The sequence below is a fragment of the Hypanus sabinus genome, chromosome 5, assembly GCF_030144855.1.
Source record: "Hypanus sabinus isolate sHypSab1 chromosome 5, sHypSab1.hap1, whole genome shotgun sequence".
Taxonomy (NCBI): Eukaryota; Metazoa; Chordata; class Chondrichthyes; order Myliobatiformes; family Dasyatidae; genus Hypanus; species Hypanus sabinus.
In genome coordinates, this window is record NC_082710.1 from 110,200,188 (window position 1) to 110,322,083 (window position 121,896).

General features: G+C 40.6%; 1 protein-coding gene and 1 long non-coding RNA gene across 6 annotated transcripts; one reads left to right on the forward strand and one right to left on the reverse strand.

Annotated features, from left to right (window-relative positions):
- Window positions 1-31,711: 31,711 nt before the first annotated feature.
- On the reverse strand, window positions 31,712-117,971 carry LOC132394323 (ras-related protein O-RAL). 5 transcript variants are annotated; one of them, XM_059970328.1, is made up of 6 exons: window positions 117,849-117,932; window positions 102,734-102,851; window positions 67,366-67,525; window positions 58,829-59,037; window positions 38,192-38,369; window positions 31,712-37,725 (listed from the first exon to the last, which is right to left on the reverse strand). In XM_059970328.1, exons 3-6 carry the CDS (start codon window positions 67,477-67,479, stop codon window positions 37,606-37,608), a joined length of 621 nt encoding a protein of 206 aa, XP_059826311.1. In that variant the 5' UTR covers window positions 67,480-67,525; window positions 102,734-102,851; window positions 117,849-117,932; the 3' UTR covers window positions 31,712-37,605. The 5 variants fall into 5 exon arrangements, with proteins under 5 accessions (XP_059826311.1, XP_059826308.1, XP_059826312.1 ...); XM_059970325.1 differs by having other exon boundaries at window positions 67,366-67,528; XM_059970329.1 differs by lacking the exon at window positions 102,734-102,851 and adding an exon at window positions 73,954-74,061 and having other exon boundaries at window positions 67,366-67,528; window positions 117,849-117,924.
- Window positions 117,972-117,978: 7 nt separating this feature from the next.
- On the forward strand, window positions 117,979-121,507 carry LOC132394324 (uncharacterized). Its single transcript, XR_009512270.1, has 2 exons — window positions 117,979-118,092; window positions 120,917-121,507. It is a non-coding gene; the product is annotated as an uncharacterized LOC132394324 (long non-coding RNA).
- The last annotated feature ends 389 nt before the right edge of the window (window positions 121,508-121,896 follow it).

Here is a 121,896-nt window from a genome sequence, read left to right on the forward strand (position 1 = left end):
CACCCAGCTCATGGACTGTTTGTCCCAGTCACGTCAAGGAGGAGACTTTGCAGTATCCACACCAGGACCACCAGACTCAAAACAAGTTACTTTCTCCAAGCAGTAAGACAAATCAACACTTTTTCCCACGAACCCACCCCTCCATACCCCCAACCACCACTACTTTATCATTTCCTGTCAGAGTCATCTTATTTACAGACACTCCTGCACCTAGCTTCGCTTTATGTGTGTACAATCAATCTACATATATAAGACCATAAGACATAGGAGCAGAATTAGGCCATTCAGTCCATCAAGCCTGGTCTGCCATTCCACCATGGCTGATCTCAGACCCCACTCAACCCCATACACCAACCTTCTTGTCATATCCTTTGATGCCCTGACCGATCAGAAAAGGATCAACATCTGCCTTAAATATACCCATGGTCTTGGCCTCCACTGCAGTCTGTGGCAAAACATCCCACAGATTTACCACTCTCTGGCTAAAAAAATTCTTCATTACCTCTGTTCTAAAGGGTCACCCCCTAATTTTAAAGCTGTGCCCTCTAGTTCTGGATACCCCCACCATAGGAAACATCCTCTCCACATCCACCCTATCTAGTCATTTCAACATTCAGTAGGTTTCAATGAGATCCCCATACATTCTTCTAAATTCCAGTGAGTACAGGCCCAAAGCTGCCAAACACTCCTCATATATTAACCCCATTCATTCCCAGAATCATCCTCGTGAGCCCCCTTTGGACTCTCTCCAATGACAACACATCCTTTCTGAGATATGGGGCTCAAAACTGTTGACAATACTTTAAGTGCAGCCTAATTAGTGTCTTATAAAGGCTCAGCATGATCTCCTTGAATTTATATTCTATTCCCCTTGAAATAAATGCCAACATTGCATTTGTCTTCTTTACCACAGACTCAACCTGTAAATTAACCTTCTGGGAATCTTGCACAAGGACTCCTAAGTACCTCTGCACCTCTGATGTTTGAATGTTCTCTCCATTTAGATAATAATCTGCACTATTGTTCCTTTTACCAAAAAGCATTATCATACATTTCCCAACACTGTATTCCAATGCCACTTTTTTGCCCATTATTCCAATTTGTCTAAGTCCTGCTGCAATCACATTGCTTCCTCAGCACCACCTACCCCTCCACCAATCTTGATACCATCTGCAAACTTTGCCACAAAGCCATCAATTCCATTATCAAAGTCATTGACAGACAATGTGAAAAGTAATGGTCCCAATACTGACCTCTGAGAAACACCACTAGTCACTGACAGACAACCAGAAAATCCCTCTTTATTCCCTACTCAGTGCCTCCTGCCTGTCAGCCATTCCGCTATCCATGCCAGTATCTTTCCTGGAACACCATGGGATTGTATCTTATATATTTTATGCATTTATGTTAATTTTGTTTTTTATTATTTTGTTCTTTATCTTATTGTGTTTATGTGCTGTATTGGATCTAGAGCAGCAATTATTTCATTCTCCTTTACATTTTTGTACTGGAAATGACATTAATCAATCTCAAATCTTGAATCTTGAGTTGAAAGGGAATTGAAGAATGCGGAGTTAGTGTAGGAAAAAGACGCTGAGGTAAAAACTAAGCCCTGATTTTATTCAATGATGAAGCAAGCATAAGAGGCCAAGTGATCTTCTGCGGCTTCTATTTCTTATACTCTCGTTTTTTTAAAGAAACAGTTTGATTGACTCTTCCCCAGTCTTAATTTTAAACATCACCACATAATATCATTATTTGCTATGAAAAGAACTTAATTTTTCAAGTCTTTCAAGCGAATATTATTTCAATATTTTAAAAAATGTGCAAGATATAAAAGTGGTGATTACAGGCTTGTTGAATGAATTTTCTAATTAGTAAGCTTTGACTGCTTTGCAAAATATCTGAACTACAGCCAGTCTATATACTTTTCCAGTATATATGGAGCTCCGAAAACAATTATATTCTTCATTATTACTTTCTGGTTTTAATCCTTTGCAGATTCTAGGATATTTCTCATTTTTATTTGCAGATAGTTAATATTTATACTTCTGGCTTGAATAATACCATTGAAGCATAGAGCATTACCACATGGAAGTAAGCCCTTTGACCCATCTCATTTAAGCCGACCAAGATGCACATCTAAGATTGTCCCATTTGCCTATATTTAGTCCATATCTCTCTAAATTATTCTTCCCCTTGTACTAGTCCACATCCCTCTAAACCTTTTATCCCCATGAACTGTCCACATCCCTTTAAACCTTTCATCCCTTGTACTGTCCATATCCCTCTAAACAATTCATCCCCGTGTACTGGTCCACATCCCTCTAAATCTTTCATCCCCGTGTACTGTCCATATCCCTCTAAACCTTTCATCCCTGTGAACTGGTCCATATCCCTCTAAACCTTTCCTCCCCGTGTACTGGTCCATATCCCTCTAAACCTTTTATCCCCGTGTACTGGTCCATATCCCTCAAAATCTTTCATCCCCGTGTACTGGTCCATATCCCTCTAAACCTTTCCTCCCCGTGTACTGGTCCATATCCCTCTAAAACTATCATCACCGTCTACTGGTCCATATCCCTCTAAACCTTCCCTCCCTTGTACTGTCCATATCCCTCTAAACCTTTCGTCCCCGTGTACTGGTCCACATTCCTCTAAACCTTTCATCCCCGTGTACTGGTCCATATCCCTCTAACCCTTTCATCCCCGTGTACTGTCCATATCCCACTAAACCTTTCATCCTGGTGTACTGTCTATATCCCTCTAAACCTTTCCTCCCCGTGTACTGGTCCATATCCCTCTAAACCTTTCATCCCTTGTACTGTCCATATCACTCTAAACCTTTCATCCCTTGTACTGGTCCATATCCCTCTAAACCTTTCATCCCTGTGTACTGGTCCACATCCCTCTAAACCTTTCATCCTTTGTACTGGTCCATATCTCTCTAAACCTTTCATCCCCGTGTACTGGTCCATATCCCTCTAATCCTTTCATCCCCGAGTACTGTCTATATCCCTCCAAACCTTTCCTCCTCGTAGACTGGTCCATATCCCTCTAAACCTTTCATCCCCGTGTACTGTCCATATCCCTCTAAACCTTTCATCCCTGTGTATTGATCCATATCCCTCTAAACCTTTCTTCCCCGTATACTGTCTATATCCCTCTAAACCTTTCATCCACATGTACTGGTCCATATCCCTCTAAACCTTTCATCCCTTGTACTGTCCATATCCCTCTAAATCTTTCCTCCCTTGTACTGGTCCATATCCCTCTAAACCTTTCATCCCCGTGTACTGGTCAATATCCCTATAAACCTTTCCTCCCCGTGTACTGGTCCATATCCCTCTAAACCTTTCATCCCTTATACTGTCCATATCCCTGTAAACCTTTCATCCCCGTCTACTGGTCAATATCCCTCCAAAACTTTCATCCCCGTGTACTGGTCCATATCCCTCTAAACCTTTCCTACCTTGCACTGGTCCATATCCCTCTAAACCTTTCCTCCCTTGTACTGATCCATATCCCTCTAAACCTTTCATCCCCGTGTATTGGTGCATATCCCTATAAATCTTTCATCCCCGTGTACTGGTCCATATCCCTCCAAACCTTTCATCCCCGTGTACTGGTCCATATCCCTCTAAACCTTTCATCACTTGTACTGTCCATATCCCTGTAAACCTTTCATCCCCGTGTACTGGTCCATATCCCTCCAAACCTTTCATCCCCGTATACTGGTCCATATCCCTCTAAACCTTTCTTCCCTTGTACTGGTCCATATCCATCTAAACCTTTCCTCCCTTGTACTGATCCATATCCCTCTAAACCTTTCATCCCCGTGTATTGGTCCATATCCCTCTAAACCTTTCATCCCCGTGTACTGGTCCATATCCCTCTAAACCTTTCCTACCTTGTACTGGTCCATATCCCTCTAAACCTTTCATCCCTTGTACTGGTCCATATCCCTCTAAACCATTCCTCCCTTGTACTGGTCCATATCCCTCTAAACCTTTCCTACCTTGTACTGGTCCATATCCCTCTAAAACTTTCATCCCTTGTACTGGTCGATATCTCTCTAAACCTTTCATCCCCGTGTATTGGTCCATATCCCTCTAAACCTTTCATCCCCGTGTATTCTCCATATCCCTCTAAACCTATCCTCCCCATGTACTGGTCCATAGCCCTCTAAACCTTTCATCCCTTGTACTGTCCATATCCCTCTAAACCTTTCCTCCCTTGTACTGTCCATATCCCTCTAAACCTTTCCTCGCTTATACTGTCCATATCCCGCTAAACCTTTCCTCCCTTGTACTGTCCATATCCCTCTAAACCTTTCATCCCTGTGTACTGGTTCATATCCCTCTAAACCTTTCCTACCTTGTACTGGTCCATATCCCTCTAAACCTTTCATCCCTTGTACTGGTCCATATCCCTCTAAACCATTCCTCCCTTGTACTGGTCCATATCCCTCTAAACCTTTCCTACCTTGTACTGGTCCATATCCCTCTAAAACTTTCATCCCTTGTACTGGTCGATATTTCTCTAAACCTTTCATCCCCGTGTATTGGTCCATATCCCTCTAAACCTTTCCTCCCCGTGTACTGGTCCATAGCCCTCTAAACCTTTCATCCCTTGTACTGTCCATATCCCTCTAAACCTTTCATTCCCGTGTACTGGTCCATATCCCTCTAAATCTTTCATCCCCGTGTACTGGTCCATATCCCTCTATACCTTTCCTCCCCGTGTACTAGTCAATATCCCTCTAAAACTTTCCTCCGCGTGTACTGGTCCATATCCCTCTAAACCTTTCATTCCCGTGTACTGGACCATATCCCTCCAAACGTTTCCTCCTTTGTACTGGTCCATATCCCTCTAAACCGTTCCTCCCTTGTACTGATCCATATCCCTCTAAACCTTTCATCCCCATGTATTGGTGCATATCCCTCTAAACCTTTCATCCCCGTGTACTGGTCCATATCCCTCTAAACATTTCATCCCCGTGTACTGGTCCATATCCCTCCAAACCTTTCATCCCCGTGTACTGGTCCATATCCCTCTAAACCTTTCATCCCTTGTACTGTCCATATCCCTGTAAACCTTTCATCCCCGTGTACTGGTCCATATCCCTCCAAACCTTTCATCCCCGTATACTAGTCCATATCCCTCTAAACCTTTCCTCCCTTGTACTGGTCCATATCCCTCTAAACCTTTCCTCCCTTGTACTGATCCATATCCCTCTAAATCTTTCATCCCCGTGTACTGGTCCATATCCCTCTAAACCTTTCCTACCTTGTACTAGTCCATATCCCTCTAAACCTTTCATCCCTTGTACTGGTCCATATCCCTCTAAACCATTCCTCCCTTGTACTGGTCCATATCCCTCTAAACCTTTCCTACCTTGTACTGGTCCATATCCCTCTAAAACTTTCATCCCTTGTACTGGTCGATATCTCTCTAAACATTTCATCCCCGTGTACTGGTCCATATCCCTCTAAACCTTTCATCCCCGTGTACTGGTCCATATCCCTCTAAACCTTTCATCCCTTGTACTGTCCATATCCCTGTAAACCTTTCATCCCCGTGTACTGGTCCATATCCCTCCACACCTTTCATCCCCGTATACTGGTCCATATCCCTCTAAACCTTTCCTCCCTTGTACTGGTCCATATCCCTCTAAACCTTTCCTCCCTTGTACTGGTCCATATCCCTCTAAACCTTTCATCCCTTGTACTGGTCCATATCCCTCTAAACCATTCCTCCCTTGTACTGGTCCATATCCCTCTAAACCTTTCCTACCTTGTACTGGTCCATATCCCTCTAAAACTTTCATCCCTTGTACTGGTCGATATCTCTCTAAACCTTTCCTCCCCATGTACTGGTCCATAGCCCTCTAAACCTTTCATCCCTTGTACTGTCCATATCCCTCTAAACCTTTCATTCCTGTGTACTGGTCCATATCCCTCTAAATCTTTCATCCCCGTGTACTGGTCCATATCCCTCTATACCTTTCCTCCCCGTGTATTGGTCCATATCCCTCTAAACCTTTCATCCCCGTGTACTAGTCAATATCCCTCTAAAACTTTCCTCCGCGTGTACTGGTCCATATCCCTCTAAACCTTTCATTCCCGTGTACTGGTCCATATCCCTCCAAACGTTTCCTCCTTTGTACTGGTCCATATCCCTCTAAACCGTTCCTCCCTTGTACTGGTTCAAATCCGTCTAAACCGTTCCTCCCTTGTACTGGTCCATATCCCTCTAAACCTTTCATCCCTTGTACTGATCCATATCCCTCTAAACCTTTCATCCCCGTGTACTGGTCCATATCCCTCTAAACCTTTCATCCCCATGTACTGGTCCATATCCCTCTATACCTTTCATCCCCGTGTAATGGTCCATATCACTCTAAACCTTTCCTCCCTGTGTGCTGGTCCATATCCCTTGAAACCTTTCCTCCCGTGTACTGTCCATATCCCTCTAAACCTATCATCCTCGTGTACTGTCCATATCCCTGTAAACCTTTCATCCCCGTGTACTGGTCCATATCCCTCCACACCTTTCATCCCCGTATACTGGTCCATATCCCTCTAAACCTTTCCTCCCTTGTACTGGTCCATGTCCCACTAAACCTTTCCTCCCTTGTACTGGTCCATATCCCTCTAAACCTTTCATCCCTTGTACTGGTCCATATCCCTCTAAACCATTCCTCCCTTGTACTGGTCCATATCCCTCTAAACCTTTCCTACCTTGTACTGGTCCATATCCCTCTAAAACTTTCATCCCTTGTACTGGTCGATATCTCTCTAAACCTTTCCTCCCCATGTACTGGTCCATAGCCCTCTAAACCTTTCATCCCTTGTACTGTCCATATCCCTCTAAACCTTTCATTCCTGTGTACTGGTCCATATCCCTCTAAATCTTTCATCCCCGTGTACTGGTCCATATCCCTCTATACCTTTCCTCCCCGTGTATTGGTCCATATCCCTCTAAACCTTTCATCCCCGTGTACTAGTCAATATCCCTCTAAAACTTTCCTCCGCGTGTACTGGTCCATATCCCTCTAAACCTTTCATTCCCGTGTACTGGTCCATATCCCTCCAAACGTTTCCTCCTTTGTACTGGTCCATATCCCTCTAAACCGTTCCTCCCTTGTACTGGTTCAAATCCGTCTAAACCGTTCCTCCCTTGTACTGGTCCATATCCCTCTAAACCTTTCATCCCTTGTACTGATCCATATCCCTCTAAACCTTTCATCCCCGTGTACTGGTCCATATCCCTCTAAACCTTTCATCCCCATGTACTGGTCCATATCCCTCTATACCTTTCATCCCCGTGTAATGGTCCATATCACTCTAAACCTTTCCTCCCTGTGTGCTGGTCCATATCCCTTGAAACCTTTCCTCCCGTGTACTGTCCATATCCCTCTAAACCTATCATCCTCGTGTACTGTCCATATCCCTCTAAACCTTTCATCCCTTGTACTGTCCATATCCCTCTAAAACTTTCCTCCCCGTGTACTGGTCCATATCCCTCTAAACCTTTCCTCCCTTGTACTGATCTATATCCTTCTAAACCTTTCATCCCCATGTACTGGTCCATATCCCTCTAAACCTTTGCTCCCCGTGTACTGGTCCATATCCCTCTAAACCTTTCATCCCCGTGTACTGGTCCATATCCCTCTAAACCTTTCATCCCTTGTACTGATCCATAGCCCTCTAAACCTTTCCTCCCTTGTATTGGTCCATATCCCTCTAAACCTTTCATCCCTTGACTGATCCATATCCCTCTAAAACTTTCATCCCTGTGTACTGGTCCATATCCCTCTAAACCTTTCATCCCTTGTACTGGTCCATATCTCTCTAAACCTTTCATCCCCGTGTATTGGTCCATATCCCTCTAAATCTTTCATCCCCGTGTATTCTCCATATCCCTCTAAACCTTTCCACCCCGTGTACTGGTCCATAGCCATCTAAACCTTTCATCCCTTGTACTGTCCATATCCCTCTAAAGCTTTCATCCCCGTGTACTGGTCCATATCCCTCTAAACCGTTCATCCCCGTGTATTGGTCCATATCCCTCTAAACCTTTCATCCCCGTGTATTGGTGCATATCCCTCTAAACATTTCATCCCCGTGTACTGGTCCATATCCCTCCAAACCTTTCATCCCCGTGTACTGGTCCATATCCCTCTAAACCGTTCCTCCCTTGTACTGGTCCATATCCCTCTAAACCTTTCCTACCTTGTACTGGTCCATATCCCTCTAAACCTTTCATCCCTTGTACTGGTCCATATCCCTCTAAACCATTCCACCCTTGTACTGGTCCATATCCCTCTAAACCTTTCCTACCTTGTACTGGTCCATATCCCTCTAAACCTTTCATCCCTTGTACTGGTCGATATCTCTCTAAACCTTTCCTCCCCGTGTACTGGTCCATATCCCTCTAAACCTTTCATCCCTTATACTGTCCATATCCCTGTAAACCTTTCATCCACGTGTATTGGTGCATATCCCTCTAAACCTTTCATCCCCGTGTACTGGTCCATATCCCTCCAAACCTTTCATCCCCGTGTACTGGTCCATATCCCTCTAAACCTTTCATCCCTTGTACTGTCCATATCCCTGTAAACCTTTCATCCCCGTGTACTGGTCCATATCCCTCTAAACCTTTCATCCCTTGTACTGATCCATATCCCTCTAAAACTTTCATCCCTGTGTACTGGTCCATATCCCTCTAAACCTTTCATCCCTTGTACTGGTCCATATCTCTCTAAACCTTTCATCCCCGTGTATTGGTCCATATCCCTCTAAATCTTTCATCCCCGTGTATTCTCCATATCCCTCTAAACCTTTCCTCCCCGTGTACTGGTCCAAAGCCATCTAAACCTTTCATCCCTTGTACTGTCCATATCCCTCTAAAGCTTTCATCCCCGTGTACTGGTCCATATCCCTCTAAACCGTTCATCCCCGTGTATTGGTCCATATCCCTCTAAACATTTCATCCCCGTGTACTGGTCCATATCCCTCCAAACCTTTCATCCCCGTGTACTGGTCCATATCCCTCTAAACCTTTCATCCCCGTGTACTGGTCCATATCCCTCTAAACCTTTCCTACCTTGTACTAGTCCATATCCCTCTAAACCTTTCATCCCTTGTACTGGTCCATATCCCTCTAAACCATTCCTCCCTTGTACTGGTCCATATCCCTCTAAACCTTTCCTACCTTGTACTGGTCCATATCCCTCTAAAACTTTCATCCCTTGTACTGGTCGATATCTCTCTAAACATTTCATCCCCGTGTACTGGTCCATATCCCTCTAAACCTTTCATCCCCGTGTACTGGTCCATATCCCTCTAAACCTTTCATCCCTTGTACTGTCCATATCCCTGTAAACCTTTCATCCCCGTGTACTGGTCCATATCCCTCCACACCTTTCATCCCCGTATACTGGTCCATATCCCTCTAAACCTTTCCTCCCTTGTACTGGTCCATATCCCTCTAAACCTTTCCTCCCTTGTACTGGTCCATATCCCTCTAAACCTTTCATCCCTTGTACTGGTCCATATCCCTCTAAACCATTCCTCCCTTGTACTGGTCCATATCCCTCTAAACCTTTCCTCCCTTGTACTGATCTATATCCTTCTAAACCTTTCATCCCCATGTACTGGTCCATATCCCTCTAAACCTTTGCTCCCCGTGTACTGGTCCATATCCCTCTAAACCTTTCATCCCCGTGTACTGGTCCATATCCCTCTAAACCTTTCATCCCTTGTACTGGTCCATATCCCTCTAAACCATTCCTCCCTTGTACTGGTCCATATCCCTCTAAACCTTTCCTACCTTGTACTGGTCCATATCCCTCTAAAACTTTCATCCCTTGTACTGGTCGATATCTCTCTAAACCTTTCCTCCCCATGTACTGGTCCATAGCCCTCTAAACCTTTCATCCCTTGTACTGTCCATATCCCTCTAAACCTTTCATTCCTGTGTACTGGTCCATATCCCTCTAAATCTTTCATCCCCGTGTACTGGTCCATATCCCTCTATACCTTTCCTCCCCGTGTATTGGTCCATATCCCTCTAAACCTTTCATCCCCGTGTACTAGTCAATATCCCTCTAAAACTTTCCTCCGCGTGTACTGGTCCATATCCCTCTAAACCTTTCATTCCCGTGTACTGGTCCATATCCCTCCAAACGTTTCCTCCTTTGTACTGGTCCATATCCCTCTAAACCGTTCCTCCCTTGTACTGGTTCAAATCCGTCTAAACCGTTCCTCCCTTGTACTGGTCCATATCCCTCTAAACCTTTCATCCCTTGTACTGATCCATATCCCTCTAAACCTTTCATCCCCGTGTACTGGTCCATATCCCTTCAAACCTTTCATCCCCATGTACTGGTCCATATCCCTCTAAAACTTTCCTCCCCGTGTACTGGTCCATATCCCTCTAAACCTTTCCTCCCTTGTACTGATCTATATCCTTCTAAACCTTTCATCCCCATGTACTGGTCCATATCCCTCTAAACCTTTGCTCCCCGTGTACTGGTCCATATCCCTCTAAACCTTTCATCCCCGTGTACTGGTCCATATCCCTCTAAACCTTTCATCCCTTGTACTGATCCATAGCCCTCTAAACCTTTCCTCCCTTGTATTGGTCCATATCCCTCTAAACCTTTCATCCCTTGACTGATCCATATCCCTCTAAAACTTTCATCCCTGTGTACTGGTCCATATCCCTCTAAACCTTTCATCCCTTGTACTGGTCCATATCTCTCTAAACCTTTCAACCCCGTGTATTGGTCCATATCCCTCTAAATCTTTCATCCCCGTGTATTCTCCATATCCCTCTAAACCTTTCCGCCCCGTGTACTGGTCCATAGCCATCTAAACCTTTCATCCCTTGTACTGTCCATATCCCTCTAAAGCTTTCATCCCCGTGTACTGGTCCATATCCCTCTAAACCGTTCATCCCCGTGTATTGGTCCATATCCCTCTAAACATTTCATCCCCGTGTACTGGTCCATATCCCTCCAAACCTTTCATCCCCGTGTACTGGTCCATATCCCTCTAAACCGTTCCTCCCTTGTACTGGTCCATATCCCTCTAAACCTTTCCTACCTTGTACTGGTCCATATCCCTCTAAACCTTTCATCCCTTGTACTGGTCCATATCCCTCTAAACCATTCCACCCTTGTACTGGTCCATATCCCTCTAAACCTTTCCTAACTTGTACTGGTCCATATCCCTCTAAAACTTTCATCCCTTGTACTGGTCGATATCTCTCTAAACCTTTCCTCCCCGTGTACTGGTCCATATCCCTCTAAACCGTTCATCCCCGTGTATTGGTCCATATCCCTCTAAACATTTCATCCCCGTGTACTGGTCCATATCCCTCCAAACCTTTCATCCCCGTGTACTGGTCCATATCCCTCTAAACCGTTCCTCCCTTGTACTGGTCCATATCCCTCTAAACCTTTCCTACCTTGTACTGGTCCATATCCCTCTAAACCTTTCATCCCTTGTACTGGTCCATATCCCTCTAAACCATTCCACCCTTGTACTGGTCCATATCCCTCTAAACCTTTCCTAACTTGTACTGGTCCATATCCCTCTAAAACTTTCATCCCTTGTACTGGTCGATATCTCTCTAAACCTTTCCTCCCCGTGTACTGGTCCATATCCCTCTAAACCTTTCATCCCTTATACTGTCCATATCCCTGTAAACCTTTCATCCCCGTGTATTGGTGCATATCCCTCTAAACCTTTCATCCCCGTGTACTGGTCCATATCCCTCCAAACCTTTCATCCCCGTGTACTGGTCCATATCCCTCTAAACCTTTCATCCCTTGTACTGTCCATATCCCTGTAAACCTTTCATCCCCGTGTACTGGTCCATATCCCTCCAAACCTTTCATCCCCGTATACTGGTCCATATCCCTCTAAAACTTTCCTCCCTTGTACTGGTCCATATCCCTCTAAACCTTTCCTCCCTTGTACTGATCCATATCCCTCTAAACCTTTCATCCCCGTGTATTGGTCCATATCCCTCTAAACCTTTCATCCCCGTGTACTGGTCCACATCCCTCTAAACCTTTCATCCCCGTGTACTGGTCCATATCCCTCTAAACCTTTCCTCCCCTGTACTGTCCATATCCCTCTAACCCTTTGATCCCCGTGTACTGGTCCATATCCCTCTAAAACTTTCATCCCCGTGTAATGGTCCATATTCCTCTAAACCTTTCCTCCCTTGTACTGTCCATATCCCACTAAACCTTTCCTCCCCATGTACAGGTCCATGTTCCTCTAAACCTTTCCTCCCTTGTACTGGTCCATATCCCTCTAAACCTTTCGTCCCTGTGTACTGGTCCATATCCCTATAAACCTTTCCTCCCCGTGTACTGGTCCATATCCCTCTAAACCTTTCATCCCCGTGTACTGGTCCATATCCCTATAAACCTTTCATCCCTGTGTACTGGTCCATATCCCTCTAAACCTTTCATCCCCGTGTACTGGTCCATATCCCTATAAACCTTTCATCCCCGTGTACTGATCCATATCCCTCTAAACCTTTCATCCCTTGTACTGTCCATATCCCTGTAAACCTTTCATCCCCGTGTACTGGTCCATATCCCTCTAAACCTTTCATCCCCGTGTACTGGTCCATATCCCTCTAAACCTTTCCTCCCTTGTACTGGTCCATATCCCTGTAAACCTTTCATCCCCGTGTATTGGTCCATATCCCTCTAAACCTTTCCTCCCTTGTACTGATCCATATCCCTCTAAACCTTTCATCCCTTGTACTGATCCATAACCCTCTAAACCTTTCATCCCCGTGTATTGGTCCATATCCCTCTAAACCTTTCCTCCCTTGTACTGATCCATATCCCTCTAAACCTTTCATCCCCGTGTATTGGTCCATATCCCTCTAAACCTTTCCTCCCTTGTACTGATCCATATCCCTCTAAACCTTTCATCCCTTGTACTGATCCATAGCCCTCTAAACCTTTCATCCCTGTGTATTGGTCCATATCCCTCTAAACCTTTCCTCCCTTGTACTGATCCATATCCCTCTAAACCTTTCATCCCCGTGTACTGGTCCATATCCCTCTAAACCTTTCCTCCCTTGTACTGATCCATATCCCTCTAAACCTTTCATCCCCGTGTATTGGTCCATATCCCTCTAAACCTTTCCTCCCTTGTACTGATCCATATCCCTCTAAACCTTTCATCCCTTGTACTGGTCGATATCCCTCTAAACCTTTCATCCCTTGTACTGATCCATATCCCTCTAAAACTTTCATCCCCGTGTACTGGTCCATATCCCTCTAAACCTTTCATCCCTTGTACTGGTCGATATCCCTCTAAACCTTTCATCCCTTGTACTTGTCCATATCCCTCTAAACCTTTCCTCCTTTGCACTGTCCAAATCCCTCTAAACCTTTCCTTCCCGTGTACTGGTCCATATCCCTCTAAACCTTTCCTCCCCGTGTACTGGTCCATATCCCTCTAAACCTTTCCTCCCTTGTACTGGTCCATATCCCTCGAAACCTTTCCTCCCTTGTACTGGTCCATATCCCTCTAAACCTTTCATCCCTTGTACTGATCCGTATCCCTCTAAAGCTTTCCTCCCTTGTACTGTCCATATCCCTCTAAAGCTTTCATCCCAATGTACTGTCCATTTCCCTGTAAACCTTTCATCCCCGTGTCCTGGTCCATATCCCTCTAAACCTTTCATCCCTTGTACTGGTCGATATCCCTCTAAACCTTTCATCCTTTGTACTTGTCCATATCCCTCTAAACCTTTCCTCCTTTGCACTGTCCAAATCCCTCTAAACCTTTCCTTCCCGTGTACTGGTCCATATCCCTCTAAACCTTTCCTCCCCGTGTACTGGTCCATATCCCTCTAAACCTTTCCTCCCTTGTACTGGTCCATATCCCTCGAAACCTTTCCTCCCTTGTACTGGTCCATATCCCTCTAAACCTTTCATCCCTTGTACTGATCCGTATCCCTCTAAAGCTTTCCTCCCTTGTACTGTCCATATCCCTCTAAAGCTTTCATCCCAATGTACTGTCCATTTCCCTGTAAACCTTTCATCCCCGTGTCCTGGTCCATATCCCTCTAAACCTTTCCTCCCTTGTACTGGTCCATATCCCTCTAAACCTTTCCTCCTCGTGTACTGGTCCACACCCGTCTAAATCTCCTTCTACAGGTCCAGTGTCTTTAAAATGTTTTTAGTGTACCTGCCTCAACCGCTTCTTCTGACAACTCATTCCATACACAATATGCACCAAGCTCTGTGTGTAAAAATTGTCCTCAGGTTTTGTTAAGTCATAGAACATACAGTAAAGTAGTAATGCACTAGATTTGCCATTCAGCCCATCTTGATGACAATTTATACTAAGTATAAATTAAACAAATATTAACAAATGAAGATAGCACCAGCAAACAATGTGACCAATGTTAATGTCCTTCAGGCGGTTCACAAAACTAATTCTTTTACTTCCTTTACTCCTTTTTTCAGGTATGATTCAGCTACTAAACGGCGTACAATTGGAACCAGTGATTTACATTTAGTTGATATGTTTCTGGGCTGATTGAGAAAACTGGTGCTTTGCTGTCTCTGAGGGAGTTCGGTCAGATTTGGAGTGGAGTGTGCGGCCTGGATGCCAAGAAGTCTGGAGACGGGCCACAAGCCCATGATCGACTCCATCTCTCAAACATTGTGCCAATTAAATCTTCAAGCCAGATTGATATCAACGAAGACTAGAGCGGAAGGTGAGCAGGTGTTCAGCACCATCTGCTGGCATTTGACTGTCCCTCTCTCCCTGTGGTTCACTGTGCCCAGAGGAAGGTGCCTACGTTTGCCCAGTCCTTCTCTTCCTTGCACTCGATTGTGCCAGAGTCTTGGGTCTTGGACAAGGTTACAAGGTTTAATCAAAGTAGTTTATGGATTGGATTCTGTAGTTCATGTTATTCGTGTTTCTAGTTTCTGGTTACTCTTTTTTTTGCCATTTTGTGCAGTTTTGATTGGGGCAGATTGGCTCTGCGGCCTGCAGTCAACGATTAACACAGTGCTAAATTGAACTGAATTGAACTAAACTAAACATTCCCAGACTATTTGAATTACTCTATGGTTTGATGTTTTAAATTCTATTTTTAACACTCATTTTTTGTCTTTTGTGTGATTTGCTTTTTTTTTGCACTTTGGGTGTTTGACGTTTTCTTTGTACAGTTTCCAGGGTGTCTCTTTGTTTCATGGCTGTCTGTGGGGAAGATGAACCTCAGGGTTGTATACTGCATACATACTTTGATAATAAATGTACTTCTAATCTTTGAAGTGTCCTCTTCCTATTTATCTTCCATTTCCCATTATTCCCCTCATATTCACATGTCTATCTAAATTCGATTTATTCCACCAAACTGCCTGCTTCCACTGTTACCACTGATATCATAACCCAGGTACCTGCCACTCTCGGCATAAAAATCTTACCCCTCACACCATCTTTAAACTTACTCCCTCTAACCTTAGATCTTAAAAGCGTGCCCTCTAGTCCCCATTTCAACCAGGGGGAAATGACTCTGACTGTCTACCCTACCTATGATTTTGAAAACCTCTATCTGGTTCCTCTTCAGCCTCCAATGCTCCAAGGAGAACAGCCCAAATTTGTCCAACCTTTCCTTGTAGCTTGTGCCCTCCAACCAAAGCAGTATCCAGGTAAACCTCTTCTGCACTCGCTGCAGTCTCAATATCCTTCCTACAGCCAGGTGACCTGAACTGCACACAATACTCCAAGTGTGGTCCTTCTAGAGGTTTCTATAGCTGCAGCATGACTTTATCACAGTAATACACACATTCCTACCAATGCAGGCGAGAATGCCACACCACGTTATCCACATGTGCAGCCACTATCAATGTTCTAAGGACCTGGACCCCTAGATCCCTCTGTACCTCAATGCTCTTCAAACCTTTCCTCTCTCATCATAAACCCATTGCCCCTAAGTTTGAATTCTCTCTCCCTGGGAAAAAGGACTGTGTACTTTTACCTGACATATGCTCCTTGTGATTTTATACACCTCTATAAGGTCACCTTCTAGTCTCCTATACTCCAAGGAATAAAGAGTTGCCTACCCATTCTCTCTCTGTTACTCAGGCCTGGCAACATTCTCGTAATCTTTGCACTCTTTCATGTTTAATGACTGTCTTCCTACAACAGGCTAATTGAAACTATACACTGTACATGATACTCCAGGTGGCTTCACCAATGTCTTTTAAAACTTCACCAGTAATTTTGAAGTGTGTTGAGATTAATTAATATGTCTGGAATTTGACAATAGTCTTTCAGATAAAGCTACAACAGGTGAAAGATTAAAGGAAAAGATTAAAAAATGGATTTACACAGCAGTTTTCACAATTTTTCGTTTAGTAGATCACCTAAGTTGGACGTGGTCTGAACGGAATCAACATCTGTTCATTAGTGCGAGCAACTTCATATATTCATTGGGAGAAGCAAGAGGCAGCAGGCACCAGAATTGGAAAGATGAACAATTCCACTGGAGGAACTGAGCAGCATCTGTGGAGGGGAATGGACTATTGACATTTTGGATCGGGAACCTTCATCAGTCCAAAGGAAGGGCAATGACCTGAGTCATCGACTGTTCCTTTCCCTCCACAGATGTTGCCTGACCTGAGTCCCTAGAGCATATTGGTTGTTGTTATACATTCACTTTCTTAGTCTCTCTCCTGAAAGGCAGTGTCCAACCCTACAGTTATCTCACTCTAACCTAGAGCAGTGTTCCAAACTTATAAGTAATCTCCCCAGAAAGGCAGAGTTCAACCCCAGAGATAACTCATTTTAACCCAGACCAATGTTCCAAAATCATCCCTTGGTTTTTCTGCATTTTTCCATGGTGATAATTTTTTTAAAGATGTAAATATTTCTCAATAAGCTTACATTGTAAAAGTGACATTAATGTGATTACTGCAAGTTTAGAGTAACATGTTCTGGCAAAGAGGCCCATCTACTAATGTTCCAGACTAAACCTCTGATGTCTTGTTCATAATTACAGAGTCTTTAACAATAATAATGGGAATCTTGATTACTTATCATAATTTTCCTATCCCGCCTTTGGTAATCCATGCACTGTTATCATGTGATCTTTGATGTGTCTTGCTAAAGAACACTTTGGGCTTTCATGCCGGTGCTCTGTCTCTGCCCTGAGACAGAATCATTTCAGGCACACAGTAGGCTCCAGGGATTCTCCTGAACCTGAGGCGAAGTCCTAACAGCAACACAAGAGCCAAATGAATGCTAGTAAAAGCCCTGAACACAGATGATCATGTAGAAAGCACAACAGGAGCTGTAGAAAGACATATAGCTCCTCACGTCTGATCTTATTCCTGTACAAAAGTCCGTTCCCCTACCAGATAGATCAAGAATCTCCTTTGAATTTGATTAACAACCAACCCATGCACGGCCCTTTGACAGAAGAATAACATCAGCAACCTGGGTTTGATCCTGATTTCTGGTGGTGTGTGTGGGGAATTTCGTGTTCTCCATGGAACTGCACAATGTTGTCTGTAAACGAGAAACAGCTCATCCCAACACATTTCAAATTATAGTTGGTGACTTTAACCAGGCCTGTCTGAAGAAAACCCTGCCCAAACAGAAGTCCCAACACACTAGACCACTGCTACACTATGATAAGGAATGCCTATCATTCCTTCCCAAGACTGCATTTCAACAAGTTGGATCATTTGGCTGCTCTCCTGCTACCTGCATACAGACAGAGTCGAAAGAGCAAGGCTCCAGAGATCAAAACAACTAAGAGGTGGGCCATGTTCAAGAACTCATCTGAGGATCTGAATGACTACACCAGGGTCATTACAGACTTTATTAAAACAACTGTGGATGAATGTGTCCCCATTAAATCGTTCAGGGCTTTCCCCAATCGGAAGCCCTGGATGAACAATGAAATCCAGAACCTGCTGAGACCCGGAGGTATACCAGTCTGGAGATCAGGAATGCTGCAAGAAGTGCAGGTATGATCTCCAGAACACCATCTCTTGGCCAAAGTGGAGATTCCACACTAGACTGGAATCAACGAGGGATGCTTGACAGCTATAACAGGGTTTGAAAGCCATAACCTCCTACAAAGTTAAATCTTACAACAGTAAAGATACACGTCCAGATGAGCTTAGTGCCTTCTACGCTCACTTTGATGACCAGACAAGGAGGAACCACCGCACATCCCCATATCTCCCAATGATCCTTTGGTCTCAGTATCTGAAGGTGTTGTGCAGGCTGCCTTCAAGAAAGTAGAAACGTAGAAACAGAAAACCTACAGCACAATACTGGCCCTTCGGCCCACAATGCTGTGCCAAACATATCCTTACCTGAGAAATTTCCTAGGGTTACCCATAGCCTCTATTCTGATCTCCATGTACCTGTCCAGGAGTCTCTTAAAGGTCCCTATTGTATCTGCCTCCATCATTGTCACCAGCAGCCCATTCCACACACTCACAACTCTCTGCAAAAAAAACTTACCCCCGACATCCCCTCTGTAATTACTTCCAATCACCTTAGAACTATGCCCTCTCATATTAGCAATTTCAGCCCTGGGAAAAAGCCTCTGACTACCCACACAATCAATGCCTCTCATCATCTTATACACCTCTATCAGGTCATCTCTCATCCTCTGTTGCTCCAAGGAGAAAAGGCAGAGTTCACTCAACCTATTCTCATAAGGCATGCTCCCCAATCCAGGAAACATCCTTGTAAATCTCCTCTGCACCCTTTCTATGGTTTCCATATCATTCTTGTAGTGAGGTGACCAGAACTGAGCACAGTACTCCAAGTGGGGTCTGACCAGGGTCCTACATAACTGCAACATTACCTTTCGGCTATTAAACTCAATCCCATGATTGATGAAGGCCAATGCACCATATGCTTTGTTAACCACACAGTCAACCTGCGCAGCAGCTTTGAGTGTCCTATGGACTCAGACCTCAAGTTCCCTCTGATCCTACACACTGCCTAGAGTCTTACCATTAATACTATATTCTGCCAACATATTTGACCAACCAAAATGAACCACCTCACACATCTGGATTGAACTCCATCTGCCATTTCTCAGCCCAGTTTTGCATCATATCGATGTCCTGCTGTAACCTCTGACAGCCCTCCACACTATCCACAGCACCCCCAACCATTGTGTCATCAGCAAATTTGCTAACCCATCCCTCCACTTCCTCATCCAAGTCATTTATAAAAATCACGAAGAGAAGGGGTCCCCCTGAGGCACACCACTGGTCACCGACCTCCATGCAGAATATAACCCGTCTACAACTACTCTTTGCGTTCTGTGGGCAAGCCAGTTCTGGATCCACAAATCAATGTCCCCTTGGATCCCATGCCTCCGTACTTTCTCAATAAGCCTTGCATGGGGTATCTTATCAAACGTCTTGCTGAAATCCATATACACTACATCTACTGCTCTACCTTCATCAATGTGTTTAGCTGCATCCTCAAAAAATTCAATCAGGCTCACGACCTGCCTTTGACAAAGCCATGCTGACTATTCCTAATCATATTATGCCTCTTTAAATGTTCATAAATCCTGCCTCTCAGGGTCTTCTCCATCAACTTATCAACCACTGAAATAAGACTCACTGGTCTATAACTTCCTGGGCTATCTCTACTCCCTTTCTTGAACAAGGGAACAACATCTGCAACCCTTCAATCCTTTGGAACCTCTCCCATCCCTACCGATGATGTAAAGATCATTGCCAGAGGCTCAGCAATCTCCTCCCTTGCCTCCCACTGTAGCCTGGGGTACATTTCATCCAGTCCCGGCGATTTATCCAGAGTGTAGGTGAGTGGTAGAATGTGGTGAGAGTCTAACTGAAATACAGTACTATGCAAAAGTCTTAGGGGCATGTACATACTAGGATGACCAAGACTTCTGCACAGTACTGTATTTGTCAACATGGAGCGGAAAGTGAGCTTGTCAATCAGGAGGGAGCAAAAGATGCTGGGAATGGTGAGGGCTGAGCACCCCAGGAGGGCTGTGTGACAGAGGAATGCCAGGGACACTCAGCCCTGAGACACCAGGCAAGGTCATTTGATTCCAATCCATTGCTTATTGATAATTACAGAAGGTCTCTCTGGTGCTTCACACTCCCTCCCCTTTCCCTTCCCCTTTCCCAACCATGATTCCCTTCTCCCTGCCCCATTCACACTCTCAGTCCATAATAGAGATTCATATCAGCATCAGGTTTATCATTATTCACATACATCATGGAATTTGTTTTTTTTTTGCAGCAACAGTACAGTGCAATACGTAAAATTACTACAGTACTGCGCAAAGGTCTTAGGCACCCAGCTAAGTATATATGTGCCTAAGACTTTTGCACGGTACTGTATAGAAGGATGAATAAAGATAAAGATTAGCTTTATTTGTCATAGGTACATCGATACATAGAGTGAAATGCATCATTTATGTCAATGACCGTCCAAATATGTGCTAGGGGCATCCCATAAATAAAAGCACCAGCTGACTAACCATAATCTGTACTGTATGACTTTGGAATGTGGAGGATACCAGAGCATAGGAGGAAACCCACACAGAAACAGGGAGAATGTAAAAACTTTTTACAGACAGTGGTGGGAATTGAACCCTGATCACTGTTCACTGGCACCGTAATAGTGTTACGCTAACTGCGAACTTACCGTGCCACCTGTAGATTGGCACATGGAAATCCCAGGTGACCATCCTGCCAAAGGTTTTCAGCCCAAAACGTTAATTGTACATTTTTCCATTGATGCTGCCTGGCCCACTGAAATCCTCCGGCATTTTGTGTGTGTAGATCAGATTTTCTCTTGGTTGTGATCTCCCATCCAGGCCTGGGTTTGCTTAGCATCCCAAATCAGATAAGACTGGTCATCTTCAGGCTAGTTTGGTCATGGAATTAGTTTAAATGGATGCTAATGGTCAGCATGGAGCTAATAGGTTGATGTTTCAGTGCTGCATGATTCTGTGACTCCAAGTATGGGTTGTATCTGATATACACCAAATATTGGTTTTCTCTATAAGATTCAAAGATTCAAAATACATTTGTAATCAAAGCACATATGCAGTATACAGCTCTGAGATTTGTCTTCCCATAGACAGCCACGAAACAAGAAACACCATGGAACCCGTTCAAGGTAAACATCAAACAACCAATGTGCAAAAAGAAGAACTTATGCAAATGACAAAAGACATGCAAATAGCACACGGAATATTAAACATTAAACCGCAGCATCCTTCAAACTGTCTAGGAATGTTCAGTTTAGTTCAGTTTTGTTCAACTTAACGCTATGTCACTCATTGACTGCAGGCTAAATCACACAAAATAGCACACAAAATAGCAATTTAAAAAAAGACGTAATCAGAGACACATATAGCATGAACTGCAGAGTCCTCTAAAACCAAGAACAATCCTCCAACTGTGCCCATCAAACCTTGCTCAAGGACAAAGAATAAGAAGGACAAGGAAGAGAGAAATAGTTCCAGAGACAAGGCTCAATCTGCTTTCATCGAGTGGTGGTTCCATCAGTGTAGGACAAAGGAAAGACCAGATCTGGAGGATAAGCTGTGGTCTGGTTGTCTTGAGAACTGCAGAGGTACCGGGCTATACTCTCAAATCAACAAATAATATTCATGAATAACATCTCAAGGCACTCTAAAGGGAATATATCAAGTAAAATGTAACACTGACGCACTCTTCAGGGCCAGTTACCAAGAGTGACAGCTCTGATGGACTGTACCTATTTGCAAGAGGTGTGGACCAATAAGCTAGGGGTGCTTTGTAGGGGGTCTTTTGACTTCAATAGGAAACTCTTAACAGTTCGCACTGCTCTTGCCGCTTCTCCATTTGCCTTTGGGTACTGTGGACTGCTTGCCTGGTGTTTGAGCTCATACTGCCTAGCCAGGGCTTTGAACTCTGAACAGTTGAATTGTGGATCACTGTCTGACACAAGTGTCTCTGGTATTCCATGGCGAGCGAATACAGCTTTCAGGTGCTGTATAACTGCTGCTGAGGACGTAGGTGATGGCTTGGCTACCTCAACTTTCCATGAGTAATAATGCAGAGTCAGAAGATATTTGTCTCTTTTGCCAAGGAAAGTGTGGGTCAGAGGGGTTCAGCATGATCTTGTGTAGTTTTCTGCATGCTTCACATTGCTTTACATAATCTGCTGGTGGAACACAGCAGGCCAGGCAGCATCTATAAGGAGAAGCACTGTTGACGTTTCGGGCTGAGACCCTTCGTCAGGACTAACTGAAAGGAAAGATAGTAAGAGATTTGAAAGTAGTGGGGGGAGGAGGAAATGCAAAATGATAGGAGAAGACCGGAGGGGGTGGGGTGAAGCTGAAAGGTGATTGGCGAAAGTGATACAGAGCTGGAGAAGGGAAAGGATCATGGGACGGGAGGCCTAGGGAGAAAGGGGGGGGGAAGCACCAGAGGGAGATGGAGAACAGGCAGGGTGATGGCCCTCCTCCCATTAATGCCCCTCCTCCCCTTCTTACCCCATCCCTGACATAATTTGTTGTTTTTTTTTCTCCCTCTCTCTGCCCATCACTCTGCTTGTTCTCCATCTCCCTCTGGTGCTCCCCTCCCCCCTTTTCTTCTCCTGAGGCCTCCCGTCCCATGATCCTTTCCCTTCTCCATCTCTGTATCACTTTCGTCAATTACCTTTCCAGCTCTTAGCTTCATCCCACTCCCTCCGGTCTTCTCCTATCATTTCGCATTTCCCCGTCCCCCACCCCCCCACGACTTTCAAATCTCTTACTATCTTTCCTTTCAGTTAGTCCTGACAAAGGGTCTCGGCCCAAAACGTCAACAGTGCTTCTCCCTGTAGATGCTGCCTGGCCTGCTGTGTTCCACCACCATTTTGTGTGTGTTGTTTGAATTTCCAGCATCTGCAGATTTCCTCATGTTTGCGCTTTACATAATCTCCCAGCTGTGTGCTCAGACCAGCCCACCACATGGACTGCTTTGCTCATAGGAAATATTTTTTTCGATGGCTTGATTTGACTGATGATTTTGATGTGCATAGAACCAGGAATGATGAGTCTGGAGCCCTCTAGCATCAAACCATCAAGAATGGTGAGTGTGTCTCTTTTAAGCCAGTAAGGTCTGAGATTGTGAGCTCCTTTTGGAACAGTTGGCTACCCAGTCTCACAGTATTGCACGACCTTGCTGCAGATTTGGTCCGTTTTCAACTCAGCATGAATTTTGTCCAGTTTACTCAGTGATGCGGGAAAGCTTTCACATACCTGAACTAAGTAGATGTTGGTATTTTCCATGAAGGGGGAGTCAGCTTCCGTCCACTCACTTTGGCATGACATCCTCGACAGAGCATCTGGTGTTGTGAAAGATTTGTCTGGGACATGTTCAATATCATAACAGAGACATTTAAGCCTCATTCTGAATCTTTGCAGATGTGGAGGTAAGTCATCCAAGTGTTTCGAGATGAGGAGGCTGACCAGTGGCTTGTATTATGCTTCGAGTAGGAATATAGTGACTCTCAAGTAGTAGCTAAAGTGTTCACAAGCCCACATGAGAGTCAGAGTCACCTTTTCAATTTGGGCATAACACTGTTCAGTAGGAGTCAGTGCTGTTGATGAATATGCCACCAGTTTCCTCAAACCACTGCCGTTTTGCGTGAGCACTCCCTCCAGGCTAAAGGAAAATGCATCTGCTGAGATGTTGGTTGATTTGTTCAGATCAAGGAATGCCAATACTGGCAGAGAGATAAGCTGTGCTTTAAGTGATGAAAATTACTTCTCCTGTGGTTTGTACCAGGTCCAATTGTTTCTCTGAGAGGGGAGGTCATGTAATGGCTTTGTTGTTTCCACCAAATCTGGAATGAATTTCCCCAGCTGGTTTAGCACTCCAAGAAAACTGCAGATCTCTGATACATTTGTAGATTGTTCCATGTTCCAAACTCCTGGCGGTTTGTCTGAATGTGGTTGCACTCCCTCTGAGGTCAGATGGTGACCTAAGAACTTCACCTATAACTTCGCAAATTTGCATTTCTTTGTGTTCAGGGTGATTTCAGCCTGTTTCAGTTTCTCCAAGACAGCTTCCACTCTTTTGTCATGTTCCTCACTTCAGCCTCTGAAGATGAGTATATCATCCATATGGCAGATTACTCCTTCCAGTCCCTCCAAAATTTGCTTCGTCCTCATCTGAAAGAGCTCAGGGGCTGATGAGATGCCAAAAGGGAATCTCTTGAAGGCGTAGCATCCATATGGTGTGATAGAGGTTGTGAGCTTCCGTGACTCAGAAGCTAAGCGATCTGCCAGAACCCTGAGTTTCTATCTAGTTTGGTGAAGAACTTCACTCCAGCATACCCAATGTGTACTCAGCAGAGGGCAGGATAAACTTCTCCCATCTCACTGCATTATTCAGTTTTGTTAGATCAACACAGGCCCTCGCTTTGCCATCTGGCTGGGCGGTGGGGGTCTTTGCTGATAGTGTCAGCATCTTCTTCTCTAACAACAATCTGTGAGATTCCAGCCACAAGAAGTCCTACTTGGAAGGTGGCTGAAGAAGGTTCAGTTGCTTGGTATTCAAGATGAGGTAGTAAATTGAATCAGACTTTGGCTTTGTGGAGGAGGCCAGAGAGTGGTAGAAGATGGTTGCCTCTCTGACTACTGGAGTGCTGCAGGGATCGGTCATGAGCCCACTGTGAATTGTAATCTATATCAATGATCTGATTGATAAGGTGGCAAACTGAATCAGCAAAGTTACAGATAACACCAAGACTGGGGGGTGTAGTGGACAGCGAGGAAGGCTATCAAAGCTTGCAGTAACATGCGGTAGAACAGAGGGAACTGGTAATACAGATCCTTGAAAGTGTTCTCATAGCAGATAGCTTTTCAGAAATCAAACTATTAGATACAGGAATTGGGATGTTATACTGAAATTGTATAATACGTTGATGAGGCCAGTTTGGAGTATTATGTGCAATTTTGGTCACCTACCTAAGGAAAGATGCAAATAAATTGAAAGAGTACCGAGAAAATTTACAAGAATGTTGCCAAGACTTCAGGACCTGAGTTATAGGGAAAGGTTGAATGGGTTAGGACTTTATTCCCTAGATTGAGGGGAGAATTGATAGAAGTATACAAAATCATGAGGGGTGTAGACAGGATAAATACAAGTAGGCATTTTTCCCTGAGATTGGGTGAGACTACAACTAGAGAATGAAATGCTAAATGTTTAAGGGAAACATTAGCAGGAACTTCTTCACTCAGAGTGTAGTGAGAGTGGAAGTGGTGGTTGTGGGTTCAATTTCAACACAAGAGAAATTTTGATAGCTACATGGGTGGGAGGAACATGGAGGCCTATGGTCTGGGTGTAGGTCAATAGAACCAGGAAGATTAATGATTTGGCATGGACTAGATGGGCCTAATGGCCTGTTTCCCTGCTGTAGATTAATGGTTCAGCATGGATTAGATGGATCAAAAGAACTGTTTCTGTGCTGTAGGTTTAGGAAACACTAGATAGGTGAATGATCTGTTTCTATGCTGTTAATTAATGGCTCCATGTGGACTAGATAAGCTGAAGAGCCTGTTTCTGTGCTGTAAATTACTGTTTCAGCATGAACTAGATGGGACAATTGGCCTGTTTCTGTGCTGTAGATTAATGGTTCAACATAGACTAGATGGGCCAAAGAGCCTGTTTCTGTGCTGTGGTGCTCGATGATTCTATGACTGAGTGTTCAAACAGTTTCTGTTTTTTCAGGTTTGCTGCAGCTGGAGGTTTTTGAGTTTCAATGGCTGTTGTCTTTTAACTGCCCTCTGAAAATTGCCTTCCATCTTGGAGGCAAATAGAGATGTTTCATAAATATTGACAATCAGCAAAAAAGTAAGTGTATAGTGTCTGACCCCTGGCCGTATTTTACATTGGTACCTACATTTTACATCTATTGTATTTTACATCTACGTCGTATTGCTAGGCTGCTATTCAACATATCATTAATTTCGCCTTACTATTATGGACCATCACTTCCTTTAATAATCAACCTTCTGGAATTTTATTAAGCATTTTCAGCAAATAACTTAAAATTATATACCCTCAGCTCAATTATTTCACCAGATAATTTCAATTGAATAATAAGGTATGATCCATTATTTCCAGATCCTCCCCATGACTTTATTATGTCAGTTCTAATTTGTGGTTAAGTGCATCCTTTGGATCTCATTCCACCAGTTTCTCTATGTGCAAGCTGATACATAGATACAGATAACCTTTGTTATAGTTACACTCAATGGCCACTTTATTAGGTACACCTGCTTGTTAATGCAAGTATCTAATCAGCCAATCATATGGCAGCAACTCCATGCATAAAAGTATGCAGACATGGTCAGGAGGTTCAGTTGTTGTTCAGCCCAAGTATCAGAATGAGGAGGAAATATCATCTAAGCGACTTTGACTGTGGGATGATTGTTGCTGGTGGTTTAAATATATCAGACATTGCTGATCTTCTACAGTCTCCAGACCTGGAGTTCCCAATGTTTTTATAGCATGGACCAATAGCATTAAGCAAGGCGTCTGTGGACCTCAGGTTGGGAATCCCTGCTCTAATTTACCGAGAGTGTTGCAAAAAACAAAAGACATCCAGTGAGCAGTTCTGTGCGTGAAAATGCCTTGTTAATGATAGAGGTCATATGAGAATGGACAGACTGGTTCAAGCTGACAGGAAGGTGACAGAAACTCAGATAACCACACGTTATAATAGTAATGTGCAGAAGAGCTTCTGTGAATGCACATCATACCTTGATGGGAATGGGCTGCAGCAGCAGGCGGCCACACCAGATTCCACACCTGTACCTAATAAAATAGCCACTGAGTGTATATCCCATTCTATTCAATGCAGACAATATCCAGAGCAGCTTTAAAGGAGACTCACATTATTGGACAGGAAATTGCTCAGTTAAGACATTAAACTGGTGATACTGCCATACGTGGTGACACTGAAGGTTTCCCTGAGGACTTCCAATAGTTTTGCTTTCATATCTTTAGACCACTTTGTCCTGTGACGCTTGCTACAGAATTGCAACTATTGTCTTTAACAGTAAGTTCTGCGAACTTCAGGAGGAATTTGGGGTACCTCCATTGAGATATTCCTACCAAATGCATCTTTCTGTACTCCATTTTTAAAATTCCGCTGTAATTGTTTTTTTTTGAGGAAAACCTGATTCACTATTCCATCTCCATCAATACCTATTCTCCTTCCCAAGGAGCCACAGGACACACACACATGCACACACCCTTCAACAGCCTTTTTTCTCATTCTTCAGGATTCCAAGCATGCTTTCCAGATCAACCAGCAACTTTTTCTGATCTTCTTCCAATGTGGTATACTACACTTGGAGCTCATAATGTAGTCTCCTTTACATAAGGAACATTAAATGGTGTTTTTCTCTTTCCCTGTTCTGACGATATTTCTCTTTTCCAGATGCCATATGATCTGCTAAATGTTTATTTTTTTTTGTTGTTCCTCCACATTAAGATCACCAAATGCAGATGGGGCATCTGCTTTGTGAAACATTTCCATTCAATATGCAAACATTTTCCTAAACTGTCACCTCCTGCCAATTCTAGGCTCTGTTCTTGGCCTAGTACAGTTCTAGTCACTCTCAAAAGCATTTCATTTTCCTATGAACACTATTGTCTAACATAGAATTCAGCAGTTTCAAATAATGAGCATTTCAATCTTTTCCTTTTTATTCACAGTTGTCAAGCAATTATTTTATTTTAAGGTAACTGCAATTTTCATTATGCCCACCAAAATTGTCCTTTCATTTGTTTGTTTCTAAATGAGGCAGCCTAGTGGTGTAGTGGTTAGCATAACGCTTTGCAGTGCCAGTGACCCCTGTTCAATTCCCACTGCTATTTACAAGGAGTTTGTATGTTCTCCTCGTGACCGCAAGTGTTTCCTCCGGGTGCTCTGGATTCCTCCCACAGTCCAAAGGTGTACTAGTTGATAGGCTAATTAGCCATTGTAGATTGTCCAGTGATTAGGCTAGGAATAAATTAGGGGTTGCTGGGTGGTGTGGCTCGTAGGGCTTGTTCTATGCTGTATCTCAGTAAATAAATAAACCTCTTTCTCTTTGCATGTATTAATTAAATACTGCTTAATTGATCTGCAATTGATTGTTAGGATATGAGAATCTGAGTAATGGGGAATGGTTGAAAAGGTTAGGGCTTCCTTAAAGCATAGGAGAATGAGGTTAGATTCAATAGAGATATACAAAGTTATCAGGTGGCTGGGTGGAGACCCAAAAATTATTGGGTTTCTACCAAAGGAGGTATAAGGCATTCATAGAAACAGAAAACCCACAGCACAATACAGGCCCTTTGGCCCAAAAAGCTTTGCCGAACATGTCCTTGCCTTAGAAATTACTAGGCTTAACCATAGCCCTTCATTTTTCTAAGGTCCATGTACCTATCTGGGAGTCTCTTAAAAGACCCTATTGTATCCGCCTCCACTGCTGCCACCGGCAGCCCATTCCAAGCACTCACCACTCTCTGTGTAAGAAACTTACCCCTGACATCTCCTCTGCAACTACTTCCAAGCACCTTAAGACTGTACCCCCTCGTGCTAGTCATTTCAGCCCTGGGAAAAAGCCTCTGACTATCCACATGATCAAAGCCTCTCATCACCTTGTACACCTCTATCAGGTCACCTCTCATCCTCTGTCACTCCAAGGAGAAAAGGCTGATTTCACTCAACCTATTCTCATAAGGCATGCCCCTCAATCCAGGCAACATCCTTGTAAATCTCCTCTGCACCCTTTCTATGGTTTCCACGTCTTTCCTGTAGTGAGGCACCAGAATTGAGCACAGTACTCCAAGTGGGGTCTGACCAGAGTCCTATATAGCTGTAACATTACCTCTCGGCTCTTAATCTCAATCCCATGGTTGATGAAGGCCAATGCACCGTATGCCTTCTTAACCACACAGTCAACCTGCGCAGCAGCTTTAAGTGCACTATGGTATCAGACCCCAAGATCCCTCTGATCCTCCACACTTACCATTAATACTATATTCTGCCATCATATTTGATCTACCAAAATGAATCACCTCACACTTATCTGGGTTGAACTGTGTCTGCCACTTCTCAGCTCAGTTTTGCATCCTATCAATGCCCTACTGTAACCTCTGACAGCCCTCCATACTATCCACTACACCCAGCCTTTGTGTCAACTGCAAATTTACTAACCCTTCCCTCCACTTTCTCATCCAGGTCATTTATAAAAATCACAAAGAGTAAGGGTCCCAGAACAGATCCCTGAGGGATACCACTGGTCACTGACCTTCATGTAGAATATGACCCATCTACAACCACTCTTTGCCTTCTGTGGGCAAGCCAGTTCTGGATCCACAATTTCCCCTTGGATCCTAAGCCTCCTTACTTTTTCAATAAGCCTTGCATGGGGTACCTTATCAAATGCCTTGCTGAAATCCATATACACTACATCTACGGCACAACCTTCATAAATGCGTTTAGTCACATCCTCAAAAAATTCAATCAGACTTGTAAGGCATGACTTGCCTTTGCCAAAGCTATGCTGACTATTCCTAATCATATTATCCCTCTGCCAAATGTTCATAAATCCTGCCTTTCAGGATCTTCATCAATTTACCAACCACTGAATTGGCTGAACAATTTCCCTCCACTAGCCTACAGGTGTAGCTACATCACCCCCTGCCCCTGATCAGGATCATGTGAAGCCATGGGAACCGGTGGTGCACATTACAAGTCTTGGTCTTGTCACCACTGACCGCTGATGCCAGGCAGGCAATCTCTGAAGAGTATTGATAATGGCTGGTGTCACACTGCCCAGGAGGCGGCAATGGCAAACTACTTCCGTGGAAAAATTAGCCAAGAACAATTATGATCATGGGATCATGATCGCCCATGTCATATGACATGGCACATACTCATGATGATGATACAAAATTCTGAGGGGTATCGACAGGGTAAATGCAGGCAAGCTTTTTCCACTGAGGTTGGGTGAGACTGAAACTAGAAGTCATAAGTTAAGGGTGAAATATTTAAGGGGAACATGGGGGGGGGGGGGTTATTCTTCACTCAGAGGGTGGTGAGAGTATGGAATGAGCTGCCAGGGCATTAGTCCTGGAACAGGTCAAAGGGTCTAGGCAGTATAATAGTTTGGCACAGACTAGACGGGCCAAAGGGCTTCTTTCTGTGCTGTAATGTTCTCTGATTCTAATTAGGTAATACCAAAGAAAATTTAGTTCAGTTTTTTTCCATGTATACACAATGTTTATATTTGGTGGATGGGTTACCTGACCAGCAGTAAATCCAAGTATAACTGCTGCTGTACTGTCAGGAGTTGTATGTATATTTAATAGCTGAGTGGAAGATTACTGTGGCTGGTAGGTGAACATAAAAGGATTATTTTTATATCGGCATATCTTATTTCACCTTTGTTACTGATAGGCTTCATGTGAAAGCAATCAGCTATCAGAATGCCCAGTTTGGGCTTAATGAATGACTTTTCTGTAGAATCACAAAGGGAACAGCCTGAGGACAACTGTCACATGAAACCTACATTATTAAGATGACAAAGACAATTTGTAACAATTTGCTTCTTCCCACATGGGTACAATTTATTCAAAGTAATCGTTTTCATTTTCCGTCACTTATTATTCTCCCCGTGACACTGGGTGAGCAGCAAATCTCCATCTGTTCAGCCAGTGTAAAATTCATTACTGAAATTGAAGTATAACCCTTGACAGGTACTTACAATTAGAGTATTTTGTTTCACCTCACTGGCAATCAGCCACCAATATAGAACAGGTGTGGATAGTTGTAGAAAGAGTAACTTTTCACTGAAATCATTAAAGGGGGAGATTTGGTCATAGGAAGGCTGAGGTGAATTCCACAATATTTATATGCTGCTTTGTGTTTAGAATCCTGTGACCAGTAGTGTTTCACATAGATCTGTGCTGGAACCTCTACCGTTGGTTAAAAAGTTAAATAATTTCAATTTGCAGTTGTCATGAAAATGGGTATTATTGATAATTAGGATAAAGGAAAAGAGAAATGATGGATTCCAAGCTCAAAGAAATTTCCCACCTTTACCCCTCTTGCCTCCTGTGAATTTTGGATAGAATTTGCCACCTTGGTTTGGATGCCATGTTTCTAAACATTTGGGTCTTTATTAACTGTGGAAAATCTTATTGGTAAACTTGGATCTCCCCCCCAATTGAGATGCCATGTTTAATATCTGCTTTTCCAAGTGTTATCCTGTACCTCAAATGCCATTCCTCCACCAATAATTTACATTATATTCAAGTTTACTTTGGGACAACACGTTAGTGTAGCAGTTAACATAGTGCTATTACAATATCAGTGACAGGTTCAATTGCCACCACTGTCTGTGAAGGGTTTGTACATTCTCCCCATGACTGCATGGGTTTCCTCCAGGTGCTCCAGTTTCCCCCCACATTCCAAAGGCATACAGGTTAATAGGTTAATTGGTTACATTGTGTAACTTGGCGGTGTGAGTTTGTTGGGCCGGAAGAGTCTGCTACTGCACTGTACCTCTAAATAATAATCTTTTTGAAATTACCTGGCTTCTCCCTCCTGTCCTGCTACAGTAAATGAAAATTCCCATGGCATTAAAATCATCAAAAGAAATTTTTATTGCATTCACTAATAATACATATTGAAGCCATAAAGTTAGAAACTTAATTAAACATCAAATTAATGCTTGCTGTATTAATTAGATACAGGTAAATATTCTAATTCACACACTGTACAGTTTTATTTCAATTTACTGCTGCAGTGTTAATTTAACTCTGTACAGCCTACTTTGAATGTAGTATAAATTTGGCAAGTAACATTGTGACAAAGAATGTGAAATATACAAAGTTTAAAAAAAACAGACATTCATGGTAAATGTACAGAAGCACCCCATTTCAGATGGGGAGGTACGCAACAATAAAATACTCAAGTTTGTTTTTACAATAGAAAGCATAAATTACATTGCAATGTCTCCAAAATCAAACATTAAACCTATTGAATACAAATTAATGCAATAATCTGCCTATTTCCCTTCAGATCTGAGATTCTAAACAATAGATTACTGGTGGTGTCTTGAATTTACCATTCCAGATTTATCCTCAAGGACCTGAACACAGCAAGCACCAAAGTATAATTCAGATGAGAACTGACATACACTCAGTGGCCACTTTATTAGGTACACTTGTATACCTATTCATTAATACAAATATCTAATTAGCCAGTCATGTGGCAGCAACTCAATGCATAAAAACAAACAGGCATGGTCAAGAGAAAGGTTCAGTTGTTCAGACCAAACAATAGAATGGAGAAGAAATGTGATTTAAGTGATTTTGACAGTGGAATGATTGGCTGGTGCCAGATGGAGTTGTTTGAGTATCTCAGAAACTGCTGATCTCCTAGATTGGTTTGTTTGTTTGTTTGTTTTTTTAAAAACACTCAACGGTCTCTGGAGTTTAGAGAATGGTGCAAAAAAAAAACACACAAAAAAAAAACACCCAGTGAATGGCAGTTTGTGGGCAAAACAGAGGTCAGAGGAGAATAGTCAGACTGGGTTCAAGATGACAAGGCAACAGTAACTCAGATAACCACGCATTAAAACAGCGTTGTGCAGAAGAGCAGAAGACCATGAACACACACTCAATTGCCACTTATTAGGTACAGGAGATACCTAAGAAAGTGGCCACTGATTGTATGAGCATTCACAATTACCTGTTCAGATGGTACACAAAAAAGCAGCAAACTGTTCAAAATATCAATGACTAGCATGTTTATAAAACAGAATAGACCATGAAAATACTTACCTAGGAAGGCTTCCTATAAAGTTAACTGACAAAAATGGGAAATCAGTCCTAATTTCAAAACTTAAAACATCAAAGACATGGCTTTTACTGGATAACTGGAAAAGATTGTTTTACTTAGACTTGAGAGATGCTGAATTTACAATTAAGGTGTTATTCATTGTGTTGAACATTGTGTACATGCTATTTTAGCACCAGAATGTGTGGAAATGCATGCAGGCTGCCCCCAGCACATTTTTGTTAGTTGTTAATACAAATTATACATTTCTCTGTATGTTTTGATAGACTTGTGATAAATACATCTGAATCTTCAAGGATCTTTGAAGTAATGTACTGTGAAGTCCAATAGAGTTGACCATGATTAGAATATTGACCAACAAAACACTGAACTTTTTACACAATTAGAATACTTGAACTCTATTTATGAACCCAGAATGCCTTGAACAGATTTATATTTGATCAAAATGCTGAAAATATTGACATTACATAATCAATTTAATAGATTTTGGAGAAGGCAGCATATTAGCTGAAGATGTGGGCCAAAAACTCAAAGGTTCCAAAGAATACAGCACCATGTAAAATTCCCAACCTTCCAATTTTATTTCAACACAAAGTTTGATTTGCATAATTATCAGAATGTGCAATGGAAAAGTAAATGGATGATAGCATGCCAGGAAACACTTCAAAACACAATTTCCCTAGGTCATTCTACCCTAAATGCAAGATCAATTACATTTTGTCAAATAGTTTGCTAACAAGCTGCCTTTATAAATTACGATTGCAACAAAATGCCACAACCATAAATGACAAAGAACATTTTTATTTAGTATTTTCCATAGGATTAAAAACTCCTGCCCTGAACAAATTAAGGTTACAGTATTACGCAAAGGTCTAATTTTTATATATATAAAATTAATGTATAAATAAAGCCAGGATGCCCAAGACATTTGCAGAGTATTGTATTTGTCAATGTGGAATGAATAGCGAGATTGTAAATCTGGTGGGAGCAAAGGATTTGGGAAAGGAGAAGGTGGAATGCCACAGGACAGGTGGTAGAGAAGGATTGTTGGAGCAGTGGCACAGATATAGATATAACCAGCCCCAAGACTCCTGCAAAGTCATTTAATTCCAAACAATTGGTTTATTGATCATTAGAAAATGTCTCCCTGGTGCTTCCTGCTCTCTCCACTCTCCTTTCCTGATCTCAACCATGATTTCCCTCTTCCTGCCTCCTTCCTACTCTCAGTCCACAATAGAGACCTATATCAGAATCAGGTTTATCATTACTCACATGTTATGAAAATTGTTTTTTTTGTAGCAGTGCAGTGCAATACATAAAATTACTACTGTACTTAGGCACCTTGGAGATCATATACACATCCAAAACTTTTGCACCATACTGTAGGCGGTCTAAAGGAATGCAATGTATTGATGACAAAGTGGATTGCCAAACACAGCTGATTATGGAGTTGGAACCAGCATGTGGCTGCTGTTGCATGCAACAACTACTTGGAACCACAGTCAAGAGCTGAGTGACCCAAACACAACTTCAACAAGCGGGTTGAACCAGGTGAGGTGTGATGGAATTCGCACTCCAGTGAGATAGGAACATGCCTGTCCTAGCATGTGAAGTCAGCTCCAGCACACTGGGTGGATAAGATCAACTGAGATCCAACAGCTAGGATGTCACTTCTGCAATGTTCTGAGAAGAGCAAAGAGCATGACAAGGCACAGAAATCATGGTTATTTATTGCAACCAAGGAAATCCCCAGTTTGTGATGATTGCTCTTACCACTGGACCCTGGCTTCCAAGATAAGAAGGGAGTTGCCCCAGGGAAATGATTTTTCCATTTTAAAAGCTCTCCTGCACAGGCTTCCCATCATTGTTGGATATGACAGACATCCATCAATAGAGTCAATTTTTCAGCCCAATTCATGCAATGCCAACCAAGGAACCTACTTGAGCTAGTCCAATTTGAGTGCGTTTGGCCCACATCCCTCAAAACTTTTCCCATCTATGTACCTTTAAACATTGTAATTGTACCCACCCCTACCATCTTCTCTGGCACCTTGTATGAAAAACCTGTTCCAAGACCTTCAAAGCTCCCCCATGTCTCCCCCTAATCTATTTCCTTTAGTTTTTAGCCCCCTACCATGGCTGATAATTTACCTTCTATAAACCCCAAGGTTACTTCTTGGTCTCTTATGCTCCAGAGAAAACAGTCCCAACCCATAATCTCTTTTTAGCCTAAACCATAAAGTCCTTGCAAATCTTTTCTGTACATTTGATCTTAATGCTGCCATCCTTTCGTAGTTAAACAACCAGAGCTACTCCAAGTACAGTTCAAGTAGTCTCACTAATGTCTTGGACAGTTTATTTGAAAGGCAAGAAGCTTGTTGGAATATCAAAACTGATCTGTGAAACCATCAGCTTGCTGGTGTTAATCAGCAGATTTACCTCAAGAGCAATGGCAGCAAAAGAAATGCAAAATTGAGATGGGAATCAGTGTAAAATGGTGGAGCAAGTAGAAATATAGAACAAGCATTTTCTCTTAATTCAATACCAAAATGCACGGCTCAGTTTGTTAAACCACATATTGCTGTCCTTCAATCCAAGCACATTGATAAGAGTTTAACCATCTTACACTAATGTGGTACTTAAAATTCCATTTCTCACCTGACTGAATCTTTAAAGTAGCATGTGATTTTGCACCAGTTTTTCATACTTAGAGGATTTGCACTGTCAGTGATCATGCCTCAGAATTCATTCCTGGTTTCAGCAGTGAACATACCATTTCATTAATCACACCAGAGCAAAGGTACACTGTTTCTGTAATGTTTCCCTTTATGAGGTACAAACCCATGTTTAGTACTGGTTGACTAGGATGAATTTCAGACAATTCTTTATACCACTTATTGAGAGCTGGGGCAAAAAAAAACATTTTCTTTCCCAGATCCAGAGGTGTCCATATAGTTTTTAAATTGTCTATGTCTCACTCGCTTGGGAAATAGTAAACATTGAGGTACACTGGAGATTGAAGGAATGCTGGAGACAAAAGGTTAGTCAACTTATGCTGATAACTTTTATTTGTAAATCTTCAAATTTTTTTTTCAAATTTTGATGACATTTTTCTGATCAAGAAAAATTAACCTTGAAATTAGTTTTGTTAAAGACTGTAAACAATCTGGATAGCTATTTGGCAATATAATGTCACAGTTCATTATTAGTATAGAACCTCATCCCCTTCAGCTCAACAAAAATGTCACAATAAAATCATGGAAAGATTCAATTATCTACAAGAGGGTGAAATTCAAATTGCATGCAATTCATGTTAAGGCAAATGGAAAAAATAAATTGCTATAGTGTTTTAATCTTTAAACTACACTAACAATCTACCACCATTCAGAAATCATTCTTAACTTCAAAATATTCTTATACAAATCAGTCACATGATATTACAGACACTAGTACAATCCAATCTCATTCTTTTACAAATGTCTAAAAACAGCAAGATATTGGTCCACTTCACTACAGGTCCGTTGTATTCTTCAAAACATCTGCAAGAAATGGATTTTTTTTCCCCTTCACAAGTCCATAAAGGATAGTGTACATGCATTTAGTCACATAGGACAATTAGTTCCAACAAATAGTTCAAACTTTTCAATTTTTTGCCAAAGAAAGTCAAGTAACGCAAAACAATACCTTCTTAATTATTGTGCTGGTGTGGTGGTGGCAGTGTGGAATATCCAAGTGACAGTGATGTCTAGATCTCCACCTGCTTTTAATACACCACCTGGATGCAGAGAATGCAATATGGGTTGTATAAACCGTGGAATGGGTATCGTGCAATCAATCTATTAAAGGCTAGTGAGAATAGTGACAAGTGCTAGTGGAGAATTAGGTCTAAAATGACCCATAACATTTTTCTTTTAGCCAGGATATTAAGCAAGGAGGTGAACTCAAGTAAATACTTCCTATTGCGTCAACTTGAAGATGAGCAACAACAGTGAAAATAAGATTATTCACAGTGAACTGCTTTCCAGACTGTTCAAGATCTACCAGATGCATTGATAAATCTTAACATTTACCTCCACTAGCTAAAAGCAAGTTGGGGTTAATCATTCTCCTCTCCTCCAATGAATGGCACATGTAGAAAGATCACAAATGGTAATATACAAAAAAGGGATTGAGTGCTCTACCTACTTTATCAAATGTCATTTAATCATAAGTTCTCACATTAAAAAGGTAAATTATACCTTGATGAACTGAAGTACAACAGCTTCAATGTACTACCTTTTATAGACCTGCCACTTTGATGCATTTGAAATCTGCCCTGTAATTATTTCCAAGAATGATTTTGAAAGGTAGTTTTGAATAATTAGTTAACTGGATGAATAAATCCAAGAATAGAAGATGGAAGGATGTTATCATTGATATGAACAGTTGCGTAAATTTAAATGTCCAGAATAAAACAGCAAAGAAATAGAAATTTTTAAAGAGGTCTAAAGGATACAATGTATTTGACAATTCACAGAGCAATGCATTGGCAATGTACCCAGCATTACCCAACACTCAAAATTAACACTGTTTTACTACACAATAAACAGTGGCCAATTCTAAACAAATTGAGTGGCTATATGAATACCAAATGCCCAATTGAAATTTCTGTCAACTGACCCCAGACAAAAAAAAATATTCACAGAATGCAACATCGCTCTCGGAGACTCTTTTTGCTTCGGCTGCTCTTCTTTCCATTTTTATCTTTGTTTTCCGACATTTTCTTTGCTCGGACCTCTCTCATCAAATCAAAAAATACCTAAGAAAGAAGAACTTTTTTTTAGGGCTAGTAGTATTAGAAACATACAGATTCCAAGCCATTGCAAAATCTCCACAGTATCACCAGGAAATGACACATATTATGCTATTGGCAGATCTGTATAAATGAAAAATTTGCATGGCTGAATAGATAAAAATATATTCTGGAAGCTAGTTCTAAGACATCCCTTTCAAAATTGCAAGGTGCAAAGTCAAAAAGTAAAATTATCAAGTATGTATATGTTACCATATACTACCTTGAGATTCATTTTCTTGCAGGTAATTTATAGGAAAAAGAAGAAATACCATAGAATTTATGGAAAACTACATAAACAAAGACTAACAACCAATGTGCAAAGTTTGTATCTTCATGAAAAATACCAATTAGGGTTAGCCTTTATTTTCAATACCTCATTCATCAAGTAAAACTGTAAGCAATTAAAGTACCTGGTAAACCGAGTCCTCACCTTATCTACATTGGCACGTGTTTTGGCTGAAGTCTCAACATACTGAACTCCCCACTCTTCTGCTTTGCTCCTTGCTTCTTCAACAGAGACTTGCCTCCGATCTTCCAAATCAGACTTGTTACCCACCAAAAGTAATGGGATTTTATCTTCCTCTGCTTTCACACGGAGAATTTGTTCCCTTTAAAAAAAACACATTCTGTAACTACAAGTGACGATTCGAAAGTAGTTTTTAAAACTGGTTCATTGTCATAACAGCAATGACAAGAACCCACCTGCAACAAATAAAAAGTAAAGGAAAAAAATCAGACTTGTCCAGCAGAGAAACTGGTCACCGTGTCATTGCCAATCTCTTTGTCTATCCACACCTTTCCATCATTAGGTTCACATCGATCTATGTCCTTCCCATGTCTGTACCAGTCCAAATGTCTCTTATATGTAGTGATGGTATCTAACACTTCCTCTGGCTACAAGTTCCAGATAATAATCACTGGAAGGAAAACCCTCCCCTACCCTCAAAATCTCCTTTCAAACTCACTCCACTCATTTTAAACTAGTATTCATTTCTGGTATCTCTAGCCCAGAAAAAGATTTTACTATTTACACCTTTCAATCTTATATAGCTGGTCAGTCTTACACACCTCCAGCAGTAGATGAAGTTGGTTATTGTTACTTCTTTGTTATGAACATTAAATACAGTGGCCAAAACCACCAAGGATTATGCCTCATTTGCGACTTTTGACAAAAGTCCGAATTAATGTCATCAGATCCAACACCATCCTTGCCTTTCACCTTACTAGAACACGCTGAACTCCTATTACATCTTGAGACTTACACTTGTTAGTTGTGGTTTTATCTGCAAGCATCCGCTCCCAATCGACTTTCTCCAGCTCCTTTCTTATGCTGTTGAAATTTGCTTTCCCCCAAATTCACGACCAACTTGTTGATCAACAGTATTCCTTATATCTACCTTGAAACTACAGAATTATGGTCACTGTTCCCAAAGTGTTCACTGACATTTGCATTGATTTTCTAAAATTAAGTAGTGCCCCACTACATGCGAGACTCCCTAAATATTGTCTAAAACTTTATTGCATACTTAAGAAATTCTAGCTCATTTCAGCCCCATTGCAATGAGGCAATCCTGAGAGGCAATATTGAGAAAGTGAAAATCATCCACGACTGTGCTCTACACCATTGTAATTTTCCTACATACACTGCATGCTCCTTCAGTTCCTCTGGGTGGCCTATAGCTTAATCCCAGCAGTCATCATCCCTCATTCCTCAATTCTACTCATGTTTCACTGGATGGGCCTTCCAAGACGTCCTCTAGGTAGTGAAGTTCTCCAAGATCAGTAGTGTGATCCCTCCGTTTAGCCACTTGTTGTGCCAGAAACTTCTATACCCCAGAGGAAAACCAACGTTGGAGCACCAAAAATCTCATCATCCATGGGCTCAATTGTGACAGAACAATAATCATAGAGCGAACTGAATCAGAATCAGCAAACACGAGGCAACCTGCAGATGCTGGAAATTCAAACAACACACACAAAATGCTGGTTGAACACAGCAGGCCAGGCAGCATCTATAAGGAGAAGCACTGTCGACGTTTCGGACCAAGACCCTTCATCAGGACTAACTGAAAGGAAAGATAGTAAGAGATTTGAAAGTAGAGGGGGGGAGGGGGAAATGTGAAATGATAGGAGAAGACCGGAGGTGAAGTGTCACCTCACCTGGAAGGACTGTCTGGGGCCCTGAATGGTAGTGAGGGAGGAAGTGTAAGGGCAGGTGTAGCACTTGTTCCGCTTACAAGGATAAGTGCCAGGAGGGAGATCAGTGGGAAGGGATGGGGGGGGGGGGGGGTGGAACGAGTGGACAAGGGAGTCGCATAGGGAGCGATCCCTGTGGAAAGCAGAAAGAGGGGGGAGGGAAAGATGTGCTTGGTAGTGGGATCCCGTTGGAGGTGGCGGAAGTTACGGAGAAATATACGTTGGACCTGGAGGCTGGTGGGGTGGTAGGTGAGGACAAGGGGAACCCTATCCCAAATGGGATCTCCCAATGGCCACACATTTTAATTCCACGGCCCATTCCCATTTTGATATGTCTATCCATGGTCTCCTCTACTATCAAAATGAAACCAAACTCAGGTTGGAGGAACAACCCCTTATATACCTGGTGGGTAGCCTCCAACCTGATGGCATGAACATTGACTTCTCTAACTTCCATTAATGCCCCTCCTCCCCTTCTTACCCCATCCCTGACATATTTAAGTTGCCTGCCTGTTCTCCATCTCCCTCTGGTGCTTCTCCCCCCTCCCCCTTTCTTTCTCCCAAGGCCTCCCGTCCCATGATCCTTTCCCTTCTCCAGCTCTGTATCACTTTCGCCAATAACCTTTCCAGCTCAGCTTCATCCCATCCCCTCCGGTCTTCTCCTATCATTTTGCATTTCTCCCTCCCCCCACTACTTTCAAATCTCTTACTATCTTTCCTTTCAGTTAGTCCTGATGAAGGGTCTCGGCCCAAAATGTTGACAGTGCTTCTCCTTATAGATGCTGCCTGGCCTGCCATGTTCTACCAGCATTTTGTTTGTGTTGTTTGAATCAGATTTAATATCCCTGGCATATGTTGTGAAATTTGTTAACTTTGCTGTAGCAGTGCCATGCAATACTTGATAATATAGGAAAAAAATACAGTAAGTGTATCAAACAGCTAAATTAAATAAGCAGTGCAAAAATAAAAATAAGAAAGCAGTGAGGTCATGTTCATGAACTTGACATCCATTCAGATATTGAATGGCAGAGGGGAAAAAGCTGTTCCTGAATCATTGAGTGTGTGCCTTCAGGCTTCTGTACTTCCTTCCCAAGTGTAACAATGAGAAGAGGGCAGGCATGTCCTGGGTGATGGGGGTCCAAATGATAGATGCCACCTTTTTGAGGCACTACTCCTTGAAGACATCTTGGATACTATGAAGGCTAGTGCCCATGATGGAGCTGACAAATTTTACAACTCCCTGCAGCTTACTATGGTCCTGTACAGTAGCACCCTACCCCATACCAGACAGTAATGCAGCAAGTCAGAATGCTTTCCATAGTACATCTGTAGAAATTTGAGCGTTTTAGGTAACATTCCAACTTTCTGTAAACCCCTAACATAATATAGCCATGGACTTGCCTTCTTTAAAGCTGCATTAATATGTTGGGACCAGCTTAGGTCCTCAGAGATATTAATACCCAGGAATTTGAAACTGTTCACTCTTTTTACTTCTGATCTCTCTACAAGAATTACTGTGAGTTCCTTCATCTGACGTTTCCCGAAGTCCACAATCAACTTGTTGGTCTTACTGACATTGACAGCAAGGTTGTTGTTGAAACACCACTCAACTAGCTGGTATATCTCACTCCTGTACAGTTATCATCATCATTCTGCCAGCAATAGTTGTATCATCATCAGATTTATAGATGGCATTTGATTTGTGCCTTGCCATTAAGATGTCAGTGTAGAGTGAGTAGAGCAGTGAGCTAAGTACGCTTGAGGTGCACTAGTGTTGTCAGCAAGGTGGAGGTGTTATTACCAACTCACACCGACTGTGGTCTTCTGGTTAGGAAGTCAAGCATCCAGTTGTGAGTGAGGTACAGAGGCCCAGGTTCTGTAGCTTTTCGATTAGGACTGCAGAAATGATGGTATTACACTCTGAGCTATAGTTAATAAACAGCATCCTGACATTGGTATTTGTATTGTCCAGGTGATCCAAGGCACTAAAAACAATCCTACTAATAAAATTCTAACCTATTCAACTTTTTCCCTACAACTCAGGTTCTCAATTCCTGGTGCTATCCTTGTAAATTTTCTCTGCATTCTTTCAATCTTATTGATATTTTTCCTAGAATATTACAACACAGAAACATGCCTTTTGGCACACTTAGTCCATGCCAAACTATTATTCTGCCTCATCACATTGACCTGCACTCAGACCATAGTCCCGCATATCCCTCCCAAGTATTTATCCAAATTTCTCTTAAATATTGAAATCAAGCTCACATCTACCACTTCCATCAGCAGCTCATTCCACACTCTCACCACCTTCTGAGTGAAGTTCCCCCTCATGTTCCCTTTAAACATTTCACCTTTCACCCTTAACCCATGTCCTTCAGTTGTCATCTCACCCAACCTCAGTGGAAAAAGCCTGCTTGCATTTACCATATCTTTACTCAATTTGTTTACATATACACATATCCACATGCACATATATATCGCACTGTACTGCTGCCACAAAGAAGAAACAAATTTCATGAAACGTGAGTGATGATAAACCTGATTCTGATATGGGCTTCTATCATGGATAGAGTGGGAAGGGAGCAGGGAGAGGGGAATCACGACTGAGAAAAGGGGAAAGGGAGGGGGAGGGAGTGGGAAACATAAGATCTGTAATGATCAATAAACCAGTTGTTTGGAATCAAATAACCCTGCCTGGTGTTTCAGAGTTGGGTATGTCTGCACCTGAGCCACCACCTGCCCTTGGCACTCCTTCTCTGCCATCTGCCTCACACCCCTCCACCCTCACCATCATCCCCAGCATCCTTTCCTCCTGCCAGACTTACAAATTCACTCTTCGTTCCATGATGACAATATAGTACTGTGCAAAAGTCTTGGGCATCTTGGCTATATATATGCACTTGCTGTGTACACCCATGTTAAGGGCTCCCGCTGTTCAAGGAAGGTCATCCTCACCTTCTCAACAGTCGTTAAACAGTGGCTTTTTCCTTTTTCCATTGAGAGTAGGGGAGATTCAAACAAGAGGACATGATTTGAGAGTTAAGGGGCAAAAGTTTAAGGGTAACACGAGGGGGAATTTCTTTACTCAGAGAGTGGAAACTGTGTGGAATGAGCTTCCAGTAGAAGTGGTAGAGGCAGGTTCGGTATTGTCATTTAAAGTAAAATTGGATAGGTATATGGATAGGAAAGGAATGCAGGGTTATGGGCTGAGTGCAGGCCAGTGGGACTAGGTGAGTGTAAGCATTGGCATGGACTAGTAGGGCTGAGATGGACTGTTTCCGTGCTGTAATTGTTATATGGTTATATGGCTCAGCCTGCAAAGCACACGTCACTGGAATGAATGGAAATGTTGACAACTATCAACCTGCCAAAGACAAACACCTACCACAAGGATTATGCCGTAACTTACTCTTCTATGGATGCTCTCTGACCTGCTGAGTTCCTTCAACATTGTGAGTGTGTTGCTTGGGATTATGCTGTGACTGAGCAATTATATATTAAAACATTATTTTAATCCAGGAGGGAAGGGGATAATTTCAATCTTTCACAGTCATCTGACACGTGAGAATACAAGAAACCAGAATGTCAGCCAAGCAGTGAGCCAAAGCTTTCAGAAATAGCACAATGGTACAGCAGATGACAGTTCTCTTATCACAGATCTACATACTTGTGATCAATCCAGTGCTGTTTGTGTGGAGTTTGCACATTTTCATAGATGGTTCACTTAACAAGGCATGTTGTCTGGCTGCGAGGTTAATCGCTTTATCTAAATTACCAACTGCAAACAGGTGCACAAAGGATTGGGGTGGAGGTAGGGAGGTTAAAAAGAGTTTAGCTTTGTCACATGTATCTCAAGATTTACAGCGAAATGTGTCATTTGTGTCCAGTCGAATGAGCGATGATTGTGCTGGGCAGGCCACAAGTGTCACCCTGCTTCTGGTGCCAACGCAAGTCGCTAACCCTAACCATACACCTTTTTGAAATGTGGAAGGAAATGACCAGAGCACCCAGAGGAAGTCCACTAAGTTCTAGAGAGAAGGTACAAACTCCTCACAAAGGTGGGAACTGAACCCTGTCTTACAGCTGGCATTGTAAAGCACTGGACTAACTGCTACAGTATCAAACCATCTATAGGGAGAAGTGCAGGATTGTCAAGTATAGAGTCAGCGGACCAACTAGCTCTGAGATCAAACTACAAGACCCACAAACATTTAGACATAACAATGATCCTGAAAATTTCATTCCCTCTTCAGGACACATTTAAGTTATGCAGCTTCACTGCATGTCTCGTGAAGTAGCACAGCCCGGCTAAATCAAGATGAAAATTTGAAAAACAATGGATGCAGAGATAAGAATTTAAAAAATAGTAACTATATGAATAGAATCACCCAAGATGAAAAGGGACAGTGAGGAAAGAACCAGAGGATCTCTGGCAGAATTAAAAAGGGAAGTTAGTAATTTACACAAGTACAGATGTGAAGGGGAAGTTAAATTCTAAACTACTTTTCTATGGCTACAATATTATTTTTTGAGATTTTAATCTTGTTATTCGATGGCACAAGGAATATCTGATTCTTCAACATCTGTTACCTGGCCTGCTAAATATCTCTTCTGGAATTCATGTGCTGTCTTCTAAGACGTATTTGCAATCAGTAAAGCTAAATATAAAAATACGCAGGCATTTTTTGCAGCTTTTCCCTATTAATCAGGAAACAAGTTGAAACAGGTAGAGAAGGGCAAAGGGACATGATTTTTGTCAGTGATAGTAAGAAAACCTGTAGAGATAATAGGACATTAGATACCGACAAACTGTTGAATTTTTCCAAAGAAATAGGAAAGCTGCAAGTATTTCAGGACGATTAAGCCCCAAAAAGAATGGAAACCATCAAAATAAAATGAGGTAACTTGTAAACAATAGTTAATAGGGGTTCAGAAAGGGGAAGATCCTGTACAAACTGGCAATCAGCGTGAACTTATTTCAGGGAATAAATGATAAATTACAGAATGATGAACAACGGATACAAGTAGAGGGTTGGGTAGTATTTTAGTTGATCACATTTGTGGTACTGGCACTATATCCTACATTAGGAAAATATTAATCACTGCAGTAGTCAAATGACACCATTAAACTGTGAAATTCAAAGCACAGTTCATAAGATATAAAACACATGCTTCACAAATGACTGTCCATCTGGTGCAGACAGAAATTCAAGCAATAATGTGCTGCACTTTACACCAGAGAACTATCAAAGGCAACTCTTGAGATGGAAAAGAGCAATGATTGGAAAAATCAGGGGTATCATATCTTCCATCAATTCACTGTTTGATTTTCCATTAGACTCTGATTTCATAGCTAACTCATACTGCATGAACTGAGCAATTTCTATCTAGTTTCATTCTAGCCAAATACTTTGCTAATATTAAAGTCTTTGTTCTCTCATTGCTATAGTACTATTCTCAACTGATTAATCTGTAAACTTCAATAGTTTCAAGAGTTACATTTAATAGAAATGTATACAATATACAAAGTGAAATCTTGTCCTCGAAAACAAGAGTGCCTTAAAAAATGAGTGGCCATTAAAATGTTAGAACCCCAAAGCCCCCTTACTCCCCCCCCCACACACAAGCAGCAGCAAAGCAACGACCCTCTCCTTCACCATTTACTTTAGCGAAAAAAGCATCAGCTCCCCTTACCCACCAAACAAGCAAGGCCCCCAAGACAGACCATCATCTACACTACAACAAAAACTAATCATTCACCTGACAATTCAACATACCAAAGGCACTCTCTTCCTAATAAAGGGGCAGAGAAGTGTCACCATTTCACAGCGAGAAGGGAGACATAACCAAGCAGCTCACTGATGGCTATATATGGTTCCATATAGAGAAATATTGAGTATACAGATCATAAGTGAGTCACCTACCAACCAGACATTTTACTACCCAAACACCAGTCTAATGCCACATTCCTGCTCACTTGTTATACTGACACTTACATTCCACAGTTCTCTTCTGGTATTCAATGAACTGAATACAGGAGTTGCTGCAATTCTTGATTCTTCAAAGGTTTTCATGTATAACCTTTGTCAGGTTGAGAATAAGATCAGCGAAAGTTCAGAAGTTCCAAGTACATATATGTCATCACACACATGCCGGAGATTCGTTTTCCTGCTGCCTACTCAGCGAATCTTTAGAATAGTAACCATAACAGGATCCATGAAAGATCGCCAGAGTGCAGAAGACAACAAACTGCAAATGCAAATATAAATAAATAGCAATAAATAATGAGAACTTGAGATAATGAGATAGAGTCCTTGGTTGTAGTGATATTTCACCGATGGAGTTGTGAGTGAATGCAGTTATTCAAGAGCCAGATGGTTGAGGGGTAGAAACTGTTCTTGAGCCTGGTGGTGAGAGTCCTGTGGCTCTTGTACCTTCTACCTGATGGCAGCAGTGAGAAGAGAGCCATGGTCTGGGCGATGGGGATCTCTGATGACGAATACTGCTTTCTTGCAACAGCATTTCATGTAGATGTGATCAATAGTCGGAAGGGTGTTTTCATAACAGGCCATGACACAGCCCAGTCAGTACACTCTCCACTACACATCAATTGAAGTTTGTTAAAGTTTTTGATGTCATGGCAAATCTTTACAAATTCCTAAGTAAGTAGAAGTGCTGCTGTGCTCGCTTCACAATTGCATTTACGTGGCAGGTCCAGAACAGGTCCTCTGAAATAGTGACACCCAAGAATTTAAAGTTGCTAACCCTCTCCACCTCTGATCCTCCAATGAGCACTGGCACATGAACCTCTGGTTTTCCTCTCCTAAAGTCTAAAAGCAGTCCCTTGATATTGCTGACATGGAGTGAGAGGTGCTTGTTATGACACTACCTAGCCAAGTTTTCAATCTCCCTCCTGTATGCTGATTCATCACTACCTTTGATTCAGTCCATGACACAAGTGTCATCAGCAAACTTGAATATGGTATTGGAGCTGTGCTTAGCCACACAGTTAGAGGTGTAAAGCAAGTAGAATAGGGAGTCAGGCACACAGACATGTGATGCACCTGTGCTGACAGAGATCATGAAAATGTTGTTACCAATCTGAATTGACAGGGGGCTGAGGTGTTAGGTTTCCAAATATGGTAACAAGATTAATTTACGAGAAGTGTATGAGACAGGAGGGTGCCGGAGTGGACATGTGTCTCCATCAAAGGAGGTGCAAGGTGCTCCTGCCCTCCTCTAGCCTGCCTATCACCCTTGGGCAAGTGCAGCATCTGCATCTGCATCACAGCAAGTGATGGATGGTCATATGAGCAGCTGGTTCTGTGACCACTGATGCTAGCCAATCTCTGAAGAGTATTGATAATGGGCTGGGGTCACCCATCCTGAAAAGACACTGCCCAGAAGACACCAATGGCTAACCACTTCTGTAGAAAATTTGCCAAGAACAATCATGGCCCATGACACCATGATCACGACGATGATGTGACAGGAGGCATTTAAATTACAACTTCCCAAGCAATGCCTACAAATCGAAAAAACTGGAATGCCTCTTGATCTGGTATTTATGTTCATCAAGACACACACCCAACTAATCTGAGGTAAGACAATCCACATGAACATAGTTTAAAGACAGTCCACTATAAACAGAGGCTGAAAGTGTGGCAACTGATCCCATGCAGTTAGTTATTTACTACTTGCTGCAAAATGACACAGACCATACACCTTTACATCCACAGATATCAGCTCAGCAAGCTGAAGTCCCAAACTGACACAGACCAGACACCTTTACATCCACAGATATCAGCTCAGCAAGCTGAAGTCCCAAACTGACACAGACCATACACCTTTACATCCACAGATATCAGCTCAGCAAGCTATAGTCCCAAACTGACACAGACCAGACACCTTTACATCCACAGATATCAGCTCAGCAAGCTGAAGTCCCAAACTGACACAGACCATACACCTTTACATCCACAGATATCAGCTCAGCAAGCTGAAGTCCCAAACTGACACAGACCATACACCTTTACATCCACAGATATCAGCTCAGCAAGCTGAAGTCCCAAACTGACACAGACCATACACCTTTACATCCACAGATATCAGCTTAGCAAGCTGAAGTCCCAAACTGACACAGACCAGACACCTTTACATCCACAGATATCAGCTCAGCAAGCTGAAGTCCCAAACTGACACAGACCATACACCTTTACATCCACAGATATCAGCTCAGCAAGCTGAAGTCCCAAACTGACACAGACCATACACCTTTACATCCACAGATATCAGCTTAGCAAGCTGAAGTTGTCTAGATCCCCATGAAGCCCCAAAATGAATACTCAACAACTTAAAACAAAAGCTGGCATCAGAATACGATGCCAAGACAGAACGTTGCTGTATTGCCCTTTAAAGACATTGGAAGGCTCATTTAACCATTTCAGGCTAAATAGCACAAAAGCTAAACTCATCTCAGGAAATCAGTGTGCTGCACTTGTTTAATTCAGAGATTTAAAATGCAGGTACATTAAACTCCAGATATAATTTCAATTTCCATTTAGTGAGTATGTATTGTTGAAGTCCTTCAGGGGGCATAAACAGAAACTTGGGCTGCATGCTAATATGTCCTACAGAACTGAAAATATGAACCACTAGCTTCACATAGACTTTAAGAAACAAAGTACCAAGGAGCTCACATGAAAAAAATCTCAAATATACTAATTCACAAAACAATTTGAAAGACCATTTAGAGTCATAGAACACTACAGCACAGAAACAGGCCCTTCTGCCCATCTAGATTAATGTAGTCCATAATGAACCATTAAGCTGCTTATTCCCATCAACCTGCATCCAGACCATAGCCCCCACTACCCCCCAATGCGCTTCCCATCCATATACAACATCAAGTTTCTTAAATGTTGAAATCGAACCCACGTCCACCACTTCTACTGTTAGATTTCACACTTTCACCAGCCTCTGGGTCCCCTTCCTGTTCCCCTTAAACCCAAGGCCTCTAGATGTAGTCTCATCTAACCTTACTGAAAAAGGCCAGCTTGCATTTACTCCATCTATATCCCTCATCATTTTGTATCCTCTATCAAGTCTCCCCTCAGTCTTCTGTGCTCTAGGGAATGAAGTCTTAACCGTTACAACCTTTTCCAATAACTCAGGTCCTCAAGCCCCCTCAACATCTCTGCACTCTTTCAATCTTATTTACATCTTTTCTGTAGATAAGTGACCAAAATTGCACACAGTATTCCAAATTAGGCCTCACCAACATCCCAACTCCAGTATTCAATACAATGATTTATGAAGGCCAATGACCCAAAAGCTTTCTTTACAATCCTATCTACCTGTGATGCCACTTTCAAGGAATTACATATCTGTAAAGCCAGATCCCTCTGTTCTACAGCACTCCTCAGTGCCCTACAACTCACTATGCAAGACATATCCTGGTTGGTCCTTCCAAACCAAAAACAACAAATGTAGACTCATTCAAGCTTTAGAAATCCCATTCTTCCATCAAAGTCCATTCTCAGTGCATTGCATCAGGAAGGCCAATGGTATCTTCTCTATTTTCCACAAGATACAGGATCTTGAAAGCCCAGACAACCAGGATCACTACTTCTGCACGACTTAAATTTCTGAACTTCGTGCACACCCTTTCCCGGCAGTGCTCGAACAAGTCAATTCTACTTCTTTTTGCACTACTACACTTTGAACCCTTTGTTGTTTAATGTTGTATTTATTATTACTATTTATATGATTTACTGTGAGCTTCACAGAAGCGAGGTGTATATAAATATACATTAATCTGAAATTTCAAACCTTAGGAAATATAGAGAAGTAGTTTTAGATCTTTTCATGATGTGCAATCAGAAATGATAATGAACAAAGGAACTTCCAAATAAATGCTTTTTGATCAGCGATCTTAAAATTTGAAGGAAATGAGGTATGGAGGTGCTGTGTAAAGAGTTTTTTTTTGTGCATGGGCCAAGACGGCCAAAGGAATTAGCAATGGAATAGAGTCAATGGCTTAGGGAGAAGTCATGCGTCCAGAGTAGATTGCAAAGGATAAGAAAGGTTTATTTTAAATTGTTCTGATTGATGCACAAGTTTATGGGATAAGAAGCTTAGAAGGGATAAGGAAGAATTTCTCTTTCCACTCAAGTGGTTGGAAGTTGGAATGCACAAAAGCAGGGGGTTCCCAACTTTTTTATGTCATGCAGTCTTATCATTAACCAACGGGGTCAGTGGACCCCATGTCGGCAACCCCAGCAGAACATGCCACAACATTTCATTATCAGGATGAGCACTTGAATTGCTAAGGTACAGAAGGCTATGGATCAAGTGCGAACAAATGGGGTTAGTATAGATGGATGTTTGATTGCCAGTCAGCACAGATGTGATGAATGGAAGGGCCCGTTTCTATGCTGTGCAACTTGAAAAACAGGAAATTCTTCATTATTTTATACAAGTACTTACCCCCCCACCTTTTGCTGTTCTTGGCACCTTACTATTTGTGTTTGCAACTTAATTCATTGGCTAGAGGAAAGGCTGAGAAGCCTTAAGGACTTAGGAATAAAAAGCAGTTATTCTTTGCAATTAAAAAATACATTTTTCATTATTTAAGAAAACAAATTCATTACTATCATAGATATTCAAGTAGCTGGGACCCTGCAATTAAGTTATTGGGAGAAATAGCTCATTTAAGCTCTGACCTCATTCACAAATTTAATAACCGCTAGAAACCAGTAGCAGTAAAATTATGAATAAACCTGCAGAAGCAATCATCATGGTTCCTGTGTTTAGGAAGACAGTTTTAGATGTCACATACGACTAATTATTTTTGACTCCATTAGGCTACCACATTAAATCTAAATTGCTCCAATGTCTTGCTAAGGGGGAAGCTAGGATGAACTCCTTTTATCTGCCAGATGAACTCCTTTTAAGAGAATAGCAAGTTCAGAGTGGTACTCACTAATAGAGTACCACTGCACATTAACCAGCAGAGGGCTTACTGTCAGACAGATGTGGAGCAGCTTCCAACAGAATCCCCCAGCAGTTGTTAAATGGGTGTGCTTCGATTCATGAGACGGCCAGCAATCCTTGCAACAAATATCACTGGAGCAGCTGTGTATGAAAAAAATGTGTATATCACAGCCTATCAACATAAAGATTTAAAGCTTTTTCTTAAACAAAAGCCATGAAGCAAAGGTTTTTAGTTTCCATTATTCTTTCAGCATATTTGAAACAAACAACTTGACTACTCTATTACTGATCAACATTTTAATTGTCAAGGCATGTTTTAGCACCTCAACTCCTCCTTACATTGCCTTCAATAATGGACTTTATACCACCTCCTCCCCTTTATTTTAGTTTAAGATTGTTTAATTTCTTGCTCCAATGCTGTCTGTATATACAGGATATTTTTGGTTAACTGGGATACATCGGGACCAGTACGTTCTGGCTCAATTAAGCGGCTGCCATAATTTCCTTAAGTTTCATGAAAGTAGTTAAAAAGAGTATAAAAAGACTAACGACCATTTAACTGAGCAACATATTGCGTATTTAAACAAAATACAGAAATTAGAACACTACAAATACTACTACAGTACTATAAAACAGTATTCCTTGTAGTTAGAGGAATTCATCCACTGTGCACTGTGTTCTTTTGATTGACTGCAGATAAACAAAATCAGTGCAGACATATAGGGCAGATAATGAACTGCCTTCATACAATGCTTTCGACAGCTGAATCTTCCAAATCTTCTTTTTCAATGTAATATTCAAGATGATTGTTGATACCTTCAAATTCTTTGTAGTTCCTCACTTGAAGTGGTGAAATTGTTTCATATTCATTCCCAGCTGTTTCTGGCATCTCCAAGACTGAATGCTTGAAACTGCAGTGAGCAAAACAGTTCCGAGTTGTCTTACTGCTTATTTGTTGCCAACTATCAGTGACAAAAAAAAGAAATCACTGCTTTGAACACAAACACATGCAACTGGCAGCATTTAAAAACTGTTCTCTCTAAACAAGGTGCAATGCCTAAAGGCCACACATGATGCTAGTGAAAAACTGTTTGGCAACAGTCTCCGGAATGAATTAAGCAGCAGAGTGTCCCAAATAAAGAGAATCCTGGTTACTTCCTCAATTAGTTTTAGTTCTTTAAGAGTTATTCCAATTAAATGGCTGCCTCGATTAACCAATGGCCCAATTAACTAGAATCTATTGTATATACGAATACCTTCATCATATATCTTTTGCCTGATAACAATAGATAAAGAAATATGCCTACAACAAAAAGGTCTTAAGAGGTCAGTTACTGAAAAGTTATATTAAAACCAACAGAAATTTTAAATGTTTTAGCATAAAGTCTAAATCTTCCTGGAGTTGCATAACCCTCAGACTTTTCAAACAGAAGTCCTGCAGGTGACTGAAACATTGCAATTGCTTTCGTTGCTATGGAGAAAATTGTAAACAGGAGTTCCCAAAAACCCTTAGATCTGTAGTATTAAGTACAGCTGACACCATGAAATAACTAAACTTCAGCCACGAACAAGTCATTACCAGTCCGCAAGCTTAGAAGACCAAGACAATATATGATTGAGTAGTGCATAAACAAACACCAGGTGAAACTTGTTCAATAGGTAGTGCTCATGCAAGATGGACATCGACTAAACTCACCCCCTAAAGTGAAAAATCCTTCAGTGGATTCCCTCCTCTTGCCACCAATTAGCCCTGTTCCACTGGTCAACCACATTACAAAGGCACCTCCAGTAACTAATAAAGTGGCCACTGAGTGTATCTTCATGGTCTTCTGCTGTTGTAGCCCATTCACTTTAAGGTTCAAAGTGATGCTCTTCTACACACCAGTTTCATCATGTGGTTAATTGAGTTACTAGCACCTTTTCACCCTGAATCAATGTGGCTATTCTCCTCGGACCTTTCTCATTACAAGAGATTTTTGCAAACAGAACTGTCACTCACTTATGTTTATTTTGTTGATTTTTGTTTATCACATCTTTTTCTACAAACTCTACAGACTGTTGTGTGTGAAAATCCCAGCAGATCAGCAGTTTCTGAGATACTCAAAAATTAAGATCACATTTCCTCCCCATTCTGATGTTTGGTCTGAACAATTGAACCTCTTGACCACGTCTGCATGCTTCTATGCACATAGTGCCACATGATTGGCTGACTAGATATTTGCATTAATAAGCAGGTGTACAGATGTACCTAATGAAGCAACCTCAGTGTAAATCATCATTCACAAGCTCAAACCTGTGTCTCCGACTGTCCAGTGAATAATTATGCAATATGCTCAAATTAACTAAGAGTGTGCTTAGGTATTATTATTACCCAAGTTCTGTATTTTTGGATTTTGACAATACGGGAAGAGAAGAGAATTATCTCCACATGGTTCAGTGGATAGCAGGTGTTCCTTAGTCTTCTGCTTCCAATGAAGTGACACTCTTCAAATGTAACATTATATCAAGACGTTGGAAGTGCAGTGGCCAGCAAATATTTATACTTTTTTTAAATTAAAATTGCCAGCCACAACTCCTATATTACCTTAAGTATTCATTGACTACAAAGATTTTGTGACATCTGAAAGTCTCTCTCCATCACTGCAAGTTTTACCTGTGCAAGTGACTGGATACAATTTAAAATAGTTTAAATGGCTGAATGCATACATGAATAAAATAACAAGATGCCTAGCCAAAATGTGATAGAAATATAGAGGCAAGCCAATCCTCTACATTTAATAGATCTGCTTGTGCAGACAAAAAAGGGTAATACTTCGGTAAGCATAACATTTCAGGAATTTAAAAAAAAATAAAGATGCCTTCCTACCAAAATGCTCCAATGAATGTAACAACAGATTTCTCAAGAATACTAGTGCATTAATACCTTTGCAAGCTAAATTACATGATCATGTTAGAACGTTGGCCTCCATTGGTGTTACACAGAAAAATCAAGGCATTAAGTTTAAAGCAGGATATTGCAATGAATCATACCTACAAAATAGTCAATGGTGCCATAACACAGCATTAAGTTATCAACAGCTCCCCTCTCATTCAAAGCCCATCCTTTTCCCTGAAACAAGTTTCAGCAAACTGTTACGAATGTGTCGCAACTCTGAGGGGCCGAAGGGTACAAAGTCGCCCCCTCCTTTTTGAGAATCGCAAGATCGCTATTAATTTGGGTCTGGGACCCAGGAAGTGAGAGAGAGACGTCCAGAATACACAAGGTTTGGAATGTTTCCTGACCTCAGCGAAACGGAACCACTGATAACGGCCATTGTCCCTTGGAGACGGGAATTGTGTATTGAGTACTGTACTATTCATTGAAACCCCTCAGGGGACAACCAGAGTGGGCTGGTTGAGGGATTGCATCATCCCAACCTGATTGACATCTGAGACCCCGTGAGTAAGGATAAAAGAGGGTCTGAGGAACAACCCCTTTAAACGCACCAGGAGAAACGCTAGAGATCCCTTGACAGTGTTTAATAGCGACAGCCGGTGAGCGTTCGTGTGCTTCCTCCCTTGCCAAGGTGGTAGGCTCCTCACGGAAGAACGGTTTAGCTAACGGAGAGGCCACAAGTGAACGGCCACACCAACGGGACTCCAGATGGATAGAAATCATAAAAGGAAAGCCATCAAGTTTTTCTCCAAATCTCTCTCTCTCCAACCATTGCAACCCAGCGGTCCCCAAAGGCTGCAGCCTGCATGAACTGAGTAAACTTTATATTTCCATCGGACAATACATTATCCCTAGACAACGATAGAGCTTATTTCTTATTATTATTATACCCGCACTTTTAGATTTAATATTGACGATGTATATTATCTGTATATTTGCATTGATATTATTTTTGCGTATTTTTACTACTAAATACTGTTAAAAATAGTATCATCAGACTTCAACAGACGTCTCCATCTTTGCTGGTAAGTGACCCAGTTACGGGGTTCGTAACAAAACCAACTTCCGTTTGCAAATATTGTAAAGTACTTTTGGATGATTGGGGGTTGGGGAATTCGGCAGGAGGCTGTTCCAACCCAAAATTCCACAACAGCCATCTCAAAGTTGGGTAGCCCCAAAAGCTCCAGGCTTCCTATGCAGCACAAACACATCACAAGTATTTATTCATCTCACTAGAAATCAGGCAGCAGTAGAGATACTGCTTGAAGTGGCTGGTTAAAAATAGTAGTATTTGATCTTAAAAGTCTATATAAATTTTACCACACATCTGTTCCTTTAGATTTGGGTCCAATCGTAAACTTTTGAAGTTCAAATGAGCTGTTGCTTTTAAAATAATAACATATATCAAAGAATAATTGCAGTTCTTGGGGAAAACCCAAGTTGTCAGTTTTGTTTTCATTCAATGTATCTACAGTAGGCAATGTGCCAAACAAAAATCCCTACAGAATGGGCTTTTGCAGCACATTACACAAATGTATCCTAGCATATCAAGATATCAAAGTACTGCCGATTTTGCCTCGAGAAGATAAGAGAACTGTGTAGTTCTGCCTTTCTTCCTTAAAACTATGGATCATGCCAAAGAGCTGAGAAATCATGATACTGAAGGTTCAAGGAAGGAAGTTAAAAAAAACAAAAAGTATGACCTTATCACTCAATTCTGAGTAGAATTTTGCACATTTGAAAGGGCAAAATATTTGCTAAATGTTTTATCAACAGCTTCTATGGAAACTTTATTTTTCTGAAGAATAGACTGTGGTTTTAGTTTTCAAAATACAACACCACAAATATTGCAATGATAGCAAGATAGGTACAGAATTATAGTACTGTGCAAAGGTCTTAAGTTCATGTAAAAAAAAATTCATAAAGAGGCTTTCAAAAATAATGAAATTACATTTCTAAATGTCAAAACATTTACTAAGAAAAAAAACTACAGTAAAGTATATTTGATATATATATCAAATCTATATTTGATATGACCACCCTTTGCCTTTAAAATTGCATCAATTCACTTAGATATACTGTCATGCAGTTTTATAAGAAAATCGGCTAGTAGGTTGGTCCAAGCATCTTGGGGAACTTGCCACAGTTCTTCTGCAGACTTTGGCTGTCTCGCTTGCCTGTCTCTCCAGGTAATCCTGAACAGCCTCAATGATGTTGGGATCGAGGCCCTGTGGAGGCTACAGTATCTGTTGCAAATCTTCTTGTTCTTCTCTCCACTGAAGTTTTTTTAAAAAAAAAATCACTTCGCCTGTGCGTTTGGGATCATCCTCCTGCCACCGATTGAAGTCAGGACTGACCAGATGCCTCCTTGATGGCATTGTGTGATGGCTGAGAGTCTGCTTGTGCTTCTCAGCATTGAGGAATCCATTAATTCTGACCAGATTGCTAACTCCATTTGCAGAAATTCAGCTCCAAACCTGCAAAGATCCTCCATCGTCCTTCACTGTTGGCTTTAGACACTCATCAATGTAGTACTTACAGCTCTTCTATGGACAAACTGCCTCCTGTTTGAGCCAAAAATGTCAAATTTTGACTCCTCAGTCCAGAACACTTACTGGCATTGTCCAGCCTCCCAGTCCTTGTGTTTTTTGTGCATAGGTGAGCCTCTCGGCTTTGTTTCCACTTCAGAAGAGCTTTCTGGCAGCAATTCTTCCATGAAGACCACTTCTGACAAGAGTTCTCTGGACTGTAGGGGGAGAACTTGGGTTCCAGTGGTTTCTACGAGTTTAGAGCTGATAGCAGTGCTGGACTTCTTTCAGTTTAGAAGGGGCATCAATTTAATGTATCTCTCATCTACTGCACTCAGTTTCCATGGTCAACCACTGTGTTTCTGGTCCTCAACACTGTCCATTTCTCTGTGCTTCTTCAGAAGAGCTTAGAAAGCACAGCTTGAAACTCCTGTCTGCCACAAAATTTCTGCTTGGGAGAGACCTTGCTGATGCAGGATGACCACCTTGTGTCTTGTTACGATGCTCACTCATGCCATGATGCAAGAATTGATGACTTGAAGGTCAACCTGTCACATCTTCACCTTTTAAGTTTGACTCCCCTTCACCCAGTTTGATTCCTCTAACACCTGTTTGTTTTGATCATTCAGCTCATTATGCCATTGGTCATTAGCATCCTGCTTGTTATCTTTGTTTAATCATGAACTGTTTTTATTGGAAAAGTAGTCTATGTTAATTTCTTTAATGAAAACAAAAATTTCTCTGTAAAACTTAATTGTTTGGAAAATGAATGTTTGAAAATCTAAAATTGGCTCTTTTCTTCTGTCACACTAACACAGAAGACAAAAAATAAACATCCAAAACAAAATTAATATAAAAAACTGAGGGTGTCCAAGACTTTTGCACAGTATTGTAAGCCATTTGGTCCATCAAGCCTGTTCCACATTTTGATTATGGTTGATTGATACTCCCTTTCAAGCCCATTCTTACTAAGTACCCATCAATCTCCACTACTCGGGAAATGAAGTGTGGCTGCAACAGCATGGAAGGTTGGGACTGAAGTCCAAGACACTGATCGGAAAGCAAACAGTGAATAGGCAGTAATGAACTGCTGACTATTTGATATTTTAATAAATGAGAATGAGAGGTACTAGAGGGCACACATTTAAATGTAAGAGCGGGAGATACTTTCAATGGACCAGAGGGGCAACTGCTGAATACAGGTCCATAGAGAACGAGCTGCCAGAGAAAGTAGATGAGGCAGGCACAATAACACAAGGATAAATACATCAATAGTAAAGGTTTAACGATAAGGATTAAACACAGGCAAATGGGATGAGCTTAGATGGGCACTGTGGACAAATTTAGACCAAAAGGCTTATTTCTATGCTGTATTACACCAAATATGGTTACATGAAAACCTAGCTGCTAAATGAAAAAATTGTAATAAGTAGAGGAAATAAACTAGTTTTCAGAGCCAGCTCTACAGGAGCAGCTAGCTAATAGTAAATGAAGCCATAAAGAAGTTCCTACACAGCAATAGACCCATAATAGTCAGCAAGTACATCCCACGAATCTCTCAAATGGCTCTTTTCATGTTCTGTGCATGCAGGTCAGGTATTTGTAAGCCAAGGAGGACTTGTAAAATCCTTACAAAATATTTTACAACTTCAGATTACATAAAACTTTAGAATAAATAGACCAAGATGAATTTGCAGTGTGGGATTAAAATACCTTTTAAACTTTCAAGCCAAAACTGCTTTCTCAATTCATGCTAAATGTGCACTGTGATTTTACTTCTCATTGCTGATCGATTTTACTGGTTAAACCATGCAACAAACATCCAATATTTGATGCCACACTGGCTAAATTCTCTAACTTTAGGTTAAACAATTTAGCTTGCACACTATGGAACAGTGCACTTATAACCAGTTGAATAATTCATATTTAAGATTTCTCAGAAATCTTCTCCCATTCTGGCAACAGAATGAAAAATGGCAATGGATCTCCATGCTTCAGATAAAAGCTATTTGGAAGGGCCCCAACACTGGGAAGTTAGGATTGCTTAGAAACAAAAGGTAGTTGATTTTCAACCAGACTTAATAGGAGCTGTGGGATACATTACCAGAGGGAGCCAACAAAATAGAAAACAGATGAGTTAAGAATTGAATGGACAACACCCCCCCCACCACCACCCAAAGAAATGAGTGACTGAGGGACAGTGCTGTGTTGGATTAATCTAATCAAAACAATCAAAGGCTCAAATACAGTCAATCTACTTTTCTCTGTGCAAAACCTGGTAGAGTTTGCTTTAATAGAACTGTTAAAAGTAACTAGGATTTTACCAATACATAACCTGTTTAAAGTCAAAAGATGCACAGCTTTCCTTCTTACTGTAAAAAGCAAAATCGGATTATTTTCAACGACTTACCTAAACTCTACAGTGGCAGTAAAAGATTCTTGCTCAGTTATCGAGAAGACACAGAGAAAACCCTCCCCACTACGGAAGTAGTTGTCCCGAATTGCTGCATAATCCTCCTGTCCAGCAGTATCCAAGATGTCTATCTGCACCTCCTCACCATCCAGAACAACTTTTTTTCTGTAACTGTCAGCTTTAGTAGGCTCGTAGTCTTCAACAAACTGAAAGGGAAAATTAAAATGGTACAGAAAGTACAGGCATCAAATGCTTGCCCCATTCCTAAACATCGTGTAATTTGCATTCCTACTTTTCTGAAAGAGTTCTATTATCTTCTGAAGTAACTTTTTGCATTGGTACTTTGAAAACCACACCTCAGGGGTAACTTAACCACAAATGTCTGTTGTGAAAATGTGGTCTCAACATAGCATTTTCACCCCTTTTGATTAGGAATTCTAACTCATTTGTCTTCTTAGTAGAGGCACCAAGATCATTAACTTCCCCACTACTCCCATAAACACGATAGCTCAGTTGGAGAAAATCAAACCCAGTACCTCCCTAGTCCTTGCAACTCAACTGATTACCATCTTAATTTCACAAATGTGAGGAAGGAAGTAGAACTCCATCCGCCTTCATTACAACAAATGCCATTTGTTTGCATTACAATGTCTTGCATACAAACCAGCACTTGGTTATAGCACTGAAAATATCTTGAAGGGAATAGTTTGATTCTTATAGCATATTTTGAGTTGGAAAAATTGGCAATGACTTTTAAAGTGCAGGTATCACTCCTTTGCAGTAATGGAAAGCTCATGCACAATTTCAGAGGTAGGAAGAGGCAAGAGTTATTTGTCAAAATGTTATACAGCAGTGAAATGCAAGACAGATGGAAGGAAATCCCTAAGTGCTGAACAGAAGCAATTTCACAAAAATACAAATTTAGAGAACAAGATACTAAAAGCAGCAAAATATTATTGCAGATGTTTTTGAAGGTTTTCAAAGTAAATTTACTTGGGTACGAGAACCCAAAGCAGGTCTGTAACAATGGATTTCATGTGAAATAGGACCTCATGAGTGAGATAGAGATATTATTGGGTAGTTCAGTTCAAAGAAAAACTGAAGCAACAACAATGGTGAGAATAGTATTTTTTTTATGCAGATTCTTAAACATTGTTCAATGAAAGAGAATAAGTCAACGATTGACCCATTTTTAAAAGATTACGATTTAACAGGGTAGATGAAATTATCTATTTGTAAGGAGGTGGGTAAAATCCCACCCAAGGCTTTGCAGTTGAGAGCAACAAGATGGGAAGCTTGTATTTTGGCAGTGAAGAGGTTGGCACTTAGTCACAACAATACCAGGAGGATAAAATAGAACTGGTAAAGCAAGTTGAGCAAAATGTGAAGATTAAGTCATGATCCATTTCAAGGTGTTTATAATAATTTAACACGGGAAACTAATTCCTGATACAAACCAACATTAAAATTTAAAGCCTGCATTCTCAAATTATTCCCCTGAATGATGGCAAAAGTTTCCAACTCATGCCATTCATCTTTCTTCCCTTACTTCATTATGAATTAATAATTACTATCCCTTCGAAAGTTATTTCTGGGAAGTCCGGGTACGCACAAGTCAAATCCTTGCTTTCCAAATTTTGTGGTGGGTTCCATTACCTTCTTGATTTTAACTGAAACCCAGCTGTACCTTCATCCTTACTGGTCCCTCTAGCTAGCACAATAGTAAAATGAAGCTCCTTCTCTGCCATTACCACTTACGCTCTAAAGTAAAATGAGTTTACGACTGCTTTGCCACAAATATTAAGACCACCATTTCATTACAAAACTTGAAGGCTCCAACAGATGTACACTTGAAACAGCTTTGCACTCTGGTTTCTCTCCAATCTCTTATTTTCACCAATTAGAACAGTTAACCCAATTCCAACAGAACAAATCACTTGGGCCGATGTGTTCTCAAAAGGGTAAAAAGGACAAAAATTCCAAGGAATTCCGGAGACAAAAGGATTAGATTTTAAAAAAAAGCACAAAGCAGATACAGAATTGAAAACAGCTCCAATCTATTATGAATGTATAAACTGTAGAAGGATACTTCAATAAATTAGAATGTCAAGGAAGCTACACACACACACAGTGTTAGGTTTGATATATATATGAAAATGTGAATAGAAGTTTGATTACAAGGTTTGTAGATGGCATAAAAGTTGGTCCTGGAAGGGTCATAATACTGAACGGTCCTAGACTGTTTCAATGACTTTGCGGTTTCATGTTGTATATTCTGTGTCTTTCACTTTTTTTGTCATTTGTATCATTTGTTCATTTTTTTTGTGTTAGCTGTTTGATGTTTTTCTTTGAACAGGTTCCATGATCTGTTTCTTTGTTTCATGGCTGTCTGTAGGAAGACAAATCTCAGGATCGTATACTGCATACAAACTTTATAATAAATGTACTTTGAATCTTTGAATCATATACTCCTTGGTCACTTTCTCACCTAATAAAGCAGTGACTGAGTATATGTTAGTGGTCATCTGCCGTAGTTCATCCACTTCAAGGTTGTACGTGTTGTGCACTTAGTGATGCTCTTCTGCACACCACTGTAGTAGTGTGTGATTATATGAGTTACCATCAGCTTGAACCAGGCTGACCATTCTCTGACCTCCTCATTAACAAAACATTTTCACCCACAGAACTGCTGCTCACTGTATGGTTTTTGTTTCTCACACCATGCTCTGTAAACTCTAGACCAGGGGTCCCAACTTTTTTTTAATGCCATGGACCAACACAAAGGGTCTATGGACCCAGGTTGGGAACCCCTGTTCTAGAGACTTATGTATGAAAATCCCAGGGAATTAACAGTTTGACATACTCAAACCACCCCATCTGGCACCAACAACCATTCCACAGTCAAAGTCACTTAGATCACATTTCTTTCCCATTCTGATGTTTCGTCTGAACAACTGAACCTCTTGGCTATGACTGCATGCATTTATGCACTGAGGTACTCCCAGTTCATTGACTGATTAGATTTTGCAGAAGGTACAGGTGTAGCTAATAAAGTGGCTACTGACTGTATACAATGATCCTAGGGTCTATCAAAGAACAGAGGCATAGAGTACAGTGCAGGATCCTAAAAAGGTGTCAGCCAGGTAAATAAAGTAGTGAACGAGGTACATGGAATATTTGCCTTTATTTCCCAGAACACAGAAAAAGAGACCAGAGTTTTGTTACAACCATATAAAAATCACTGACAAAGTTGCAACTGCTATACACTGTGCAGGTCTGGTCACCACAAAACAGGAAGGATACAATTGCATTGGAGTACAGAGGAGATTCAACAGGATGTTGCTTGAGATGGAACTTCTTGGTCATGAGAAACTGGGTTGCTTGCCTTGGATAAGAGAACACAAAGGAGGAACTTGAGGAATACAAAATAATGAACTGCACAAACAGGGTAGATTAAGAAACTTTCTTTCCATAGTAAAGGTACCTAAAACTAGAGTATAGGTGTTTGAAGTTGGAGGCTTAGAGAAAAAGAAATTGTTCAACAAGAGGAAGTTCAAAACCAGAATGCACAGTCCAAGGGGGTGGAGAAGGCAGAGATACTCTACATTCAAGTGTCTAGCCAAGCATTTGAACAGCCAAGTCTACAGACCAACTGTAGTACAATGTGATTAGTGTAAATATGTTCTTGATGGCAAAGACACAGTGGGTCAAAGATCTCATTTCTAAGCTGTATTAACTATTACCAATATTTTGCCTTCCTAGTTCCTACTACAAGTAGATTCCTCTTCGATATGGCCTTAACTCTAAATTATAGTCATAATTCCTTCTGCAAAAACATCCAAAATTACTCTGAACACACCGCCTCCACTCTTTCAGCACGAATCCCAACCTCACCATCAAACACACAGATAAAGGGGGTACCAAGGCTTGCTGGCAACTCTGAGACACCTCCACATACCTACCCCTTCAAGAGGACCCTTCTCCGGACAACCAGAAAACTGTCTCTGACACCATGACTAACCTCCATCTCTGGAGAACTCCCATCCACTGCCACCAAAATCATAGTTCCCTTAACTTGCACTGCTCATTTCTACCTCTTATCCAAGATCCACAAACAAAACTGACCTCAATCAGCTCACTGTCTCTGCCTGCTCCTGCCCCACTGAACTCATTTCCTCGTACCTTGACTCCATCCTAATCCCCCTGATTCAGTCCCTTCTCACCTACACCCATGACACTTCTCTTGCTCTCAATCTCCTTACTAACTTTCAATTCCCTGGCACTTACCACCACATTTTCACCATCGATGTCCAGTCCCAGTCCTTCTATTCACCATCAAGGCAGCCTTAAAGACGTCCGCTTCATTCCCAATAAAAGAACCAACCAGTTCACTCCATCACACTCCGTCTGGCAGAAATGGTTCTTACCATCCAAATTTTCCTTCAGCTCCTCTCACTTTCTCCAGACTCAAAGGGTAGCCGTGGGCCCTAGCAATGCCTGCCTTTTCATTAGCTACAGGTCCATGTTCCAAGCCTCCCTCAGTAATCTCCCCGACTTTTCCTCCGCTACATTGACGACTGTATTGGTGCTGTTTCATGAACCCACGCTAAGGTCAATTTCATCAATTTTGCCTCCAACTTCCACCCTACCCTTAAATTTACTTGTTCCATTTCTGACACCTCCTTCCCCTTTTTCGATCTCTGTCTTCGTCTCTGGAGACAAACTGTCAACCAACATCATTTATAAACCTACCAGTTCCCACAGTTATCTTGACTATACTCCTTCCCACCCTGTCTACTGTGAAATGGCATTCCCTTTTTGCAGTTCCTTTGTCTCCACCACATCTGTTCCCAGAATGTGGCTTTCCTTTCCAGGACATCAGAGATGTCTTCCATCTTCAAAGAAAGGGGCTGCCCGCCACCTGTACTGTTGCTGCCCTCACCCACACCTGCTCCATTTCCTGAACAACTGTGCTCACCCCACCTGAACAGTTCCTTTTATCCTTACCTACCACCGCATGAGCCTCCACATCCATAATTTCCACCATCTCGAGGGATACTACCACTAAACACATCTTTACCTCCCCTCTCCATAAGGATCGCTCCCTCCATTTCTTTGTCCATTCATCTCTTCCACTAATCTCATCCATGCAAGCAGGCAAAATGCTACCCCTACCCAATTACCTCCTCCCTCACCTCCATTCAGGGCCTCAAATAGCCCTTCCAGGTGAGGCAATACTTCATCTGTGTATCTGCTAGGTCAAGTATTGTGTCCAGTGCTCCTGATGTGGCCTCCTCCACACTGGTGAGACCTGATGTAAATTGGAGGACGGCTTCATCGAGCAACTTTGCTCCATCTGCCAAAAGCGGAACTTCCTGTGGCCCAACATCAATTCCAATTCCCAATCTGACACACTCGGTCCATGGCCTCCTCTTGTGCCAAGATGAGGCCACCCTTTGGGTGACGGAGCAACACCTTGGATTCTATTTGGGTAGCCTCTAAACTGATGGCATATTAATTTCTCCTTCCAGTTAAAAATTTTTCCCTCCAGCTCCCCTCTTCTTCTACTTCCCAGTCTGACCTTCTCACCTGCCCATCACCTCCCCCTTCTCTTACTCCTATCAGATTCCTTTCTCTCCAGTCCTGTACCTTTCCTACCCATTTAGCTATCCTCCCCTCCCTAACTTTTATTTTGGTATCTACCCCCTTCCTTTCTAGTCCTGAAGAAGGGTCTCAGCCCGAAACGTCAACTATCTATTCATTTCCATAGTTGCTGCCTGACCTAATGAGTTCCTCCAGCACTGTTTGTGTGCTGCTTTGAAGTTATTTAACTTTTGTAACTTTGAAATGTACAGTAATGCCCCCTTTTATTTTTAAAGTATTAATTGTAGCAATTCCCACTATATCATTACACCAAAATCATCCTAACCAAAATTACATTTTATTACAAATAGCTTACTGCCACCCGGTCTTTGATACCATTGATAACACCGTATGCCCTCAAATCTCATACAGTCTCTCAAAGAAACTTTTACCCAATCATACTTTACATCACATTACGTAGCATCCTGAAACAACTTGGGTCCCATGTTTTGTCATCCAGCTCATCCTTTGACTCAGTCTCTTTATTTCTCATCCAAACCCCAATTAAAAGGAATAAAAAATTAGCCTCATATTAATAGTATCGAGACAGGATTAGACAGACAGCTTACACTAACAAACTAGACTGCAACAAAAATAAAGTGATAATTTTTTTACTATTCACTATCAGTTTAAATTTGTTGCACACTAGTAAACATGTCATAACTATATATATATGAAAAGCTAGAAGATGAAAATAAACAAAAAGACAATGATTAAGACGTCTAAACTCTACAATCTGAAACACTATACAAAGAAAACAATGATTTATATGAAATGGCAGATATAAGCTTTTTTTAAATTTCAGACATCAGGGAGAAAAAGACATATGCTTAAGCAGTCAGTGAAAGGGAAACACTTAGAATAATTTGTTTGCTGTGAGCAAAAAGCAAAGAAAAATTAATAGCTACTAAAGTGGAAGTGCCAAGATATTAGGGATGATATCTTCTGTTGAGACAAATAACTTCTCACCTTTGACATTCTGAACTTTTGGAAATATTTTTAAACAATCCACAGTGGATCTGTACTAATGAATTTTCTTTATTGCTTCAGATCAAGTAGACTAATTAAATGCAGCTTTCAATTCATTTTAAATTTCCAAATATTGATTGTGAACACGATGTTTACACTTACATACTAAATTACTATATAACAATGGAGATTTAAGTATACATTTTTAAATAAAATACCAAGCACTGCATAAAAAATTGGGCAATTTTAGTACTTTCTGGAGGTACACTGCCTTCTTATATTTAGCTTACATGATCAATCTCAATCTGGCAAGATCGTGGAAAATAAATGGGAAGTAACACTTTAGTACAGCAGAGGGTGCTCTTTGAAAATTGGATTAAAGCAAAGTATTCTGAGCTTCCAAATAACGATTTGCCTGGGAATGCTCACTGCTGATATTAGAAGATTAGTTTCATAAGCCAGCACCAGTGCTCTTGTTAAGAATGAATTCACAAAAGCTTTAGCGTGGTCCCAAAAGTCAATCAGCCAGTAGGTATTTGATATAATAGCTGCTGTCATGAGGGAGGTGGTACAGGAGTCTCAGGGCCCATACCACCAGGTTTAGGAGCAGTTATTACCCCTCATCCATTAGACTCCTAAACCAGAGGGGATAACTTCACTCAACCCTGACTGAACTGTTCCCACAACCTATGGACTCTCGATATTTATTGCCTATTTATTTTTTCTTGTTTTTGTATTTTCAGTTTGTTGTCATTTGCACATTGGTTGTTTGTCTATCCTGTTGGGTGTGGTCTTTCATTGATTCTAATGTGCTTCTTGGGTTTACTGTGTATTTCCGCAAGATGAACTGCGTGTATGGTGACATACATGTACTTCAATAAATTTATTTTGAACTTTAATAATGCAAACGTTACCAAAATGTTATAAGTTACTGCAAGAAAACTTGGGTTTTAATTAACTTTTTCCTCCAATCCATCCAAATTGATACATGAAATGTTCTTTCGTTATTTGTGTGTACTCTGCATTAGAATCAGATAGCAGTTAGAACAACATCCGTGCAATCTAGCTATCGAGTACATGGGAACGCAAGTCACTCAGCTTCTCAAATTATATGATCAACATGGTCACAGCTAACCTGCCCAGGCTGCAAACTCCCCCTTCTGAACTTCAGCTTCTATTTCATGATCCTTTAAAAATATATCTGCTTCCTTTTTAAATACCAAATGATTCCAATGCAAGGAATAACAGAGATTCACCACCCCTGGAGTCAGAGTTATCCAGCATGGGAAATGCTCTTCAACCCAACTCACCCACAGTGTTGCCCAGTCAGCTGATCATATCTGCCCATGTTTGGCCCATAGCCCTCTAAACCTCTCCTACCCTTGTAGGAATCTAGATGTCTTTTAAAATGTGAATTTTGGCATGGCTCCAAGAAATTATTTTCATTATTATTGCAGGAGACTTTTTTTTTAAAATGCCATCTCACTTAAGTCTTAATGCTGTAAGGACAGAACTCAACCAAATGGGGAAAACAAACTTCATTCAAATTTATCTATTGCAAGGTAATGTTTAAACAAAGTGTATTTCATGAACCTACCTACATATACTCCAGAAATTGTAGGCATTTAAAACTAAATTCTGAGAGTTTAGAAGATGAACTGCATCCTCTAAAAACAAAATTGACAAGAAAAAAATATCAGGAAAAATGCAACAAGAATTCCTTTACTGTTTCTGAATTGTTCAGCTTCCTAACTACTACTTTTTTAAAAAAATTGTCCTTTATAACAGGATTAATATGTCTGTGTCAGCACACTAAGATGTTATCAGAACTACAGCAACAATTTAAGCTATAAATTTGCCCTACCTAAACAATACAAAGATACTCTTCTTAAAGCCAAGTTCCAATCAAGATGCCATCTTACCTCATCGTACATGAACTGCAAGGTTAGCGCCGACTTGCCTACGCCTCCACTGCCCACCATAATCACTTTGTGCAGGGCCAACGAGCTCTGATTCTTATTCTTGTTAGCTGCCATTTTAGATTGATTGTCAAATGGATAACTCGTCCTTTATTTGCACACTCTGCTGGAAATGAAAAACAAATTTCACTGTGCTGTCACTGAATAAGAACAGATATTAAAATAACAAGCAGGCAAGTACATGATGGCTCCATGCATATTTCCACTTTTTTCTATCAGTTTCCTTCTTCAGTCTTTTATCTCTTGCACCTCTCACCTCCCAGCATCATCCCCCCTTCCCAAACCACCCTCTTTCCCCTTCACCCAGTCTTACCTATCACCAGACTTTTTGCAGTTCTTTTCCCTCCCCCCACCTTCTTCTCCCTTTCTTTTCCAGTCCTGAGGAAAGATCTCAGACCGAAATGTTGACCGTTTATTCCTCTCCATAGATGCTGCCCAACCTGCTGAGTTCCTCCAGCATTACTCTGGAGCATCTGCAGAATCTCTTGTGTTTATGAGGCAACAATTACATGATGGTTCCGGGCATATTTGAGTTAACGGAGCAAATATGCATGCAGCCATTTTCCATCATAAATTAAGAATTTTCCTTTCAAACTTTCTTTTAAAATTGTAGCTAAACATTGATCATAATAGAAATATGTGGCATATTCCTTGTTCATTAAATTGGAGCGAGGTCCACGAGAGATGGAAACAGTTTCGCAAATCATAATCACTTGCTACAGAGATTAACTTTAAAACAAAACAAAATCAAAAGAGGAAAACTAAATCTTAAATATCCTATGTCATAAAAATAATGCACAGAAATTTAGATATTTGTAGTATGTAGAATTCAGAAATGAATTATGTTATTTTTAAACCAAGGTTCCTTTAGAAGTCAGGAAAAAGGCACAAAACTTGTTGCTTCACGATCATTTTATTAAGTGTAGATAGAAAAGCTAGTAGCAGAAAGCTGAAAGACAGAGACTAAGATGCTAAGATGGGGCTCAGCGTGGAACTGCTATTTTTAAACTACAGAAAGGAGGAAAACTCCATTCAAATTTGTAGATAAGAATCAACCAATGAAAATGCACTTCGTCAAATACTGCAGTACTAAGTTAACCAATGAAAAAGCACTTATTTAAATAATGCAGAACAAACAATTTTCCAGAGCTTTCCAGAATTATACTTTGTATAACCATGAGAGGCATATTAAACTGTTATATGGATACAAGAATTACTTAAAATGCAAGTAGATAATTAATTGTTAAACTGCAAAGAAAATAACAATTACACTCCAATTCATTCAGCTGCATTTTCCAAGATGTAGTCAACTTTTAGGATCACAGCCAAAGCAATCGAGAGATCAAGTTTGGGGTAAGTATGCTTGAGCCATTTATCAAACTGGCACTATGAACAACTCCAGAGTGTAAATCGAGCAAGCTCTGAACCCTGGCAACACTAAACAATGGGCCATCTGTGCAGCCTCTTTGCAATTAATCCTGATAAATGCAGTTAAATTAATTACAGTACAGAATTATTCATTAGAAAATATAGAATTTAAAATATTTATGATTGCAAAATTAATCAAAATGCGTATGCTAATAACAATATAATTAAGATTCTTGCTAAAAATGAGAATAGAAACACTACTTTATTTACTTAGGGATACAATAAGCCCTTCTGGCCCACTGAGCCGCACCACCCAGCGGTGATTAACCCTAGCCTAATCGCAGAACAATTTACAATGACCATTTACCTACTAACCTGTACTACTTTGAACTGTGGGAGGAAACTCAAGCATTCCCTGTGGAGAAAGCTACGAACTTTCTTATAGAGGCTGCCAGAATTGAACTCCAATGCCCCAAGCTGTAATAGCATTATGCTACCAGGGTGTCTGACTAACACAGTGAGATGCAAAAAAAAATCACGAGGTGGCAAGGGGTCCAAAACAGCAATTGGCAAGAACAAAAATGAAAATACGAGTGGACCTACCAGAAATGCTTTCCAACTAAATTTCGTGATCTGAAGTAATAGCAAGCAGGAAAGAGGTTATGATTGAAACTCTGCTCGACTATGTAGTAATCGTTCAGATCTGAAGAACACTAAACAAGTAAACTTTGTGGACAGTGATGCTAAAGGAAAATGATGATCAGTGATAAATTCTAATAGTGGATTTATTCTTGTTAAAAGAAAGGACAGAGGTCACAAGGGGGTGAGGCGTATATGAAACAAAGCTGAAGGGTAAAAAGCAAATGTGTGCTTCAAACCCTGATCAGTGTTCGGATTTGGAAAACAGAGGTACAATGCCTTATCTGGAATGCTCATTTGCTATACATCAAACCACTTACAGTCAGAACTGCCATTTCCCCAAACATGTTTAATTGCAGTTAGTAAAAATTATGTTCCCACAATGATCATTGCCACTATGTGACTCTATACCAGGACACATGATGGATAGGAGTAAATTTTGCCAAGGCAAGAGAAGATTTTACCTCAAAATAGAAGACTAAATTTAAAAACTTTATAAATTACTGATGAAGAAAGTACATATACAGTTGCTAGACATACTCCGTAGAAGATGCTATGGGGGTTGGTTTATTATGAACATGGTTTTTATCGCAGGAACACACTTTTCACACATTCCTACCATAGCACAAATAGCGACACTGATCACTAACTAGTGTTTTTGCAAGATCAGACTGCAATCAAAGAAATTCCATCACTTTAAACAAGGTCACCATTGCATTGACATCAGCAAGATGTCTCACCAAGACTTGCTGCAGCATTTGGCTGCTGAGTCCTTCAAGAAGGAACTGAGCACCAGTAGCCTGGAAACCGTCAAAGAGAAATGGAACGTCTATGAAATAACATCTATAGCCTCGAGTGTACTGACAAAGTCTTTGACGGAGTCTTCTTGGTTCAACAATAGAAGTTGGCTGAATGTGTCTACCTGAATCAGAGTGGTTTCTGTGCTCAACTCCAGAAGTACAGAGAACAACAGAAGCCCCTCAACATTGTGTTTATTGATCTCACCCAGGCATTTGATTTGGTCAGCAGAGACCAGCTCTTTCAGATCCTCGCCAAGGTAGGCTGCCCATCAGAACTACAGAGCAGGATCAACTCCTTCCACAACAACATGAAGGGGACAGTGCAGTACAATAGCAGCACTTTGGAGCCCTTTAACATAAGCAGCGGCAGCAAGCAAGGCTGCAGTCTCAGCCCAATGCTCTTTGGGTCTTCTTTGCACTTCTCCTGAGCCATTGCAACAGAGGGGACCTATCTCCCCACTAGATCAGATGGCAGGCTTTTAAACCTCATCCACCTAAGAACCAAACCAAAGTGCACAAAGCTACGATCAGAGACATGCTGTTTGCTGATGAATCAGCAGTTGCAACCCACACTGTGCAACACCTCCACAAAATGATGGCTTGCTTCTCCCAGGCTTGCAAGGAATGTGGTTTATCAATCTGAAAACAATATACATCTTGATAAGTGACATAGAGGCACCACAAGACATTACCATTGTTAACTACAACTGGATATTGTTCATCAGTTCACATACTCAGCGCCCATCATCAGTAACAACCTCTCCTGGAAGCAAAAATTGACAAGCACATCAGGAAGGCTGCAACAACTCTTGCCTGCCTCACCACATAAGTGTGGGGGAACATCAAACTCTCAGTAAAAAACAAAGATGGCAGCGTACAATGTTTGTCACCAGCACACTAGATTACTCCTGCATTAGGCTCGACAGTCACAGACAGTGCTGCACCAAAAACATGGATAGTGAGGACACAAGGTCCATGGTCAACCTCGATTAATGGAGGGACACACAGTGAATGAACGTGGCATGTTAGTAAGGTTAAGACTGTTGGAATCTGTTGTTCTTTATGCTTTACAAGGTATTAATTCAATTAATAAGTTTTTAGCAAGACTGAATGTCTTGTTTCACTAACATAACTAACATAACATTTGGTGTTTGACTCTACCTACTGGTGGTAAAATGATATAACACTTATAAAACAGTTCATCGCCTTTAATTTTTCTTTGACCGAGTGTCAAACATACTATACATGTGTATCTTCCAATAGGCCCCCACCTATCTCAGGAATCTGCCTCATCTCGATAAAAAAGTAACACACAAAACACTGGAGGAACTCACCAGGCCAGGTAGCATCTTATGGAAAAGAGTAAACAGTCAACGTTTTGGGCTGAGGGTATTCATCAGAACCTGAATCAGATTTTCTCGTCTCAGTATAAAAGTGTTTCTGCAAAAATCACCAAGCAGTCTTTCTCTTTTCCTTAGTTTCTTTGTTCTTTAGTTTCATGTGCCTTGTGCCTGTTACTTTGTTTTAAACTTTCAGTAAACGATCATGAAGCAACAAGTTTTCAACTCATTCTTCGACTCCTGAAAGAATCTGCAGATCAAAACTCACCAGATCCGACACAACATACCAAGTTGCAATTATCACTTTGATTTCAGTCAAAAATTCCCTGCTCAATCCACTCTTCTGCACATGCCATGCTAGTCACCCAAAGCTCAGTCACTTTTTTAAAATATTCTTGCCACTAGTCGCAAGGAAAGGCAATGGATGTTGCCTCATATGGGCTTATGCAAAGCCTTTGACAAAGTCCCCATTGGAGACTGTCGAGAAGGTTCAGTCACTTGGAATTCACATGATAGAGATATACAAAATTATGAAGGGTATAAACAGAGTTAATACAATCAGGCTTTTTCCATCAAGGTTGGATGACACTAAAACTAGAGGTCATGGATTTAGAGTGATGTATGAAATATTTAAGAGGAACATGAGGGGGAACTTCTTCACTCAGAGGGTGGTGACAGTGTAGAACGAGCTGTCAGTGCAAATGGTGAATGCAGACTTGATTGCAACATTTAAGTACACAGATGGGAGAAGTATGGAGGGCAATAGTCCAGATGGTATAGTTCAGCATAGCCTATATGGGCCAAAGAACCTGTTTCTGTGCTGTAGTGCCCTATGACTAAGTGCCCTTCCCATTAGTTTCAAATAATATTAAAAGCAGTATATCAAACATCAGAAATGTAGTTCTGATGAAGAGTCTCTCTGACCTGGGGCTTTGAATCTGTTGTTTTTCCTCTCACAGGTACAGCCTCACCTGCTGGATGCTTCCTCTACTTTGTTTCTGTTCAATATTTTATGTTGCTTACTGGCTTTTAATAAAAGTACTTCAATCCCCAAATTGTAAGATGTTTAGAGAATGGGAACAAAAAAAAAACTGATTAACTATTTATTAACTTAGCCGAATAGCAGAGTTCACTGGTATTTTTATATTATCAGAGATATCTTCAGGATAATCCTTAAGACATTGATTGAGAGTAACTGAATTGGTTCACAAAGTTCAAAGTAAGTTACCAAAGTTCATAAATGTCACCATATACAATCCTGAGATTCATTTTTTGCAGGCATTCACAATAAAATCAATGAAAGACTGCACCCAACAGAATGGACAAACAACCATTGTGCTAAAGACAAACGTGCAAACACAAAAGAGAAATAATAAATAAATAAGCGATACATATCAAGAGCTTGAGATAAGGAGTAATCAAAAGTGAGACCATAGGTTATGGGAACAGTTTAGTGATGGGCGAGAGCCACTGAGTGAAGTTATCCTTCTCTGGTCCAAGAACCTGATGGTTGAGGGGTCATATCTATTCCTGAACCTGGTGGTGTGGGTCCTGAAGCTCCCCTAATGGCAGCAGTTAAGAAGAGAGCTTGGCCTGTGCTGTGGAGGTCTCTTACGATGGATGTTGCTTTCCTGCGACGGCATTTCATGTAGGTATGCTCAATGGTAAGGAGGGCTTTGCCCATGATGGCCTGAGCCGTATCCACTACTTTTTGTGGGATTTTCCATTCAAGGGCATTGGTGTTCCATACCAAGTGGTGATGTAACCAGTCAATTCACTTCCCACCACACATCTATATAAAAACTCAGAGCTTGCGCAGTTAACTAAGGGCAAACAAAGTTGCAAGGGAAGAGAAGAATGGGAGCATGGAAAAAGCAAATTGTTAATCTGACACAAGACCACAAATATCTATGAAGTTGTTGATTTAAATGAAAAGAGCAGATGAGAAGATCAGGAACTCAAGGTCATGTCTGGACTTGAGAGTCTACTGATCTCCATCTAGGCAAATGCAATCTGGGAGGTACTTCCAAGGCACTGAAGGTTTAAGAATGTAGTCATTATATCCTGGACTTCTCACTGCAAATCTTATCCCAATAGTTAAAACATGTTTGTTTAAAAAAAATGTTTCCCTCACTGGCTCAGCTCAGGTTCTAATTGTTCACCTTTATACCTTGTTTGCAATTGCTGTCATAATTGTACAACTTTGGATGTGCACTTCTAGTTATCAACACATGGATCCAATCTTGTACAATGTCCTGAAGCAAAGGGCAGAGGTGATGAAAAAGCCACACTGTCAAATCAAGTTGCACACACATTTACGTTTTTGTATACAATGCTGTGCTTTGATATGGCTGCAATTGTAAGCGGTGAAATTTGTTACTCACCGGTACACGATCAGCTGCAAAACACAGCAAAAGAGAAAGAACTGCCTTTCTTGTTCACAGGTTTGTAACTGCTGGAAGACCACAACCATACACTCCCATATTGTTACACTGAGAAAACAGAAAAGAAAGTTCCACAAACAGACTGAATGTTTACTGTAGTGGTGAAGTACTGTAGCCCTTCCCAATTTCCTCTCCCAATTATCCTCAATACGGGTGTCTCCCAGGGCTGTGAGCTGAACCTATTTCTATATACACTGTTCACACACGACTGCACAGCCAAACACCCGAGTAATCACATTGTCAAGTTCACCAATAACAAAACAGCAGCAGGGCACATCGCCAACAGCGATAAGGTCCTACAGAGAGGAGATAGAAGAGCTCAAGATCTGGTGGTAGGCAAATAACCTCTTTATCGTCAACAAAACAAAGGAGATGGCTTTCAATTTCAGGAGAACTCACACCGCTGACACCCCTCATTACACTGGTGGCCCAATAATGGAAAGTGCAAGCATTTTCAAACACCTAAGAGTGCCAATCTCATACAACCTCTCATTGTTCCAGAACATATCCAACACAATCAGGAAAGCTCACCAACATCTTTTACTTCGAGGTGGCTGAAGAGAGCTGAATGGTGCACATCAATACTCAGGACTTTCTGTAGGTGTGCCGTAGAGAGCATCTTCGCAAGCTGCATCACTGCACAACACAGAAACTGCACTGCAGCAGACAGAAAGGCTCTAGCACAGGTAGTCAAAACCACCCAATGCTTCACTGGCACCAGCCAGCAAGGACATATATACCAGAGGGTGCTGGAAAGGGGCCAGTAACATCCTACCCATGGACTGTTTGTCCCACTCCCATTAGGTAGGATACATAGCATCCACACCAGGACCACCAGACAAAAAAGTTACTTTCCCCAAGCAGCAAGCAACACTTCCACCCACTAACCTACCCCTCCACACCACTACTTTATCTTTTCCTGTTAGTCACCCATCCACAGATATATACACACTCACACAATTACACACACTCCTGTAAATATATATATTTTTTTACTGTGTTTTTTATTGTTGTGTTATTTATTTTTTTGTGCTGCATCACATCTGGAGTAACAATACTTCATTTTCCTTTACACTGTGTACTGATAAACAATCTTGAACTGCTCATTCTGCTGCAAGTTTCCCCTTTAGTCACAAACCTTTACAAATTGAACTACTTATACTAATTAAAAAGGTATAGCATGTAATATACAATGAAATATTCAGGTGATACCCGAGAACTTTGTGTGGATAGAGACCTCACAAGGTGCACAAACTCCAACCAAGCACACATACCACCAGAGTATGCTCAAGGCTCTCCATCAACCTTCACCTAGAAATTATGTTGCATCCTGAAAGTGCTGCGATTTCTTTTTTAAATACAGGTGTCCTGTTTTTCGAACGTTCGCTTTACGACAACTCGCTGTTACGAAAGACTTACATTAGTACCTGTTTTCGCTTACCAAAGAGGATGTTCGCTTTTACGAAAAAAAGGCACCCGCTTTATACGTGTTTACCCCGAGTAAGATTACAATGACCATGAAGCCTTGTTTGCGCATGTGTGTATGTGCACATGTGTGTACGTGCTGATTTTTTTTTCTCCAAATAGATTTCGGCTCACTGTCTTCCTAAGTTTGTTAAGTGAATCTATACCGTACCTACATAGGCTGTATATTTATCATATCATTCCTGCTTTTACTATATGTTAGTGTTATTTTAAGTTTTATGTGTTATTTGATAGATTATTTTTTGGGTCTGGGAATGCTCAAAAATGTTTCCCATATAAATGAATGGTAATTGCTTCTTCGCTTTACGACATTTCGATTTACAAACTGTTTCATAGGTACGTTCTACCTTCAGATAGCAGGGGAAACCTGTATTAATTGCAAACACTTTGAGTTAAATCCAGAGACAGCATTCACATGCAAGATAGGTAGCATTAACAAAGCAAGGTAAAATAATATTCTAATTAATATGTCAGGTGAAATAGGTTAGCAATACAAAGAGTTTTGATTTAAGTGTGCATATACAGTTCCAAGAAAAAGTCTGTAAACCCTTTACCTGGTTTTCTGCATGAATTACTCAGCAAATGTGGTCTGATCTTAATCTAAGTCACAATAGTAGACAAACACAATTTGCCTAAACTAACAACAATTGTATTTTACCTGTCTTTATTGAACACATTGTTTAATTATTCACAGTCCAAGCTGGGGGAAAAAAAGGTATGTGAACCCTGGTATTTAATAACTGGTAGAACCTCCTTCAGCAGCAATAACCTCCACCAAATATTTCCTGATCATACTTGCACAATGGTGAGGAGGAATTTTAGGCCATTCCTCCATACAAAACTGCTTCAGTTCATCAATATTTCTGGAATACTATGCATGAACTGCCCTCTTCAGGTCATGCCACAGCATCTCAATGGGATTAAGGTCTGGTCTCTGACTTGGTCATTCCAATCCACAAATGTTCTTTTTAAACTGTTCTGTAGTTGATTTACTCGTTTTGGATCATTGCCTTGTTGCAGCATCCAATTTCTATAAAGCTTCAGGTGACGGACTGCTACCCTGGTATTCTCCTGTAAAATGTCTTGAAACAATTTTGAATTCCAACAGCCCCAAACCATGCTCCTTCTTCCACCATGCTTCACAGTTGGGATGAGTTTTGGTGTTGGTGTGCAATGTCCTCCCCCCCCCCCCCCAAACAATGTGCATTTCTGCCAAAAAGTTCAACTTTTGTCTGATCTGTCCATAGAATATTGTCACAGAAGTGTTGTGGAACATCCAGGTGATCTTTTGCAAACTTCAGACGTGCAGCAATGTTTTTTTTGGAGAGCAGTGGTTTCCTCCATGGTGTCCTTCCATGAACACCATTCTTGTTCAGTATTTTTCTTACAGTGGACACATGAACAAAGACTTTAAAAAGTTCCAGAGATTTCTGCAGGTCTTTTTCATCTCCTTCAATATTGCAAGTTGTGCTCTTACTGTGATCTTTTCAAGATGCCCCTTCCTTAATAGAGTAGCAACAAGCAATGAATTTCCTCCATTTGTAGACAAATTATTTTACTGTGGACTGATGAACACTCAGGTCTTTAGAAGTGCTTTTGTAGCCTTTTCCAGCTTCATGCATTTCTACAATTCTTCTTCTAAATTTTCCTCTGAAAATTGTTTTGATCAAGGCATGGTACACATAAACATATTTTTCTTGAGAGAGCAGGCTTTGTCAGTAGCGTGACTTTGTATGTCCTTTTTTAAAAAAATAGGGCATGTCAGCTCTACAACCCACACCTCCAATTTTGTAGAATGTATTACCCCAGCAGCTCACAAACTTTTTTCTTGCAATTGTAGTCTGAGAAAAAGGCAGGTTAAAGATATAATGAACAAAAAGTGTTTAAGACTCCAAATTAAGATTCCCCTTTGTAAGTTTATTTTTTACAACATAATATCCTAAGTAAAATACCCATAAACTAACAGTAATGCTAGAATGTATTAGGTAATTTACCAACAGAATCAGGTTAAATATCACTGGTATATGTTGTAAGATTTGTTAATTTTGCAACAGCAGTACAATGCAATACATAATATAGAAAAAAAAACAGAATTGCAGTAAAGTATATTAAGTGTATATTAAATGGTTAAGTTAAAATGAGCAGTGATAAAAAAGCAGAAAAAAAGTAATAAGGTAGTGTCCACAGGTTCAATATCCATTTAGAAATCGGACGGCAAAGGGGAAGCAGCTGTTCCAGAATTGTTGAGTGTGTGCCTTCAGACTTCTGTACTTTCCTCCCAACAATAAGAAGAGGGCATTCCCTGAGTGGTATGGGTCCTCAGTGATGGATGTCATCTTCCAGAGGCACCACTCTATAATCCAATTAACAACATGATAGCTGCTTACCAAATCTTTCCTCAAGTCATTCAGGGCACAACTTACCAGGATTCCAGAATCTTCTGTCTACACTTCAAAAGAATGCCAATTTTTTCTGTATGTTTGTATGGGGTCTGATGATGCTGGCTACTTTTCCAAGGCAGTGAGAGGTGTAGACAGTGTCCAAGGAGGGAAGGCTGATTTTTATTATGGGCTGAACTGTGTAAACAACGCTCTGCAGATTTCTGTGGTCATAGGCAAAACAGTTACCATAACTAAGCCATGATACATCTGGATAGGATGCTTTCTATGGTGCATCAATAAAAACTGCTAACTGTCAAAAAGGGACATGCCAAATTTATTTAGCCTGATTAAGTACAGATGCTGGTGAGCTTTCTTAATTGTGACACCAATGTTGTTGGACTAGAACAGGCTATTGCTGGTGTTTATTCCCAGACGTGTGAAGATTGAGGCCTCTACACCATTGATGCAAACAGCAACATGTGCACCACCCCTCTTCCAGAAGTAACTGGCCAACTCTTTTTGCTTGGCTAATATGGAGGGAAAGGTGATCAACATGACACCATGGTATTCAGCTTTAGCTCCTGTTATGCACCCGTGACACGTAACAGTGGTGTACTTGTCACGTGACTGGGGTTGAAGCTGTACTGGACTTGAGGTAATGGTCTTGTGATGGTGGAGTGACGTCATTTTCCTGCCAGTAGAGGTCATGTGACAGGTTTTTTTTTCTTCAGGGTATAAAAGGAGAACTCCTCCCTGTGAGGAGGGGCAGTTCGTGGCTGGATTTGCCATGTTGACTTCATGCAAATCATGTTAAACGTGATTTAACGTTATGACGCAGTTTAGTTGAAAGATGAAGTTTTATCTAATGCCTAAAGTTTGAAAGGTCATTGCCAGCAGTTTCTTTACAATACTGCTAGTTGAGAATCAGGGGAGAGTGAAGATCGGAGTTCGGGAGATAAAAGATCGAGGAGAATCGATTTCAACGGTGGAACAGGTTCGACCTTGTTTGATCCTCATTCGGAAGGAATTCGTTGACTGTTCTCGTGTTAATCCCTGTGAAATAGCAGATTGGGAACAGTTCTGTAAAGGAAAGGTCAGTGCCTTTAAGCCATTTCGTTACGTAAAATTCTTCATGGGAAAAGTTCGATCTTGGGAACCGAAGCAACACGACGTGAAAGAGAATTTAAATCGTCTTAAAAAGTCTCTCCCTTAAATGGACTATGAGCATTTTGAACTTTTGCAATACTACTTTGAAGAACTGTTTTTGCAACATTGCTTTAAGAACTGTTTAAGCTGCCGCACAGCAGCTGATTTCCGGTTACGTTAGTGATTTGTTTACTTTTGGGGGGTTTGTTTTCAGTGTTTAATTTTTTTTAATTAGTTTTTTTTAATACATTTTCTACATAACTACAGATAAAAAAAACCCAGATCAAAATGAAGAACATTGATACAGTGCAAAAATATAAAATAATATGATACAAAGAAAGATAATTGAGAAAGCACCCAAATTGAAGACATGTAAAATTAGTATCCTCCCCAAGCCCCACATCAAAAAAAAACTCCAGACCAACCACAACACAATATAGAGAATATAAATCAGGACAATCAAACCCCCAAGACTGTAAATACACTTAGCAACAGAAGATATTAATGCCTACTACCAAAAAAAAAGGAGCTGAAAGCAAGGGACCAAAAAAAAACCTTAGTTAAGAGGAAGGTTATGAAAGTACTCAATAAAAGGTCCCCAGACCTTATGGAACTTTAAGTCCGAATTAAGAACTGAGTAATGAATTTTTTCAAGGTCTAAGCAGGACATAATATCATTAAGTCATTGAGCATGTGTGGGCAGGGCAACATTTCTCCATCTAAGGAGGATTAAACGTCTAGCCAGGAGAGAGGCAAAAGATAATATTCGACACTTAGTCGAACTCAGACGTAAATCTGTCTCACCCCAGAAACCGAACAAAGCAATTAAAGGGTTAGGTTCTAGGTGGTGATTCAGAATATACGATAACGTTATGAAGACATCTTTCCAAAATTTCTCCAAGCTAGGACAAAACCAGTACATATGAATGTACCTTTTGCATTTATCACAAAGCAGACTAATGTTAGGGTAAAATCGAGATAATTTAGATTTAGACATATGGGCTCTATGAACAATCTTAAACTGTAAAAGGCAATGGCGAGCACAAAGAGAGGTTGAATTAACCGATTTGAGAATTGAGTCCCAAGTCTCATCAGATAAGGAAGTATTTAAATCATGCTCCCATGCCATTTTAATTTTATCCACATGGGCACGTCGTAAGGTTGCTAATTTATCATGAATAAATGATATTAAACCTTTACCTAGTGGATTAATAGAAAGAAGTAAGTCCATAACATTTTTCTCAGACATTTCAGGGAAGTTAGGAATTAATGGAATAATGAAGTGTCTAATTTGGAGATATCTAAAAAAAATGAGCATTGGGCAGATTGAACTTAGCAGAGAGCTGTTGAAAAGAAGCAAGGCGATTATCAATAAAAAGATCTTCAAAATGTCTAATGCCCTTCCTATACCAATCCTGGAATGCTGAGTCATACGTAGTAGGTAAAAAAAAAGGTGATTATGTAAGATAGGGCTAGAAAATTTCCTAAACTGAGCCCATATACGCAAAGTGTGTCTAACAAGAGGATTAACTATTAATCTGGACAATTACTAAGGAGTACAAAGCCAAGAAATGCAGAGATTGATAATTCTTTAGTGGAGCTCAACTCCATTGCCACACAATTAGGGCACTCGGGTTGGCCATGGAAAAAAGACCAAAAGGTAGCACAACGTATATTGGCTGCCCAATAATATAAATGAAAGTTAGGTAAAGCCATGCCACCCTCTTTTTTAGATTTTTGGAGATAAACTTTATTAATTCTAGAGCGCCTATTCTTCCACAGATATGACAAAATAATAGAGTCCAAGGAATCAAAAAAAGATTTAGGAATAAAAATTGGGATTGATTGAAATAAATATAAAAGTTTAGGGAGAACATACATTTTAACAACATTAATACGACCTACCAAAGACATAGATAGAGGTGACCATTGTAACAGACTCTGTTTTATAGTATATGAAAGATTGGCAAAATTTTCACGAAAGAGATCTTTAAACTTCCTTGTGACTGTAATCCCAAGATAAGTAAATTGATTATGAACTACTTTAAAAGGGAGATCACGAAATGTTAATTCTTGTGCTTCTTTATTAATTGGGAAAAGTTGTAAATTAAGTTTATAGCCAGAGAACTGGCTAAACTGATCAAGAAGTGAAAACATTGGAGGTAAGGATGTAGACGGATTTGAAAGAAAAAGTAATAAGTCATCAGCATAAAGAGAAACTTTATGCTCAACACCCCCTCTCCAAATCCCAGTCAATTCAGGACAATTTCGAAATGCTATCGCCAAAGGTTCTATAGCCAAATCAAAGAGAAAGGGACTTAAAGGGCATCTGTGACGGGTGCCACGTTTGAGGTTAAGTAACTGGGATTTCTGAAAATTAGTTAAAACAGAGGCAGCAGGACACAAATACAGCAACTTGATCCAAGAGATAAAACTTTGACCGAAGTCAAATTTTTCTAAAACTGCAAAAAGGTAGTTCCACTCTATACGATCAAATGCTTTCTCCGCATCGAGGGAAATAACACATTCAGGAATCCCAGTTGGAGGTGAGAATAAAATGTTAAATAAACGCCGAATGTTAAAAAAAGGAAGACGGTTTTTAATAAAACCAGTTTGATCATCGGAAATAATAGAGTGAATAACAGTTTCTAATCTATAAGCCAAAACTTTGGCCAAGATTTTAACATCAACATTAAGCAAAGAAATCAGCCTATACGGGGAACACTCTGTTGGGTCTTTACCCTTTTTAAATAAAAGAATAATAGATGCCTCATTAAAAGAGGGTGGCAATTTGCCATAATTAAACGAGTCAGATAATACTGAGAGTAACTGAGGAGAAAGAAGTGAAGAGAATGATTTATAAAATTCTACGGGGAACCCATCAGGTCCAGGAGATTTCCCTGAAGACAATGCAGAAATTGCAAAAGATATTTCTTCTGATGATATAGGTACATTACGTTTGGCTTTAGAATCAGATGAAAGCGAAGGAATATTCAGATTATTTAAAAAATGATCAACAGAGATATTGTCATTCAAAGATTCAGAGGAATAAAGTTGAGAATAGAAATTTTTTAAATGCGTCATTGATTTCTAAATGATCCGATGTAAGTGTCCATTCTCCTTCCGGATCTTTGTAATATGTTGTTTGGCTTTGGAACGACTCAGCTGATTGGCTAGAAATTTACCAGATTTGTCACCATGAATATAAAAGCGACTCTTACTTTCAAGAAGTTGGCGTTCAACAGGTTGAGTAGACAAAAGATTAAATTTAGTTTGAAGTTCTACACGCTTCTTGTATAGTTCAGGATTCTTAGTTTGAGCATACAGTTGATCCAATTCTTTAATCTGATTAATGAGGTCTAATCGATCTGCACCGGACTTTCTATTAAGATTTGCTGTGTAGGAGATTATTTGACCCCTCAAATATGCTTTCATGGCATCCCAGACAATCTGGGATGACACTTCAGGTGATGTATTGGTGTTAAAATAAAAGGTTATCTGATCCTTAATAAATTTTAGAAAATCATCATCCGATAATAAAGTCAAATCAAACCACCAGTGTTTATTCCTCTGAGGGAGACCAGGAAAATTTAAAGAGAGTAATTGGGGCATGGTCAGAAATCAGTATACTCTGATAATCACAAGAATAGACTAATGGAATGAGTTGATTATCGAGTAAGAAGTAGTCAATTCTAGTAAAGGTATGGTGAACATGTGAAAAAAAAATCTCTCTCAGTAGGATGAAGGAAACGCCATATATCAGAGATACCATAATTAGAGAGAAACGATTGAATAGCTAAGGCTGATTTAGTAGGTGGTCAAGTAACAGAGGATGATCGATCCAAATTAGGATCTAACCAACAATTGAAATCACTACCCAGTATAAGAGAGTATGAGTTTAAGTCTGGTATTGAGGAGAAAAAACGTTCAAAAAAATTAACATCATCAAAATTGGGGGCATACAGGTTTGCTAGTACAACTTTAGTATTATATAGTTTACCAGAAATAATAATAAAACGGCCATTTGTATCAGATATCTTATTATGGAGTTCAAAAGGAATATTTGAGTTAATAAGGATGGAGACCCCCCCGCTAGCTTTGGCGGCAAAGGATGAATGAAAATGCTGACCCGCCCACTTTGACAGAAGCCGGGAGTTATCAAAACAATGAATATGAGTTTCTTGAAGGAAAGCAATGTCAGCTTTGAGTTGTTTAATATGTGAGAAGGCCTTCCTTCTTTTAACAGGGTGATTCAATCCCTTTATATTCCAGCTCACAAACTTAAGTGTATTAACCATTATCAATTGTTAGTGCATAGAAGGCAGCAGGCATATAAAAAGTCAAGCAGTACAATTAACAGTCTGGGAGCAAAACTGTAAACATAGATTCGTAGAATCAAAACAGAAACATGTCCTGAGTAACAAAGGAAAGCAAAAGAAACTGTGAGTAGTGTTGGAACTGGAGAATCCACCCCACCCTCGCAACCCAAAACTAGACGGCTCCCAAAAAAAGCAGCTAGCTCTACCAAAAAAATTAACCCAAGTATGACTTCCAGTTCTTTGTCGTTAACAACAGTTCCGTATAAATACTATAGCAAATGGTAACTAGTTTATGCACTAGAAAATATAATTACAAATAGGAACAACTTCAACAGAAGTATAAAACATAATACAAAGAAAGTCAGAAGAAAACCAAAACTAATCTACCCACGAAAAATTATAGAAGATTAAAAGAAAAAAAAGGAGGGAGAAAAGGGGGAAATTATAGATTCGAAGACAGTACTTATCAACCATTTACAGAAAAAAAGAAGCAAAACTTAAACTATGAATCAACCAACAGGGAGGCCTTCAATAAAAACTCCAAACCTCCAAAACAAGTTAGAGTCAATTGTAGATCTCTATAGATAAAGTTATACAAGAATAAAATAGATTACACAAGTACAATCTAAACGTCCGCAGGGAAACATTAAACTCAGATTACCTATTTAGAAAAAACACACCAAGTCCAGGGAGAGATTGCCTACAGCCCTTAGAGTTTCAATAGATAATGTCTGAATTATTCAAGTAAAGTCTGAGTCCGGAAAAAATAGCTTTACTACGAGAGGTACTTATCCACCATTTTAGAAGGTCAGACCGGTTCCGAAGAAGACGGGATGGCCGGAAGACTTCCAACAAATGCCTCAGCCTCCTTCACTGATTTAAATCACTTATATTCTCCAGTAGTAAGCGTAATTCGAAGATCGGCTGGGTTTCGAAGGGAGGGTCTGAGCCCGCGATCAAAAAGCACTTTCATTACACCTTTAAACTTAGCACGCATCTTCAGAACCTGGGGGGCAAAATCCTCCACAAAACGAATGACTGTATTTTGATAAGCAAAAGTACCTCTGCAGCGTGCCTCCATAATCAAAAGGTTTTTCACCTGGTATTGATGAAAGCACAAAATTACCGGCCATGGGTGGGAACCCAGAATTGCACGGAGAACGTAGATCCTGTGTGCCCTTTCAAGCTCAGGTGGAGTCGGAAAAAATTCTTTCCCAAAAATCTCACAGAGAAAATCGGAAAAAAATTTCACGGGGGAGCCCTGTTCAGTGGCCCCTGGCAAACAAAGAATTCGTAGATTGCAACGTCTGCTCCGGTTTTCAAGATCCACCATTTTGGAAAAAAGTTTGCAATTCTTCTCCTCTAGGCTGGAGCAGAGAATTTCAAGATATTGAACATGGTGTTTTAAATCTTCAGAAGCTGAGTCGATGCGAGATAAATGTTCAGTATGTTTGTCCACTTTAGCGTTGATCTGATCCAGCTGACATCCAGCTGTTTGAAAGAAGTTCTAAATTCCTTTAAAATATCTTGTCGATGCTGTTCCAAAGCAGCGAGAATGTCAGCCGGCAAAGCCGTAGAAGTTTCCTTTTTCCAGGTTTTAGTACTTTTGGTAGCCATTATAAGATAGATGTGTCCGCAGGCAAGTAAAAGAGATCTAATAAGATACCTAACTAAGGTTTAAGAATGTTGACATATAGTGCAAAGATAGGGAGAATGACGGAGCAAAAGTTCGGAGCAGCTAAACAATCGCCATCTTACCAGAAGTCTCTTTCAGTGTTTAATAAACGTGTTATTTGTTATAAAAACCCCTGCCTAACTCATATTTATTGTTGCTTGAATCCGTAATATAAATATGGGGGCTGCGTCCAGATTGGATCGTTTGAGTTTAAATGCTTGCTAACTTTTGGATCGGTGTTTTGGAAAAGGGGAATACTCGATTCTTTTGTTTGACTGGCTTGTGAGTGGTATTCAACAACAATGAATATTGATGAGTTTCTGACTTCGCCAGATGCGGAGTTATTAGTGAAGGCAAAAAAAACTGAGGTGTCTGAGATAGCTAGTAGATTGCAACTTAAGGTATTTTGAAGACTACATCAAAGGCTGTACTACAGAGAAAAATCGCGTCACTCTATGTGGATTCGTGTGATGTTGATGAATCGACTTTAGAGTCGTTTCCAATAAGTAATATAGAGATGCAGTTGCAAATCGAACAAATGAAGTTGGAACAAAGTAAAGCAGAATTGGAGCGTTGTAGGTTAGAAGCTGATCAGAAAAAAAGGGATTTTGAATATGCAATGACGGAATTAAGGTCTGGGAATCAGTCTTCTGGTTCTAGAAAATCATTTGTTGCTGGTCAAGAAATTAAATTGGTCCCTTCATTTAGTGAAACAGAAGTGGAAAGGTATTTCCAACATTTTGAAATGATTGCTCAGATTTCAGAGTGGCCGACAGATAAATGGTCAGTGTTGTTACAAAGTGTAATTAAAGGTAAAGCACAGCAAGTCTATACAGCTTTAACTGCTGCACAACCACTTGATTATGATATTGTGAAAATGCACATTTTAAAATCATACAAATTAGTCCCAGAAGTGTAGAGAAAGATTCAGAAGTTTGAAGAAGTCTGTGGAAAAAACTTATGTGGAATTTGCCTATGATAAAGCTGTGTGTTTTGAGAGATGGGTTTCTTCTAAAAATGTAAATGACTATGATACATTGAAAGAGCTGATTTTAATGGAGGAATTTAAAAGAAGCATTCCTGTTGAAGTAAGGACCTACTTAAATGAGAGGGATACTGATAAATTGCAGGACTGTGCTAGGTTAGCTGATGAGTATGTTTTAATCCACAAGAATAAATTTCCTCAGGGCAGAATTTTTAAGAGGAAAAATAACATGGAGTCTCAAGGTAAATCAGAAATTAAATCAGAAGTTAATGAGAAAGGTAAGGAGGAAGGAAAACCTGTGAAGGAAAGACAGTTTGGTCTTATTTGTAACTATTGTAAGAAACCTGGCCATGTATAATGCCTAACTGTTTCAGATTGAAAAAGAAAGAGAAGGAAGCAGTTCCAGTTGCTTGTGTGCAACATACTGAAGCACCTGTAAAATTACAGGGTTTGATAAACACAAATGAGGTTTTGGTAGAGTCTGACCAAGTTAGAAAGGGATATGATCATTTTATAACTGAAGGGTTTGTATCCTTGAAAGAAGGATCTACTCTGGTGTCAATAAAAATCCTTAGGGATACTGGAGCTTCTCAATCACTGATGTTAGACAGTGTATTGAAGTTTAATGAAGAGTCTGATACTGGTGAGGTAAATTATATAAGAGGTGTTGGGAGTGATTTTATGCCTGTACATTTGCATAAAGTAAATTTAAAGTCAGGGTTAGTTACAGGATTTGTCAAAGTAGGATTACAGCATAGCTTACCTGTGAAGGGTATTTCTTTATTGTTAGGTAATGACTTGGCAGGTGGACAAGTTTTTCCTGAAGTGCATTTGACAATGGAGGCAGAGGAACCAGAGATGAATTCTAACACAGATTCTTCCTGTGTTGTGACTAGAGCTATGGCTAAAAAGATTGATGCGCAGAATGAAGTTGTTACTCATTACTGTTCAACTCAGGATTCGAGTTTTGAGGATGTGTCAGAGACTTTCTTACCTTCGTTGTTTGAACAAGATTCTTGGAGTAAGTCTGACTATGAATATTTATCTCTGTCTCGGAAGGAGATGATAGCAGAGCAGAATAGAGACCCTGAGATTATAAAATTAAGAGAACAAGCTCTACTAGATAGTGAAATTGAGAAGCTGCTAGTAGTATATTACTTGGAAAAAGGAGTGTCGATGAGGAAGTGGAGATCACCTACAATTCCTGCAAGTGAGGAATGGAATATTGTTTACCAGGTAGTTGTCCCTAAAGTTTATCGAAATGAGATTTTGACTTTAGCTCATAGTGTGCCTTTAGGTGGACATCAAGGGGCAAGGAAAACTGTGGACAAGATTTTAAAACATTTTTACTGGCCTGGTCTAAGAAAAGATGTGGCGATGTTTTGTAAAACTTGTCATACTTGTCAAATTGTGGGAAAACCAAATCAAGTTACACCAGTGGCTCCATTACAACCTATTCCAGCATTTGGTGAACTGTTTTCTAAAGTTATTGTAGATTGTGTTGGTCCATTACCAAAGACAAAAACTGGTTATCAGTACTTGTTGACTATCATGTGTACTTCGTCTAGGTTTCCAGAGGCAGTACCACTTAGGAATATAAAAGCTAAAACTGTGACAAAGGCTCTTATAAAGTTCTTTACTTATTTTGGATTACCTAAGGAAATACAAACTGATCAAGGCAGTAATTTTATGTCTGGATTGTTTCAACTGATAAATTGGGAGCTAAGCAAATCACTTCATCTGCATACCATCCAGAATCGCAAGGTACCTTGGAGAGGTTTCATTCTACCCTCAAGAATATGATTAAGACATATTGTGTGGAAAATGAAAGTGATTGGGATGAAGGTATAAACTTACTTTTATTCGCAGTAAGGGAATCAGTACAAGAATCTTTAGGTTTTAGTCCATTTGAACTTGTATTTGGGCATAGATTTAGAGGACCTTTAGCTTTATTAAAAGAACAGTGGATTAGTAAGGAAATACACACTAATTTGTTGGACTATGTTTTGAAATTTAAGGATAGGTTACATAAAGCTTGTAGCTTAGCCAAGGACAATTTAAAATTGGCTCAGGAGAAAATGAAAACTTGGTATGATAAATAAGCTAGGATGAGGATGTTTAAGCCTGGAGATAAGGTGTTGGTTCTTTTCCCAGTGCAAACGAATCCTTTACAAGCTAGATTTCATGGTCCTTATGAAATTGTGTCTAAAATCAATGATGTGGATTTTGTGATAAAAACTCCAGATCATAGAGGGTCAACACAACTTTGCCATATAAATATGATAAAACCATATTTTGGGAAACAATCTGATACTGTGACTGTTGTGGTTAGTGAGAATGAGTTTGATTTAACTAGGAACATGATAGATGATTCATCTGAATTTCATTCTAAATCCAGCATTGTTTCTGTTAGGTTACCAAATTCAACCATTCTGGAAAATATTGATGAGAAATTAGTACATTTACAGCTAGAGCAGAAACAATAGATGAAGAAATTAATTTTTAAATATAAGGATTTGTTTCCAGATGTTCCGAGAAGGACTACTATAGCTTCACATGACGTAGATGTTGTAGATGCCAAACCTATTAAACAACACCCATATTGGATGAACATAGAAAAATGTGAACTTGCTAAGAAAGAAATTAAATATATGTTAGAGAGTAATATCATTAGACATTCTAACTCGAATTGGAGTTCACCCTGTGTTATGGTGCCAAAACCAGATGGTAGTATTAGGTTTTGTACCAACTATAGGAAGGTGAATGCTGTAACGAAAACAGATGCATATCCAATTCCTAGAATAGATGATTGTGTAGATAAAGTTGGAAAAGCAAAGTTCCTTACAAAGACTGATTTATTGAAAGGGTATTGGTGTGTTTCATTAATGGACAGAGGTAGAGAGATTTCTGCATTTGTAACTCCATCTGGGCTATATGAATATAATGTTCTTCCATTTGGGATGAAGAATGCCCCAGGTACTTTCCAGAGGATGACTAACTCTGTGATTCAGGGATTGAAAGATACTGATGCTTATATTGATGATCTAGTGACATGAACTGATACGTGGGAAGCACACATTACTGCGGTGGAGAAATTGTTTGAAAGGCTTTCAAAAACTAACTTAACTATTAATTTAGCTAAGAGTGAATTTGGACATGCCACTGTGACTTACCTTGGTTATGTTGTGGGTCAAGGTAAGGTAGCTCCTGTTCAGGCAAAAGTTCGGGCAATTTTAGAGATTCCCACTCCAACGGGGAAAAAAACTCTCAGAAGATTCTTGGGAATGGTAGGATATTATCGAAAATTTTGTAAGAATTTTGCTAATGTTGCCCTTCCATTAACTAACCCTTTGCAGAAGAATGTGAAGTTTGTGTGGACAGTGCCTTGTCAGGAAGCATTGGAAAAATTGAAAACAATGATATGTCAACAACCTGTGCTTAAGGCACCTGACTTTGAAAAACCTTTTTCATTAGCTGTAGATGCTAGTAATGAGGCTGCAGGAGCAGTATTAATGCAAAGGAATGAGGGTGATGAGGTTGATCATCCAGTAGCTTACTTTTCTAAGAAATTTAATAAGCATCAAAGAAACTATTCGACAATAGAGAAGCAATTGTTATCTCTTGTTTTAGCTTTAGAATATTTTGAGGTATATGTTGGTACAACTCAAAAACCACTTATTGTTTACACTGATCATAATCCGTTAGTTTTTCTGAGTAAGATGAAAAACAAAAACAGAAGAGTATTAAATTGGAGTTTGATGTTACAAGAGTACAATATTGTGATAACTCATTAAAGGTAAAGATAATGTGGTTGCTGATTGTCTATCTCGATGTTGAATGTACAATGTAATTTTTTTATGGAGTGGTTTTTTTTACAATTGTAACACTCCTACTGTATTGTAAGATGTTATATGATGATACTGTACTGTATATTGTGTATGTTATAAAATTTATACATTTGTTTTTCTTGTAAATGTTAAAATTTTTGTTCTTGACAAAAATGTTTTTTTTGGAGGGAAGTGTTACATACCCGTGACACGTGACAGTGGTATACTTGTCACGTGACAGGTATTGAAGCTATACTGGACTTGAGGTAATGGTCTTGTGATGGTGGAGTGACGTCATTTTCCCGCCAGTAGAGGTCATGTGACAGGTTTTTTTTTTCTTCAGGGTTTAAAAGGAGGATCCCTCCCTGTGAGGAGGGGCAGTTCGTGGCTGGATTTGCCATGTTGACTTCATGCCACTGCGTGATTTAACATTATGATGCAGTTTAGTTGAAAGATGAAGTTTTATCTAATGCCTAAAGTTTAAAAGGTCATTGCCAGCAGTTTCTTTATAATACTGCTAGTTGAGAATCAGTGGAGAATGAAGATCGGAGTTCGGGAGATAAAAGATCGAGGAGAATCGACCGACGGTGGAACAGGTTCGACCTTGTTTGATCCTCATTCGGAAGGAATTCGTTAACTGTTCTCGTGTTAATCCCTGTGAAATAGCAGAAGGGTTTGGGAACAGTTCTGTAAAGGAAAGGTCAGTGCCTTTAAGCCATTTCGTTACGTAAAATTCTTCGTGGGAAAAGTTCGATCTTGGGAACTGAAGCAACACGACGTGAAAGAGAATTTCAATCGTCTTAAAAAGTCTCTCCTTTAAATGGACTGTGAGCATTTTGAACTTTTGCAATACTACTTTGAAGAACTGTTTTTGCAACATTGCTTTAAGAACTGTTTAAGCTGCCGCACAGCAGCTGATTTCCGGTTACGTTAGTGATTTGTTTACTTTTGGGGGGTTTGTTTTCAGTGTTTAATAAACGTGTTATTTGTTATAAAAACCCCTGCCTAACTCATATATTTATTGTTGCTTCAATCCGTAACACTCCTTTCTGGATCCTTATTGGATGCACAAGGCAAGCCAATTCATTGGAAAAACATCACTTCCAAGCTTCCCTGTAAGTCATACTTCTTGCTGAATTACAAAGACATCAGCATGAGGTCAAAATCCTACAACACTAGTATCGCAAGAACAGCTTCACCACAAGAACTCCAGTGGTTTGAAAAGATAACTAAATTCCTCAGCATGCTTCTAAGATGTATCCTAAGAAAATATGTATTTTAAATATTTAATTTTATAATTTTTAAAGCTATAAAAGATTAAGAATGAATAAGTCACGTTTCTTGTCATATGCACAAGTACATTTATGCACAGGTGCAATGAAAAACTTACCTGCAACAGCATCAAGGCACATAGCACCAGAGACAACACTTACAAAGAAATAATTGTGATGTATGTGTCTTAGACTCCAGACAAAACAACTATTTAGAAAGGGTTAAGAATTTAACTTCAGGCAACATAGAGACGAAGTTAAGAGAGGTGGTAAATATAGGTTGATTGGAGTGGGGGGGGGGGGGCTGGCTCTGTTGGTGAAAAAAAGTGAAATCAAATCTTTAGCAAGAAAGACTATGAACAGAAGATGAAGAAAGAATCTTTATCAGCAGAGTTCAGAAACTGCAAGGTTAAAAATACCCTGATGGAATTATATACGAGCCTTTGACAGTAGCCAGATGTGCAGTACAAATTAAAACAGGAGATAGAAAAGGCATGTAGGAAAGGAAATGTTTGGAAGTCAAGGGGGACTTCAATATGCATGCAAACTTGGCTTCTGCTTCCTTGAGCATCTGCGGAGATTCGGAATGACATATAAAGCGTTGACAAACTTCTATAGATGTGTAGTGGAGAGTGAACTGACTGGTACATCATAGAAGATAGAAATTAGGTGCAGGAGTAGGCCTTTCAGCCCTTCGAGCCTGCACCGCCATTCAGTATGATCATGGCTAATCATTCAACTCAGAACCCTGTACCTGCTTTCTCTCCATACCCCCTGATCCCTTTAGCCACAAGGGCCATATCTAACTCCCTCTTAAATATAGCCAATGAACTGGCCTCAATTGTTTCCTGTGGCAGAGAATTCCACAGATTCACCACTCTGTGTGAAGAAGTTTCTCCTCATCTCAGTCCTAAAAGGCTTCCCCTTTATCCTTAAACTGTGACCCCTCGTTCTGGACTTTCCCAACATTGGGAACAATCTTCCTGCATCTAGCCTGTCCAATCCCTTTAGAATTTTATACGTTTCAATAAGATCCCCCCTCAATCTTCTAAATTCCAGCGAGTATAAGCCCAGTCAATCCAGTCTTTCTTCATATGAAAGTCCTGCCATCCCAGGAATCAATCTGGTGAACCTTCTTTGTACTCCCTCGATGGCAAGAATGTCTTTCCTCAGATTAGGAATAAAACTGCACACAATATTCCAGGTGTGGTCTCACCAAGGCCTTGTACAACTGCAGTAGAACCTCCCTGCTCATGGCCTGGTATAGAAACACCAATGTCTGAATGGAAGATCTTGCAAAGGGTGGTGGAGATGGCCCAGTCCATCACAGGGAAAGCCTTCCCCCACCATTAAGCACATCTACATGAAACGCTGTCATAGGAAAGCAGCATCCATCAGAAAGATGGTACTCACACCACCAGGTTCAATAACAGTTTCTACTCCTCAACCATCAGACTCTGAATAACTACACTCACTCACTTGCCCCATCAGTAAAACGTCCCTACAACCAATGATTTCGCATTAAGAACTCTTTATCTTAGGATCTCATATTTATTGTAATTTATTTATATTTGCAGTTGTTTTCTGCACTCTGGTTGATCTTACATTGATCCTGTTATAGTTACTATTCTACAAATTTGCTGAGTATGCCCACAGGAAATATGTACTTTAAAATTTTATCCCTTTGAATTTTGAAATCAGGTTGGCACTGGATCCCATGATAAGGAACATGTACAAGAAGGATTTATAGTGGAACTTATGCTCAAAATGCATTAAAGAAATGGGAGTTCTGGATTTGGTGCTGTGCAATGGGCAACATGTTACTGTAGCTATACCTGGGTTCAACTCCCACCGCTGACAGGAGCTTGTATGTTCTCCCCATGACCTCATGGGTTTCCTCCCACATTCCAAAGATGTACAGTTGTTTTGCATGTAATGCTGGTGCCAGAAGCACGGCGACACTTGTGGTATGTTTATCATATCTTTAAATTTGATTAGGTAATTTAAGGAAAAAGAGGCAGAGATCACATAACAGAATTCACCCTGCAGTTTGACAGGAAAAGCCAAGATCAGTTGTATTGGTCTTGCAGTTAAGGAAAGGCAACCAGCGGTATAAGTGACAACCTGGCCAAAGTTGATTGGAAAAGAACCCGAGGAGGGATGATGATAGAGCAGCATTGGCTGTTGTTTCTGGTAGTAATCCAGAAGGAACAAGATTGGCTCATCCCAAAGCAGGAGCATTCTAAAAGGGAGGATGAGGTAACCAAGAGTGACAAAGTCCAAAAGGAAAAATTAACAGGAAGATGAAGGATTGGTAACCTTTTCAAAACCAGCAGAAAGGGCCTTAAAAAAGCAATAAGGAGAAAAAAAGATGAAATATGGAAATATGAAGGCACATTAGCCATTAATATAAAGTAAGAGTTTTAAGATATATTAAGTGTAAAAGAGAGGAAAGGTAGAAATCAGACTACTGAAAATTGATGCTGGAGTTGTGGTGATGGGGGGGGGGGGGGGGCAAAGAAATAGCCATTGGACTGAATGAGTATCAGGCAGCAGTCATCACTGGAAGATAGCAGTGACAGGCTAGAAATTTGACAGTTGTTGGGGGAGGGAATGATAAAAGCAAGTATAGGGACTAATACTAAGGTGAAAGTGTTTGGAAAGCTTAAAGGTCTGAACTGGATGGACTATACCCCAGAGATCTGACAGAGGTAGTTGAAGAGACTGCACCTACTGGGAAAAATTCAGAGTCCAGCAGAGGAGGACAAAAGGCTTAATTAGGAAAGGGAAAAAAGATTATGAGAGAAAACTGGCAGGGAACATAAAAACTGACTGTAAAAGCTTTTATAGATATGTGAAACGAAAAAGATTGGTTAAGATAAACATAGGTCCCTTACAGTCAGAAACAGGTGATTTAATCATGGGGAACAAGGACATGGCAGACCAATTGGATAACTATTTTGGTTCTGTCTTCACTAAGGAGGACATAAATAATCTTCCGGAAATAGTAAGAGACCGAGGGTCTAGTGAGACGGAGGAACTGAGGGAAATACATGTTAGTAGGGAAGTGGTGTTAGGTAAATTGAAGGGATTAAAGGCAGATAAATCCCCAGGGCCAGATGGTCTGCATCCCAGAGTGCTTAAGGAAGTAGCCCAAGAAATAGTGGATGCATTAGTGATAATTTTTCAAAACTCCTTAGATTCTGGATTAGTTCCTGAGGATTGGAGGGTGGCTAATGTAACCCCACTTTTTAAAAAAGGAGAGAGAAACCGGGGAATTATAGACTGGTTAGCCTGACATCTGTGGCGGGGAAAATGCTAGAGTCCGTTATCAAAGATGAGATAACAGCACATTTGGAAAGAGGTGAAATCATCGGACAAAGTCAGCATGGATTTGTGAAAGGAAAATCATGTCTGACAAATCTTATAGAATTTTTTGAAGATGTAACTAGTAGAGTGGATAGGGGAGAACCAGTGGATGTGGTATATTTGGATTTTCAAAAGGCTTTTGACAACGTCCCACACAGGAGATTAGAGTGCAAACTTAAAGCACATGGTATTGATGTGGATAGAGAATTGGTTGGCAAACAGGAAGTAAAGAGTAGGAATAAACGGAACCTTTTCAGATTGGCAGGCAGTGACTAGTGGGGTACCGCAAGGCTCAGTGCTGGGATCTCAGTTGTTTACAATATATATTAATGATTTAGACGAGGGAATTAAATGCAACATCTCTAAGTTTGCGGATGACATGAAGCTGGGCAGCAGTGTTAGCTGTGAGGAGGATGCTAAGAGGATGCAGGGTGACTTGGACAGGTTAGGTGAGTGGGCAAATTCATGGCAGATACAATTTAATGTGGATAAATGTGAGATTATCCACTTTGGTTGTAAGAACAGGAAAACAGATTATCATCTGAATGGTGGCCGCTTAGGAAAAGGGGAGGTGCAGCGAGACATGAGTGTCATTGTACACCAGTCATTGAAAGTGGGCATGCAGGTACAGCAGGCGGTGAAAAAGGCAAATGGTACGTTGGCATTCACAGCAAGAGGATTTGAGTACAGGAGCAGGGAGGTTCTACTGCAGTTGTACAAGGCCTTGGTGAGACCACACCTGGAGTATTGTGTGCAGTTTTGGTCCCCTAATCTGAGGAAAGACATTCTTGCCATCGAGGGAGTACAGAGAAGGTTCACCAGATTGATTCCTGGGATGGCAGGACTTTCATATGAAGAAAGACTGGATCGACTAGGCTTAAACTCACTGGAATTTAGAAGATTGAGGGGTGATCTTATTGAAATGTATAAAATTCTAAAGGGATTGGACAGGCTAGATGCAGGAAGATTGTTTCCGATGTTGGAGGAGTCCAGAACAAGGGATCACAGTTTAAGGATAAATGGGAAGCCTTTTAGGACTGAGATGAGGAGAAATTTCTTCACACAGAGTGATGAATCTGTGGAATTCTCTGCCACAGGAAACAATTGAGGCCAGTTCATTCGCTATATTTAAGAGGGAGTTAGATATGGCCCTTGTGGCTAAAGGGATCGGGGGTATGGAGAGAAAGCAGGTACAGGGTTCTGAGTTGGATGATCAGCCATGATCATACTGAATGGTGGTGCAGGCTCGAAGGGCCGAATGGCCTACTCCTGCACCTATTTTCTATGTTTACATTAATAGCGATTTTTCAAGAATCACTAGTGCCAGGAATGGTCCAGATGAATGAAAATAATCACAAATGTTACCGGGGGAAGCCTGATTTCAGTGGTTGGTAAGATTTTAAGAATCCATTAAGGATGAAGTTTTGTGGTACTTGGAAGCACATGATAAAATATGCTGAAGTCAGGGTTTTCCTATAGAGAGGTCTTGCTTGACAAATCTGTTGGACTTCTGAGGAAGTAACAAGCAGAATAAGCCGGCTGGTGCTGTACTGGCATCCATTTCAGACTTTGAGGCAAGTGGCCCTGGGTTTGAATCCAGCCAGCATCTTCATTGATGCTAGGTTGAGCATTGAACTAACAACTCAGCCTCAAAAAAAAACAGACAAAACAAGCAAAATGAACAGTGAGTGAATATTTATTTGGATTTTCAGAAACCCTTAGACAAGGTGCCATATGAGGCTGCTAAACAATACAGGAGACCATGGTATTACAAGAAAGGTACATGCACGGATGCAAGATAGGCCAACTGGTAGAAGACAAAGTGGGAGTAAAAGGAGCATTCTCTGATGGGCTGCCAGTGATCAGTGTTCCAGGGGGTTATTGTTGGATTTGCTTCTTTTCACATTGTGTATTAATGATCTAGTTGATAGAACTGATAGCCTTCTGGCTGAGTTAACAGATGATACAAAGATAGATGGAGAGTAGGTAGTGTTGAGGAAGCAGGGAATCTACGGAAGGAATTAGATCAGGGATTCCCAACCTGGTGTCCACAGAACACTCTGTTAATGGCAGGGGTCCAAGGCATTACGAAAATATTGGGAACACCTGACTTAGACAGATTAGCAGAATAGGCAAAGAAGTGGCAGATGGAACACAGTGCCAGGAAGTGTATGGTCATGCTCTTTAGTAGAATAAATAAAGGAGTGGACTAATTACTGTAACTTCAGAAATTTGAGGTGCATTGGGACTTCCAAGAATACCTAAAGGTTAACTAGCAGGTTGAGTCAGTAGAAAGGCAGGCATACACAATATTAGTATTCATTTTGAGAGGACTAGAGTATAAAAGGAAGGAAGTAATGCTTAAGGTCTATGAAGATGTTGGGCAAACCATATTTGAAGCATTGAGCAACTCTGAGCCCTTTACTTAAGTATGAATGCGCTGGTGTTGAAGATCCAGAAGAGGTTTACAAGAATAATCCAGAGGATGTATGAAGAACTTTTGGTAGCTCTAGGGCTGTGCTTGGAGATTAGAAGAATGCGGGGAAATCCAATTGAAATTACCAAATATTGAAAGCCTAGTTAGAGTAGACATAGGGAAGATGTTTTCATCAGGACTAAAGAGTCTAATGCCAAAGACACAGCATCAGATGTCCCTTTAGAAACAAGATGGAGGAATTTCTTTTAACTAGAGTGTGGTGAATCTGTGACATTCATTGCCAAAGATGACTGTCAAGAGCATGTTGTTGGGTATATTTAAAGAGAGGATGATATGTTTCTGATTAGCAAAGGAGTCAAAGGTTACGGGGAGAAGGAATGAGAAGATTAGATTAGCATCACTTGTCACATGTACATCTAGACACTGCTTAGAAGGTGGCACTGGCAAACCACTTCTGTAGAAAAATTTGGCAAGAACTATGATTGTCATGGAAAGACCACAACTGCCTAGGTTATATGATATGGTACATAATGAACAAACATCTGAATAAATAGTGAAACAGTTTTGATTAACAACCACAGCTGAAGATTGTGCTGGGGGGGCCGCCTGTACATGTCGTCACACTTCCCACACCAGCATAGCATGCTCACAACTCACCAACCCGAACAGTATTACCTTTGAAATGTGGGAGGGAACTGGAGCATTAGAAGGAAACTCACAAGATCACGGAGAGAACGCACAAGCTTCTTACAAACAGCAGTGGAACTGAACCTGATTGGTGATTACTGCTGCTGTAATGCATAGTGCTGACTGCTATGTTAGAATGAGGTTAAGAGGGGAAAAAAAATTAAATCAGCCATGATCAAATAGTAGAGCAGACTCAATGAGTCACATTAGACAGTAATCAAATAGACATCATTGTCTGTTAAGAATACAGGTGCCAATTCATCCATATCATACTAGGAGACCAATTAACAGATTAGCTTTAGAAACTGACAAGCCCATTTCTTTGATAGAAATGCAAAATTGTTATCAGTGTAACATCTGTTGATACCTTAAGGCTATTAAAACTATTAATTCAATGTGCAACATTCTGATTTTGTACCATTGAAGGTACATGGTTAAGTCCAATATTCACATTAATTTGCAAAAATATTCTCATTTAAAATTGTTTATTTGACTTTTGCAAATGTTAGTTCAGACAGTTTAGCTGCTTGATTGATCTAATCTACTCTCCTGCTACATTCCAGCAGGAATGTACATGCACAGGAACATCCCATTCTGAAGCTCATTAAGAAGCAAAGAGAAATGAAAGAAAACCTGCTTTAAAATATCCCCAAGTGCTTTAATCACCACTTCAATTATCGTACTCAGTTTTGCTGTACTTCAGAGAAAACAGCTGCCAACTTATGCAACTGGTCCGACAAGCAGCAACAATATTAGACAAACGGCAGCAGAGTGATTGGGGGTCAACCACCTGCAGAACATGTTCTTCCAAAGGGAAGAACAATGGGATTTTCAAGCTCACCCAAGAGAATGTAAATGGTCTTAATTTATGGCTCATCTAAGTACAATTTAGTTGAACACCAAATCATCCACAGATTTTAAACACACAAGAAATATGGGGTATAGCAAGCAAATTACAGGTTACGTGCCAGTAAAACTAGTTTTACAATTCAGTACATTAACAAGGAGTGCTGCATTGTCAGAAAAGTTGTTTGGATTAACACTGGGATATCTGCCCACATAAAGTGTCAAAGAATCCACAGAATTGCCCAAACATTTCCCAATGAATTGGTATCCCAAAGGAATTAATCATTGCATAATTCGCACTGAGAAACAAAACACTTTGCTGTTAAATTTACAGATGACTTAAATTTGGCAGTTAGGAAAATACTCATGAGGTATCAACATACAAAGACTTGTAAAACAAAATATCCCCTTTCCTAAAGGGGGGATAATAAAGTCTGAAGAAAGCATCCTCTTTAGTGAAGCACACAACACATGGACAAAGAAAATCAGTATGATAAATAGGATGAAAAATCCCACTCAGTCGAGCTGAATAATAAAATTTAATCAGAAATAAATTTACGTACCTTCCTACAGTTCACTGACTCAAGCAAGGTCACGGAAAATTTATGATTTTACATTGATGCAACATTGTGGCTTCTTCTTAGTCAGACATTAGGGATAAAACACAATCTGCTTCCTGTATTCATTTAGAGATACAACACATAACAGGTCCTTCCAGCCCAATGAGCTGCACCCTCAGCAACCCTAGCTTAATCACTAGACAGTTTACAATGACCAACTTACTATCCCGTACAACACGGGAGGAAATCATAGCACCTAGAGGAAACTCATGCTCTTAATGGAAAGTACGTACAAACTTCTTATGGACAGCGCCAGAATTGAACTCCAATGTCCTGAGCTGTAATGGTGTTACACTATTCCCTATGCTACCGTGGCAACTAATGAGGCCAAGGTAAGAACCACTGGTTCAAAGTTCAAAGTAAATTTATTATCAAGCTACCTATGTCACCATATACAGCCTTGAGATTTATTTTGTTGTGAGCATATTCAAATACATAATAGAACAACAATCATAATAGAATCAAAGACCACGCCCAACAGGGTAGACAAACAAGCAATCTACAAAAGGCATCAGACTGCAAATATGAACCAGAAAAATACTAACAATAAATTAAGCAATAAATATCTAGAACATGAGATAAAGAGTCCTTGAAAGTGAGTCCAGAGGTTGTGGGAACATTGAAATGATGGGGCAAGTGGTGATTCCCTGTGGTTAAGAGCCTGATGATTGAGGGCTAATAACTGCTCCTGAACCTAGTGATGTTAGTCCTGTGGTCTATACCTTCTTCCTCATAGCAGCTGCATGAAGAGAGCATGACCTGGATGGAGGGGTCCTTCATGATGGATGCTAGTTTCCTGTGACAGCACTCCATGTAGATATGCTCAACAGTAGGGAGGGCTTTATCTGACTGGGCCATATCCAACTTCTTTTGCAAGATTTTCCATTCAAGGGTGTTGGCATTCCATACCAAGCTGTGATACAGCCAGTCAATATTCTCCACCACATTTCTTTAAACATTTGTCAAAGTTTTAGATGTCATGCTGAATCTTTGCAAAACTCTTAAGTAGAGGTGCTGCCATGCTTTCTTCATAATTGCACTCGTATGCTGGACAGGTCCTTTGAATTGTTAACACAGAGGAATTTAAAGTTGCTGAGCCTCTCTACCTCTGATGAGGACTGGCTCATGGACCTCTGTTTACCTCCTGCTGTGGTCAATAGTCAGCTCCTTGCTCCTGCTGACATTGAGTAAGCGGTTGTTATTGTGGTACCACTGAACCAGATTTTTAATTTTCTTCCTATATGCTGATTCTCTACAACCTTTAATATGGCCTACAACAGTGGTGCCATCAGTAAACTTGAATATGGCATTGGAGCTTTGCTTAGCCACACAGTCATAATTATAAAATGAGTAGAACAAGAGACTAAGTACACAGCCTTGTGGTGCACCTGTACTGTTGGAGATTGTGGAGGAGATGTCGTTACCAATCCGAATTGACTGGGGTCTACAATAGAGAAAATAGAGGATCCAAGTGCACAAGAAGGTATTGAGGACAAGGTCTTGAGGCTTATTGATTAGTTTTGAGGGGATGATAGTATTGAATGCCAAACTGTAGTAAATAAAGAACATCCTGATGTATTCATCTTTCCTATCCAGATATTCCAGGGTTGAGTTGTTACATACCCCATAACTGGGTCACTTACCAGCAAAGATAGAGAGGTCCATTGAAGTCTGATGGTACTATTTTTAACAGTATTTATTTATAAAAATACACAAAAATAATATCAATGCAAACATACAGATAATATACGTCATCAATACTAAATCTAAAAGTGCGGGTATAATAATAATCACGAAGAAATAGCTCTATTGTTGTCTAGGGGGTAATGTATTGTCCAATGGAAATATAAAAGTCACTCAAGTTCATGCAGGCTGCAGCCTTTTGTTGGAGAGAGAGAGAGAGATGGATTTTTCTTAGAACTTGCCCGTTTTCCTCTTTATGATGTCGATCCTTCGAGAGTTCCGTTGGTGTAGCTGGTCACGGGTGACCAGCTCCTTTTGCTATTTAGCTAAGCCGTCTTCCGTGGTCAGGCCCACCAATTCCGAGGCAAATGGAAAAGGACACATGTGGGCTTTCCTCCGGCTGTCGCTATTACGCTGTCACGGGATTTCTAGCATTTCTCCTGGTGCGTCTAAAGGGGCTGTTCCCCAGACCCCTCTTTTATCCTGACTCACAGGGTCTCAGATGTCAATCAGGTTGGGATGATGAAATCCCTCCACCAACCCCCCTTTGATCATTCCGAGGGCTTCCATGAAGTACAGTACTCAATACACAATTCCGTCTCCAAGAATTTCCCGTGGCTTTGTATCACTGAGGGGCCAGGACATTCCAAACCCCTTTGTGGATTCTGTGTTTCTTTCTCTCATTTCCTGGGTCTCCTGACCTGAATTAATAGCGATCTTGTGATTCTCAAAAAGGAGGGGGCTGCTTTGTACTCTTTGGCCCCTCAGAGTTGGGGCACAGGCGTAACAGAGTGAAGAGTCAATGAAACGTTATCTGTTCTGGATCTGTACTGCCAGTCAGGAGGTGCCTTAAACTAGACAGTGCATGAAATAGTGAAATATATAGGGTTTCACTACACAGATAAGGTTCTCAGAACCATTCCAAATGTTTCTTCACCACCAAATAGTCTTGGGCTAGAAATTCCCAATCTTTGCTTTATTTTTCCAAAAATATATACTTTTTTTAAAAAAGGTTCTGAGAACATCCTTGATATTCCACACCCTCTCCCCCCCCCGCCAATTTCCCCAGAACAGAGCTCAGAATAGAGCGCCTGTACGAAGAGTGCAGTGACAGATGTGTGAATGATATGGGAATTAGCTACGTTATAATGTCATGTATTACCAAATGAAGTAAATCACCCATCTTTCCCCCATTCAGCATCAGCACTTATATGGCTCCTTTTACATTTCACAATTTTCCAAGTTGCCTCACAGAAGCAATCCAACAGGTTTTGGCACCCATTACAACCAGTTCAATTACAGATGGGTCATGGTCAATGGCGTGCGGTGATTTAGAGAAGGACCTGGGCGCTAAAGGAACAATTACCAATATAACAGTGGTTTGATTGTAGCAACAGGTGAACACACATGACCCAGACAGGCAACGTTAGAGAGGCAGGCTTGGTGACAAATTATACCATGGAATTTAGCAGAAACTTGGCGAGACAGGAAGAAGGCACACTCACAGTTGTACAATATTTTGGATCAGAATAAATCAAGGGGAAGGATCTCAGCTGGTCATACGGACATGCTGATATCCACCATCTCAAATGTGATGTGCATTTGAGGTCTTAGAATTTGATCAATAAAAAATGCGTTATGGGCTTAAATGTCAGTTCTAAAACAAACTCCACATGTTTATGTTGCTGATGCTTGGGCTACTGCCAGCTCTAAATAGTTAAGATGCTTAAAATCAAGAGTCAATTTATCAAGTATTAGGGACTAAAACAAAAGAAAACAAATCCAAAAAAAGTCAACAGACCACGAATTCAGAGTAAGTGCTTCATATCAATACCTCCTTGCAAGAGTTACCCACCTTGATCACCCATTCTCACACTAGCATTTTTCACATTTATCCAACTCCCATTCTAACTTCACTACTCGAATTGCTTCCATCAGCCTTTGAGTGTGTTCCAGGTCATAAATTGCCACATTAGATTTTGTGCTTACCTCTGATTCGTCTGCCTGTTATCCTCAAATGATTTACAACTAGCTGCTGTTCTTGCTGCATATGGATTTATCTTATTCTTTGCTGACCTTGAAGATTCCCGTGGCCGAATGTACATTGCTGGTTAAAAAAAATTACGACTCCCATTACAATTTTCCATGCTTAAAAAAAAGCCAGTTCAACGACTGCAGATCAAGAGCAGAAAATAACATTAAAGACTAATTCTGCAAAGTTCCTTAAGTTATTTCCTAACTGAAATTTGAATGCTTTACAAACTATGCTTGATGATCCAAAAGAACATCCCACTGCGCAATAAACATTTCAATATTCTCTTGCCAACATTCCACAAATCAATCTCATTTCAAAGCACAATAATCTAAATATACACGAAATAATGGAGAATTTGAAACCTGCTTGCACTTATTTGCAGTGTTGTGGATAACTTCATTCACCCCAACCTATTCAACCCATTCAACCCCAACTGATCCCACAACCTCTGGACTCACTTTCAAGAACCCTACAATACTTGTTCTCAATATTAAACAGTTATTATTTCATTTCTGTTTAGTATTTGCAGAATTTGTCATCTTTTACACATTGGTTGTTTGTATGTCTTTGTTGTTTGCAGTTTTTCATTGATTCTACTGTGTTTTTTTCTACTTACTGTGAATGCCCACAAGAAAATGAATCTCAGGGTAGTACATGGCAACATATGTACTTCGATAAAACTAGGATATGGTCCCCACTACACAGGGAGGCAAAAAACAAATGGAGATTCCAGTATATTCAATCCAGAGCTGCTACTCACCTGTGATTGACTCTCCATCCCACTCTGAGTCTCCGACTTTGTTCCAATAAACAGCAATGCAAACACAATGTATTGTATTGCACTGTTAAAGAGGGCTGCAATACCTTTTCAAAAGTGAAGTTTTAAATAATACTCCAGTTATCAACAGAAGGCACTGAAACCACAAGGCAGTATTTGTGGAAAGAGAATGTTGAAGTTTCAGATTGAAGATGCTTCAACTTTTTCTTTCTATAGAATCCATCATTTCTCATTTTTAATTCGTTTCCAATATCTACTGTTGATTTTCACTGATTCTGTTGTCACCTGTTACACTTCTAGACTAAACTTTTTGCCTTTTCTATCCCATTTTTTCTTAACTTCATTGCATCATCACTAATGACTGATGTGGTCATATTGTCAGACATGTCGAAGTAGCTCATAGTGGAACTGACAGTTCCTTGGGAAGACCAAATTGAGGTGGTGTTTGAGCACAAGGCAGCCAAATACCAGGAGCTGGTAGAGCAGTGCAGAGACAGGGGTGGAGGGCACACTGTGTGCCCTTAGAGATGGGGTGCAAAGGTGGGGCTGCTCGCTCCACAGAAGCTACCGTCTCCTTGAAATAACTAGGGCTACAAAGAGAACAGCTATCAGGACCAGTGAGACCCCAGATGGCTATGGATCAAGTGGTACACAAGCTGGGTCATATGAGGCTGCTTGACAAGCTATGAGCCCATGGTATTACAAGAAAGATTCTAACATGGATAAAGCAGTGGTTGATTGGCAGGAGAATGGTAATAAAGGGAGCCTTTTCTGGCTAACTGCTGGAGACAAGTGGTGTTCCACGGGAGTCTCTGTTGTGAATGATTCTTTTTATGTTATATGTCAATGATCTGGATGATGAAATTGATGGCTTTATTACAAAGTTTGCAGACAGTATGAAGATAGGTGGAGGGCAGGTAGTTTTGAGGAAGTAAGAGAAGGTACAGAAGGATTTAGATTAGAACAGACAAAGAAATGGGCAGATGGAATAGTGTCGGGAAATGTATGGTCATGCATTTTGGTAGAAGAAATGAAAGAGTTGATCATTTTCTAAATGGAGAGAAAATACAAAAAAGAGGCTCAAAAGGATTGGGAGTCCTTGCACAGGATTCTCTAAAGGTTTATTTGCAGGTTGAATCTGTGCTGAGGAAGGCAAATGCAATGTTAGCATTCATTTCAAGAGGACTAGAATATAAAAGCAAGGACGTAATGTGCTGGAACTGGAGAGGTTTCAAAAGAGGTTGATGAAAATGATTCCAGGATCGAATAGCTCGTCATATCAAGAGCATTTGATGATTCTGGGCCTGTATTCAGAAGAATGAGAGATTGCATTGAAACCTATCGCATGGTGAAAGGGCTTAATTGAATGGATGTGGAGAGGATGTTTCCTATGGTGGGAGAGTCTAAGACCAGAGGACCAAGCCTCAGAATAGAGCGGTGACTTTAGAACGGAGGTGAGCAGGAATTCCTTTTATTAGAGGGTGAATCTGTGAAATACTTTGGCACGGGCAGCTGTGGAAGGCCAAGTCTTTATGTATTTTTAAGGTAGAGGTTGATAAGATTCTTGATTAGTCGGGGCATGAAGGGATGTGGGAAGACGACAGGAGTTTGGGGAAGAAAATTGGATCAGCCACGATTAATTGGTGGAGCAGACACAATGGGCCAAATGCCCTAAATATGCTCCTATATCTTAAGGTCTAATCAATATTGCTTGGTAACTTTGTTTAAAACCAGAGCAAACATGACAACCATGACAAAAAAACAACTGCAGATGCTCAGTATTAGAAAAGGTCAGGAAATGCTGGAAACTGAGCGGGTTGGGAAGCATCTGTTGAGAGAGACAAATTTGTTTCAAACTTTCAGCAGATTTCATAGCAGAGCATCTTCAATTTGGAATGTTAATGTCACCTTCCGTAGAAATACTTGATATGCAGTTTTCAGCAATTTTTCTTTTCATCGCCACATTTTGCTGGGCTGAACTTCAAAATCTGGACAATCAGCTACCTAGTTATATTCTACTCTACCTCATTTTGCAGCTTAACAAATAGAATTGGAATTTAATTTATTTGCTTACTTTCCAGGATCTGTCAAAGTCACCAGTCATTGTCATCCCCAATTGTCTTGGGGGGGGGGGGGGGGGGTGGTGTGAGAGTGAACTGGCTTCTTGAACTACACAGTTCCGCTGGCGATAGCACTCTCAGTCCCGAGTTAGGAGTCCAGCACTTAGTTACATCTATAAATTTACAAGTCAGAAAGGCACGCAACATGGAGAGAAAGCTGCAGGGGTGGCATTTACACGCCCGTGCTATCCTGACCCTTCAGGATGTTTGTGTTGGGTTTCAGTGTCATACCACACAGACACATGTTCGTCAACTCACCATCTGTATTGAACGCATTTAATTTGCTACAATCCCATCAGCTCCCTCCTCATCTGAGTTCTACCACTCTCTTTCACATTTGTGACAAGTTAAAGGAGTCCTTTAACCAATTAACATGTATAAGAGAAAGCAGAAAATTAAATCAGAAGGTAAACTCCACACAGAGGATTTGGTGGGGGGGGGGGGGTCCAATGGGAAATATAACTGGGTTGCTGGAGCTACAAACCACAATGATGCTGCTAGGGGAGTAGCCAAGCAACAGCAGTGTCATTTGTAGATGGTACTCACTGCACCCATTGGACATCAAAAAGAGGTGCATACAGTCCAGACTATTAAAGGAAAAACACTCCCCATCACTGAGCACATCTACAAGGAGTAGCGCCACAAGAAAGCAGCATCCATCACCCAGTCCATGATCTCTTCTCACTGCTGCCATCGGGAAAGAGGTACAGGAGCCTCAGGACCCACCAGACTTATGAACAGTTATCACCACACAACCATCAGGCTCCTGAACCAGTGTGGATAATTTCATTCACCTCGACATTGAACTGATTCCACAACCTATGGACTCATTTTGAAGGACTCTACAACTCATGCTCACAATATTTACTTAGTTATTCATTTTTTTTGTATTTGCACAGTGGTTGTTTGTCAGTCTTCATGTGTAGTTCATCAATTCTATTGTACCTTTGTTCTACTATGGAAAACCTACAAGAAAATGAATCTCAAGGTGGAATATGATGACAAATACATACATTAATAATAAACTGACTTTGAACTTTTTATTCCATCATGCTTCCGTTTTTGTCTTATACAGCGGACAGCTTGGAGTGTCAGATGTCACTCACTGTACAATACTCATTTGGTTCTTGTAGTCATGACTACTTCAGTAAAGCCCCGGTGACCCCCAGCAAATTGATTTTGGGAGGAAAAACATTCAGTGGCATTACCATTATTACGAGTATGTCAATAGCACTTGGCAGGCTGTGAATCAAGAAGTGGAATTAGCCTAAATTGTGCATTCTTTGCCAGTGCTAACATGGACCACTGAATGATGGACTCTCCAGCCACGAGCAGCTAATTTTTAACCCTTACTAATCACAGAATGAACTTTCTTCGATCTTCCACTTGGATTTTAAGTACTGGGGGAAATGCATGCCTCCATTATCAGAAATTGCCAGGAAATCATTTCTATCCTACATCCTTCAAATCTCCCCTAATCTGTTTCAATCTAAAAACCACTTTGTAGCTTCGACACTCTCTCCACAATTTATAAAGTTCTTCAGTCTAGGCAACATCCCTGTTAATTTCTTTTTACACTCTCTGTAGTACTCTAGCTTTGGTCTAGTACACTACAGTTTTAGCATGACCATCTTGCTTTGATATTCTATGGCTCGATCAATAAAGCCAAGCATCTTGTATGCATTAATAAATCAAACATTTTTGAACTTTTTTTCGCATCCACACTTTTTTTTTGTTTTGGAAATAAAGGTTGTTTGGCCTTAAATTCCTCATTGTAATATTTCCTGCCATCATGATGATCTACTTCCCTGATTAAAAGCTTTCAAGTTACATTCCAGATGTTATGGGGAAAATGTTACTCACAGGATGTGGTTTATTTAAATTTCACATCCATTCGTTTCTAAACATTTCAAGTTGAATCACTATTATTACAAAGCACTTTGCATATTTATAGACACAGGAGATTCTGCAGATGCTGTAAGCCCTCCTCCTCCCCCCAGTTCTCCCCTGGTCCACTCTCCTCTCCTATCTGATTCCTTCTGTTTCACCTTTTACAATCATCACCTCCCCAGCTTCATACCCCTCTCCCAATAACCCAGCTTCACTTCTCACCTAGCTGTACTCCCCTCCCCCCCATCACCTTATTCTGGTAGCTTCTCCCTTCTTTTCCAGTCCTGACGAAGGGTCTGGACCCAAAATGTCAACTGTTTATTCATTTCCATAGATGCTTCCTGCTGAGTTCCTCCAGCATTTTGTGTGCTGCTTTGCACATTTATCTTTACAAGTCAATTGGTTTTGAAAAAGGGATCTGAAGAATAAAGGAAAAATTGAGGAGATTCTCTCCCTTTCCCCCAAACTGTTTTAAGCAGAATCACACATTTCCCCCCACCCCCCATGATAGATATTCAAATGTGTATCTTTGTTTAGGTGTAACAATATTCTGTTTTATTTTATTGGAGAATTTAACAATTTCATTATAGTGTTAAGCTTAAAGATATCCATGAAAATCTCATCCTGAAAGACTTCTGAATACTAACGGTGCAGCTTTCTGACAAGATATTCACTTTGAAAGATGATCTGTTTCCCTTTCTACAGATACTATCTAAATTACTGTGCATCTTTCAGGTTTTGAGCATCTGCAGTTTGATTTTTCAAAAGGCTGGTGTCGGTAAATAGCTTGGCACATATAATATTGAAGTATTTTATATCTGTGCAATTAACTTAAGAGACTGTCATCTTCATTGAATTGGAATTCATGGAGGATGCAATCCTGTGCTTCTGGTAGAAATTAGAAAATTATTCAGAAATTGTTATAAAACATTTGAATACTGATGCAATATTAACCCTAATTTGCAAACTATGTCTGTAGCAGGGGTTCCCAACCTGGGGTTCAAGGATCCCTCGGTTAACAGTAGAGGTCCATGGCATAAAAAAGATTAGGGACCACTATTCTATAGCATTGCTGCAGTGTGAAAACAAGTGGTTATCACAGACAAATATAATAAATAAGGCAGCCCGGTCAATGAACAAGCAACAATAGTTAAGATTCCCCACACAAAAGTGGGATGTTGTTAGTTTGGTGCTTGGTAGCCACTGGTAGAATAAAGATTAAATCAAAATGTTATTACTTAAAAATTTAAAAGCCAGCAGTTTGCAAAATGAGAATATTGTATGTACACAATTCCTGAATTCCTAAGTCATACAAAGCCAACTGTAAATTATAAGCAATTCATTGTAAGCTAGACTGATCAGGAGCCTTGTTTTTTTTTAATTAGTATGAGTATAGTAATTAAGTCTCATCTGCCAAATCTGTGGATACAAAATTCAGCTTTATTATGAAGCTGCCCACACAATTAACACAGTGAAAAAAACTTTTTGGGACCAAATGCCCTCATATTGAATCATGAGAGTAAAACAGTTTAACCTGTAATTGAAAGGATACCCTGCTGTTTCACCAGTTCTGGGGTCTGAATTTCAATCCAATTCAGAATAAAGTAACGCAAGTCATTTCAACTGAACTCCTTGCAGGCACAAGTGGGTTGGAACTGAAAGCTTTCATTACAAAGATACACTCAGTAGCCACTTTATTAGGTACCCCTACTCATTAACGCATATATCTAATCAGCCAATCATGTGGCAGCATCTCAATGCACAAAAGCATGCAGATACAATCAAGAGGTTCAGATTTTGTTCAAACCAAACATCAGAATGTGGAAGAAATACGGTCTAAGTGACTTTGATCGTGGAATGATTGTTGGTGTCAGACAGGGTGATTAGAGAATCTCAGAAACGGCTGACCGCCTGGGATTTTCATGCACAACAGTCTCTAGAGTTTACAGTGAATGGTGCAAGAAACAAAAAACATCCAGTGAATGGCAGTTCTGTGGATGAAAACACCTTGCTGGTGAGAGTGATCAGAGGAGAATGGCCAGACTGGTTCAAGCTGACAGAAACTCAAATAACCTCGCGTTTCAACATGTGGCATGCAGAAGAGCATTTCTGAATGCACAACCCATCAAACCTTGAAGTGGATGGGCTACAGCAACAGAAGACCGTGAACATACACTCAATGGTCATTTTATTGGGTACAGGAGGGCCAACCAAGGTGCTTTTTATCTTTGCTAAATGTGTTTTTATACATCGTAAGAGTATTCATGACTCCAATAACTACGTGTACAGCAGGTCGACTGCATCAGTAAGCTGCTCATTTTTCGGAGTAGCCGGCGGTTCAGAGAAGGTGAGTTGGACCATCGGGCCACAAAAGGAGCTAGATTAGGGTCCAAAGAGCTGACCTGGGTGCAGACCATGCTGCTCAGAGATGGTGCCTTTAAGCTGGTGTAAAGGTGGCTTGTAGTAAAACCGTGAGCAACTAACTGTCTTGGACATTTCTTTTGCGATCTCAAGACCCTGTTGGACATTGATTGCTGCAGGACTGCTTCCCCTTTTTGATGAAGAGGTAGCAGAGTCACCTCAGTTGTAGCAAGGACTAGGCCGGGGGTCGGCAACCCGCGGCTCCGGAGCCACATGTGGCTCTTTTACGTCTGTGCTGCGGCTCCCTGTTGCTTTGGGAAATAATTGGTTGTGGCGACCCTTTTCCTGGCACATCCGAACCGACTCACTATTAGATAGCCTACGGGGGTTTGCGAGCACAGAGCTTTGGAGCCTCTGCGCCATGGGGGGCAGGTTGAGGGAGGCTTAAAAGTGAGGCTGAAGATTTCGAATAAAGTTTTTTCCTTCGACTGCAGTTACCGACTCCGTGTCGTAATTTTAGCGCTGCGTGTAGCACACCGCTACATGATCAGTATTTAATTAAAATGTATTTTATGTTAGTTTGTTAGTTTTTGAAATGTAATTCTAAATTTGAAGATTATGGTGATCTTGTACAATCTAAATAAGACGTTGTGGCGACCCATTTCCTGACACATCCGAACCGGCTCACAATTAGCCAGCGCTCAGGCTAAGGGAGATAGCCTACGGGGGTTTGTGAGTACGTGCCTTTTGCAGCATCCGCGCCCATGGGGGGCGGGTTGAGGGAGGCTTAAAAGCAAGGCTGTTTAGTTCGAATAAAGCTATCTTTGACTGCAGTTTACTGACTGCGTGTAGCAACCGCTACAACGTGTTTTTATCGCTGGCTGTCCAGAGGGGAGGTGCTGAAACGCTTTGTCGCGTGTCTGGAAGAAGAGAAAACTTTCCTGGGCAGCAAAGGGCTCAACTTTCCTGAGCTGGAACAGCCAGAGTGGCTGGAAAAGCTACACTTCATGGTAGACATGACAGCGCACCTGAACACGCTGAACACAGCTCTTCAACAGGGTAAGGACGTACAGCCCTGCACATGTTGGAGGATGTTTTGGCATTCGAGCGCAAGTTGACGTTGCTTGCCAGAGATTTACAGAAAGGCACATTGTCTCACTTCCCCAATTTGAGAGAGTTCAAACAAGGTCACGACATGATAAATTCGGAGTATTTACATTCTGCAATCATTGCAATGCGAACATCGTTTGGGAAACGCTTCTGTGAGTTCAGAGAGGAAAAAAACACATTATCCTTCCCGGTCACTCCCCTAAGCATCGATCCATCCCTACTGAATACGACTGCATTGTCAGGTGTGAGTCAACCTGAACAAGGATGATAAATATTTTAATTGCCTATTATTTTACGTATATTCATATGTTTTCATTGTTCAGTGAAATAGTCCTTTTATTTTTCAGGTTGACAGCTGGCTGACGTTATTTTTGGTTTGCTGCTGGCGGCAAATTTAAGTTTGGCGTTTTTCATAAATACAAGAAGGACTCAAATAGACGTTGAGTATTTTACTTAAAAGTAACCTTCAACCCAACGTCTTTTTTTCGGAGTTCAAAATGTTTTTGTTGCATGCAGAAATGTAATTTCGTTTTCTCTGCAGGAGTTCATCAATTTCATAAATGCAACACATTATAGTTTGTTTATACATAGCATAAAGGCAAAACAAAACGTTGTATGCAGTGTTATTTCATTTTAAATGTCAAACGGGTTTTGCGGCTCCCAGTGTTTTCTTTTCTGTGGGAAACGGGTCCAAGTGGCTCTTTCAGTGGTAAAGGTTGCTGACCCCTGGACTGGGCCTTGTGTCGTATTGTGGCACCCAGGCTCAGTTGGGGGTGGTCCCTCATCGGTGCTGCCCTCCAGTGTTGGATCAGTGGAATTACATGCTGACTGCTGAAAACCATCAATTTGATGGACTTGTTGCTCAGGGTCTTGGACAAAAAATGAATTTTCTTACATGACTGTTTTCTTTTCCCCCCTTTCTCATTAGGTTGAATGCGCATGTATGTTTTTGTATCTTGGCCCCAGAGGAACACTGTCTCGTTCGGCTGAAATCCATGTATGGTTTGAATGACAATTAAACTTAATTTGATTTGTCTTGACTTAATGAAGGGGCTGGAGGTTGAAACAAAGCTACCTACTCATACAAAAGCTATACAACCTTACTATAATTTTTAAAAATCTATTTATGGGAAGTGAGAAGGCAGCATTAATTGCCCATCCTCAATTGTCTTTTGAACAGTGTGGCTTGCTAGGCTTTTTCAGCAGGTGGTTGGAATGCAAATAAATAGTTCAACCCAGAGTGCATTTTCAAGGACAGGACTTCTTTCCTTGAATGCTTCTTTTTAAGGTCACTATTTCTGACGAGCATTTCATTCCAAAAGATTTAATTATTCAAATCAAAATTCCCCATTTGCTCTAGTGCAAATCAGGTCCACAACAATGTCGTCCTCGGGATACCGGTCTGGTTTTAACCTCTACTTCATGACACACTAAAATATTGACATTTTACAACATCACACCTGCAAAGATCTCAGTTCCCCCCATCAAACATAAGAGCAGAATCGAGCCACTCAGCCCATTAAGTCTGCTCCACCATTCCATCACAATTGATTTATTATCAATAATAATAAACTTCCATTAGGTTTGTTAAGTGGTTTGCCATATGCAGCCATGCAGCTGCCACATAAAATTCAATTTTGTTATGACATCTTGAAATTACTGGGAAAGCTACAAGTACTGGGAATTATTAGTACAAAATATTATTAATATCCTAAAATGTAGATAATAATCACATGAAACAAAAAGCACACAATTTTCTGAATCACACTAGCATTGCATAAAAATAGATGATGCACGAGAAATGTTAAATCAAAGAAATTCCTTCCATTCTGCAAGGCATTTAGAAAAATAGATACCAGTGTGAGATGAAAAATTGTGTAAAAGTAATACAACAGTTCAAGGGACATTCTACCCGAAAATGAAAAAAAAAATGAAGACTGCAGACAGTAGAAAGAACCACCAAATATGCTGAAAACACTCAGCAGTCCAAATAGCATCTGCAGAAAAGGGAAACCCTACTTCAACATTTCAGCATCCTCAATCTGAAACTTCAGTTTCCTTCCCCAGGCTCTACCCAAGCTGCTGGGCATTTCCAGTATTCTGTTTCATGCCTCATCAGAACTCAGTACCAGCGGCACAGTCAAAAAGGATCCAGCTTTACGAAAAATCAAATGAACAATATTCTGATTCAGGTTAGACTATGCATGGGCACTCACCTCAATACGTTAACCAGGTCAGAATAATTCCCCAGATAGTATTGATTCATATGTTCTCTATTTGTGATTAGTTGGCATCAATAACATTTGAGGTTGTTATAGTAGCTGAGATTTTTGTGTTGACTTTTATCGGATTGCAGAGTGGAGATACGTCTCTACCAAAGGAGGTGTAAGCCACTCCTTTCCTTCCCTCCACTAGCCTGCAGGTCACCTTTATCACCCCCCCCCCCCCACCCGATCAGGGTCATGCGAAGCCGCAGGAGCAGCTGGTGCACATCAGAAGTCCTGGTTATGCGCCCACTAACATCAAGCAAACAATCTCTGAAGAGTGTTGATCATGGCTGGGGTCATGCATCTTGTAAAGACATTGCCCAGAAGATGAATAAAAAATTATCAGGAACAATCATGGTCATGAAAAGACCATGATCGCCCACATCATACAACATAATAAATAACAAACTAACTATATTGGCTCTGGTCATCAAATTTATGAGGACCACAATTTCATACCCAGTCGACCTCTGTTCACAGAAACAGAAAATTGCAAGTACACATTATAGATATAGAGCTTCATGACCAAAATACCTTAAAAGCACTAGGTACACTTTTCTTCTTACGATTTTGGCATCTCCTGAATGCTGAAAGAAACCTTGAAAAGGATCCTTGCATGCTAGAACCTCTTGTGCTACAAATAATCAAGGAAAATTAGCCCAGGTAAAGGTTATTAAAATCATCCCAAGGTAAATTCAGTTCACGGTCCTGTTTTAATCCAGTTATGTCCAGTCTGATCTCTAACCTGTGCAGTTCGATCATTTTTGATTGACCAACAGCCAGGCCGTCTGTTTTAACACTGTTTTATAAATTCTATTGTATTTATTTTCCCTGTAAATGCCAGAAAGAAACTGAGTCTCAAACTGATATATAGCAAGATGTCGGTACTGATAATAATTGTAACTTTTGACCTCTTTGGCAAAGGAGATCCCTTAATAGGTCTTGGGACCTCTCCAGCGCAGATACAACTGAAATACCATTCAATCTGTGCATATGGTGTTAGATTAGGCTTTGACACCAATATAAGTGCACAAGATATAAAAGCAGAATGAGGACACTTGACCAATCACATCTTCTCCACCATTTCATCATGGCTGATCTAAATTTCCTCTCAGCCCCAATCTCCTGCCTTCTCCCAGTATCTGACTAATCAAGAATCTATTAACCTCTGCCTTAAATATACATAAAGGCTTGGCCTCCACAGCTGCCTGTGGCAATGAATTTCACAGATTCATCATTCTGGGCTAAAGAAATTCCTCATCTCTGTCCAAAAACAGCCTCTATTCTGAAGCTGCGCCCTCTGGTCTTGGACTCTCCCACCATAGGAAACATCCTACCCACATCAACTCTATCGAGGCCTTTCAACATTCAACAGGTTTCAATAAGCTCACCACTCATTGTTCTGAATTCCAGTGAGTATGAGCCCGGAGTGATCTGTTCTAGAACTCCTGCTCTGTGATTTTTTTTTTAGAAATTACCTGGGTGAGGAAGTGAAAGACTGTCATATGTCCGCAAATGACCCGAAGCTTGGTAGTATCATGGGTAGTGTAGAACAGGGGCTCCCAATCTGGGGTCCATAGACCCCTCAGTCAATAGTAGGGGTCCATGGCATAAAAAAAAAGTTTGATAAACCCTTACATAGAAGATTGGTGTAGATTACAATTGGACATTAACAGGATGCAGAGCTATACTGAGAAGTGGCAGAGTTCAATCTGGAAGTATGAAATGATACACTCTGTAGGGTCGAATTTGAAGGTAGAGTACAGGGTTCATGGCAGGATTCTTAGCAGTGTGGCGGATCCCTCAGTTGCCAAGTTAATAGGTTATTTAAGGCATATTAGCTGTCATCAGTCAGGGGATTGAGTTCAAGAGCCGCAGGGTAATATAGCAGCTCTAACACCCTGGTTAGGTGACACGGAGCATTGTGTTCTGTTCCGGTTGCCCCATTATAAGAAGGATGTGGTAGCTTTAGAGAGGGTGCAGAGAGATTTACCAGCATGCTGTCTGGATTTGAGAGCAAGTCTTCTGATAGCTTGAGTGAGCCAAGGCCTTTTTCTTTGGAAAGGAGGAAAAGAAGAGGTGACTTGATAGACATGTACAAGAGGTATAGAGAGAGTGGACATCCAGACCTTCTCCTCAGGGCGGAAACAGCTAATATGAAGGGAGATTATATTAAAGTGAACGGCAGAAATTATACTGGGGATGTCAGCGTTATTGTGTCTGTGTAACACTGCCGGGGTGGTGGTAGGCACAAGTACATTAGGGACATAGAAGAGACTCTTAGCTAGGCATATGGATGAAAGAAAAATGGAGGACTGTGTAGGACCTGAGGGCGATTGATCTTAGAGTTAGTTAAAAGGTCAGCACAACATCATGAGCTAAAGGGCCTGTATTCGCTTTTTTCGATGTAGATAACCTGCTTCAACATCACTGCCATAGGTCGGTATAACCAGAGGGCAAGGAGTGAAAAGTAACAAAAACATTTTTAATTAAAATCTGAAAATGATGGAAACAGTCAGATCAGACTGAGCCAGTGATAAGAGTAACAGTTATATCCTTCACAGAAACTGGAAGAACAAAATCAAATCACGTCGCTTTCTGATCCATTTGATATTTGCTTTAACAAAAAAAATCACATCTGGGCCCAAGCACTGAAGGATTGCAGGGATTTACAGACAAGTTATTTGGCAATATATCATTTGTAAAAATGATAAACTCAAACCCTTAAACTGGTCTTTCTTTCTTTACAGATACTGTTTGAACTGCTGTTCACGGCCTATATTTTCATTAATCTTAGTTCAGCTACCTGTAGTATTTTTAATTCTAATTTCATAGCAACCTCACATTCAACATGAAGAGTTACCAACATTTTCCATTCTCTTTTAACTTCCCTCTAGAACTAACTTCAGGAAATGTATTTCCCTCCTGATAATACTGACTTTTAAAAAAAAAGCTAGATTACAGTCCTAGATAGAGGACATCAGTCAATAAACACATCCAAGGTGCTTGGACTCTTTGTATACATGCCAACAATGCCAAGGGTGGAGGCATCAGAATTATGGTCCATTTCCCCTCCCTTACAGGTCCGGAACACAGTTCCAAATGAAGCTCTTTCACAATCGTTACAATCCATATGGATTAATTTACTGTTATCATGGAGACAATTAAGTACTTTAAATCAAGACAGCCAAACCACTGAGTTTGATTTCAAGATTAGTAGCTTTGCTAAGCATATTTGACCCATTACTTCCAAATCACCCACAGCTTTGATTGCTTTGACAACTTTTTTTTTAAAAAAACTCATATTTTAAAAAGCTTTTAATTTAATGGATGATAGAATGTCATTCAAAATGGCTGTCTGAGGTCAACAATCCACATATGCTTCTTTCACTATGAGCCAAGTCATTGCACATGGAATTAATTGGAATAGTAGCAAAACAGTCTACGTTATCCAAGGCAAAGTAGTCTGGTCAGCTACCTCAAATATCTAGCCCCTTCACCATTATCACTCATTAGTCATAGTGCATTCTATTTGTATGCAGTAACGTGTTTAGGATTGGCTGACACCAAGTAGAAAACCAGAATCTTTATTTAGAAAAGGATCTGGTGGGGAGGGGGGGGGGGGCGCATGGGGAAGGCACTTGGAAATATCACCACTTCCACCACTTGATTACACAAGTCACACCTCCACAACTGGCCTTTTTAATTCTACTGAGCCTTTTATCATAAGGGAATTACATTTTCTTAACAAAAGCACTTGTGGGCACACCCTCACCATTTGGGCTGCAATATATCCTGGAAAAGTGGATAAGGATGTCTTCTATTGCCCAAGCTGTAACACACAGGGTTGAGGGAACACAAATAATAGAAAATAAATAACATGACAAGCTTTCATTGATTTTCCTAGTATTTTAATGGTTCTTATAACCTTACAAATTACTTAATCCAAAACAATCATCTGACTTATTAAAGCAAGCTAACCTGGTAAAAAAGTATAAGAAAATAAAATGCATTGGAGGTGAAAAATTAAAATAAACAATACGAATGCTGCATTTCTAGAAGACGATTGAAGTCAATGTGAACGATGTGCCATTCATTTAAAATGAATCAAACTTCCCAGTATCTTTCGTTCGTTTTACATGCTGGCATAATGACAACTTATGGAGGTAAAAAGAAATGCACAATTAAAGGAGGAAATGAGTGGTGCAGAGTTGCTAGTCAGCAGCTTCTTCCCAACGTGCAGGCTGCTCTTTGAGCTTTGAAAAAGCCCTTGAAAGAAAGAGAACAGCGCAACCAACCTTGCATAAACACTCAGCCCCACCCATCAGCAACACCCATTGGTCAACAGCTCAGCCAAGAGCATCTGCGCTGCTCGTCAGTGGCCGACCGAGCCGTCAATCAAAACTCCAACTATCCCGTTAGGTTGATAGGTCGTAATTATTTTCCTCGCTTCTCACACTCCCACCTAGTGCCAGAGCAAATTTCTGAATTAAACCTCGGCGGCTAATGCACGGAACCAGATGAGAGGAGCGCGGCTACTCACTGAGTGGAAGCTATCTGCGGGCAGACATGAATGCGACAAAACCCTCGCCCACTCGCTCACTCCATGGGCTGTGCCCGCGGCCGGGGAGACAGGAAATGACGGTGCGCATCCCGCATCCAAAAAAAGTCCGCCCTGCTCATGGGAGGGAGGCTGACTGGGCGGTCCAGCACAGAGGTTCCGCCCTCCTACTATCGGCGGGGTTCGCAGGCTCCTATAGGCAAAAGTTGCAAATCTTTCATCATAAGTAAGTCAGTTTCGGTTAGGTATCTAGGGAACAATCATATATATTGGTAAACAAACGCACTGGTATTCTAAAGGGCGTGTATGTTGTGTAATAATCTGCGCTGTTTCTTTCCTACAATGTCTTTTTAGTATAGTGCTACTTACATTGAAGCACTTTGCAAAAGAAGTAGTTGTTGGTCTAAGTTAGGCCTGAATTTCTTTTTTTTTAATTGCCTACAAAATTTCAGAACAATTTTGAGATCAAACCTTAGGGTGTCTGGGTGGAGAAACGTCCCTACCAAAGGATGTGTCAGGCACCCCTTCCCTCTGCTAGCTTGCAGGTCACCCTTGGGCAAGGTGTAGCACCCCCCCCCCCCATCTCCCATGATCAAGGACATGTGAAGCCATAGGAGCAGGTGGTGGATGGTCTTATGAGCAGCTGGTACATAGCAAAAGTCCTGATTATGTGACCACTGACACCAGGAAGACAATCACTGAAGAGTATTGATAATGGCTGGGGTAGTAAAGACATCTTGTAAAGACACTGCCCAGAAGAAAGCTATGGCAAGCCACTTTTGTAGAAAAATTTGCCAAGGACAATCATGGTCATGGAAAAACCATGATCATCCATGTCATACAACAAATCAAACCTAGAATGGGAGTATCTACATTTGACTAAAGTTGTTTGACTATATAACACATATCCTGATAGAATGGTTTGAGGGATGGTAGACTTCAAGACCATGAGAAAGTCACTAGATGGTTGCTGTCCACAAATGCTCCAGATGGCTCTTGACGTGAGTTGGCAACAGCACATGACAAACATCGAGCTCTATAACGACCTACTGATGCTCACTACTAAAATCGAGGCAAGAAGACTGCAACTATCGGGGAACTGTCTACGCCATCCTGAGCTACCTGCCAGCCTAGTCATCACATGGGAGCCCAAGCATGAGAGGATGAACCCTGGGTGCCCTCCCAAGACTATGCTCAACACGCTCCTAGAAGATAGCGGCTCAGCTAATGTAGATGAACTGAACACACTGATAAGGGAGAGGGAGGAGTGGAGAGTCCGTCATCGTGCCCGACGCCGGCCCCCTACGCCTGAGTGGACATAGTGGAAGTAGTAAATGGTAGACTTTAAACATGAGGAGATACAAGAGAGTCCAATGCTGGAGGGGTTGGGTTTGGGTGGAGAAGTTAGAATGAATCTCCCATTGAAGAAGTTTCCGTAGACTGTGAAAAGTTTGGATAAGTTAAGTAGAAAGGTGTTGATCCAACTACCAGGTAATTCAAGAGCAGAAATGTCATATGACTTGCACAAGTGAATGTGGGCAGAAGTATACAAGCACTTATGTAGAAAATGCATGATTAGTATCTGCTTTCTATGCACCAATCACACATGAGCAATTTAGCTTCAGTTACATTCCACCAGCAGTTAATTCCAACTGAAACTGCTCCCAGTTTAAAACTGGGCCTGGTGCATCAGTACATGATTTATATCAAAGTATGTGATGTTGTTTCAGTACTAATCACATAAAGTAGAACGTCTTGAGTACAACCCATTACCTTTGCTAGACAGCCTCGGTGCAACTCGGATTAGATGGTGCCACCTTGCTGCGTTTTTGCCAGTGTGAGAGGGCATTCTTCAAACTGCCTGAGCACTTTCCAAAATTCACAGCCAATGCTTCAAACTAAAAGATGCTTAAAACATACAACAGCTGTTTACTTATTATTCCATGGTAAACTCTGATATTGTATCACTGGTAACAAATTGTTACTGGAGGAATCAATCTGACAATGACATGTCACACGGGCTCGAACAACATCATTAAGACAAGAGACAAAGACTTGCACATCTGTGAAGAGACATTGCCCACAGCGTCTTCAGAAACACAGCACAATTCCTAAACTTCTCTGACAAACTACTGTACAAATTCATTGGGTAACGATTTTTAAGGCTGTAACTATGGAGATATTGAGAAAGTATGGTGACCGTGTTCTCGTGCCTCAATGGCTGATGCCTTGGACTGGCTGTTCCCAGTCACAATTTGCCACAAGAGCTTTCCTTGAGCCACATTGGATCTCTGCAATATGTGCCATGTTGCCATCAGGGAAGTCATCAGGCACTGTATCACAAAGAAATTAGTTCACCTACTCTAATATATGGTAGAGGTGGAGATACGTCTCTACCAAAGGTGATGTAAGGCACTCCATTAGCTTGCAGGTTATTCCTGGGCAAAGTTTAGCAACTGCTTAGCTCCCTGATCAGGGTCAAGTGAAGCCATGGGAGGAGGTGGTGGATGGTCGTATGAACAGCTAGTGCATATCAGAAGTCCTGGTTATGCGACCACTGACATCAGGCAGACAATCTCTGAAGAGTATTGGTAATGGCTGGGTTCACCCGTCTTGTAAAGACACTGCCCAGCAGAAGCCAGTGGCAAACCACTTCTAAGGAAAAATTTGCCAAGAACAATCATGGTCTACCATGATTGCCCACATCATAGGACATGGCAATGGTGAAAATGACTCTAATTTTGGTGATGACAAAATGATACATCAAACAGTTAAGTAGGCTGGCATTACTAAGTTCTGACATGTGCAGGCAGCCACAAACTGTACCATAACAATTCCTCAGCAGAGATTACCACTCATTCAATGATCTGGTGGTTAAGAGACATCAGAAGAGTTTTTGGATGATCAGAGCCACTTTTTTGAGAAGTAGACAATGTATTCATCTTCAGAGGGACTGACCATCAGATATTTTACATGGCTGATGCATGTGATGCATAGAAGCAATCTGAAAGATCCTTGGCTCCTGATATCCATTTTAATTCCTTCCTCAGCTGCTGAGATTTGCTACAAAGAGAACTACATAATTTCTAGAGTCAAGATTCAAATTTATCACGTTCAAAGAAAATTTGTTATTAAAGAACATATTGTATATGTCACAATATACAATATCTACCGTCTGCGTGAGATGATGGGCTGTCAGGACTTTTGAGACTTTCTTTTAAACCGTGCCATGGACTGCTCTTTATCAGATTACGGTATTGCTTTGCACTGTTGAAACTATGTGTTATAATTATGTGGTCTCTGTCAGTCTTTTATCAATTATGGTGTTGTCTGCACTGTTGAAACTATATGTTAAATATACTTATATGTAATCGATGTGGTTTTGTGTAGGTCTTGTAGCTTTAGGTTTGTATGATGGGTTTGTAGTTCCCTTCCGGGGAACGTGCTAAGACGGTAGCGCGATATCGATATGCAGCAGCCTCTCCGGACTCTGGATTGGGGACTACCAAAGGTTATGTGGTTTTTCTTGTGTGGTCTGTTTTGTGCTTTTTTGTGATATCATTCTGGAGAACATTGTCTCATTTTTTAACTGCATTGTATTTGTGGTTTCTAAATGACAATAAACTGAATTTGAATCTGAATATGTAACCCTGAGATTTATTTTCTTGTGGGGCAATCCCAGTAAATTCAAGAAACACAAAACAAGAAAGACCACATCCAACAGGACGGACAGCCAATGTGAAAAAAAAAACAACAAACTGTGCAAATACAAAAAGAGAAAACAGAAGAGTAGTAACAAGTCATGATAAATATTGAGAAAATGAGATGAAGAGTCCTTGAAAGTTAGTCTGTAGGTTGTGGGAACAGTTCAGTAATTGGCCGAGTGAAGTTATCCCCTCTGGTTCAAAAGCCTAATGGCTGAAGGGTATTAATTTTTCCTGAACTTGGTGGTATAAGTCCTGAGGCTCCTGTACCTTGTTCCTGATGGCAGCAGTGAGAAGGAGCTTGGCCTGGGTGGTGGGGGTCCTTG

What these genes read in the sequence shown, in the direction of transcription:
- LOC132394323 (XM_059970326.1), bottom strand. Translation starts at nt 67,479, where the DNA reads ATGGCAGCTAACAAGAATAAGAATCAGAGCTCGTTGGCCCTGCACAAA. An exon ending in TGCAGTTCATGTACGATGAG is followed by an intron (nt 59,038 to 67,365) that starts GTAAGATGGCAT and finishes TTTCCCTTTCAG; the next exon opens with TTTGTTGAAGACTACGAGCC. An exon ending in CACGTGCCAATGTAGATAAG is followed by an intron (nt 37,726 to 38,191) that starts GTGAGGACTCGG and finishes CTTCTTTCTTAG; the next exon opens with GTATTTTTTGATTTGATGAG.